Source organism: Salvelinus namaycush, chromosome 5 (genome assembly GCF_016432855.1).
Source record: "Salvelinus namaycush isolate Seneca chromosome 5, SaNama_1.0, whole genome shotgun sequence".
NCBI lineage: Eukaryota > Metazoa > Chordata > Actinopteri > Salmoniformes > Salmonidae > Salvelinus > Salvelinus namaycush.
This window is the reverse complement of record NC_052311.1, coordinates 42,494,944-42,639,122: the sequence shown is the minus strand read 5'-3', so window position 1 is coordinate 42,639,122 and position 144,179 is coordinate 42,494,944. Positions and strand designations below refer to the sequence as shown.

The 144,179-nt window shown below is 44.7% G+C and overlaps 1 protein-coding gene and 1 pseudogene across 2 annotated transcripts; one reads left to right on the top strand and one right to left on the bottom strand.

The window, feature by feature from the left end:
- Positions 1-28,956: 28,956 nt before the first annotated feature.
- LOC120048278 lies at positions 28,957-34,129 on the bottom strand (annotated as a pseudogene).
- LOC120048277 (teashirt homolog 1-like) lies at positions 33,342-68,569 on the top strand. 2 transcript variants are annotated; one of them, XM_038994126.1, is made up of 3 exons: positions 33,342-33,401; positions 35,126-35,698; positions 63,787-68,569. In XM_038994126.1, the coding sequence occupies exons 2-3, from the start codon at positions 35,659-35,661 to the stop codon at positions 67,251-67,253; spliced, it is 3,507 nt and encodes a 1,168-aa protein (XP_038850054.1). In that variant the 5' UTR covers positions 33,342-33,401; positions 35,126-35,658; the 3' UTR covers positions 67,254-68,569. The 2 variants fall into 2 exon arrangements, with proteins under 2 accessions (XP_038850054.1, XP_038850053.1); XM_038994125.1 differs by lacking the exon at positions 33,342-33,401 and adding an exon at positions 34,764-34,968.
- Positions 68,570-144,179: the final 75,610 nt, after the last annotated feature.

The following is a 144,179-nucleotide window of genomic DNA, read 5'->3' as shown; positions in this document are numbered from 1 at the left end:
TTCTGTCAATTTCTTCAGCTACATCACAATGCTCTCCTTTGACTTCACATTTCTAAAGATAATCCACTCCCCCACTGTGGTGTTGCATCAGTCCATTGGTAAATATCAGCCTAGAAACACAATCTGTTCAACCTTCCCCAAATGATGTTACGTGAATACATTTTCAACGATGGCAGTGTCACCTCGCCCTTCGCGGATGCCTAGATAACGGAAGTATGATTGACACAAGGCCATGTGTTAAAAAAATGTGAAGATATGTCAATTGTAAAAGGAACACTTAATCTTATACACAGGCAAAAATAGAAAGAAGAGAAAATGGAGCATGACTCAAATCTGTCGCCGAATACTAACATGTTACATCTGAGCAATACAATAGGGGCCTTATGCAGAAGCCGCCACACACTGGAAACTGATGGAAGGACCCAAATACATTTCAGGTGATGTCACATTCTGGATCGTACTGTAACTGACCTTGCTCCGCTAACATACGGGAATATAAAATAAGTATTGACACAGTTTATACTCCCAATGGTGGATGATGGCAACATGTATGAACCATTGCTTCAACCCTCAGAGACAGAGAGAAGGTCTTGCCTCAGCCGGGCGTGGCTGGCAGCAGAGGCCTCAGGCATCAGTGTGTGTGATTCACATCAGTGCGTGGGCCCAGGAGAGATCCTAGTGGAAAAACAGTGACCTTAGCCTTATGTGGTAGGCAGCTGCTCTGGGGGTCAGGTGTACGGTGTACATTTTAGGACACCCTCAGGGCTGACAATTGACTCAAGAAGGGATGAGGCTTAAAGCTTACGTACATTTTAGTCCTGCATCCTAAAATGTACACCGTACATGTGGAGGGCTCTGACTCCAGGACATAGCAACACTTGCATCAGACCACAAAACCCTGGTCCTCCGCTCTCAGGCCACTATTGAGACCACACCGAGGAGATGAGCTAGGGCCTAGTTAAGTAATACATTCAATTAAGTTATAAATTATGTTCGGCTACACGCTTCTTTCACGTAAACATTTCAATGGTTCTATAAAGAATTGAATTGTCCATGAAAATAATTCTCCACACCGATAGGATTGGTCTGAGCAATGACCTGCACCGAATCACTGATCTACAAATCACCTCGCATCCCTAAACAACTGCTCATCAAAGTGCTGAAGCTTAGGAAATCTGCCAGCGCCATGCTCAGGCCTATCCTTTCCGAACGCGAGGGGAGCCTTCTTTCTCCTTTTTAGAACACAAACAAACTCCTCCAGAACCTGTCAAGTCACCCAGAACAACATCAGCAGAGCGACACTACTTTTAATTGACAATGAAATTATGTACAGAACCATCGAAATGTTTACGTGAAAGAAGCATGCAGCGAATATAATTTATCACTTAATTGAGTTGTGTGTGAATGAAGTGACACAACGTGTCATTGCGGAGTGCAACGGGTAATTACGTGCTACTAAGTTGGATTCTGCCACGGTGAGAGTCTCACAATGCTTATATATGCCAGAGTTGGGCCCCACATATCCAAGCTGTTTTTATTTGTGAGGAACGCACCTGTGCAGAATTTTGGGGTGGTGATGTGATGGATGGCTCACAACGTGTAGCTTACATATGCAACACACAAACGCACGCACGCACACACACACACACACACACACACACACACAAACAAAGACACACACATAGTCAATTAGTGTGCTAAAAGCAACTTGTAATCAAACTGAAAAACATGTCTGTCAGAAATAACTCAATACTGACGAGAAGTATAATCATATTACCTGAGCAATTAGCGTGTTGTTGTGTCTACATCCATGTAATATACCTACCTGTAGGCTCTAGAATGACTTAACAACCATAGTGTACGTCTTGTGTTGGTTGCACTTAGGAGGAATGATATTGCTGGATTGTGAACTACACATTACCGAGGACATTGGGGGTCACACAACGAAGCATCATACATAGGCTACACTGCTAACCCAACCATTTCCTCATATGTTGTGTCCTGACCCTTGACCTTGGTCTAACCTTGTGAAACACAAAAGGGACATCAGAACACAACACACTTTAATTAATTACACTTAAAAAAGTTTTTTACATTTTATTTTTTTTTTTTTTTTAGGGGGAAGATCAGCTTAAATATTGCAGATCGATTGTGGCTTCCATCAATGTAATTGTCTGCATCATTTCCAATCCCACACATATATATATATACAGCTCTGGAAAAAGTTAAGAGACCACTGCAAAATTATCAATTTCTCTGGTTTAAAAAAAAAAAAAAATATTTCACCTTTATTTAACCATGTACAGTGGGGCAAAAAAGTATTTAGTCAGCCACCAATTGTGCAAGTTCTCCCACTTAAAAAGATGAGAGAGGCTTGTAATTTTCATCATAGGTACACTTCAACTATGACAGACAAAATGAGAAAATGATCTGGCTCTCACAGACCTGTAACTTCTTCTTTAAGAAGCTCCTCTGTCCTCCACTCGTTACCTGTATTAATGGCACCTGTTTGAACTTGTTATCAGTATAAAAGACACCTGTCCACAACCTCAAACAGTCACACTCCGAACTCCACTATGGCCAAGACCAAAGAGCTGTCAAAGGACACCAGAAACAAAATTGTAGACCTGCACCAGGCTGGGAAGACTGAATCTGCAATAGGTAAGCAGCTTGGTTTGAAGAAATCATCTGTGGGAGCAATTATTAGGAAATGGAAGACATACAAGACCACTGATAATCTCCCTCGATCTGGGGCTCCACGCAAGATCTCACCCCGTGGGGTCAAAATGATCACAAGAACGGTGAGCAAAAATCCCAGAACCACACGGGGGGACCTAGTGAATGACCTGCAGAGAGCTGGGACCAAAGTAACAAAGCCTACCATCAGTAACACACTACGCCGCCAGGGACTCAAATCCTGCAGTGCCAGACGTGTCCCCCTGCTTAAGCCAGTACATGTCCAGGCCCATCTGAAGTTTGCTAGAGAGCATTTGGATGATCCAGAAGAAGATTGGGAGAATGTCATATGGTCAGATGAAACCAAAATAGAATTTTTTGGTAAAAACTCAACTCGTCGTGTTTGGAGGACAAAGAATGCTGAGTTGCATCCAAAGAACACCATACCTACTGTGAAGCATGGGGGTGGAAACATCATGCTTTGGGGCTGTTTTTCTGCAAAGGGACCAGGACGACTGATCCGTGTAAAGGAAAGAATGAATGGGGCCATGTATCGTGAGATTTTGAGTGAAAACCTCCTTCCATCAGCAAGGGCATTGAAGATGAAACGTGGCTGGGTCTTTCAGCATGACAATGATCCCAAACACACCGCCCGGGCAACGAAGGAGTGGCTTCGTAAGAAGCATTTCAAGGTCCTGGAGTGGCCTAGCCAGTCTCCAGATCTCAACCCCATAGAAAATCTTTGGAGGGAGTTGAAAGTCCGTGTTGCCCAGCAACAGCCCCAAAACATCACTGCTCTAGAGGAGATCTGCATGGAGGAATGGGCCAAAATACCAGCAACAGTGTGTGAAAACCTTGTGAAGACTTACAGAAAACGTTTGACCTCTGTCATTGCCAACAAAGGGTATATAACAAAGTATTGAGATAAACTTTTGTTATTGACCAAATACTTATTTTCCACCATAATTTGCAAATAAATTCATTAAAAATCCTACAATGTGATTTTCTGGATTTTTTTTTCTCGTTTTGTCTGTCATAGTTGAAGTGTACCTATGATGAAAATTACAGGCCTCTCTCATCTTTTTAAGTGGGAGAACTTGCACAATTGGTGGCTGACTAAATACTTTTTTGCCCCACTGTAGGCCAGTTGAGAACAAGTTCTCATTTAAAACTGCGACCTGGCCAAGATAAAGCAAAGCAGTACGACACAAACAACAACACAGAGTTACACATGGGATAAACAAACGTACAGTCAATAACACATTAGAAAAATCTGTATACAGTGTGTGCAAATGAAGCAATGAGGTAAGGCAATAAATAGGCCAATAGTGTTTATACTAATCACATTCCAGAGGTTTTCAATGGGGTTCAGGTCTGGAGATTGGGCTGGTCATGACAGGGTCGCATGAATCAAGCCACGTACAAGGTTGTCCTGGAAGAAAACTTGCTTCCTTCTGCTCTGACAATGTTCCCCAACTCTGAGGATTGTTTTTTCCAGCAGGACAATGCTCCATGCCACACAGCCAGGTCAATCAAGGTGTGGATGGAGGACCACCAGATCAAGACCCTGTCATGGCCAGCCTGAACCCCATTGAAAACCTCTGGAATGTGATCAAGAGGAAGCTTGGTGGTCACAAGCCATAAAACAAAGCCGAGCCGCTTGAATTTTTGCGCCAGGAGTGGCATAAAGTCACCCAACATCAATGTGAAAGACTGGTGGAGAGCATGCCAAGACGCATGAAAGCTGTGGTTGAAAATCAGGGTTATTCCACCAAATATTGATTTCTGAACTCTTCCTAAGTTAAAACATTAGTATTGTGTTGTTGAAAAATGAATATGAACTTATTTTCTATGCATTTTATTCGAGGTCTGACAACACTGCATCTTTTTTGTTATTTTGACCAGTTGTCATTTTCTGCAAATATATGCTCTAAATGACAATGTTTTTATTTGGAATTTGGAAGAAATGTTGTCAGTAGTTCATAGAATAAAACAAACATTTTCATTTTACCCAAACACATACCTACAAATTGTAAAACCAGAGAAACTGATATTTTTGCAGTGGTCTCAATTTTTTCCAGAGCTATATATACTATATACAGTTGAAGTCGGCAGTTTACATACACTTAGGATGGAGTCATTAAAACTTGTTTTTCAACCACTCCACAAATTTCTTGTTAAAAAAACTATAAATTGGCAAGTCGGTTAGAACATCTACTTTGTACATGACTGTCACGTTCTGACCTTAGTTCCTTTTTTATGTCTTTGTGTTCGGGGCCCGCTGCAAGGGTCCCCAGTCCGAGGTCGGCGGCGAGGGTCGCCGCTCCAAAGGCACCACTTAAGCAGGCAGTGGGGTCCACGTCCCGCGTCAGAGCCGCCACCGTGGACAGACGCCCACCCAGACCCTCCCCTATAGGTTCAGGTTTTGCAGCCGGAGTCCGCACCTTTGGGGGAGAGGGGGGGGGGGGGTACTGTCACGTTCTGACCTTAGTTCCTTTTTTATGTCTTTGTGTTAGGTTGGTCAGGGCGTGAGTTGGGGTGGGTAGTCTATGTTCTTTTTTCTATGTTGTTATATTTCTGTGTTTGGCCTGGTATGGTTCTCAATCAGAGGCAGCTGTCGATCGTTGTCTCTGATTGAGAATCATACTTAGGTAGCCTGTTTTCCCCATTTTGGTTGTGGGTGTTTATTTTCTGTGTAGTGTCTGTTCACCTTGCAGAACTGTTTCGTTTTCTCCTCGTTGTTATTTTGTGTAGTGTTCAGTTTTCAATTAAATTATGACGAACACTTACCACGCTGCATTTTGGTCCTCTTCTCCTTCACCAGACGAGAATCGTTACAATGACACAAGTAATTTCTCCAACAATTGTTTACAGACAGATTATTTCACTTATAACTCACTGTATCACAATTCCAGTGGGTCAGAAGTTTACGTACACTACGTTGACTGTGCCTTTAAACAGCTTGGAAAATTCCAGAAAATTATGTCATGGCTTTAGAAGCTTCTGATAGGCTAATTGACATAATTTGAGTCAATTGGAGGTGTACCGGTGGATGTATTTTAAGGCCTACCTTCAAACAGTGCCTCCTTGCTTGACATCATGGGAAAATCTAAAGAAATCAGCCAAGACCTCAGATTTTTTTTTTGTAGATCACAAGTCTGGTTCATCCTTGGGGGGAGCAATTTCCAAACGCCTGAAGGTACCACGTTCATCTGTACAAACAATGGTACGTAAGTATAAACACCATGGGACCACGCAGCCGTCATACTGCTCAGGAAGGAGACACGTTCTGTCTCCTAGCGATGAACGTACTTTAGTGCAAATCAATCCCAGAACAACAGCAAAGGACCTTGTGAAGATGCTGGAGGAAACAGGTACAAAAGTATCTATATCCACAGTAAAACGAGTCCTATATCGACATAACCTGAAAGGCCGCTCAGCAAGGAAGAAGCCACTGCTCCAAAACCGTCATAAAAAAGCCAGACTACAGACTGCACATGGGGACAAAGATCATACTTTTTAGAGAAATGTCCTCTGGTCTGACGAAACAAAAATAGAACTGTTTGGCCATAATGACCGTTGTTATGTTTGAAGGAAAAAGGGGGAGGATTGCAAGCTGAAGAACACCATCCCAACCGTGAAGCACGGGTGTGGCAGCATCATGTTATGGGGGTGCTTTGCTGCAGGAGGGACTGGTGCACTTCACAAAATAGAGGGCATCATGAGGGAGGAAAATTATGTGGATATATTGAAGCAAAATCTCAAGACAAGACAAAATGGCTTAAGGACAACAAAGTCAAGGTATTGGAGTGGCCATCACAAAGCCCTGATCTTAATCCTGTAGAAAATGTGAGGGCAGAACTGAAAAAGCGTGTGCGAGCAAGAAGGCCCACAAACCTGACTCAGTGACACCAGCTCTGTCAGGAGGAATGGGCCAAAATTCAGCTTGTGGAAGGCTACCCGAAACGTTTAACCCAAGTTAAACAATTTAAAGGCAATGCTACCAAATACTAATTGAGTGTATGTAAACTTCTGACCACCTGTTTCAGTCTTCCAGAGATTTGAGAATGGGACAGAGGTTCACCTTCCAGCAGGACAATGACCCTAAGCATACTGCTAAAGCAACACTCGAGTGGATTAAGGGGAAACATTTAAATGTCTTGGAAAGGCCTAGTCAAAGCCCAGACCTCAATCCAATTGAGAATCTGTGGTATGACTTAAATATTGCTGTACAACAGCGGAACCCATCCAACTTGAAGGAGCTGGAGCAGTTTTGCCTTGAAGAATGGGCAAAACTCCCAGTGGCTAGATGTGCCAAGCTTATAGAGACATACCCCAAGGGTTTGCAGCTGTAATTGCTGCCAAAGGTGGCTCTACAAAGTATTGACTTTGTGGGGTGAATAGGTTTTCTGTTTTTTTTGTCTTATGTCTTGTTTGTTTCACAATAAAAAATATTTTGCAGCTTCAAAGTGGTAGGCATGTAAATCAAATGATACAAAATAGAAAAAATGCCAAGGGGGTGAATACTTTCGCAAGCCACTGTACTACAGCAAGGGAAATCACTGCAACACTTAACAAAGAGCTGCAGTTATTTCAGAATCGATGGCAAGGAATAAATTAGTCCTAAATATTTCTATAACTTAAAGCATTTTATTTAGCACAAATCAGTCACTAAACCCTACACCTCAACTAAATATTGTAATAAATAATGTGGAAATTGTGTGGTCAATGGGCATGTAAAATTGACAAAGATCTTTAAAATAGTTAACTGAAAAGAGATGATACATTTTACTAGTCTGAGCATTAAAGTGCTACAATAAAAACACTGAAAAGCATAATTAATATTGCCGTAAAAGGACAATAAAGTAACGTGACGAAGTAAAGACCTTTTTTACACATATTTTTAGTTGACTCTATGATACTACTAAATAAAATCTGAAATGTATTTTATTCAAACAAGTTGTCATTACAAAGAAATGCAACTTTGAATTGAAGAAAGCTTCACAACCACAAAGGAAAGTTATGCCACTTGTTTTAAAGATGGAGGACTAAGCGCAAAAACAACACTGCGACAGTATAGCTACTCTCCATAGACTAATTACTGCACCTCTCTCCCAGGCAGTCTGCGGAACTTGCACCGCTCTCCCTCTCTCTCGTTTAACACTAATCTAAACAGAAAACTGCTTTCTTCTTCAAAACACACATATTTTATTTGAATATCTGCATCTCTGCAGCAGGTGAGAGGAGTAGGCCTGATTAAAGAGGTCACTTGTGGCAATGGAAAGTGCCTGTAGTGGGGTGGCACACCTTTGGGGCCCTCTTTTAAGTGTCCTTAAATAAGATGATAAGGGTGACGGGCGAAAACGAGAGGACTTTGTCTGCTGGTATTAGCGACGTGGCTGTCTGAGTGGTGATATCTTTGAGGAGGGCTAGTGAGGCAGTAATGAGACAGGGTTGCCTTTCTCTAACCATCCTAATTAATCCCACATTTTCAGAGCCGTATAATGACTGCTCACTGACCGACGGGCAATGCTTTTTTGTAGGGATAGAGAGATGTCGAGAGGGGGAGTCTATCTCTATCCCTCCCTCTCTGTCTCTTTCTGTTCCCTCTCTTACTCTATCTTCCCCTCTCTTTTCTACACCCGCCCCTCTCTCTTTCTATCTCTGTACACTCTCTCTTTTGCTCCCTCTCCTCCTCTCCTTTCTTCTCCCGCCCCTCTCTTTTTCTCATTCTCTCTTTCTCTCTCCTCCCTTCTTTCCCTTCCGCCCCTCTCTCCCTCCCTCTCTCTCTGCCCCACCTCGTTCCTCAGTGTAATTTATTACATCTGTATCCAGACTCAACCAAAACCTCCCAGTATGGAACTATCTGTCATCTCTACATTATCAGTTAAAACACACTGCCTCCATATTGTGCTACAAGGGCTCTGGCAAATTACTATTTTTATGGGACATGATAAAAGAAATGCTGCCTTATGTTCAAATATTTTACTGTCTAGATGAGGCGGATTGAGTACATTGCTTGTGCATGTGTGCGTGCGTGTGTGTTTTTACAGATATTCCAAGAAACCTATCAGAATCAAAAACAACAAATCAATCAACATTATCACGTTCTAATTTACGAATGAAATACTGTGTATTTATTCATTTAGTTTGTTTGGCTCTACAGTATCTATGTGTCTCAATGTCACCGGTACATTTGTAATAGTGCCCCGTTCTGAGGCAATGAATGCCGGTTACACAATGATCTGTGAGATGATAAAGAGAGCAAAGTGAAAAGTCACATCCTGTCAACTCTGATGAACATATGGCTGAGATGTGAGGCCTGGAGGGCCTTCAGGGTGACAACCTCCATATACCAGCAACACACTGCACAGCCAGCACACGATGAAAGGACGAAAGACAGAAAGAAAGAAAGAAAGAAAGAAAGAAAGAAGAGCGAAAGATAGAGAAAGAGCAAACACAAAAGGTAAAGGAAAACACAGAGCAGAGGATATAATGGTAAAGTAAGCCAGTGAAGAGTTCTGACTATGAGTGCATTCCAGTGATCTTGTCCCCCTTCTCTATCTCTCTGATTTCCCAGCATGCTCCTCTTTCTTTCTCTCCCCTCAATCCTGTCTGTGTGACAGATACCCCAGCCCCAAAGTGACAGGCCCTCAAATGACTGGCGAGGAAACCAAGCATTAATTAAGTCATTGCCGGACTGTAATTTCCTTGAGAAGTGAAAAAATGCACAAGAAAAGGTTACCGAGACCTTTTCTGTGTCAAAATTACCATTCGTCATGAATATTAATGCATCTAATGAAGACAACCTTTGCTTCATCAAGAATGTTCTGGAGCAGGTGCCATGCTGATAGACTCTCGCAGGCTGTTTTTCTCCTTCAGTCGAGGGAAACTGGCACGCACGTGCATGCACATACACACGGAAGGCGCAAATAAAATTGATTATATTTGACCATGCTATCTGTGCTCAATGAAGGTGCATAAGACAACCGTCGTCAATAGCCACATTTAGGACGGTAATTTAACCCCCAACACCGCCCACCTAAAGAAAAGAAAGGCAGAAATGCAGGCACTGCATTGTGGGTCTTCTACTGGGCCTTCTCTGTCTCCTTTTCCCCACCTCTGCTTTTTAAAGGTAGTCTGGCCCAATCCTGGGCATCTTTACGAAAGCCCTCCTCCCTCCTTCTCTGCCCTCCTCCCTACTCCTCAATGTCTTTCTCTACCCCTGTCACCCACCTCTCATTAATTCAGACCTGTCACGTTGAAACACTCGTACACACACATGGACACACACACACACACCCACACACACACACACTGTCCCTTGTATCTCAGCAGAGGGTGACAGCTCTGTGCTGACTGACAGGCCCTGTGTCTGTGGTACAGGAGAACCTTCACTGCCAACACTTTTGTAAAGTGCCCCTCAACTGTCACTTCCAGAACACACATAGAGAGAGAGAGAGCGAGAGAGTTCATCTATTCACATGTCTGCTGCTCAAATCGTAAATAGCTTTCTCTCACTAATGTCTTCCCTCATCCATTATTGATTTTAATAATGATTGTATTCATGTTTTTTTAAAGCCTTAGTTTGGGTATAGGATTCGTAAGCACTGTCCTACCACCTTACCAGTCCTATTTACAGACCTGGAGTAGTGCCAGTGTGTTGTTAGCACAGGATGGTGGTGTGTTGTACGGTATGCCACTGGCCATTATGACAATATGTGGTTGTCTTGCTTTATCCACTGTAGAGGGAGGCTGACCCTGAGGGGTTCCTCACCAACTGACACCCCTTCAATGAGTGTGACTCTGGCTTGAGTTCAGATCAACTCATCAGTCTGGTTTGGATCACTGAATACAGTAGGTTGTATCACGATATATATTGTGTCCCGATATATCACAGTATAAATATTATATAATGATATATACACGTCTTTGTTTTTTCACAGGCATGTGACACTGCTTCCATTGGCTCCTGCTCCCCTTTCAATAAGATACTCAAAGACTTAAAATACTAAACAAAATGTATACTTGATATTCGTAGTGACACACCTGCATCTCTGGAAGCCGTGTGAAGTCTCAACTTTTGCCAAAGTAAAACGAGATCGGGTTTCTTACCATTGGTTGTCTGGTAGAGTCATCCTGTGTAATCAAGCTCTTACAGTACAGAGCAGTGACAAAGCCAACATCAGTCACCCGACATCAAACTCCGTTTTTATCATTTGACCACAACAGATCACTTGAAAGGAAAATAATTGGCCATTTCCGAAACACAAAAAGAAAGTTTTGCCTTTGTTCCTGGTCTTTTCCCCCCTGAATCTGCATAAGTCGACACCATACATTAGTATGAATAATACATACATATCTCGTACACAGCCACAGGAGGGGGAATTAGACGGCGCTCCATAAATAAGCTTCAAAGCCTTGTTGTATGCTTTTTGTTACACCTCGCGATAAAGGCCCCCTTTTCTTTAATCACAAACTTACCCTCACTGGTAGGCCCTTTGTTGGCGATGGCGGCAGAGCGCGCTGGAACGGCAGGCCGGATAGCGACGTGTGTATAGCGTTTACCTAATTAACACAAGGCGCACACTGGGAGTCAAATGAAAGCCACCGTAGGGGAGTCACAGCTCAGACAAAGAACAAAGCCTGCTTCCCTTCCGACGCCGCGAGGAATCAAAAATATCGTTGTTTTTTTTAAACAAACTAGATAGAACATATAATAAGTTAACAACCACCCGGGCTGACTAGCCCATTGGTTTGGATGGAAACAGCTGGGGTTTATCGGTGGACATGGGATAAAGTGATACTGGTCTCTCTTGGTGGGGGCCCCGTATCTCTCTCTTTCTGTTTCTCCCTGTCCTTCTCTGTCTCTCTATGTCTCTCTGTCTGTTTATCTCTCCCTCTATGTACACTACCAATCAAAAGTTTTAGAACACCTACTCATTTCAGGGTTTTTCTTTATTTTTTACTATTTTCTACATTGTAGAATAATAGTGAAGACATCAAAACTATGAAATAACACATTTGGTATCATGTAGTAATCCAAAAAGATTCTTCAAATAGCCACCCTTTGCCTTGATGACAGCTTTGCACACTCTTGGCATTCTCTCAACTAGCTTCATGAGGTAGTCACCTGGAATGCATTTCAATTAACAGGTGTGCCTTCTTAAAAGTTAATTTGTGGAATTTCTTTCCTCCTTAATGCGCTTGAGCCAATCAGTTGTGTTGTGACAAGGTAGTGGTGGTATACAGAAGATAGCCCTATTTGGTAAGAGACCAAGTCCATATTATGGAAAGAACAGCTCAAATAAGCAAAGAGAAACGACAGTCCATCATTACTTTAGACATGGTCAGTCAATATGTAAAATTTAAAGAACTTTGAACGTTTCTTCAAGTGCAGTCACAAAAACCATCAAGCGCTATGATGAAACTGGCTCTCATGAAGACCGCCAAAGGAATGGAAGACCCAGAGTTACCTCTGCTGCAGAGGATAAGTTCATTAGAGTTACCAGCCTCAGAAAATGCAGCCCAAATAAATTATTCACAGAGTTCAAGTAACAGACAAATCTCAACATCAACTGTTCAGAGGAGACTGTGAATCAGGCCTTCATGGTCGAATTTCTGCAAAGAAACCACTACTAAAGGACACCAATAATAAGAAGAGACTTGCTTGGGCCAAGAAACACGAGCAATGGACATTAGACCGGTGGAAATGTGTCCTTTAGTCTGGAGTCCAAATGGATTATTTTTGGTTCCAACTGCCATGTCTTTGTGAGACGCAGTGTGGGTGAACAAATGATCTCTGCATGCCTATTTCCCACTGTAAAGCATGGAGGAGGAGGTGTTATGGTGTGGGGGTGCTTTGCTGGTGATTTATTTAGAATTGAAGGTACACTTAACCAGCATGGCTACCACAGCATTCTGTAGCGATATGCCATCCCATCTGGTTTGGGCTTAGTGAAACTATAATTTGTTTTTCAGCAGGACAATGACCCAACACACCTCCAGGGTGTGTAAGGACTATTTCACCAAGAAGGAGAGTGATGGAGTGCTGCATCAGATGACCTGGCCTCCACAATACTCCGACCTCAACCAAATTGAGATGGTTTGGAATGTGCTCAGCATATGTGGGAACTCCTTCAAGACTGTTGGAAAAACATTCCAGGTGAAGCTGGTTGAGAGAATGCCAAGAGTGTGCAAAGCTGTCATCAAGGCAAAGGGTGGCTATTTGAAGAATATCAAATATAAAATATTTTTTGATTTGTTTAACACTTTTTGGGTTACTAAATGATTCCATATGTGTTATTTCATAGTTTTGATGTCTTCACTACTTTTCTACAATGTAGAAAATAGTAAAAATAAAGAAGAACCCTTGAATGAGTAGGTGTTCTTAAACGTTTGACCGGTAATGTACCTCACTGTCTCTCTGTCTCTGTGTCTCTATCTCTCTTTTTCTCTGTCTCTCTATATTTCTCTCTCTTCCTTTCTCTCTGTCTCTCTATATTTCTCTCTCTTCCTTTCTCTCTCTCTCGCTCTCTGTTGTTAAGGTGTTAGTCAGCAGATTCACTGTCTTGTGTTAATTGAACACAGAGGACATGTTGTTAAATTAACACAATATTTGAGGCCCACTGTTTGTTGGGTTACTTATCATGGCCCCAGCTGGGAGGGATTTTTCCAATTCCTTATCTAAGACAGAAATTAATAACGGACTTCTTATATCTCCTGTGAATTCCGATATCTCCAAAAAGTTTTGGGAAAATGGGGTCTGGCTGGAATATAATGATTATAATATCAAGTACAATTCTATTCTAAAGCCTTGTTCATATGGTCAGTTTGAAGTGACTCAAATCCAATTTTTTTTTGCATATCCGATTCGAATCTGTTATTTTTCCTGCAGTCTGAACAGCCACAAGGCACATACAATCGGATATTTCAAGCCACATTTAAAGCACGTTTGTCGGTGGATTGAAATCAGATATGCGACTTGTGTCTGAATGGTCAAATCTGGTTTATTTGCCCTCAAGTGATTTTTAGACTATCTTGTTGCTTGCTAGCGACTCTGTTGACAGTTTGACAAGAACACATGGTAGCTAAACTAGCTTGTTAATAGTTTAGAAACAAATTAGTGAATGTGGTAGAAAGCTAAACGGCTACCTAGCTAGCTAGTTGACTGCTGTGGCTAGCCAAAAAGGACTTGTTTTGAAAGTTGGATCATCTTCTCCTTTGAGGCTTTAAAAGTGTTCTTACCCTATGATTTTGAACATTCAAAACGACTGGGAAATGTCCATGGCAGGCATTGTTGTCACCTTAGCTTGCTACATAACTTCTGAGGGACAGTAGGCACTAGCACCACCACCAATCAGCCAACACACACTGCCATTACTATGACAACTAGCGTAGCCATGTCAGCTAATGACTGCTGTCTGAACACATACAAATCCAATTTGGTCAGTCAGTCAGTATTCCAAAACGAATTTGAAAAACATAACTGATTTGAGCATTAAGGGCTGCAGTGTGAACAAGGCTTATGTGTAATGAGCCAAGCCCTGCATAGTGGAGTCAGATGCTTCGTTCCCACTGTGTAGCTCCTAGTTTCTGATTGGATTGTAAACAGAGTCTATTTTAACACACATCAGCAGGTGAACACTTGTAAGGTCTTATTGGTTCCACAGCAAGCAGTGGAGAGACGATGTCAGTGAGGGAGATGAATTACACAAGGTGAGTATTGTATCAGAGGCCAATTACCACCTGAGGAGAGGTGGGCTACTACCAATTTCCACATGCTTAGAATCATCCACACATGAGCTCTGCGGCTTACAGTGCGCGATGATAAGATATGGAACAGTATTGCTACCCAAAAAGATGGAGGCAGTGCATCCGGAAACGCTGTAACAAACTCAATCCATCAACAACAACACAGAGGAAAGAGAGCCCCAGTCCAGTTAGGGGCTAACCCAAAACACAACATACAGCACTCTCAAATATACTAGGATCAGAGATAGAGAGAGAGAGAGGGTTTGGAGGGCAATTCATGTCATGTTGATTTCTCTGAACCAAGAATCCCCTCTGCTACGGCAACTGACCTCCCCTAACTCTGATGATCCCGGTTGCCATGGCGACTAGCAAAACAAGTGTGGCACTCCTGTTTTTTTTCCGTTTTGTTCCGAGGGATAGAAATAACCGTCGCCTTGAGCTCCCACGGAACCGTATTGGCAAGAAATCAATAGACTTTCCCCCACATCGCATCGGTCCAGTAGGCTGTAACATATCAATCCATATGTGCACAAACATTTCAGCGTAATCCCCTTCTCTGTGCTGAGAGAGAGAGAACGGCATATGAAATAAAAGGAGCCCAGTCTTTTTGAACTCCTCTTTTTAAACCAATCTTTGATTTTGATACTTCAAGCTGAACACAGAGTATGTGCCTGCCGTTCTGGAATGGAGTATTAGTGTTCATTTTGTTTAAATTCATTTTCTCATTACTCAGACAAGCCTTTAGCAGTGAGGGGAAGACTGAAGGAACGACGCTCTTGTTCAGCCCAGGGGCCTCCAGAAGCCATAGGGGGTCCCCACTTTGATGGAGGCCTCGGCGTCATTAAAGCAGAGACAAGCAATGGGTCAGAAACAGACCACGCTGCAGACGGCTACACTGCATTCACAGAGAGCTGGATGGATAGACAGACGGACAGGCATACAGAAAGACAGGCATACGGAGAGGCGGATAGACAGATAGACAGAGGGAGGGGGAGGGAGAGAGAGAGGGGGAGAGAGAGAGAGAACCATTTTGTATGCCTTCTCCAATCTCTCATCAAAGACATGCCAAAAAGCCAGGGTTAAAATTAAGAGTAAGAGAGAAACAGACCGAAATATATAGCTTTGGGTTAACAGAAAGCAGAAATTCATTATGTAACCCATTGGAGTTCGCTTCGAAAGTTCACTGTTAATGAAAAAAATGATGTGAGCTAGCGCTTCCTTTATGGGAATAATAAAAATTATACTGATGTACTTAAGATTTTTAATAGAATGACTGTGAACATTTAGGGAGACTGGCATATGTTCATATCAGTGAGAAGAGCAGGCTGTCCAAACAGCTGTGTGAAAAACCACCTCTGATCTAAACTACCTCTGGTCCTCAAAGGTCAAACCATATTTTTATAATAGCAGCCCGATGGCCAACTCTAAATCTGTCCATGAAGAAGGGGGAAGATGAGAGGTAGAGAAGATAACGTTTATTAATACGGTATTACACACTAATATTCACGGGTTGCACCTCCGTCACTCGGCCCGCGTCGTCGCCATTGTTATCAACGTTCCACAGATGCTGCAGCATATTGAAGTCTGACTGATGGTTAAGGCTCAGTCTTTCTGAAGGAAGCTAATGACTGTTTCCTCAACATTACAATAGTGGCCTGGACATACAATAACATCGCTAAAGTAGATTAGTAGGAAACCACTTTGCCATCATTATGATGTCGTCAAGTTACTTTAGAAAGATGGCAATGTTGCCATGAGTTTGTCAGAAATAGCTAGCAATGCTAACGTTACCGAGCTAAAATGTTGGTGATCTCCCCTCAATCTTATCTAGCTAACTAAAGTTATATTGCATCTACAGTCATTCTGGCGACGTCACAAAGATGACAGAAGCTTGTCCTACTCATTATTTGCCTCCTTTTGAAATGTCATCGTGTTGCCAAGCGACAGTAATGCACTTTAGACTAAGTCTTCATCAGCACCTATTGAGACGGCATTGATTAGAATGCTCAGATGGGCAAAATAATATTGTGACGAAACGTGCAACCCATGAATAGGGTAGAATATGTGACTTATATTTCCAAAGGAATTAGGTGCATTTGTGTGTGTGTGTGTGTGTGTGTGTGTGTGTGTGTGTGTGTGTGTAAGACGGTGTGTGTGTATGTGTGTTTAATTGTGCGTGTGTGTGTGTGCGTGCGTGCGTGCATCCTGCATGTGTTTTCTGCATGTGTGTACAGTATGTGTTTGCATGTGTGTTTGAGTATGTGTTTGTGTGCCGCCAAGTGTGTGTGGGCGTGCAGTTATGCGTGTTTGTGTGCGTGTGTGTCCCGAGTGCTCCTGTTGTCAGTAGTGATTTCTGAAGGGTTGTCTGTGTTCCTCGGCCATGATGAGACCGTCTCTCTCTGACATGATCTGTTCTGTTAAGGTCAAGCCCCACAGAATGTCAGAGATGATGACACGCACTCACAGCCTTTATCTAATCCTTCCATTTTCCTTTTTCCTTCTCTGTCTCCCCTCTCTCCCTCCCTCCCCTCAGTCACTCACATAAACCCCATGAACACACACATCCACCCTCCCCAAGTGTCATGGGTCTTGTGTCTGTGTGCCTGTGTATGTCTGTGTGTCTCTATTTCTGTCTTGTCTGTCGCTGTGTGTATAACCTATGTAGGGAATCATCCTCATTCAGGGTACCATTTTGTAAGGAAGTTTCCTATCTGTAAAAAAAAAATTACAAATTAAATGTTTGATGATAATATGGCCTTAAAGAGATAGTTCACAATTTTTTTTAAATTACATATCGTTTTACTTACCCCGTAAGCAGTCTATGGACAAGGTATGACAGCAATCCAAGCATTGGTTAAGTTTCCCTGGCACTTTCCTAGCAGTTTTCAAATGCTAACATTTTAGGATTTATGGCACAAATCACATACAAATCCTGGTTCCGATATTAGCATTTTAAGCACATCATGTTCAAATCATATATATGAATCTTTTGAGCTACACAATCAATTTGAGATACTTTTGGATTATTTGGACATGATGCACGAAGAATGTTAGTATCGGTGCCAGGATTTGGGATTTGTGCCACAATTTTTTATATTTTTTATTTAACATTTATTTAACCAGGTAGGCAAGTTGAGAACAAGTTGTCATTTACAACTGCGACCTGACCAAGATAAAGCAAAGCAGTGCGACAAAAACAACAACACAGAGTTACACATGGGATAAGCAAACGTACAGTCAATAACACAATAGAAAAATCTGTATACATTATGTGCAAATGAATAAATAGGCAATAAACTATGGCAATAAATAGGCCATAGTGGCGAAGTAATTACAATTTAGCAATTAACACTGGAGTGATAGATGTGCAGATGAGGATGTGCAAGTAGAAATACTGGTGTGCAAAAGAGCAGAAAAAGCTGATGCTTAAAGTTAGTGAGGGAGATATATGTCTCCAACTTGATTTTGATTTTTGCAATTCGTTCCAGTCATTGGCAGCAGAGAATTGGAAGGTTCTTTGTAAATGACATTGCTAAAGTCAAGGATTGGTAGGATAGTCAGTTTTCCGAGGGTATGTTTGGCAGCATGAGTGAAGGAGGCTTTGTTGCGGAATAGGAAGCCGATTCTAGATTTAATTTTGGATTGGAGATGCTTAATATGAGTTTGGAAGGAGAGTTTACAGTCTAGCCAGACACCTAGGTATTTATAGTGGTCCACATATTCTAAGTCAGAACCGTTCAGAGTAGTGATGCTAGTTGGGCGGGCAGGTGCGGGCAGCGATCGGTTGAAGAGCATGCATTTCGTTTTACTAGCAATTAAGAGCAGTTGGAGGCCACAGAAGGAGTGTTGTATGGCATTGAAGCACATTTGGAGGTTTGTTAACACAGTGTCCAAAGAAGGGCCAGATGTATACAGAATGGTGTCGTCTGCGTAGAGGTGGATAAAAAAAAATCACCCTCAGCAAGAGCGACATCGTTGATGTATACAGAGAAAAGAGTCGGCCCGAGAATTGAACCCTGTGGCAACCCCATAGAGCCTGCCAGAGGTCCGGACAACAGGGCCTCCGATTTGACACACTGCACTCTATCTGAGAAGTAGTTAGTGAACCAGGCGAGGCAGTCATTTGAGAAACCAAGGCTGTTGAGTCTGCCGATAAGAATACGGTGATTGACAGAGTCGAAAGCCTTGACCAGGTCGATGAAGACGCCTGCACAGTACTGTCTTTTATCGATGGCGGTTATGATATCGTTTAGGACCTTGAGCGTGGCTGTGGTGCACCCATGACCAGCTCGGAAACCGGATTGCGTAGCGGAGAAGGTACGGTGGGATTCGAAATGGTCGGTGATCTGTTTGTTCACTTGGCTTTCGAAAGACTTTAGAAAGGCAGGGCAGGATGGATATACGTAGGTCTGTAACAGTTTGGGTATAGAGTGTCTCCCCATTTGAAGAGGGGGATGACCACGGCCACTTTCCAATCTTTAGGAATCTCAGACGATACGAAAGTGAGGTTGAACAGACTAGTAATAGGGGTTGCAACAATGGCGGCGGATAATTATAGGAACAAAGGGTCCAGATTGTCTAGCCTATCTGATTTGTAGGGATCCAGATTTTTCAGCTCTATCAGAACATCAGCTGTCTGGATTTGGTTGAAGGAGAAGCGGGGGGGGGGGGCTTGGGGCAGTTGCTGCGGGGGTGCAGAGCTGTTGGTCGGGGTTGGTGTAGCCAAGTGGAAAGCATGGCCAGCCATAGAGAAATGCTGGTTGAAATTCTCGATTATCGTGGATTTATCGGTGGTGACAGTGTTTCCTAGCCTCAGTGCAGTGGGCACAAATGCTAAAATGTTAGCATTTGGAAACAGTGCCAAAGCATGGATTACTGTCATACCTTGTCCATAGACTGCTTACAGGTTAAAGAAACCAATGTGTCATTTGGGTAAACTATCCTTTTAAGATAGTGGGAGACACGTTTTGGAGGGAACTACTATAGGTGAAGTCATAGTCAATTTAATTTAGAGAAATTCAGATTCATTGTGATCGCTATCTTTGTAAATTAATTAATGGACAAAGAAGCAGTGTATTTTTGTTTCCTTTTCACCTTTTCACAGACGGTATAGGGGATCTTTGAAAGTGAATGTACTTCTGTTATTTCTAAATGGAATCAAATTTATTCAATTAAGCTGCCATAAGAAATAATGTTATTTACACTTCATGAGATTACCTGGACTTAATTTCCAGTTTTTTTATTTTATAATTGACAAACAGCATGTGCGTTTTTAACTAAGCCTTTTATTATGTGCACAGTTGAACATGTCATCAGCTAATCTTTGAGTTTTTTTCCCTCCTACGCTTCTCTTTTATTCTCACTGTCTCCGTAGTCAAGCCTTATTGAATTAGTACTTCTCTGCAGCTCAAACGACAAACCTTTTCAATCAAGCCTTCTGGATGATGGCGAGGTTTCGTCGACATTTGTTGATATCTTGTCCAACAACATATCCTACACACTTCATGAAAGAAATTCTCTGTTTGGAATATTTTACCTGTTTCTTTTGCTAATAAAGCTAAACGATGCTTGCCTTAAGATGCAAGAAGTCTTCCCTCGTATCTATTCAAGCTGCCATGTTCCTCTCACTTCTGACTTGAGCACAGTTTAGCGGGAAAATAACAAAGAAGATGGAGAGATAGTAAGGAACGGAGGAAAATATAAAGAAGAGCAACACTTGACGGTAACTGGTTGAGATTAGCGCCTTAGGGGTACAGCAGTGGCTGTGATTCGGATACGGCACCCCCAGCTAAACGCTGAAGGCCGCCTTGCCTAGAGGAACCCACGTTCACCCACAGGCAGTCAAAGATTGTTTTCTTTCTTACCAGAGCTTCCCTCCTTCCTCTCTCCCCCTTTCCCTTCCTCTCTCTCCTCCCCACAGACACCTGTCATATCCAATGTCAAAACTCCAGAGAAAGGAAAAGACAACGCAAAGAATAAACAAAGGAAACATGCTTTTTAAGACAGCACCCTGCATACAGATCTGTGATGGATCGGATCTTGTAGAAGGCCTATATTTTATATCATAAGCTCTAACCCAATGCATGCCCAATACAAACACACTGCTCAGGTGCATGTCCCAGCTTTCTCAATGTAGCTTTTATTAATGGGGCTCCGGAGTGGCACAGCGGTCTAAAGCACTGCATCTCAGTGCTAGAGGTGTCACTACAGACCCTGGTTTGATTCCAGGCTGTATCAAAACCGGCCGTGATTGGGAGTCCCATAGGGCGGAACACAATTGGCCCAGTGTCGTCCGGATTAGGGTTTGGCCGGGGTAGGGCGTCATTGTAAATAAGAATTTCTTCTTAAACTGACTTGCCTAGTTAAATAAAGGTAAAAATGGAGACCAATAATGATGGTTTAAAATTATATCACCCTGGATTCTATGCACTTCTTTTCACTTTCTCTCTCTCTTTCTATCTCTCTCCATCCCTCTCTTTCTCTCTCTCTCTCTCTCTCTTTCAGTCTCTTATCTCTTTCTCTATTTCACTCACACTCTTTCTCTCTCTTTCTCTCTCTCTTTCTTTTTCTCTCTCTCTCTCTTGTCAGGCCATCGCTAACTGATACTGCAGTCGTACTTTGTCAGAACAATTGCAGGTACACAAACAAAAGTAATGATTCAAATGTATTCATGATTTTTTAATAGTGAATCTGTTCTCTAGTTGAAGTTGGACCACTGGTTTTGACATGATTGGACGTTTGGACGACCCTTGTGTTAGCCCAGGAGGTGGTGTCGTAGCCAATGGGGGGCAGAGGACAGCACAGAGAGTAATGCCTGTTACATGCCATCAGGTTCAAAATAAACATTTAATCCTTTCCCCCCTTGTTTCACCTGTTATGTTTTTCTCCATTTTAATTCCTTTTATTTGTTTGTTTGTTTGTCGACCTTGCCATGTCAGGTGACCTTCCTGCATCCACAACCGACAAAAAAGAAAACCCTGACATTTCTGTTGGTCCTTGAGAGAAAAAAAAGCAGAACAAATGCCCTCAGATACATTTACTCAGAAATAAGTGTGCCTTGAACGCCCGTGCCTGTCCAGGTCCTCGGCCACCATTGCCAAAGAAGTGTCAGCAGTGTCGTGACAACTTCAGCGACTGCAGTGTGAGATGTGACCCCTGGCCGGAGAGGGGGGGGCTTTGTCCCCCCAACCACCCTGGATTCTGACAGATGTCATATACCTCCTCCGTGGGCGCCTTCTGTTTCCTGCTCACCTTTCTCCATCCTGCAGCGTTAGGTCTCCTGTCGTCGCCGCGTCAAAGCCTCTCCCAGCACGCGCGCGCACGCGCGCACACACACATACACACACGTCCCTGCTCAGGTGCTGCAGACACTTAGAGCTACACAAATTAGGGATGGGATGGAAAAACAATAATGACGAATTCATTTGCCTTGGGTTACAATGACGAGGAAGTCCTTAGGAAAGGGAGGAAAGGCGGGCCTTCGCTGCAGTGCTAGTTCAATTGTTTGCTGTAATAGAGTCCATATTTGTCTCTTTTGTCTCATGCTCTGTGTGAATCTCTCTAGAGGCAAGGCTGGCTCACCATGCTCGCTCAAGTCTGTTACTCAAAATCTCTGTCTAGGAGAGATGATTATGCTCTTATAGTATTTGTTAAAGGATTCCTTTCTGAGGGAGATTGCCTGGTATTTAAGCATACCTCTCGTACTACCAAGTGCTTGTTCTGATATTGCTCAATATCCTTGTATCCTTGACAGTGACGCCACTCCTTGACAGACTTGAAGGACTCCCACAGAAGGAGATTCTGTCGTGTTACATTGTGTTACACTATTGCCTGAGTACGTCAATGGCCTACCACACGAATAACAGACATAACAAACCATAACACCTCATGGAATTAGATCTCCATAAGCATTTTGCCTGGCTGCCCCGTAGGGGATTGTGTATCACTGAACCAAATAGACTCTTGGATGGAATATGTACTCTCAATCTGATCATAGGCGGAGATATCGTTCACTTCTCACTCCAGAACCACACACTTCTGTGAAAACAGAGGGATTCTGTGAGTAATCCATCGATCAAAGTGACGGCATGGTGGAGTGATGGATATTGTAATTTCCGCGTTATATACAGGTGCAGGGTCGATGGATGGATGACGACTAACGGACGAGACTGTTTCCACCGAACAGTAAGCTCACATCTTTGTCCCCAGCTTGGCTCCGGTATGGCGAAGGAGACGAAGAAGACGAGGAGCAAACAAAAAATAAGAACAAGGGTCGATGGATGGATGACGACTAACGGACGAGACTGTTTCCACCGAACAGTAAGCTCACATCTTTGTCCCCAGCTTGGCTCCGGTATGGCGAAGGAGACGAAGAAGACGAGGAGCAAACAAAAAATAAGAACAAGAACAGTAACAAGAAGAAGACAGCTGGTAGCCTATAGAGCGCTTTTTATTGGATGTCGCCGTGCTGTGCATGCTACCTTCTTCAATACCTCATATAAGAAAGTTGAGACAATATGTGAGTCCTGAGGTGATGTAGATGTTGTTAACAACACGATGTCTTCTCTCTTCTGGGACCTACAACAAGTAGTCATTTCTCGACAACCCTCAGCATCCCTGCCTCACCTCATTTTCACACAATCTGTTTGTTTCTCACATTCTGTCATTGCTATCACCTCCATAATTATCCCTTTGTTTTTACTTCACTTCAAACTTCTTTCACCACGATTTACCACAAAACACCATCCACTTCAGGCAACATTTTAGGGCCCAGTTTCCTGGAGCTTGATTAAACAAAAACAATTTAAAACATCCAGATCATAATGACCCCCCCCCCCCCCCCATTGGTTCCTCATTTGTTTTAAAAGGACAGGGAGGCAATATCTGAAGAACTTCTGAGCTAGCGTATGATGCTAGCACCTTTAGCTCCTGCAGTAGCTATCGTGACTGCTTGTCCCGGTTTAAAAAAAATAAAACCTGGTGGTTGTCTGTGCGTTCTTAAATCAACATCTCCCTCCGTCCTCTCACAGTGCCTTCACTCCCCCGACATACTGTAGCTCATGTTAAACGGTTTCACTGTACTAATTGGCTGATGTCAACGCTGACATGATGGTAAACTCACTGAAACAAATGCAAGCTCGCTAAACTGATGAGAGGAGAGAGAAAAAAACTACGAAAAAGAAGAGATGTCAAGAAAAAAAAAGAAGATTTTCTGCTTTGAACGTTCTGCTTTTCTAAATGTAGCTAGCCTACCTGATTCATTGAGTAGGGAGAGACATCATTTCTTCTATATGACTTCATCGTTGATGGAACCAAGAGAAGGGGTTCCATTGCATTTATGATACAGGCAACACAGTACTTATCTTATGCTTCCAGTCCACCTATTCACCATTGACATTGACCATATAGTTATAGTTTTTTCATAACGTCAAACACTTTAGCATAAAACCTCTCTTCCTCTCTGTCCTTCTCACTTCATCTCTCGCTCTCTCGTTCTCCATCCCTCCCTCCCTGTCGGAGCTTGTCCCCCTGGCCATCTGTCATACCATGTTTATGGTCCCTTTTGCTTTTGTGTCCTGATGACCACTGTCACCGGGAGGTTCCCATTACCGATGCGCCCTGATGAACGATGTCGCCCAGATGCCTCGCTGCTGACACCCCAGTGTCCTTGGCTTCAGTGGCGTTTGGCGGGTAAAGAATGGGGACAGGGGGACCTGGTGTTTGAGCTAACTGAGGACCTGTCCGTCATTCATAGGGGTGGGATGGACTGGGTGTTTTCGATCTTTACGTCTGCAGTGGAGAGACACTGACCGATGAAATTGTGACGCTGTCATCCATCCACTGTATGAGTACTTACTGCCCTTGACTTTCACCTGTACGCATGACATCAGACACAGTGATCGTAGGCTAGCCTTTCCGGACGGTACAGGTTGCACTGTGTTGTTACCTGGCTCAGGTTTGCTACTTTGCATATTGCCACCAACATCAGATACATTTGGATATGTTTGTTTTCTCTACTACTCATATCATATGACCAATATGCATTTGACTGGTGTGTGGTATTGAAATGCAATCTGAACAGTACTTAATACATATATAGTACGTTTATAGGCACCTGGATGTTTTTCATTCACATTTGAGATAAAATGGGAGGAATAAAGACATTGATTTGGAACGGGAAATAACATGCGGGAGGAATCAATACATGCATTTATAGTATACCATCACAGGAACATTCGGCCTGTACAAAATGAAACCTCATTTAATCAGTCAGGCCTCCCTTTCCTTTTGGCACCCTCCCCTCCTCTCTCTCGCTCTATTTTTCTCTCGAACTCAGTGAATGTCTTCACTGGGCAGTGGAACTGCTGATGAATTCTTAAGCAGATCACACTGATAATTGTATTTCATGACCGTCAGCTGTGCGAAGGCTGTCCTGGAAGGAGGGTGACTGCCAGCGCACTGGGGATCTATTTGTGTCGTCGCCGTGTCTCCCTGTTACATCCCCCCCACTGTAAAACCCCAATCACCAGGGATGTGCTTACTGTCTTCAGCCTCGAATTACTCAATCAGGAGGACACATTTATTGATGACACCTTTATTACAATTAATCAGGGGAACTTGATTAAGAAAGTTATTCCTCCTCCTTAGTGAGACTTGAGTGGCGCGGCCGCATATTCTAATTTATGCCCTACTGAGTCCTTGTGACCCTGACAGACAGACAGACAGATTGCCAGCAGTACTGACGCATGCACACACACAAACTGCTAGCCTACACTCTTCGAAAACAAGGTGCTATCTAGAACCTAAAAGAATTCTTTGGCTGTCCCAATAGGAGAACCCTTTGAAGAACCCTATTGGGTTCCATGTAAAACCCTTTCCCAGAGGGTTCTTCATGGAACCCAAAAGAGTTCTACCTGGAACCAAAAATGGTTCTCCTATGGGGACAGCCTAGGGAAACCCTTTATTTGTAAAAGTGAACCATAAAAAATTTGAGAAGTACAAAATAATGACATTAGTATGGAAAATGCTCGCAAGAGAAACCTTGAGAAATGTAATAATGTGTCCCTGAACAAAGGGGGGGGGGGGGGGGGGGGGGGTTAAAATTACAAGTAACAGTCAGTATCTGGTGTGGCCACTAGCTGCATTAAGTACTGCAGTACTTAATGTACATCTCCTCCTCATGGACTTCACCAGATTTGCCAGTTCTTGCTGTGAGATGTTACCCCACTCTTCCACCAAGGCACCTGCAAGTTCCCGGACATTTCTGGGGGGAATGGCCCTAGCCCTCACCCTCCGATCCAACAGGTCCCAGACGTGCTCAATGGGATTGAGATCCGGGCTTTTCGCTGGCCATGGCAGAACACTTACATTCCTGTCTTGCAGGAAATCACGCACAGAACGAGCAGTATGGCTGGTGGCATTGTCATGCTGGAGGGTCATGTCAGGATGAGCCTGCAGGAAGGGTACCACATGAGGGAGGAGGATATCTTCCCCGTAACGCACAGTGTTGAGATTGCCTGCAATGACAACAAGCTCAGTACGATGATGCTGTGGCACACTGCCCCAGACCATGACGGACCCTCCTCCTCCAAATCGATCCTGCTCCAGAGTACAAGCCTCAGTGTAACGCTCATTCCTTCGACGATAAACGCAAATCCGACCATCACCCCTGGTGAGACAACCGCGACTCGTCAGTGAAGAGCACTTTTTGCCAGTCCTGTCTGGTCCAGCGACGATGGGTTTGTGCCCATAGGCGACGTGATGTCTGGTGAGGTGAGGATCTGCCTTCCAACAGGCCTACAAGCCCTCAGTCCAGCCTCTCTCAGCCTATTGCGGACAGTCAGCACTGATAGAGGGATTGTGCATTCCTGGTGTAACTCAGGCAGTTGTTGTTGCCATCCTGTACCTGTCCCGCAGGTGTAATGTTCGGATGTACCGATGCTGTGCAGGTGTTGTTACACGTGGTCTGCCACTGCGAGGATGATCAGCTGTCCGTCCTGTCTCCCTGTAGCGCTGTCTTAGGTGTCTCACTGTACGGACATTGCAATTTATTGCCCTGGCCACATCTGCAGTCCTCATGCCTCCTTGCAGCATGCCTAAGACACGTTCACGCAGATGAGGAGGGACCCTGGACATCTTTCTTTTGGTGTTTTTCAGAGTCAGTAGAAAGGCCTCTTTAGTGTCCTAAGTTTTCATAACTGTGACCTTAATTGCCTACCGTCTGTAAGCTGTTAGTGTCTTAACGACCGTTCCACAGGTGCATGTTCATTAATTGTTAACGGTTCATTGAACAAGCATGGGAAACAGTGTTTAAAACCTTTACAATGAAGATCTGTGAAGTTATTTGGATTTTTACGAATTACCTTTGAAAGACAGGGTCCTGAAAAAGGGACGTTTCTTTTTTTGCTGAGTTTATTTCTATGCAATACAACATGAGTAAAAGTAACATATTATTATATATTTTTTTTTTAAATATCGGAAAGTCACCTGTTTTTACCTTAACTTACAGTGTTTGGGTGTGTATCGACTAATTAGTTCAGTTTTTTTTGTAACAGGGGGAGGAGTGATGGTGGTTGAGGGGTCTGAGTGACTCTTAGTAACTGAGAGTGGACCTGAGCCATGACAGAGTCAGTCACTAAGGCACCAGGTTATACCAAACCACACCGTCAGAATGATGTCTATGTTAGGTGTGCCAGTATAGGAACATGGATGGCAGAGCCTAAAGTTACACTGAGGTTGATTGAATATATAGAGTACCCAGCTGATCAAATTGATTTGATGGATTACAACACTGGCATTTCACTAAACTGTTGACAGTATTTTCAATGTATTAATTTAATCAACAATTATATGGTTCAATTGAATTGAAAGCAAAGCTGTAAAAGGTCACAGATCCCATTTTGGTCGTGTATCCGAAATGCACAAAGCACAGACCTCTGGCAAACCAAGTATCACAACTATTCATGACATGCACTTTTGGACATTTATTTTAGATTTGAACTTTTCTCACATAATTGTTGTGGTTGTTTCACGTTTACCATAGTATAATCTTTCCAATCTTACGTTTAGGGTTTAAGGGCTATACGCAGGTTAAAGGTGGATGTAATATACTGCATCTCAAAAAACACAACTATAGTCTAAGCAATAAAAAATAAAAATATTCTCAAACTACGTTGAGAAACACTACACTTTTCCAAAACATGTTTGTCACTCCACCAACATTTGTCATATACCTCAGAAGGTGACTACAACAGGTATGGGTCTATATGATTTGTTAGGAGCCCGCTAACAGCTACAAGCCAATTAAATAAAATGAGTTGTTTTCTCCAGGTTGTCCTGTGCTTTTAATTGGACTGTGAATGCGCACTAATCATGGCTGCTTACAGGTGGGCCCCGGAGGACCAGAGTGAGGCCTCGGTTGGTAATTGAAGACAGATACACATTGACAGTCCGTACCTCTATCCAGAGTGTGCGCGTAATAGTACTCAAGCATGGTAAATTCAAGTGAACATTTGTATCACCTCTCTCACCTTTGTGTGACGAGCGTGTGAGAGCATGCTCTTGCATTAGAATGACGGAGTGAACAATACATTTTATGAGCGGTAAGAGCATCGGCCTTAACAATAGCTTTCAGGCTGCTCACATTCATTCATGCTGCACAGTGGCACTGTTATCAAACACTTACAATGATGGGTGCAGAGACGGATCATTTGATTCATAGATTTAACAAAGAGGACCTTAAAATAAAAATACTAAAGATAGTAAGAACCAATCTACAAAAATACACTGTGTGCATTACACAGACCACTTCTCTCTTGGAACAAATATGGGTGTGTGTATGTGTGTGTGTGTATGTGTGTGAGACACACTGGTGCAGGTTCAAATGGCTTCAGGCTGGTGGGTATGTTTCTGATTTCCTGAGCTGCCTGCCTGGCGAAGGTAGCGGCTTTGCATGCTGGGGTCACACCTGTAACGCATTTCACACTGAGATCTTTTTTGAGTGGCCACCTGGAGGAGGATATTGCATGTTCACAGTGCATGAACACACAGACGTCCCTCCCAGGTGGAGACAGGTGTTTGTTTTTGTGTTCCTAGGCTTGATACATAACGTATTGTCTTAGAGATGTTTTAATGACCTTTTCTCACTTCTTAAAAAAAGGCCACAGAATAACACCCCCACATTAACTTGTAAATAGTTTTAGAATTAATATGGAAAATGTAAGATAAGGCATTTCTCCATGACGACTGTATCTCACCTAGTATCCCATCTACCCTCACCTCTAATATAGGCGACAACATGATATTTAGCTTAAAAGGGTTCGATATTTAAATGAGAAAAAAATGAAATTAGTGAATTGGCTTAAGAGAATCCAAAACATCAAGTGGAACCTTATCCTCACGGTAACAACAAAGAAAGAAAGAAGAAAGAAAAATGTAGGCCTACCTCAGAGGGCATTCCACAATACATTCAATATAAGTGGGTTTCTGCTTGTTGTGGGAAAAACGAATGGTATTTTCAACCCCAAGTTCTGGTTAGCTGGACTAATTTTTTATTATGGGAAGCTTGGGGCATGTGAATGGAAAGACGGATGATATGAACACTGTTTCTGTCAGCCACAAACATGCTATAAAATACCAAGCACACCTGATGCTGCATTCAGTTCTGACAATTTTATACAGATTTTACTAAAACAAAACACAATAAAATGTGATTCTAAAATCAAGAATGTAAGATAAATAATGTAATCTAGATATGAGTGTTAATTACATATGTGTTATTACTCCTCAAAATTAGCCATTTTAAAACGTACTGTACATCTACAAGACATTGAGAAATGTACAATCTTTTCAGTTGATTTAAGATAATTGATTAATTATATGAATGAGTAATCTGTTTATGTATACTGTACGTGTGTGTGTGTGTGTGTGTGTGACTAAACGGGTCAATTGCTCTGGGCATGCTTAGGCCTATATTCCAAAAGTATGACAGAGGTTTAAACTGGTAACACTAAATGTGATCATTATGCAATATTGTCCTCAGCTGTGTAAACAGAGGAACAAGTGCAGCTGATATGCTGGTACATTGTCTGGAGTGCAGTAAGCATGCGTAAGCTGTGGACAGTCAATGCAGCCACAGGTCTAGTTACTGTAAACACAAATGTTAATATGATTACATTTTAGTTTGCTCTAGTCTTGAGCACAGAGCAATTAAACAAGTGAGTGTGTGTGTGTGTGAGATAGCACGAGAATGAGGGAGGCATTTGGTCTAGAGGGGTACAGCATTATTTTCTTGAGATAACCTTTGTTGTTAACAGCAGCAATCTTCACTCTACAAGTATTATCCCCATTTATTGGGACTTTGTATTGAATAAAGTAAAGCTAATCATTAAAACATTAAACGAGGAACTGTCTCTAACAGAACAACATTTTAGTAATATCTACATTTATTCAGGTGAAATAAACTGTTCAAAAATATATTAAATTCAGAGTACTGTAGATTGTCACAGTTCGGGTAATTTGCCTTCAACATATATACTTACATTGTTCATTTCAATGTACATACATATATTAGATGATGTATTTTCATTGTTCCTTTCATTGTACATACATACATTGTACATACATTTGATTCGAGAATTGAGAATTCCAGTGCATTCACATTAAGGCAAATCACAGTTTGCTGTCCAGCGAGGGTGGAGTCACCTCAACCACCACCTTTCCCACGTTGTTCCCAGCATACATGTAGTCCACAGCCCTAAAGACGGACTCCAGTCCCACGAAACGGCCCTCGGGAGCCATGTCGCCACAGTCCACTTCACACACCAGCTTCCCCTTAGCAAACATCTGCATCATGCTTCCCATCGCCTCCTTGTAGTCAGACAAGAAGTGAGGTAGGAAGAACCCCCTCACGCTAGCTGACTTCTTGAGCAGCTTCATGGGCAGAGTCCCTCCTTTAACAGTTGGGACCCCTGATGCCGTTTGGTACCCTGAGATGAATCCGATCACGATCAGCCTACCCTTATTGGCCAGATTGTTGACCGCCATGTCAAAAATTCTGCCACCTATGGACTCGTAGACTACGTCCAGGCCTTGTGGGTACTCTTTGCGCAGCGCGGTGCTCAGGTCCTCGGACGTGTAGTTGATGGGCCTGTCGCAGCCAATGGTCTTTAAGAAGCCAGCTTTCTCGTTGGAGGAGCAGGTGCCCACAACGTGGCAGCCGGCCTGTTTGGCGAACTGCACAGCAAACTGTCCCGTGCCACCGGCAGCGGCCGTCACCAGCACCGTCTCGCCCTTCACCAGGTCGCCAAGCCGCTTCATGGCGATATAGGCCGTGGCACCACTTAACAGCAGGGTGAGGAACTCTGGCTTCACCGCGGGTACGGGTACGGTCTTGATCATGGGTATCACCGTGTACTCCGCAAAGGCCCCATCGGCAAAGTAGGCCACGGTGTCGCCAATGGTGTAGCGGGCGCTGGCACTCAGGCCGGGTCCGACCACCTCGCCAATGCCCTCGAACCCGGCGTCAAACGGTGGCTTCACCGTAGGGTCGTAGCGGCCTGCTGACTAGTTGATGTCCGAGGCATTGATTCCAACAAATCTGCATGGAATGGAACAGAGAAGGAAAAATATACGTGAATGACAGTTCAGAATGAGTAACAATTGTTACATAGCATTAAAATCAATTAACGTCGGTATAGGATACTTTAGTGATGTTCTTCCGTCGGAATTTTGATAATAACATGATAATGTAGTCGGAATTTTGATAATAACATGATAATAGCTCATGTTATAATAACATAAGAGGAGCACTTCGGAATGCCTACAGTCATGTCTGCGAAGGTCAAGATTCCACTTCCATTCTCTAGGAAATATCTGCAACATCCTTCGTGAAGGAAACATTGGTTTGTTTTGGCAATGATTCCATTTTGTCTTGGAAAAAACATCCACCTTACACTGACAGGACGAGGTTGGTATCACAAAACACATTGCATGATGTCATGAGTCATTGTCTTGAGAGACACACAAGAACAAACTGCACTTTTAAATCTTGTATATTTATTTGCCACGACATGAAAAAATACTACTGTTTTCATCTCAGCTGATGACATGGAGAGAGAAAAAAATCATTGTGTGAAAGAAATGTATAAATAAATAATTTTCTATCCTCCAGAAGAATCCTTGTTGCGACTCATCATTGTGCATGTCACATTTGCATTTTTAGCACTTAAATGTAACAGCCCGGTTTAGTTACAAATAAATGTCTCCAATTAAATATAGGAAAACATCTAGGTGTGACTATACATTTACATTTACATTTAAGTCATTTAGCAGACGCTCTTATCCAGAGCGACTTACAAATTGTAAAGTTCATACATATTCATCCTGGTCCCCCCGTGGGGAATGAACCCACAACCCTGGCGTTGCAAGCGCCATGCTCTACCAACTGAGCCACACGGGAGCCACACACTATACTTTCCGAATTGCTTTTGCAGCCCTTCTGAATTATTCCATACCAGTAAAGATTTGAACCTGAATCTCTCATAATGGACCAACAGCACTGAAACACCATGCATTAAAGAAGAGCAAGTTCAAAGGTCAAAACTAAAATGAACTGGGCTGATATTCTTAAAGATGCTTGATTTAAAAATGTGCAACTTTGAATGCACAATAATCTCGGTCACTGAAACATGATAGTAATGCATATCTCAATTTAAACTCAAAACTAGTCTAACAAATTCGGGTTAATAATGCATAAAAGAAGGCTATATGTGCAATTACAGTAGGCTGTTGTGCAACTGTATTCCCACCTCAGAGAATTGAACCAAGCAGGCCTTATACAATACAAGGCCGACATAGGCCTAAATGCGGCATCACAGATATTTCTGCTAATTCCGAGCTCTGCATTGAGACCAGAGAATTGGCCTTTCTGATGTAGTTATTAACAAATAAATAATAAGCCATATCAAGAAATGTGCCTTAATAACTAGGCCCTTTAATTTATTTTTTCAGTTGAAGGTGCTTGAGGCCTAGTTGTTAGCAGCAGGACCACAGCTGATGAATTGCTAAATGTTGTAATTTTCCAGGCCAACTCATATGATGGAGATTCATTACAGACAACAAACAAAGAATTGTTTAAAAAAGTATAAGGGCATAGTCCTACATTAAAATATAGAACAATACGTGATTCCGTACAGTTTCGGGAGGCGGAGAGGGCAAAGTACATAACCTACCTCAGCATCAACAGTTCTTTCCTTTTCCCAAGATGAGAGAGAGGCTATTTCTCCATGGCAAATTGTATTTATAATTCAATGTTCCACATTTTCAAATTATAAATGTCCTACAAGACAATACATTTTTTCTAATTCTCTAAACTACGCATACAAATTTACGCACACAAAACAAACCTATGAAAAAGTTTTAGGCTACATATGACAATTTCTGTAAATGTTAAAAGCTATTTGATCTTTAGATTATGCTACTATGTCCTTGGTCTCAACCATAATGCCTTTATTTCACTGATCAACTACGCTCTAATAGGCTACACCAGCATTTTAATATCTCTTTGACTTCAATTGTAGTAAATAACCGGTTAGATTAAGTAGCCTTCATTCCTCTGTTACAGTAACCTGTTAATGTAATCAACATTTGTAAATATCTTGCTTTGAATCAGATTGAGTCTTACGCATTGGTTTTATGCAGCGGAAAATGATGATCCTGCCGCAGCCCCCAAATGCCATGCAAAGCTGTTTCTCCATCTCCTCATCTATTCGTGCGAGTCTATCCCCCCAATGACTTTCTGTTTGCAGGTTCGTGACGTAAGGAGACAGGACAGAGCGAGATGCCGAGATGGATTGATAGACAAATGTAGGGGCGGAACTTGGAAATATTTCTCACGTATTTTGCTCGCTCCTGAAATGGTCGCAAGTAAGCTACTAATTTCGATGGGGATGGATAAGGCTATTCTAACCGAGGTAAGAGACCCTTTCATAACTTGAAAACAATACCAAATCGTTTATCAAAGATATTGGCTCCAAAATGTGCCAAATATTGGAATAGTCTATCCATAGGGTATAGGCTACGCATCCGCGGAAAATGGGAACCTTCTGTATCCAATTTCTAACCAAAACTTACCGATTTCTGACAAGCAAGTCCCCGTCGCCAGGTGTCGGGACTGGAACAGTTTACAAGGCAACGGCGTCTCTGAAATTCTGGCTAAGCTTCGTTACGACCAGCTTTTTCATGGAGCTCGGTATCGAGGAACCTTTAAAATCCATGAAGTGCGTGGAGTATGACAAATCTATAATGAAGCGGCGCGATACGAAATTAACTCTAGAAAGTGCATCGGTTCCTCTGCACCCCCCGTCGATTACCAAAAACACCCTCTTACCGTTTCTCAATAAGAAAGAGGTGGACATTGCACCAGGGAGGGATTATGTGACAAAGTTCACGGGCACTGGCTGTGCATTGATATCAATATGCTTATCGTTAGCCTATGCTAGGCTTTCTTCACGTAGCAGGGTAGGCCACGCCAATGCAATGATGCATTGCAATTAAAACAATATTACCAGCGCAGTTTTGTCGCATAAGATCGACACGCAATAACGTGCTTTTGGAATGTTTGCTTTGACGATAACTAGGCTATAGCACGGCGCAACCTTGTAGCAGCTGTCACTGTAGCGGCTTGTATTCTTTGGAGTCCCTCCCCTTCCTGGACATGACACACTTCCTAGTAAAGGTGAAACAAATCAATCGCAGTCTCAAACATATCCTCAACGATTGTACACAAAAAGCCAAAGAATTGCCAATACAGCCAGTGCCAACCACAACCATTCAAGGTATTAACAAGCACCGTTAAAAGGCTATTATCTGCTGAATATATTTTCTCCTCAAGCATGCGTAAATTATGGTGCTCTCACATTAGGAAACTTCAGCCCGAATGTTCCAAAAATATGCAAGTCCAAAGCATTTCCATGTCTGGTAAAACAAAGTTGGTGTAAGATTATTTCATATGATGATGATGATTAGCTAATTGTAGTAATATAGCCTAGCCTAGTAACAGTTTTGTAATAATTGACTAATTGCCCTAATAACATTCCGCATGAAGTTTATGGATCAATATTTCAAAGCAACATTTTGATATTAGCCTACTGATGCAAGCATTCCTTTGTCAGTCATTTCAATTTTAATCAGAGGAAAAACAAGACAATTAAGAAGATTGACAGCTGGGTTCGACTGTCAGGGTGACGCTTGTAGCGCGAGGGGAGGAGTAAAAATGAAGCAGGAAAAGCCACTCGATGCGTCTGTCTATCAGTTGAGACTGTCTGAAACGCTTCTCGATTCCCTGCGTTTCATTTTTTTTCCGGAGGAGCTGACGAGACCTCGGTTCACTCCCTGGAGTTTACAGAAGAAAAATTCTCTCCGCGAGGGTGGATGCCTGCACCTTGTTTGTTTCTCTTTAGTCGCAGGCTCCGCACCACATCAACCACCTGCACATTCCTTGATCGGCGGCTGATAATAATTATTTTCACGACTAGAAATGTAAGTAGAATCCCTAACTTACCACCCCGGCTCAAACTAGAGAGGGAAGAAAAGTATCTGCTGACGGCGAGGCTTGATCCGACTAGGTGGCGTGGTGACGGACTGACATTAACCATCTAATGCCTGTCTATTTTCTCTCAATTCTGCTTTGTTTCAGATCTGAGCTTGAAGCGCAGCCTTCCACGGAAATACATTTCAAAGGTGTTCGCTCACACTGGACTTATTTGTTTACCATCAGAGTTTATTTATTTTGGCGTGAAGGCGATACAAAGTAGCCACAACACCGCCATATAGCCCCCCTATGGCAGTAGGGGAGTGACTGAAACTTGGCTTCGATGTCTGCCTCTTTTTCTGACACACAGAGATGAGGAAAGATGATCTTTGATAGACATGTTATGAGCTGGCGAAATTCGTGCATCGTTTTGATATCACAGAAACCCTTTTTTTCGTTTGTCCTTTATCTTCAGTCATTTGTTTCTATTCGTAGGCCTAAAGGACATATTTAGTTACATTGTGGCCGTTTCAGGTTGTCTGGCATAAGCCCACAATTACAAAAGAAACAAACCATTCTAATAGAAAAACTGTTGACAGTTATTTCCGGAAAAAAAAGCTTCGGGATGGTTTTTCACCACTGACAGACTTATTGTTTTGATTCCTGCATGAAAAGTACCGTGGAACGTGACGGTCACTATGCCGAGGAGAAAGCAGCAAGAGCCCAGGCGATCAGCAGGTAAGCACGAGCGCACACATACATTCATTTTCACCGCCTCTTACTAAATGGAGATAAAATGTTGGACTTTTTATTTTTAATTCCCTAAATGTTTTATTTTTCCCTTTTACGTTTCTCCTGTTATGCATATGTAATAGCCTAAAAATAAGTTTTACCTTCAACACGTCATCATTAGTTGACCATTATTATTGTCTATTTTGCCATATGATTTCAGTAAACCACGGTACATTTGTAGTGACACGATAGGCCTAATGTGTTAACTTGCCAGAAAAGTCGACTACTTGGGTAGCTAGATAAACGAAACGTTAGAGATAGAGTTTCTATTGGGGTTCATTGCAGTGTTAAAGAGCGAGTAATAATGAATAATTGACTTCGAAAGAGGGGGAGAAAAAACTGGCCAGAGCCGGTTTTCTTTCTTTTCGGTTTTATTAGAGGATTGCCATCATTGATTTGATGCGTGATTGATCGCCTGTCATGTGGCAGCCTTTGATCTATTCATCCCTGATAAACATCAATACATCTCTCCATGGAGACACGCATGCTCCTTACGGATTTAGCCACTCGAAGGACAACCCCCCTGTTGTCTTAAAAAAAGGGAAGGAAAAAAGTTTTTAAAAGGAGGGAAATCCTTATCTCTTTATTGTTTTCCAGAGAAAATACTAGAGGGAAGAAAGAGAAAGAAAGGAAATGGAAGAGGGATGGGGTGGAAGTGTTTTGAGGATCACAGAAAGGACTAAATCCTAATTAATTAGGGCACCTGAACTAGCCTACCAACAGTAGCCCCCCTGGTCTGGGTTAAAGACACGGAGGTTTACACTTCTTATTGAAATGCATACCCTCCTCTCATCCTACAGAACACTTTACCAACGCAGTCCATGTCTACATCCACAGGACTGTAGTATTTACTATCTAACAATCACTGATAAACCAGATGTGGAAACACAAGGTTGAGGTCTAGTGATTTGGATTTCGACTCTCATCTCTTTTTCAAGCCGCTTTAAACAAATGTAAATGAGTGACAGGGATTTCCACCTCTGTGCTAATGAGGCGCAGCCTTTGAAGTTAGGCACTAACAAGTGGAGTGAACAAAAGACAGTTGTAGAATTTTAAAGAGATTCTGAAATATGAGGTGTAAAGCGGACCGAACAGGAGGGCCGGGCAGCGAAGACTTTGAACTCGGCAGGTTTATCATTTTAAATAGGCGCCAAATGACGGGGAGTCAGTCTGGATTGACTGGGAAGAGTATTCAACTCGTACTCTCCACAGTTCATACGCTTCTGACACACAGTGTTGAATAGCCGTCTTATGCTTTATTCTCACTGTTGAGTAGCATCTGATTCGTCTCTTGTCTTGTATCACATTTTTAAAAAGCTGGGTAGCAGGCTGTAGGATCACATATAGACTGTTCCCAACAGATCAGATCTTACATGAAAACATGCCATCACCTTGACCCCTCAACATGGTCCTATTGATCTGCTTGCCTGTCATTGACCAGCTTATACATGATGGCCTTTAATGGTCAATCACAACTTTGCAGACGGGAGTGTTTCCATTCTGTCATGATCATGAAAATTTGTTGGAAACAACAGCACCCTCCAACACTCCCCTTTAACACAAATACAGACACACGCTCAACTAAAGCACGATGGTCCAGTGTTTCAATGCTAGCTAGTAGCTACTGAACCATGCCTGGTACTCTGTAGCCTCTAAGGAAATAGAGAGGGAGAGTCGAGGTAGTATCGCCATGGTAGTACCATGGTAATAGAGGTTTAGAGAATGAGCACTCGAGCGACCATCGGGAAAAGAGGTTGTTGTGAGTTATATTTTCACTGAGAGGGTTGACGCCGGGTTCAACCAAAACAAATGTGGAACCCCAGAGGTACAGGATTGGACCTTTTAGAGGAGGGCTGAACGGAGCACCACGAGGAGACATGTCTGGACAAATTTTATTTGTATTTATTATTCACTAGTGTTGGGGGGGGGGGGGGGGTAGAATAGAGCGACATTTAATATAGGGCCTTTTACTTTCTGTGTGGGTTTGTTTGTGTGTGTGTGAGAACTTTTAACGGTTATAAATGGGCCCTAGCCATACAAAAGGCCTTTCCCTGATATAGAGTATACGTAGTGTCATGGGAAAACCATAATATCTACTTCTCTTATTTCAGATATCCTGTCATTTAAGGTTAAGATGAGCAACGGTTTATATCCTACAGAGTATTTAAGGCAGTTGGTAAGAGTGTGTGTATGTGTTACTTTATTTCAGGTCTCATTTTGTCCTTGACTATCAGTTTCAGTTGATGGTGATGAGGACAGGAGCGATGTAAAAAAAAAAAAAAAAAAATAGAGAGAGAAGAGTGACATTGTCTTTCATTAAATTGGAGGGTTGTGTGTCTCAGCCAGTCAGAGCTAGTAGTCTGGGGAGAAAAACATCTCTTTCCCAGGGATAGAGGCTTCTTCATTATGAGAGAAAAGGTAAGGTTGCTTCTCTGGGCTTCATTAGAGAAGGCCCCTAATTATCTGTAAACCTGATGGATTTGTGACAGGCCCTAACGATTAATGCTGACAAATTCAGTAAGGTGTCAAGTCCGCAGCTGCCTTGATGTAATCAAGTTGATATTATACAGTCCCCATAGCCCCTAGTGCAGTATCAACTCAATTTGCTGGTGCAGGTGACAAATGGGCGTTGCTACCTGACTAATCATGTCGGAGGACACAATGCCTCTTAATGACCTCCCTAATCCTCTGCCTTTAACGACGTAATAAAGGCCAGACGCACCGAACCAAAATCGGCTGCGTCGTCACATGTAGGCTACACTCCTGCATCAAATGGCGGTGCAATGTTTATGTTTCCCTTTATATATTATAATAACCGTCATACTCCTGTAATTGTCTTTCTTAATATCTCATATGATCGTTACTGTGCGTAAGAAGAAAATGATAGTTTCGAGGGTTTGTAAAAGGTTTATAATGCGGGAAATGTAGCTAAGTATTCCAGAACATGTTTTTGGGGGCCTATTTTTGTACAAAATTTGGTCAGTGTAAAATGAAATGATAATAATACGTTAATATGTTTATGCAACATAATTCTAGTATGCAAAGTATAGCTTTTATTTGCTAGGCGTTTTAATTTGATGGTACATTTTGTAAACGTTTTGAAGCAGCACAGTGAGGGAGACACACACACACACACACACACAACACCTTTTCACGTCTTCATGTCTAAACCACGTATAGCCCTAGTCTTAATGTGTGGAAAATGTATCTCTCCCGCTCTTGTGTTTAGGGGGCATTCTAGAAACCTGGTAAAAAAAATCTCCCAGTATTTTTGGAGTGGGTTAAGAAGCCCAGTGCCCTGGGATTAATGGTTTAGCATGCCCGGGGTAGCTAAGATTACACAACGACCTTTGTGCTCTAACTTGACGATGCTGTTACGTGATATTCTGCCCTCGAAATAATCAGCATGCCGAGATTTATGTGGCCCACTCTTAAATCAACGGCCTGAGGAGGACCGTCTTACACAAGGTGTATTTTTCCATTTTATTTCCCTGTAGTTGTCTGCCAAAAATATATTTTGGGAGTAATCTGAAAATGATATTAATCTGGAAGCCGGAGAACATAAAGATTTTGTTTTTGGAGGTGCATGCAAATGTAGTGGACAATTTAGTCAAGGTCAAGGAAATGTTAAGCGATGACGTTTCACTCGCTTTCTCTGAAGTCGACTGAGACATCAACGTTTGTCGTCGTTAGAATTGTGTGTTTTCGTGTACATCTAACATTTCTAAGGAAATGTGAATATGACATTTGTGAGTGCAAAGATATGCCTCAATGCCTCTTAATAGGAACATGTGTGTGCTGTTGTGTGTGTTTTGGTGGAATAAATGCGGATACCAAGAGTAGTTGTTGTAGCACTCTAGTGTCTCCCTTCTGTTGGGCCCTGCGTTTAGAGTATGTGAGAGGGCAGTACATTGACACTCTGTTTACCATATTAGTAACACAAGGACTCCAAGCTAACTAGGACACACACGCGTCACATACTTATCACTAATGTACAGTGATATACAGTAGGGGGGTTTTCTGTGCTCTGTGTGTGTGTGTGTGTGTAACAGTTCCCTGAGTGTGTGTTTGGCGGTCAGGCTCTCTTCTCTCTGCTTCACTAGAGGTTACTTTAATTGGAGCGCCTGTGTCGTTAGCAGGTGGCATCGATTTCTTTCGTCGATAGCCAGTTTTGCTCTTCTGCCACCCTCTGAAACTAATAGTTAAATTTGCATCTGGGAATTGAGCCAGTCAAAGGTCAAACATGCTCTGCTCTCTTTTTTGAATGCCTTCAGTCGCCCAACCTCTACTGCCATAGCTGGAGTTGTGTGTGTGTGTGTGTGTTTAGTAGTGACAACTATATTTCAGATATAAGGCATATGAGAGTAGTAGACTTTGGGAATATATTTTGTAGGTGTTTTAAGCCGTACAACCATACATATTTTTTTGTATGCTTTCAGTACTGTACGTGTGAAGCTAAGGATACATTTCATATAATGTTTACGCTCATCTTGTCTTTTTCTTTCTCATTCGTTCACTAAGCTGCCCTCAGGGCACGAAGCTACCATCAGAAGAGTGTCGCCCTCTCTGTACTGTAGACACAGACACACACTGTGGCACGGTGGGAGGTCATAATGGGGGTGGCTTAGTATGATGGGAAATCATATCATTAAAGCAGCCAGATGTGCTTTGTTGCTCGGGAGAAAAATGTCTCTCGGAGTGGGGTTGTGGGACAGAAAAGAAAAACAACGTCAAACACAGAGAAGGCAACCCTCTGGGATTGGATTCACTAGTCCAGTCCTCTCTTTGCTTTGTCGCCGTTATTATAGTTTTTACTTTTTTTAATCTTTTTTTTTACATGAAAGTATTTTAGTAATGTTATTTGTATGGCATTTTTAATTGGATTGAGAACAAGAGTAAATGCAGCACAGTAACTGTACTAATAAATATTTAAATGAATTTGTGTTTCTTTTGATGTTAAAGTCACGTTTTGCTTCATATGTTATTCCGTAGATAGTATTTAATGCTGAGTAGGCTTATTGTTTTCCGTAGAGTAGTTACAGCGGGTCTAGGTGGTTTAACAGCAAATTATTGTAAAACTGTTTGCCACTTTATTCGGTTCATCATTTGAGAGAAGTCCAATAACATGAAAATATTTTTTTGAAATCCAAAATGTAGTTAAGTAAAGTATTCTATTTCCAGTGAGTACATTTGTTCTCTTGATCAGTGGTAGTGTTCCTCCTCGAGAGGCTTGGCAGTGCTATGGGAAGTCTGTACCAGTCAAATTGAACATGTTTCTGCCATCAATAAAAGATGAGCAATTACAGAATATTTTGTCTAATAAGTATTTGAATTTCTCGGCGCAGAAAAACATGTAGCTTACCCACTCATTACATCAGTTAGCAGGGGACGAGCAGGGAGAACGAGAGGCAAGTGCTTTGATGCCAACAAACAAACAGACAAACGAGATGGGCCTACCACAGAGGAGCCGATCCCTACCCAGGGACACCCTCGCGCTCATCCTCCTCCTCCCTCTTTCTGTTTCTCTCACGTCCATCTTATATCTCCCCCTATCTTTCTTGCCCCCTCCCTCTTTCTAACATGCATCCCTCACACTCCCTCCTATCTTACTTGCTCAAATCCCGCTCTCTCATTGTGTCTTCTACTCTTTTCCCAACATTGTTAGTCAAAGCTCCCCGTAACCTCTGAATAGGAACGTGTGTGTTTTGATGGAATCAATGCTGATACCAAGGGTAGTCGTCGTAGCACTCTAGTGTCTCCCTTCTGTTGGGCCTTGCATTTAGAGTATGTGAGAGGGCAGTACATTGAGGGAGGTACTCAAACCTCCCTCACCCTTAAGATAGCCTTTTTTTTTTTTACTTAAAAAAATAACTTTTTAAAACAAAGCAGTATGTAGATTGGCTGCGAAACGCAGGGGAGCGAAATAACGAAAGAAAAGCGGGTGAGGAGGAGAGGAAAGAAGGAGAGGGGGTGCTACTAGCTAGGCAGGCAGCAACAGGGCTGGAGGGGGGCAGTTCCACAGGACGGGTATTAAAGCTGACAGAGGAACGGGACGATGGACAAATTCTCCTGCAGCAGCTGTGACTGCCGCCATTATCCTGACAGGTGTCAATTAAGAATTACTGCTGGGTGGAGTGGGCCAGGGCGACCCCTCCTCTCTCGCCCAGCTGTCGGCGTGTGAAAGAAATAACACTTTACCCGTGTCACTTTGGTTAGCCCCCCTAGCAGTAGACCCCCGAAAACAAGGGGCGCCGACGAGCGCGCCAATCGATAAAGTGCTGTATTAGTAATAATTGCACCCTTTGGTCCGTGGAGGGCTGTGGCGCCCGATGGGTGATGTTAGCCAGAGATAAGGACTTCCCATGATCCTCCTCTTCACCAGGCCTCACCGAGGTAGTTGGAGAGGTGTGTGTTGAGGGATGTGTGTCGAGCCGGGTGGCCTCTATCGTGTGTAGAGTACCTGTGGGACCAAAATCAGACTGGCAAACCTTCCCTCTGACAGAGCGACCAAACCTCCTCACCATCTATTTCATTGACCCCCCCCCCCCTCTCCCGCTCTACTCCTCTCTCTATTTCAGGACAGGCTAGTCTCACAGTCGCACACATTGTAAAGTGGCTAGCTCTGTTCAATGAGTGAGAAAATGAACACTTGTCATTGGCAGTCGTGAAGGCTTATTTCCTCCCTAAATGATGCTTTAACTCACATCTAACACACACCCCACTGCTCGTCCCAATCCATTTCACTTTGGTTGGCCCGTGTGTGTATATACATTTAAAAAAAGAAAGTAAAAGAAACAGATTTTCTCCCAACTGTTGGCAGGAGTTTAGAGTGTGAGTGTACAGTAGTTGGATGTTTGAAAGACAGGGAGGGAGGAAGTCATTCTGAGACCCATACTGCTTCCACCTCATCATTACTGAGGGCGTTGCTGGGAGTTGTAGGAAATGATGTCATTGGCATGACTGGTAAAGTGCCCTCTTCACTGACTATGCTCAGCTCTTGTAGTAGGGGTTGCAGAGAAGTGTGTTGTTTGTCATTGGGATAGTTTAGCTGGAGGTGTGTGTGTGTGTGTGTGTGTGTGTGTGTGTGTGTGTGTGTGTGTGCGTGCGCACGTGCGTGTGTGCACGCGTGTGTGTGTGTGTGCGTGCGTGTGTGTGTGAGAGTAGAACATAGACGAAAGTGGGAGTTGAACAGTATGACTGTAGGTGTGTGAATGTCATTTTGTATTGTACCACATCTACTACATTCTGAATGATTGTTTTTCCAACGGAAATATATTTGATCACATCACAGTCTCACACACTTTTGTTGAGAGAGCGAGTATGTATCACATACATATGACATAGTATTATCAAACCAGTTAAACACCTAGTATGGGATATAGAATCTTAATATTCTAAAACCATTTATAAACAGCCTTCATGGACTAGACAATCTGTGACAGAAGAGAAGTAGTCGAAGAGGGCTGAGACAACTCTGGGAATATTCAGTTATGGAGATTTACATGCTCACGTGGGAGTTGTTTCTTTGGAAATTCCTCCCTAGAAATCATTTGCCATAAAAAAATTTACTGGGAAAGAGATGATACTATCAGTGTTATTTTTCCATTCGGTTGTATTTGCATATCTCGTTGTTTTAAATAAGGCTTTCCTCCAAGTGAAATGCTAGCTTTTTATAGCCTCTGTGCTTCACCTTTTCCTACTCAGGCCTTCCCCTTCTCTCTCTCTCTCTCTCTCTCTCTCTCTCTCTCTCTCTCTCTCTCTCTCTCTCTCTCTTTCTGTCTCCTCTCTCCCTCCATTTCTCACACTGGCCCCAGACTGCTCCAAGCTATTATCAAACTTGCGTTTTATTCCATATTCCATCCCCATGCAAATCGGATGTGCTTTCTCTTATCACTTCCCCCCCCCAACGGTTGTGTGTAATCAAAGTAAACGGCAGAGCTAAAGCTAAAGGGAAGCGGCGCTTCGCGCCTAGATGGATGGAGGGATTAAATATTAACCGGATGCGGCTGACTAAAGGCAGTGTTTTACATAGCGGCTCCCGTCGCGGCGGTCCGCCGTGCATTGATCCCCTCGCCCGACGCCTTTTACGCGTTTGGCAGCCGAGTCACATTTTTTTTTTATCATCATCTTTTCCAGCGGCCAGCCTAGGCAGGGGGGTGCGAGGTACAACCCCCTGCTCTTAAAGGGGTTGGTGAGATGGATGATAGCAATTTGAAATGTTGTTTGTGTGTGTGATCATGGAGATTGTTTTATTATTACCACAGTATAACCACTGGGATGATTAATTGAGGCAAACACACAGCGTACGGAGGCTCAGGGAGCAGAGGTACCGGGAACCACAGAAATATAATTACTAGACGGGACGAAGCCCCTCAAACTAAGGCACTTTGACTCAAATCAGTCTATTTCAATCGCTAGGACTTTCAGCAACGCTGGGCCAATTATGTGTATTTAGGGTTCTGTTTAGCCTCCCATGATCAACCATGGAGTCCGACACTGTGGACTGTGTCGTTTCGCGACCTGCCCCTGTACGGTCGCTTATATACGCACTCTGAACTGTGCGACTAGCATACACTGGCCTTTCTGTTTCATTTTTTTCCTCTATTTCCTTTCCCCACCACTTCCTCCTCTGTAATTAAAAGTGAAACCCCCCCCCCCCCCCCCCCCAACAAAAAAAAACGAAACTAAAACAAAATGTTAACAATGCCCTCAGTGTGTCTGTAACCGCAACACACTGGGCGTATGAATGACGTTATGCTAGCTAAAGGCAACAGTGTTTGTAGGGTCGGTCAGTGTTGGTGCCTCGTGGGAAAAACGGCCGATATACGGCGGGTCACACAAGCATGCTATGCTGTTAGCAGGGCTGCTACGGGTGTGTGGGGTCAGTCTCAGAGGCGTGTTGCTCAGGAATTGTGTTTGTGTGTGCTTAGGCATTGTTTGTTTCTCTCTCTCCCTCTGTGTGTGTGTGTGTGTCTTGCTCTCTGTGTGTGTGTGCACGCGCCTGTGTGTGTGTGTGTGTGTGTGTGTGTGTGTGTGTGTGTGTGTGTGTGAAGGCCCTCGGGTATTTATAAATGCAGTGTCGGTCCTGTGGTGGAGCGTTGCAGCCCCCTAGTCACTGAAGGAGGAGGTCAAACATGGCAAGGGGCTCATCACTCAGCCCTAATGATGCCTTGTTTTCCCGCCCCTCTCCCTGCTAGCACCCAGCCAGAGTGCACATCTGACGGGGTCAACCGTGGGTCACGACCCCCAAGGTGGCCGCCCGGGCCCTCTCACTAGACGACTCTTGTTTTTGTTTGCTCTCTCTCTCTCTCTCTCTCTCTCTCTCTCTCTCTCTCTCTCTCTGTCTCTCTCTGTCTGTGTGTGCACTTTAGATAGAGAATATCCCTCCCCCTCAGTCAAAGTAGCTGGTCCCCATAGCAACACATTGTTAACTCGTTTAATGTTGTAGTGGTTCAGTGGACCAATAATGTGTGGAATCCGTGTTGATGAATACCCTGTGTTGGTGCCTGTAATCTGGACCTCTCCTATTCCTCATTCCTGACATTTCTGACAGACACTAACTGATCTCTTATCAGTCACGTCTCACTCTACCTCATCATTCAGGAAGGATGTCGAAGGATCCCTCTGCATTATCTGGCTGTCTTTTTTTTCAGTCAGCCACATGGTTGGATGATATGTACTGAACTACTGATCCTGAATCAGTCAATACTTTACGTTTATTCCCACCCACTTTGTTTTTCTGTACTGGCTTTTGGTCACATGACGATTGCGAGGTGACACTCAAACATTTCCTCTGTCACAGCTGATTCAAACTATGGGGTTTGTTGGCTGTCAAATCTCCTGAGAACTGATCACAGGTCAGCCGATAGAGAAGGAGGTAGGTAGGGAAGGAGGGAGGGAGAGAGAGTTGCCTCACATGCTGCTGTGTGGGCGGCGTACGCAGTTGAAGGGTCAGTGGGGTGCTGTGATAGGCTAATCTCACAGGAAGGGAGGGTCGGCCATGTCTCACAGAGCTCTTAATTGGCAGTGCTCGATTTCTCTACGAAATGTCGTCTCATCCTTTCCCTCCCCCCCAAAATATTTTGGAGTGTGATCGTCAAACAGATACACAGAGCTATTAGTTGTTGCATGCGGTGTATATTCACTCTGTGGGATCGTGTTTATCCCAGCGTTGTCCTTTTCATAGACAGATGCATGACAGATGACCCAGTAGGGAGACAGTCATCCTGAATAACCGGAATGTGCTCAGGCCCCGCTATGTTCAGACTTTGTTTACTTCCTCACCGTCATAAATCTTCGATTCACCTCAGACGCTGCAGTGCCCTTCCTCGAGTTACTAGATTAGTACATCATTATAAGCTGTGTCATTGTGTGAGTGAGAACCAAACCAGGCCCCAACCTAGCTGTCTCTGAGCATGCCTGTGTCAGGGAAAGAGAGAAGGGAGAAGACTAGGGGGGGGAAAGAAAAGGAGGAGGCTAAAGAACCTAAATCCTCATAAAAAAAAGAACATGCACTCGGCCCAGGACAAGAGAGAGGTAGAGAGAGAGGGAGAGAGAGAGAGGAGGGAAAAAAGTTGATTTCCTTTTTCAGCAGAGCCATACATCACAGGGCCTCCCAGCTGCAGTGTCACGGGCTGACAGAATGACATGTGTCATTTATCAAAGGGGCCAGGCCGGGGCCTTGGGAAACGTGCACCACAAAGCCTGAGAGAGTTCATTCCAACGCTCAACCCCCCCACCCCCCTCTACGTCTCCACTCCGCCCCCGCCGTTCTCTCTCTTTCCTCACCCCTTCGCTCTCCTCGCTTCGCCTGGTGCCAAAAAAAAGGCCCTGTAATGTTTTCTGTCTTCCCAACACCAACGCTGCACTACACACACACACACACACACACACACACACACACACACACACACACACACACACACACACACACACACACACACACACACAGGGGCCCTGCCTGTACTCAGCTGTTGTGTGTGTGTGTGTGTGTGTGTGTGTGTGTGTGTGTGTGTGTGTGTGTGTGTGTGTGTGTGTGTGTGTGTGTGTGTGTGTGTGTGTGTGTGTGTGTGTGTCTCACTGTAACTCCTCAGGGGGTTGTTGCTGTTGTTGTTCAAGGTTTAAAGTACTGTTACTAGTGCTAAGCATGGTTTGGCCCTGCCTGCCCCCCTTCCTCCCACACCATTCTTCGCTGTAGTCACTAACACACTAGTAACTACTTATGTTACTTTCGGGTTTTCTGTCTCTTGTTCTGGTCTACAACATCGTCTCCCAGTATCTCGTTTTGGTATGTGTTTGTTTACGTCCGTGTGTGTTTCTATGCGTCCGTGTGTTTACGTCTGTGTGTGTGCTTGCGTGTGTCACTCGTTACCTGCTGTTGCCGGAGTTGTTTGAGTGATTATCTCCTACCCAGGCTGTCATCCCCCAGTGAGGTCCCTGGGGTTAGCAGCACTACCAAACACCCCCTTCTACCCCCACCGGCCACCCCAACAGGGTTAGAACACCATCACCAGGCGCCTCCAGAATCAATAAACACACTCACCTTGGTGTGGCAGGGAAGCAGGGACACGGAGCACCAGACAGGGCTTAGGTGTCTGCTCTCTCTTTCTCTCTCTCTCTCTCCTTCTCTCTCTTTCTCTCGCTCTTTCTCTCTCTCTGTTATTTATGTATATCTCTCTCTCTCTTTGCGTCTGTATCTCTCTCTTTCTCTCTCTCTCCTTCTCTCTCTCCTCTCTTTCTCTCTCTCCTCTCTTTCTCTCTCTCTCTCTCCTCTCTCTCTCTCTCTCTGTTATTTATGTATCTCTCTCGCTTTGCATCTGTATCTCTCTCTCTCTCTCTTTCTTTCTCATTCCCTCTATTGTAGAGACAGATTGGGGTGTGTGGGAGGGCCCCTGTCAAAATGCTGCACTATATCACAGCGCTACTTTGGTTCTCTCTGATGCTTTGTTAGTGCAACTTAAGCTATAGCAGATAGTGTTTACAGTAGGGCTAGTACTGCATCTGGCCTTGTTGAGTCACAACCCTCTCTCGTGAGTGATGCTATAGAAGTGTATGGCGACAGGAAGCATATGCTAGGCCGGTTATGTGACAAACTCTTCGCGTAAACGGACGCAAATGCCTTTAAACCGGCGACTGTTCCTCATCTTCCAAGTTCTCACACTCGTTTGGTGTAATTTTCAGGGCTTTGCCGGTGGCATTGTCTAATCTGTAAAACCCTCCGAAAAGAATCTGAAAGCCCAGTTTATGATTCATTGAAGTGTTTGCTCTCACACCGTGGCAAAGCGTGATAACAACCTCAGTCGCGCACCTTTGCGTAAATGTAACTTGTGTACCTTTTCATTTTTGGGTAAGAAAGGGAAAGCGATTTTGACTGGGGCAGCAGCAGAAGCAGCGGCTGGGTGGTAGGTGCATAGTGTTCTCTGGCGCTGGAAGAGGAAGGAGGAGAACAACTAAAAAGGCTGTGTGGACATCTCCGTTTAATAATTAAGTTCAGACCCAGAGCAGCATTAGGTGGCTAACAGACAGACAGAGAGAAACAATAAAAAGAGGGAGAGAGAGAGAGAGGGGGAGGGAGGCAGCTAGATAGAACAAGGAAGAAATTGGTGGGAGGGGAGAGAAGAAGAGTGAGAGATTCTTTGCTTTTGTCCGTCCGTTAATAGACGTGCTACATCATTAAGGGGGAATATTCACTGTGGTGTGGCTGAGTGACGACCCCTCCGACAGGTCAGAGATAGTTCACTCTTGTGGTGGGGGAGAAAAAAATCGATACAGTTATATATCGGGATATTATTTTTGACAATATATCGTATCGTTTTGACAATATCGCAATATTATTTTTGCACTAGTTGGCTGTACAGTACCTGCACCAAAACACCGTTATTTTTTCCTTCATAGCTTGTTCTCCATCTTTTATTTCCACGACTGCTCAAAACGTTCTCATGGCTCTCTTTTGTACCTCTGCAGCAGACATATGTGAGCAATATGTTTGGAACATCCAATTGCAATATAATCTAATTATCGAATCGCAATACATATAGAATTGTGAGAGTCGCAATACATATCGTATTGGCACCTAAGTGTCGTGATAATATTGCATCGTGAAGTCCCTGGCAATTCCCAATCCTAGTTCACCCCCCCCCCCCCCCCCCCCCAATGCATCTTCAACCCCCCCCCCCCCTCCCTGTGTGTACACTGCACAACCTCTGAGGTAGAAAGGAAGGAGTCAGTGTCTTGTCTTTGGTCTTCCTCATACTGTGGCCATATTGCCATCTAGAATGTTCCTGGCGTGCAACTCAAAGACTGAGAACAAGAGAGGAAAAAAGGAGAGAGAGAGAGAGAGAAGAGAGAAGGACACGGTTTTGACTAAGTGAGCTCTGCGTCTCTGCGGCGTGACTACGTTAACGGCTGCTTTGCTTCTCTCCCCCTCGCTCTCTTTTTTTATTTAGTCTCTCTCTCTTTGTCTCTCTCTCTCTCTCCTGCTCTCTCACTCTCGCCCCGTGTCTCGGCGGTGGCGGCAGGAACAGCCCTTTTCATTTGTCTTCATAAGCCTAATTTATCTTCCCAGCCAGATGTGAGCTGACAGACATCACTCAGTGGCCCGCCTCCACTGGGCCCCGCCGTCCCCCCGCCTTAGTCCCCCGCCAGGAGGTCAGGAAAACAGTCACGTCTTCCCTCGGCTCCCCCTCCCCTCCACTCCCCTGGACCCCCCTCCCCATCAGCATTACAGAAGATGGATGTGTCTTTAAAGCAGAGATTGATTGTGGATATCAGAGTTATGGCGCCATTTATCACGGCCAATATTATTTAGACGAGAGGGATTGAGCGTGGAGGTGTAACTCGGAGCCCTCCTGGGTAGTAAGGGGGGGGGGGGGGGGGGACAATGTGCGAGGAAGTTGAATAGATTAGAGACAAGCACGTGTCTCAGTTGCTCTGCGCCTTGGTGAGCGAGTATGTGTGTGTATGTTCAAGTGTGTTTATGTATGTGTGTTTATGAGGCTGTATTTCAGCCTGTGTGTACTTGCAATGCGTTCGTTTGTGTCCATCTAGCTGTGTGTGTGTGTGTGTGTGTGTGTGTGTGTGTGTGTTTCCGGGCGGTTGTTGTCTCCTCCTTTAGATGTGTCTCCATTGATCCCCGGCGATGTGATCCTCCTTCGGAGTCTTTTCTCATCGGACGTTTGATTTATGGCTTCATTAGGATCCGTGTGCTGTCTCCCCTTTTTTCCCTTTGTCTGTTTCCTCTCTCCCAGGTCACTCCTCTATGGAAGAGCCAAACCAAAAACCACTCTCTGTGGGGGAGACCGAGAGAAAGAGACTCGTCAACTAAATCAAGCACCCTGACTTTTTTTTTTGTTGACGCCGTTAACTTTACTCCACTCCCAAATGTTTTTGGGACGTATTTTCTTGTTATGCGTAGGTTGGTTTTCTCATGCTTTTCTGCCTTGTGCCCTGAAAGTACCTACCCCCGCCAGAGTTGCACCCCGGCATACCCCCCTCTAAGTCCCTCTCGGGTAAAAGCCTTCATTGTGTGTGTGTGTCGTCTTTTATGGTTCTTGTCTTCTCTCTGGATGAAGAGGAGGGATGCACTCCACCCGACATTCAAATGCATGCGGTCATGTGGCCAACAGTGCAGGACAAACGCCACAGGGTATAAACCGTGGCACTGAAAAGGAAGTGTGCGTGTGCAAGTGTGTGTGTTTGTTTGCTCTTGTGCACGTGAGTTTGTGTGTGTTAGTGTATCTGTGTTAACCTCCACTTTTTGTGTACAGAACATTGGAAACACCTGCTCTTTCCATGAAATAGTGAACCCAGGTGAAAGTTATGATTCCTTATTGATGTCACTTGTTACATCCACTTCAATCAGTGTCGATGAAGGCGAGGAGCCAGGCAAAGAAGGATTTTTAAGCCTTGAGACATGGATTGTGTATGTGTGCCATTCGGAGGGTGAATGGGCAAAATAAAAGATTTAAGTGCCTTTGAACGGGGTACGGTAGTAGCCAGGCGCACCGGTTTGAGTGTATCAAGAACTGCAACGCTGCTGGGTTTTTCACGCTCAACAGTTTCCCATGTGTATTTAAATGGTCCACCACCCAAAGGACATCCAGCCAACTTGACACCACTGTGGGAAACATTGGAGTCAACATGGGCCAGCAACCCTGTGGAACGCTTCCGGCACCTTGTAGAGTCCGTGCCCCGATTAACTGAGGCTGTTCTGAGGGCAAAAAGGGGGTGCAACTCAATATTAGGAATGTGTCCCTAATGTTTTATACACTCAGTGTACAGCTCACATTTTCTATTAAACATTCCTTTTTCACTCCTCTCCTATAGCCAGTCCACCTTCTTTCCTTCACTAAGAAGGCAATCTAAGTGTGTTCTTTCTCCTGTTTGAAATCCTCGCCATTATCAGAAGTCAAGTCATGCAGAAATGTAAAAATAGGCAAGGTAATCACACTTTTGTGCGGCTGCTTTTGTCGTCAGCGCGTGATGGAAACGGGTCCAAATATGAGACTAAAAGCTGCCGGTGACTGACGCTGTTAGCCAGATATGCCATAAACTTGACTATCTCCTATTGCGGATTAACTCCAATTATACCGGGAGGGAGAGGCAGCCTTGATTCCTGCCTCGCCTGTTCGTAGATGCGCATTTGAGGCACTCTTAAGTTGACAGTCATCTGTCTCTGCTTAGTTCACGGAGACAGGTCGTGTGACAGCAGATGCCCGGCACACTGCTTGAGAATTGTGCGTGGTGTGTGTGTGTGTATGTGTGAGTGAAAGAGAGAGTTATTAAATGACAGAAAGCATGTGTGTTTCAAAGTGATTGTGTGTGATTGACTGTTTCTAGATAACTGCCAAGGAGTGACCAGTTTGAACCTCTGTATCTTTCTGCTGGTGATATTGTTAACTTGTGTAAATCTTATATGATGGGCAACAAGGAAATAAATACAGACTGTTGTTATCAAGCTTTCCTGTGAGTCAGTTCAGGTGAAGTCAGCGATGGGCTGTGTCCGAAATGGCACCCTATTCCCTATAAAGTAGTGCACTATGTAGGGAATGTTGTGCCATTTGGGACACATACTCGGATAAGGTAGAACAGGAAGAGATAGAGCAGGTGCTGAATTTGCATTAGCAGGGTCCTGTTCATTAGGGCACTCAACAGACATTGTTTTGCAACAGTAAGTGAAAATGAGCCTTTCTTATTGGAAAAGTCAAGGTAGTCCCTCCCTGTTTCAGTCTGTTTGCTTCCAGTTGATGCCTTATGAACAAGACCCAGGTGCTGAATTTTAATATTACAATGCCGTTACAGTGGGATTCAAACGCTAGGATTTCTCTTTTACCTGTATCCTCCCCTTTCTTTAAAAAAAACGAACAACACCACCAAGTTGATCGATTTAAATAGAGGTCCACCATATTTACCTAATGATTATTAATCTCTGCTTTAAAGAGTTTCTCAGGTACTTTTGTATACTTTTTGGCCAGTAGTTCTGAAAGCAGTGCTCACGAGCCGAAAGTGTCCCCCAAAAATGGTCTACTATGTCACATACTGTATGTGCAGATATGTGCGCCACGTCATTGCTCTCTCTCTCTCTCTCTCTCTCACTCTGCTGTGTGTGCATCTTGCTAGCTGTCACTCAAAGGGCGAGGGGCTGAAGCTCATTGGCTGGAACTCAAATTGCTAGGGTGCTGGTCCACGTGGGGGAAAATGTAGGTGAAATCTTGTAGGTACATCTTCCCGTAAACAGTCACTTTCAAACTAGGGATTTCGTGGCTAATTGAGGTAAAACATTAATTCTGCTCATAGATTATTAAGTACTGTATGAACTAGAGGTCGACCGATTATGATTTTTCTACGCCGATACCGATTATTGGAGGACCAAAAAAAGCCGCTACTGATTAATCGGCCGATTTTTTTAAATATTTTTTTTTATATATATATTTGTAATAATGACAATTACAACAATACTGAATTAACACTTTTATTTTAGCTTAATATGATACATAAATAACATCTATTTAGTCTCTCATAAATAATGAAACATGTTCAATTTGGTTTAAATAATGCAAAAACAGTGTTGGAGAAGAAAGTAAAAGTGCAATATGTGCCATGTAAAAAAAGCTAACGTTTAAGTTCCTTGCTCAGAACATGAGAACATATGAAAGCTGGTGGTTCCTTTTAACATGAGTCTTCAATATTCCCAGTTAAAAAGTTTTAAGTTGTAGTTATTATAGGACTATTTCTCTCTATACCATTTGTATTTCATATACCTTTGACTATTGGATGTACTTATAGGCACTATAGTATTGCCAGCCTAATCTCGGGAGTTGATAGGCTTGTAGTCATAAACAGCGCTGTGCTTCAAGCATTGGGAAGAGCTGCTGGCAAACGCAGGAAAGTGCTGTTTGAATGAATGCTTACGAGCCTGCTGCTGCCTACCACCGCTCAGACAGACTGCTCTATCAAATATCAAATCATAGACTGCATTTTAACATAATAATCACACAGAAATACGAGCCTTAGGTAATTAATATGGTCAAATCCGGAATGGTCAAATTTCGAAAACAAAACGTTTATTTTTTCAGTGAAATACAGAACCGTTCTGTATTTTATCGAACGAGTGGCAACCCTAAGTATAAATATTGCTGTTACATTGCACAACCTTCAATGTTATGTCATAATTAGGTAAAATTCTGGCAAATTAATGATGGTCTTTTTTTGGAAGAAATGGTCTTCACACAGATCGCAACGAGCCAGGCGGCCCAAACTGCTGCATATACCCTGACTCCGAATGCGCTTTTGTTAAATCATCACCCGTTTGGCGAAGTAGACTGTGATTCACCGCATTGATTATATGCAACGCAGGACAAGCTAGTTACACTAGTAATATCATCAACCATATGTAGTGCAATGTAATCGGCCATAATCGGCGTCCAAAAATGCCAATTACCGATTTGTTATGAAAACTTGAAATCGGCCCTACTTAAATCGGCCATGCCGATCGGTCAACCTCTAGTATGAACTACACATTGAGAAATCCAGCCCAAAGCAAGAGGTTTAAAAAAGATTTACTACTCGCCAAAGTTCTGGAGCATGTCTTTAAGTGTTTGTACTTTCAAGTTAATACACCCAAGTCCGAGAGGGATTTTCTTATCCAATATCCACTCCTCTGGAATGTTGGAGCTACAACATGCAAATAGAGCCTGTTTTGAACTCACTACTTCCAACGCAGAGCCGGAGTGATTTGCGACGGTGACATGTCCTTTAATGTTATGCAGTAAAAGTTGGAGGGGATTTATCAGCGAGACCCCTGTTTCCCTCGCGCTGAACGCTCTCCTGGGGTCACATGATGGCAGGTAGTTACAGCCTCGCCGCAGTTATTTACCGTCACCACACTTTTGATTTATGGCCTGCACCCCCCCCCCCCTCCTACTCCTCTCTCTCTCTCTCTCTCGCTCTCTCTTTCTCTCCTACTCATCACACTCCTCTTCGTTTTTCTTTCCCTTTTGTCTTCACTCTCTTCTCTCCCCCCCCCCTGTAATAATTGCATTTTGGAACGTACACATGACATTAAATTGTTGGTTCAGTCCAACCCGCAGCGGTGGAGTAGAGGTTAGAGCGGGTTACTCAGTAACAACCTATTTTGCTCACTAGTGCTCAGTGTGACACAGTTACACAGTAGTTTTGTGGCTGGGACTGTGGGCTCTTATTGTGTTACCCCCCCCCCCCCCCCCCTGCACATATGTTTCCCCATGAACGACCGTAGGCCTACATGTCCAACCCTGTCACTATGTTGATGGATTACATCTCTCAAACAGAGACAGAAAGAGAGGGAGGGAGAGAAAAAGAAAGGGAGAGATTGAGCAATGGAGAGAGAGAGAGAGGAAGTAGACGGGTGGTGTAGATGTAGTGAAGGACATGGCAGTTTAACGCCGGCCAAAAAGACTGTGCTGAACACCTGTTCCTGTCTCCATCGCCCTTTCAACTTCCCCATTACCTGTCAATCTATCACACGCAGAACCAGATCAAATATCTGGAACGGGGAGGGGGGGAGAGGAAGGGATGCAGTGGGAGAGAGGGAGGGAGAAGAGTGGAGAGGGAGGAGTGAAGTAGGAGGGAGAGAGAAGGGACAGTTTGTACGACTAGTAAAAAAGGCTGAACCTTTTTAGTGAGTAAACTGTGCTTTGGGTAGTTCTACGTGAAATATTTAGCTTTTTTAAACTTGTTTTGGACTTTTGGTCACCATTTCTCCTCAATCCCGTTGTGTGTTTTTTTTTGTTTTCTCAATGTTCTGGGCTGCTCTGTCTGGCCTTTGATTGGCGCCTCTGTGTATTGAGGTGAATCTCTGACAGACAAGCGCCTCTGCAGGGAGGCGGGGAATGGGGTGTCGGATTACAGCGACAAGGCTGCTGCCTCTGTGTTCCTGCCTGTGCGCGTGTGTGTTCCTGTGTTTTGGTGTGTGTGTTTGAATCAAGGGTGGAGGAGGGGGGGATCTGAGCTCATCAAGGTGCATTAGTGCATGCATGACCAGTTCCACCCCTCCTTTATTATCCTTTCTCTCTCTCTCTCTCTCTCTCTCTCTCTCTCTCTCTCTCTCTCTCTCTCTCTCTCTCTCTCTCTCTCTCTCTCTCTCTCTCTCTCTCTCTCTCTCTCTCCCCACTGCTCAATCTCTCTCTCTCTCTCTCTCTCTCTCTCTCTCTCTCTCTCTCTCTCTCTCTCTCTCTCTCTCTCTCTCTCTCTCTCCCCACTGCTCAATCTCTCTCACCCTCTATTTTCCCCTCTCTCTCTCTCTCTCTCTCTCTCTCTCTCTCTCTCTCTCTCTCTCTCTCTCTCTCTCTCTCTCTCTCTCTCTCTCTCTCTCTCTCTCTCTCTCCCCACTGCTCAATCTCTCTCTCTCTCTCTCTCTCTCTCTCTCTCTCTCTCTCTCTCTCTCTCTCTCTCTCTCTCTCTCTCTCCCCACTGCTCAATCTCTCTCACCCTCTATTTTCCCCTCTCTCTCTCTCTCTCTCTCTCTCTCTCTCTCTCTCTCTCTCTCTCTCTCTCTCTCTCTCTCTCTCTCTCTCCCCACTGCTCTCCCCTTTAGTGTCTGAGCTCTTGTGATTTACGGTAATTATCCATCGTTGGGGTCATCTATCAGGCTCGCCGTTGCTAGGCAATGGAGACAGCTGCGGCTGGCTGGGTCGTTTTCTGGGCCGCACTGTTGTCTTGTCGAGGTGGAGGGGGAGGGGGGGGGCGTGCTCAGGTGAAGTTGGGCTTGCTGGATTGTCGGGCTGGGCCTGACACAGAGATTTAAAGTCACAGGTTCCTTTATAGCGAGAGAGAGAGGAAGGGGTATTGATGTTGAAAGGGGGCAGGTGGAATTCGAGGGAAGTGTTCGAGGGGGGGTGGCAGCTTAAAAAGCACAGGTGACGTGTGTGTGTGTGTGTGTGTGTGTGTGTGTGTGTGGTGGGGTGGGGTGTGTGTGTGTGTGGGGGGGTACGTTTTATAAAAGGGATTTATTTGGGCAGATGGACATTTGGGGCCTTGCGAGAGAGCGGATGTTTTAGGGGCCGTGAAAATTAGGGCGGAGGGAGAGAGAAAGGATTTTATAACTGTCGGCAGGTGCGACTCGGAGCCTTATGGCCGTTCGGGCCTGTGAGTTGTGTTAGCCCTCAACCCCAATGTTATTTCAATGGCACTCACTATGCTAATAGGAAGGTACATAGACTGGGCTAACTGTGGCTGGACCGTTGAACTTTTCACAAAGTGGCAACTACATCATGACAGTGTTGTTGTTAGTTTGACACATAGATGCGGTCCCTTTACCGAAAACAGCACATACATACACACACAACCCTGCCCTTAGTGTTTGTCATCACATTGTGGGGTGGGAGATTAAGAACACCTCTCTGTTCTATTTGTAATCAGTTGTTTGTTAATTAGATAACCTGTTGTAAGTGGCCTTAAGGGCCGCTGTGTAATTAGCTAAGCTGCTGGAAGCGGCGAGTGTGTGTTGACATTGACCTGAAGCGTCCACTCGACCGTCCCAGCCACTGTCATGTCTGTCCCCCTGTCGTCCGTTGTCATGGTCACCCTGGACAAGGAGGCGGCCCCCAATCAATTATTATACCCTCAGCCCATTGTGTTTGTTCAGGGAACACACACACATAATGCACACACTGGCGGGTAATACATATACACACACACACACACACACACACACACACACACACACACACACACACACACACACACACACACACACACACACACACACACACATCAGCCATGTCCGGGCACAGACACACACACACACACACGCACAGACACTAACACGCCACACCTCTGGTACCTGTACCCACTACCTCACCAGCCTACTACTTTCCAAGCATTCCTGGAGAAGTACCAAAAAAAAATACAAAACACACACACACATACCCACACACACACACACACCCATTCTTTTGAACATTACATTTTCATATAAAACAGCATCCCACCTAAATGAACAGCATCTGTGTTGGAGCGGTTTTTAACTCGTCACTTCAAAGGCACTTGTTTACTCTCCTGCCTCCTGACATTGTCTCTGGTAATTAAACGGACGCGTTGAAATTTATGGTTTAATTATACAGGGCTTGTTATGCAAAGGAGACGACGGGGATGAGCTGATATGCCCAATAAAAATAAATACATTCCATATTGTTTTATTGAACCTCTGTGTGTGTGTGTGCATCGCTTTAGTTCAGCTACTCAGGTCAGACTGTGTGTGTGTGTGTGTGTGTTTGAATGTGTGTGTGTGTGTTTGCATGCACGCCTATGCGTGCATTAGCCCACATGTTTTGCCCCTCTCCTAACAAGCTAGTAGCATGCTCAGTGTGTGTGGGTGAGAATGAAAATGTTTTAAAAAAGCGAGATGAATTGCGATCGATCCCTGCTGGTTCTCTCTATTGATCCCGCAGCGCGTTCCAGCCCAGCTGTACTACACCAAGTGCAACGCAGCCTCTCAAAACATCCACTCGTCTTTACACCCCCCCCCCCCCCCCCCCCCTCTTTACAATCAGACAGCAGAACCAACAAACATGTTGCTAAATAAATATCTGGGTGTGTGGGTTAGTGTACAAGAATGCATGGTGCAGAAATGATGTCTGTGTGTGTGTGTGTGTGTGTGTGTGTGTGTCTGTGTGTGGTGCTTCCGTTTTATTTATAGAGCCAGGTCTATTAATATCCGACTCAAAGATAATTTCAGAGAAACAAGCCAAGAGCACGCACGCACACGCACACACAACCTACCTCTTGTATCTACACACACATACCGTACATGTACACCTCACACCTCCCCTTCAATATGTCTAAACCTTCACACAGAACAGTGCTACCAGTCTGCCAGGCTGTAGTTTTCTTCTCCGTGTCCTCTAGATTTGTCATGTACGAGCTGTTACGGCCCAACACGGTTTCCCATCGTACTCTCACATTTTGAATCTGACGAATAATAATTGTGTTTCGTGCTGTAGTGAAGTCACTAAGATGTGGTACTATTGTGTGAACGCGGAAGGGAACAGGGAGAAATCCGGAAGAAATTCCGCTGACATGACTTCATCGCCTCACTCGTCACCCTTGGCTAACACTTAAGCTAACAAAAATATTAAAGGTTACGAGACGACATTACAGTAACTGTAACTATGCCTTGCGAGTTGTGTATAGATCAGCTGTCAACCCCCCCCCCCCCCCCCCCTCCCCCGCCCCGCCAACTTTGTGGACACACACAATTGATACCCATTCAAAATCCTATTTTCATTAACCCCTAACCTTAGCCCTAACCTTAACCTCAAAACCCTAACTCCTAAACCTAACCTTTAATTCTAACCCAACCCTAAATCCCTTACAAATTGCCTTTTTCCTTGTGGGGACTGGCAAAATGTCCCCAGTTGGTTTGTTTACTGTTCTTGTGGGGACTTCTGGTCGCCACAAGTATTGTTAAACATGTCCACGCGCACACACACACACGCTCCGGCTCTGTCTACAGGAATAGTGTGTGTGGCCACCCCTCCGCTCTGCTCCGGTCAGAGGTTTTCTCAAATGAGTGGAGATAAATCGGTACGGTGAGCTGGAATGGCGCAGCAGTTATTTAAGGCTCTGTAGGTGCTTGGGCCATATGTTGTGTTCTTCCACTCGGGAGGGGCTGACGTCGGTGGTTGGACCAGTGTGGAGGACGAGCGAGAGAGAGGGAGAGAAAAGCAGGGGAGGGAGGATAGGGTAGGAAAAGGAAAGGAGGTGGAAAGAGGTGGGGGTGGCAGTGGAGGGGAATTATTTGAGGACCTACATCACTCACATCTCCAGACTAGATATCAGGACTTAGGAAGACGATGCAAGGGAAACAAATCATGTATTACAGAAATGGATAATTGTCCTATATATTTAGATTTCTCTATATCTTACGAATACTTTTTACCTCTTCATTTAGGTCAAATGGTCCGTCCGGTGGTGCTAAACCCCAGACACTTACAGTAGATATCTGTTTTTTTCTTACACATCTATAGTGCATGTAGCCTACTCTATACGGTCCTGTAAACAACCAACTGTATCATGGAGAGTGGGGAGTGCAGGGTGCCAGGCCCAGATTCCGGTCTGCTGTTGTGTACCTCTGTGTCTACAAAAAGGTGCTATCTAGAACCTAAAAATGTTATTCGGCTGTCCCCAAAGGAAAACACTTTGAAGAACCTTTTTGGTCTCAGGAAGAACCCTTTTGATTCCATGTAGAACCCTATTGGGTTTCATATGGAACCTTTTCCCCAGAGGATTCTACATGTTACCCAGAATAGTTCTACCTGGAACCAAAAATAGTTATCCTATGGGGACAGCCGAAGAACCCATTTGGAACCCTTTTTTCTAAGAGTGTACCGTCAGGGGATGGAGGGGAGGGGAGGGCCTCGGTGGGCAGACCGACATGCAGGCAGGCCACTGCTCTCTCACGTTAGCCGCTCCAGAGGAATCCACAACCCAGCATGCTCTCTGTCTGCTCTCCATCTCTCTGACACGGCGGGCCGGCAGCAGACATTACCATAATTGGGTTTTCTACATGACGGGACAGAATAAATAATAATGTCATTTTATTTACAACCCCCCTCCCCTCTTGTCCCGGTCCGAGGAGCTATCACCCCCCACCCTTCCTCATCACCCCCTTCACATACACTCATCCCTCTCTCTCTCTCTGGCTGGCGCGAGTCGTCTCGTCGGGCTGCCACGGCGCGTAGGTCAAGCGATGGCTTTTTGATCAGCTCCTGTCCAAAGCCATCAGGGCTGAGAGGACTGTAATGGAGGAGCGGGGTGACAAACAGAATGTAGGGGAAGGAATAAGACTGCCAGTTTCCCATTAGAGCGTGGGCTAAATGGCCACTGGCCCCCACCTCCCTCCCAGCTCCCCATACCCCCACTAGCCCACTCCAACACCAGCCTAAATCACATGAGTGAAGGGGGCCAGGATTGGACATTAGTGGTGCAAATGACTGCGGTGATTGCACCCCTCTTCCCAAAATCACATCAGATAAATAGAGAGATGTGTGTAAGGAAATAGGAGGGGTGTTGGGGACGGGAAATGTGGTCGGATGCCGGAGTAACCGACTGGTCTCATCCCCCGTTCTCTCTCTCCCTCTCGTTTCATCGCCTTACTGCTTTTCTTATCTGTTTTGTTTGGGTTTGACCACGGCCAAATGGTGAGGCATCGCCAGCCTGACGGAGAGATGAATTCATTTAACAACTAGCAGATTTCGGAAAGACAACAAAAACACAAAATGGAAGGGCCAGACCAAGATGCCAAAGTTTGAGAAGAAATGATATGATGCTGAGCCTACTCTCTGCTAAAGCGCTGATACGCATGTGATTACATTTCATTTGTTATCGTTCCCCAAATCAAATGAAACAGACTAGTGTGTGTGTGTGTGTGTGTGTGTGTGTGTGTGTGTGTGTGTGTGTGTGTGTGTGTGTGTGTGTGTGTGTGTGTGTGTGTGTGTGTGTGTGTGTGTGTGTGTGTGTGTGTGTGTGTGTGTGTGTGTGTGTGTGTGTGTGTGTGTGTGTGTGTTACACCTCCAGCCCTAACATTATGTTGAGACAGTACAGAATGAAAAGGAACACAGTCATCCCAGACCAATTAATCATAACACCGTCTAGACCCCTGTGTCTCTCTCTCTGTCTGTCTGTCTACTCTCCAACAAGACTATACACATCTGAAACCCCCTAACGTGAGACGAAACTAGGGTTTACTTTGTTTGGTAAACAGTTAAAGCTTCCCTGTTACATGTCCACAGACGTGCAGTCGACATGTTACTGATAGTGTCGTTTGTTGCACATAATATAGATGGACTGTCCACTAACCACTTTTTTTTCTCAAAACAATGTAGATCTTCCGTGGTGTTGATAACGTTTAGTGTGTGTGGTGCCCGGAAATGGCGTGGCGTTTAGTGTGTGTGTTGCGGTGACATGGCGTGGCTTGATCCCGGCCGTTTGTGACAGCACAGGACTCGGACACATCCTGGCCTCGCCACCACCTGTCCCTTTGACGGCGAGGCGTCCCGGAGCAGAAGTGACAGGCGCCTTTACGCCCGTGCAGATGGCCCCGCTCACAGCCATCACCCGCTCGGCAAGCTAAACCACCGGGGACACCACGCCAAACCCCTCCCCTCGCTCCCGTCTCCCCTCATATGCGTGTCTAGGTCTAGGACACATTGAGGAGGCGTGATTCGGTCACCAGTCGGATTTTGAGTCGTTGTGTTCGATCGGGTTTCATGAATGGCTGAACGGATAAAGCTGTCCTATTTCTGTTTAGGTGTTTTTGGGGGGGGGGTTGTCATCTGCTTGCGATTTAATCACAGCGTCAAAAGATATAGATTTTATGTTTCGCAATTCTCTACCTAGGCATAATTTTTAGATGAGTTTCATCATAAGATCCCATATTTATGGTTTCTGAAGCCTTCCACTTTTCAACCTGTGATTTTTACAGATGTTTTAAGCCGTTCTTTTGTCTGCAGGCTTTGATTTCCCTCTCTTTGTTGTTTCCATGACAACACGAGGGGATAAGCATTGATTGACAGTTACCGTCAAAGGGTTTCCTTCACGTCCTGTCGTTCACCATTCCCTGCCCCTCCCCTCCCTGCCTCGGCCTGTATTTTGCCATTCACTCACAGATATTTTTCATCCGTTCCATTCCCCCTTTCATTCCGTAGATTTGCGGGGCAGCCAAAATGCCGTTTTTGGCACCGGTGTTGTGGACATAGTTATTCACATGGGTTCACTGGAACTGATCAGAGGCTAGTGACGTCTGAATAGCCATTTTACTGTATGATTTCATAGTCCTCTTTCTTTTCGAGCACAGGTTGGCCGTTGGTGAGGGGAAGGCTGGCATAATAATGGGGAAACGTCTTACAGTTAGAGTTTGTACAGTATATAGCTAATGCTAATCTGCTGTGTTAGGGATTTTCAGAGTTTTAGGAACTGTCTCAGCTTCTGTCTGTCAGTGGGATTGAAACACAGCCAGGTTCTCCTGTGCTGCGCTCGTTTCCCTCCAAATCCTGTCAGGAATCAAGAGAATGAGCAGAATACAGTATGTGGCTCGTTTTGGAGAGAAGGGCATATCAGTCATAGACAGAAAATACATACCTATAGACAACGGTAGAGCCTTTATGTTCGAAAGCTACCGTGTTAAAACGTACATGTATGAGAACATGCGAATGGCACACACCAATGCAGGCACACACACAAACACACACACACACACTTCCGTATGCAGCTGCTCGCCTTTTTTCCCTCCCGTCTCCTCTCAGGCAGCAGTAAATGGTGCCAGTGTACATATATCAGGTATTATGTCCACTTAGATTATGATATGACAGGTTAGCGTGCTGTTTGAAGCTGAGCGCACATCTGTTTCATCAGGAGAGACTGATGCTGGCATCTAGGACACACGTCTCACCATGGAGGAAGGAGATAAAGGGAGAACTGAGGGGGCCGTCTTTCCTGTCTCCACCTCTTTTTACTCTGTCCCCCCCCCACCCACCTCTCCCTGGCTTTATTGCTCAGCAGCTCTCTCCTGCCTCTCCTACGCTCTACTTGCTCACAGACACGCTCACAATATTTCCCATATTCCTTCCCTTGCTCTCTCACTCTCGCTCCCTTGCTCTCTCTCTCTCTCTCTCTCTCTCTCTCTCTCGTACCTGTTACATTATGCTGTCTATCCTGTACGTTCTTTAGTTTCATCCCCTGTGTTTCTGACGATAAGTTGTTTGCACGCTGTGTGTCGTGGAAAATAATACAGAACGCAATGTATAGTATGACTCATTTCCACTTCCGCCTCTCAATAAGCTGTCTAACGTAACAGAGACGGTCAAGGAGTGTCACGCCCCTGTTTGACGTTGTAGAGACGACCTGACAGTACTGTCTGGTATTTCATATCATTTTATTTGTTAACTCCGTGAGAGTGGCCTTTGGCACACGAGTGTGGGTGAAGGAGACGCTGCAACATCCCAGAATGCTTGTTTTGTTTCCCTCCCTCCTGATCGGTTGCGTAAGCTCACCATGTGAATGACTAAATAAAGTGAAGTTCACTGTGTGTGTGTGTGTGTGTGTGTGTGTGTGTGTGTGTGTGTGTGTGTGTGTGTGTGTGTGTGTGTGTGTGTGTGTGTGTGTGTGTGTGTGTGTGTGTGTGTGTGTGTGTGTGTGAATGATTGGGTGTAGAGATAAGACATGGGGGAGAAGGAAAGGAGGAGAGTCAAGCAGTTGGCTAACAAGGCCAAGCAGTTAGCGATATCCTAGGGAGCAGGAGGCATGGGCAATGAAATAGCGAGTTAAGAAAGAAACTGTCAACACTTTGTCTTTTTTTTCTCTATGAAACTAGATTTCTTCCCCACTGACACTCAGACATACACGTGCGCGCACACACACACACAGATATAAGCCGATATTTCCTGCCACAGATTATTCATCGCTATGTTTTGTCAGTGGTCCTGTTAGTGCATTGTAAATCTTTTATTTCACTTTGCTGACCTCCTTTTTCCCTTTTCTCTTTTCGCTCTCTCTTCCAGCGTACTCACCAGAGGACGAGTTTAAGGCAGGAGCAGTCGATGAGGAACACCTGCAGGATGACGGGCTGTCACTGAACGGGGAGGACACTGCGTACCTTTGCAACGAGGAAGAGGATGGAGGCCAGCCGCCCAGCTACCGGGCCTCTCCACTCAGTAACGGCACCAACCCAGACGCCGGCTACGGCTCCCCGCTCAGCGATGCCAGCGACCGTCTCACAGACTTCAAGAGCACCTCCTCCAGGGATGGCCATGAGAAGGAGGAAGCCCCCCTCCCCTCTGGACCGAACAATGGTCTCTCCCTGAGGGACAGCCTGGCTCAGATGAAAGCTGTCTATGCAAACCTGATCTCAGATGCCTCCTGGTCCAGCATTGCCATGGACATCATGAAAGCCACGCCTGCTACTGCTGGCGCCATCCCCACCGCCACCAGCCCCACCACTACCACCACACACAACAACAGCCACAGTGAGAACAGCAATGCTAGCAGCCACCACCACAATGGGAGAAGAAGTACTGCCACCGCCAACCACCAAACAAGCAGTGGCAGTGGCAGCTCTAACGGCACCGCGGCTACCTCCATCAGTAGCAACAGTGGCACCAGCAGTGGCGGTGGTGGTGCTAGTAACGGTGGGGCTGTGGCCTATGACTGGCACCAGGCAGCCTTGGCTAAGACCTTCCAGCATACCCCTTACCAACTGCTGCCTGAGCCGAGCCTGTTCAGCACGGTGCAGCTCTACCGCCAGAACAACAAGCTCTATGGCTCAGTCTTCACCGGCGCCAGCAAGTTCCGCTGCAAAGACTGCAGCGGCGCCTACGACACGCTGGTGGGGCTCACGGTCCACATGAACGAGTCGGGCCACTACCGTGACGACAACAAGGACAAGGAGGAAGAGCGGGGCAAGCGCTGGTCCAAGCCCCGCAAGCGCTCCCTGATGGAGATGGAGGGCAAAGAGGATGCTCAGAAGGTGCTCAAGTGTATGTACTGCGGCCACTCCTTCGAGTCTCTGCAGGACCTGAGTGTCCACATGATCAAGACCAAGCATTACCAGAAAGTGCCCCTCAAAGAACCAGTGCCAGCCCTGGCCACTAAACTGATGTCCTCTGCCAAAAAAAGAGCCCTCCAGGATGCCCTGGTATCCCCATGCTCCCCAGACTCTGTCCATGGTAGCGGTGGCCACATGCACCAAGGGGACGTTGGGAAAGACCCCAAGTCCACAACAAACCCCTATGTCACACCCAACAACCGCTACGGCTATCAGAACGGTGCCAGCTACACTTGGCAGTTTGAGGCTCGCAAGGCCCAGATCCTGAAGTGTATGGAGTGCGGGAGCTCCCACGATACACTGCAGCAGCTGACTGCCCACATGATGGTCACAGGCCACTTCCTCAAGGTCACCAACTCCGCCTCAAAAAAGGGCAAGCAGCTAGTGTTTGACCCAGTGGTGGAGGAGAAGATCCAATCCATCCCTCTGCCACCCACCACCACCAGGCTTCCCGTCGCCAGCGTCAAATCTCAGCCTGTCTCCCCTGCACTCTCCTGCGGCTCTGACGAAAAGAGAGAACCGGAAGACGAGAGGATGGAGGCAAGTGAACCCGGGGAGAAAATGATCAAAGAGGAGAAGGAAGAGCCAGGTGAGAAGACTGAGGTGAACGCTGGGTCGTATAAGTATCTGACAGAGGAGGACCTGGAGGAGGCTCCTAAAGGAGGTTTGGACATCCTCAAGTCCCTGGAGAACACTGTGTCCAGTGCCATCAGCAAGGCCCAGACGGGCACGCCCCAGTGGGGTGGTGGCTACCCCAGCATCCACGCTGCTTACCAGCTCCAGGGCCACATGAAGCATGCAGCACTGCACTCCTCAGTCCAGAGTGTGCAGATCCAGCCGGTGTTCAACAGCGGGCTCCGCGGCCTGGTGACCCAGGACTCAGGCTCAGTGAGCCACTCCCCCAGGAGCCCCGCATCTCCGCCCTCTCTCAGGAGCAATGTTACTGCCATGGAAGAGCTGGTGGAGAAGGTCACAAGGAAAGCTGTTGCTGCTGCTGTGAAGAAAGAGAAAGAGGAGAAGATGGTCAGCTTGGACCGCCACAGGCATCCATCCTCCATCAAGTCGCCGTCTCCTGTACTGAAAGAGCAGAGGGACCACCAATCAGCGCCCAATGACCTCACTGTCGGGAAGCCCCTCGTGAGGAACAGCAGCCCTGGAAATTTAGAGTCGGAGCTGGTCTGCAAAAAGGAGCCCAAAGAGAGCCTGGTAGACAACCACCACAGCCATTCAAAGAATGGCCCAGAGACTCGCCAGTCACCCATCACCAACGGCACCAACAGCTTGGGCATCATCACCGATCACTCACCAGAGAGGCCTTTCATCAACCCCCTCAGCGCACTTCAGTCAATCATGAACAACCACCTGGGCAAGGCCTCAAAGCCCATCAGCCCTGCTGGCGACCCGCTGGCCATGCTCTACAAGATCAGCAACAGCGTGATGGAGAAACCGGCCTTCAACCAGACTCAAGCCAAGCAAGCCGAGCCCATCAACCGCTACTATCAGTACGAGAACAACGACCAGCCTATGGACCTGAGGAAGTCCAAAAACAGCAACAACAGCAACAGCAACAGCAACAGCAGCACTGTCATCAACAGCAACAGCAGCATAAATGGTAACAAACCCATAATGTCAAGCCTGTCTCTGTCTGACATTTCTTCTCCTCTGAGAGAGAATGCTTTGATGGACATCTCAGACATGGTGAAGAACCTTACAGGCAGGCTGACACCCAAGTCCTCCGCCCCGTCATCCATCTCAGAGAAGTCGGACGCAGACGGCAGTGCGTTCGAGGATGCTCTGGAGGACCTCTCCCCGGTCCAGAAGAGGAAAGGGCGGCAGTCCAACTGGAACCCCCAGCACCTCCTCATCCTCCAGGCTCAGTTCTGCTCTAGCCTGCGGGAGACCGCGGAGGGCCGCTACGCCATGACGGACCTCGGCCCCCAAGAGCGGGTTCACATCTGCAAGTTCACAGGCCTCTCCATGACCACCATCTCTCACTGGCTGGCCAACGTCAAGTACCAGCTCCGGCGGACTGGTGGGACCAAGTTCCTGAAGAACATGGACTCCTGCCAGCCTGTGTTCCTCTGCGGTGACTGTGCCTCGCAGTTCAGGACTGCGTCCGCCTACATCGGCCACCTGGAGTCTCACCTGGGCTTCAGCTTGAAGGACCTGTCCAAGCTGTCCAATGAGCACCTACGGGAGCAGCAGGCTGCCTCCAAGGTGATCACAGACAAAATTACTTTTGGCAGCACCCTGGCATCCCTGACCGCACCAGACGACGACACTGGCTCAGTTTACCAGTGCAGGCTTTGCAATCGGACATTCGTCAGCAAGCACGCGGTCAAACTGCACCTCAGCAAGACCCATGGCAAGTCACCAGAAGATCACCTGGTGTTCGTCACTGCTCTTGAGAAACTGGAGAAGTAGTAGAGAGGTCTGGAGCTGAGGGAAGAGACAGATAAACAGACAGAAAGACGGCTGTGTAACTGACCAGAATTTCATTGCACTAAGATAACATTGTTCACCGTTACTGCACTGGGCCGAACTGAGCCGCCAGAAATCAGTCTTATTTTTTGTTGTGATACTGCCTGACTGGACCATGTCTTATTCGATTTTTTTTTTTGCCAAGCTTTTTTTAACACTTATTTTGTAATGTATTTATATGCTATTTGTCTGATCTGTGCATGTATTTTAGTGAACCAAGGTTAAACACAAGTTTTTTTTTTTATCTTTTCATGACAAAAAAAACGACTACTGTTTCAATGGTGAATAAAGTGGTGACCAGAAAATGAATTAGGGGGAAAAGAAAACTGTACAATACTTGATATGAAGAAGGTGAAAATTCATTGTTCACACCAAAAGAATGGAAGAACCCCTTGAAAGACTGAAGTAGCACCTTATAGACGTTTAACATTTTATTTGTAAAGAGAACATGTTTTAAGATATTCTGCATTTGTCAAAATCTGTTTTAATTTGAAAGATAAATTATTTGCAACATCTTTGATAAACTGCAACATCTTTGATAAAGAATGGCCTGCTCAGAAATCTGTCAGTGTATTACAAAAATAAACAGATCATGTAAACATTCAGAGTAATTGAAATGCTGCTTCCGGTTACATATCAATCAGTGAAAATGAATGGCCGTACAGTATGCAAGTTTGCTCAAAACACTTTTTTTTTTAATGTGAAGTATCACTTATAGTAATTTTCCAATTGTATGGTTTGTTACAAGCTCCTTTTTAAAAATGTTGCCGCTTTGAATTCAACCATTAAAAGAACAGTCCTTTACATGTAAATGACTCACAGTGAAATGTCATACTCCATAAGACATATCTTGCCATTTGCAATAGCTCAACATTCTTTGTACTTAAAGGTGTGTGCATTCTTTAACTTTTATATCATCATTTTATATTTAAAATAAAAAATAAAAAAATTAAAATGTGTATATAGATATATACTGTAGATCCACAAAAATGTCATTTTTTAAGAAATAAGAATTTAGCTTCTTTGGCTTGGTTTACAGAAATGATTTTAATTATACTTGCATCCAATTTGATGCATGATATGGTGTGAAAATGAATTAAGCGATGCACAATGACTATACATTTCAATGTTTTATCAATGATATTGTAAAAAAAAAAAATTCTAGCACCGATTAGTTTGTTTCATTTAGTTTATTTCTCAATTGTAAAATAAATCTTAACGCAGTTCTTGTTAACAGTCATGGATTTGTGATTGTGTGTTTGTTTTCGCATGGAAGTACATAGACGCAGTGAAAAGACTGGGGCTAACTTCGATAATTCTCTGTGGTTACTATTTTCCGGTGAAGAAAATAAATAACACACTTATAGGTGCTCAGATGAAATACTGTAACTAAATACTCACCTTGCACAACATTCTGTGTTTACAAGGTTATATAAGGTGCAACATTATATTGTAACATATTACATAAAATGATAGATTACATGTAGGGTACACACAAAATAACATTAGCTTTCCTTCTTCATTGATACACATCAAGATGTAAAAAAAAAAAAAAAAAAAAAAAGTCTATAAAAAAAACTAGTGTCATACTGATGACTGCGAATCATCATATAATGATGATGATGAGGGTGATGATAAGCCGTAAGGGTGTTTATTGTGCTGTGAGCCCCATGCTAGGCTTGTGACTGGCCTTTGGAGTGTCTGCACTGAAAGAATCAGTGTTGTCTTCATGATGGGAATGAATGCGCTTGTGCCTGTCTTCCTGGAAACGAGTCAGAAGGGTGTCTGTTCCATTTGATCCTAACTGCTGACGGTCGACACTGAGCAACTCAATAAATAACACAATTAACATGTCACGCAATGAGTATTTTGGACTGAAACGATACTATTATATGAGTTTCTCTTGATAATGTCATACAGCCAACTTTTACACGAGTTAATACAATAGATCTGGGACAGAAAGATCAATCATAGTATTCACACACTCGTTGAATCAACGTTGTCTCCATGTAATTTCAATGAAACGTGCCCAGTGGGAGGTGACCTTTGTTTGACCTTTGCAGTAGTTTAACAGTCTCCATAAGATACGTTCCTCTAGCAGCTGTAGAGGAATGGCACCATCAACAATTTGATCTCTCATCTCTCCCTCGGGTTTCAGATTTCAGACTGGGTACTAACTAGACTTTGTATCAGCAGAGGAGCACAACAGTGTAATGACTTGCAGTCCTCATTCTCAAAACGTGTTGTATTGGCAGAATGTGCTGTGCCTATCACTGTCACACACACACACACACAAACACATTAGTAAGTAGAGTCTTTGTGAAAATTATACACATTTTTGATCCAGCTGCACCTTAGTATGTGCTACATGGATTCGGTGACAAAGGAAACACAGAGAGTGAAGATTAACCGGAATGAGGATGCACTTTTCCTGGAAGGGGAGTTGGGTTATAAAACAAACAGAGCAGATAAACAAGGAACACTTTGAGGAGATACTGTTCAGTGCACACACGAAATAAAAAAGGGAAAAACCTTGTAGGTTTGTCGGTTTAATACCCTACAGCTAAACCTGTCATTTTGCTCTGCCGTCAGATCGCTGTCTGTTGAGCAGATAGAGGCTCTCTCCCTGCTTTGTTAGAGATCAGCATACTGTTTCCTGTACGTATTCTATGTAAATTACATGCCATAATCGCAGTTCAGGACACAATGCTGGTTCCCGTGGTGCAAACGGAAACCGACGGTAGATAAACACTGTCTGGGCAGATTTGCATAGCTTTTGTGTTTTGGGCCGCGCAGAAACGTGCGCCCTGAGGATTCGTAGGGATTTCCTCGAGGTTTTGTATTAGTAAATGCCGACTTCCTCCCAGGGATCGGACCATTATGTACAGGAGCAGCAGACAGAGGTGGGTGTAGAGGAGGGGCACAGACAGAATAACTAAATATTACCTGGGCTTGTAACAGTATGTGGAGGTGAACATATCAACTTATCTGCCGCTCCTACTGTAACAAAATATGAAAGAACAATCGCTACAAATAATAACCTACTGTAGCCTACAGTATAGGGAAATGTTCCCTAGATGTGAAGGTGTATGTAACATTAGTCACTCCTAAGCTCTATCAGATCTCAATAGTTCAAATGGTTGAGGAAGTGTGTGTGTTGCCATGTTTTCATTTCCTGTATGACTTTGCATCTGATCCCTCACAGGAGCATTAAATCCCCTTCACGGTGTATTATAAAACTAAGCTCTGCCTCTGGGTTTGTACTCTGCACATTGCACACACACACACACACACACACACACACACACACACACACACACACACACACACACACACACACACACACACACACACACACACACACACACACACACACACACACACACCTCTATGCCTAAGTAGGATAAGAAAACAAGTGCCTTTTTGGTCCATGTGTTTATGGACTGTCTTACCTGTGAATATGTTACGGTTACCGGCAGGCAGAAAGATCAGAGTTACTCCCCCTTAAACAAAGACAAGCGGCAGCAGAGGATCCCACCACCGGTCGATTAAAGCCTTGAACTCTGTGTGCTCCAATGTACGATTTAATACCCCCCCAAAAATACCACAAATCCAGCATAACAATGCCTGACAGTATCAACACAACAAAACCAACACAGACAAAATGCAACTTTGTATCACATCTGAAACGAACACGGGACAATCTGTTTGTCTCCTGATATGAGCAGCTATTGTCAACGTTGTATTTGGAAGTTATCCACGTGTGTTTGCGTAATGTGAAAGATGGCTGAACAATGCGGTTTCCTTTTCTCATTCCATTGTCAAATTTTACGTTGATCTGACATTTGCTTCACCTGCTTCAGTTTGAATAGAGCGCACCACAGAAATAGTTTGCTCAAGATTATGATATTAAATCTCACTCTGTAATTTCACTCTCTTAAGTTTCCACGTAGAGCCCGTGTTTTCTGTGCCGCTGATCAGTCTTCTGTATCATTGATTCACCCTGAACAGTCTCCCTGGAGTTTCATGGTGTTGTAACTCAATGGAGTCCGTCATGTTGCAGTCACACTGCTTCCTTCAGCTGGATGTAATTGATATCTGCAGGTTGCCACTGAGGCGCCCTTGTAAAATGCCATATTAGTGTCAGAAACAGTGCAGTTGTTTTAGATGGCCGGCCAGGGGCCTTTTATCAAAGCAAGGTTATGTTGGCGTCGGAGGGAGATGTGACAAAGTTGTCTTTGCGGGATGATGGTGGCTGACAAATGCAGCTATAACGGATGTTGGAGATAATCTTTGTCTGCCATGTCTTTAGTTATGATCTCTTAGCCTGCCTGGATGAGGACGAGGTGTATATCGCCAAGCCCCTTCATCCATCACATGCCCAGACAAAATGCTGAAGATGAAATGTTTCTCCATCTTGGGGATGAGGGATGTGGTTTTATTAAACATCCTCCCCTCTAAAATCTCTCCATACTGCCCGACTGCAGGTTACTTTCTCCTAAGAAGGAGAGTTGTTGTGTTGTTTTTTTCTCAATAACGTACAAGCACATTTTGGATCCATGTTCAAACGCACAGTGCATCTATAGCAGAACACTAAATGATCAACCGCTCAAATACGTTTGATCATTTTCTTGTCTTAGACCACCTTTTTGCAACACTTGAAATACAAAATGTCATCAGCGAGTACAAAATTCACTGTCACGTGTTTGTTTCGCAAAATATTTACACATTGTTTTCATCAGAAGAGAAATGGATGCAATTGTGTTAACTTTTTCTGGCAATCAGTAAATACTAACTGCAGAAAATTCTAAATCGCCCCATCAGTGGTTGGTACCATTTACTAAGATGAGGGAGGGGGATTTTTTTGGAATGAGCATGGCCTTATTCCTAGTACAGCATATTCCATTCACCCAGTTCAATGTAACATCGATAGGTTTAGGCTACTACATGACACTCAAATTTCCACCGTACCCACCATGGGGTTCCTACAACCGAGACTATGAATGAAAGTTTACAAAGTAGATGCAAAGGTCGAGAGAAATTTGAGTAATCAAGGTGACAGACATTGACGTGTTCAGTACCGCCTTGCACACTCTTGCCTGCATCTAGCAAGCTGATCTAGGGTGTAATCATTAGCCCAACTGTTGCAAACGAGAGTTACTATTGGACAAATTCAGGTACACTATAAGGTACCAGTCAAAAGTTTGGACACACCTACTCATTCCAGGGTTTTTCTTTATTTTGACTATTTTCTACATTGTAGAATAATAGTGAAGACATCAAAACTATACAATAACACATATGGAATCAAGTAGTAACCATAAAAGTGTTAAACAAATCAAAATATATTTTTGAATTTAGATTCTTCAAAGTAGCCACCCTTTGCCTAGATGACAGCTTTGCACACTCTTGGCATTCTCTCAACCAGCTTCACCTGGAATGCTTTTCCAAAAGTCTTGAAGGAGTTCCCACATATGGTGAGCACTTGTTGGCTGCTTTTCCTTCACTCTGCGGTCCAACTCATCCCAAACCATCTCAATTGGGTTGAGGTTGGGTGATTGTGGAGGCCAGGTCATTTGATGCAGCATTCCATCACTCTTCTTCTTGGTCAAATTACACAGCCTGGAGGTGTGTTGGGTCATTGTCCTGCTGAAAAACAAATGATAGTCCCACTAAGCGCAAACCAGACGGGATAGCATATCGCTGCAGAATGCTGTGGTAGCCATGCTGGTTAAGTGTGCCTTGGATTCTAAATAAATCACAGTGTCACCAACAAAGCACCCCCACTCCATCACGCCTCCTCCTCCATGCTTCATGGTGAGAACCACAAATGCAGAGATCATCCGTTCATCTACTCTGCGTCTCACAAAGACAGGGCGGAACCAAAAATCTCAAATTTGGACTCATCAGACCAAAGGACTGATTTCCACTGGTCTAATGTCCATTGCTTGTGTATCTTGGCCCAAGCAAGTCTCTTCTTCTTATTGGTGTCATTTAGTAGTGGTTTCTTTGCAGCAATTCGACCATGAATGCCTGATTCATGCTGTCTCCTCTGAACGTTTGATGTTGAGATGTGTCTGTTACTTGAACTCTGTGAAGCATTTATTTGGGCTGTAATTTCTGGTAAATCTGATGAACTTAATATCCTCTGCAGCAGAGGTAACGCTGGGTCTTCCTTTTCTGTGGTGGTCCTCATGAGAGCCAGTTTCATCATTGTGCTTGATGGTTTTTGCGACTGCACTTGAAGAAACTTTCAAAGTTATTGAAATTTTCCGAATTGACTGACCTTCATGTCATAAAGTAATGATGGACTGTCATTTCTCTTTGCTTATTTTAGCTGTTTTTGCCATAATATGGACTTGGTCTTTTACCAAATAGGGCTATCTTCTGTATACCATCCCTACCTTGTTCACAACAAAACTGATTGGCTCAAATGCATTAAGAAAGAAAGAAATTACACAAATTAACTTTTAACATGGCACACCTGTTAATTGAAATGCATTCCAGGTGACTACCTCATGAAGCTAGTTGAGAGAATGCCAAGAGTGTGCAAAATTGTCATCAAGACAAAGGGCGGATAAACATTTTTTTTTGTATTTTCACCCCTTTTTATCTCCCCAATTTCATGGTATCCAATTGATAGTAGTTACAGCCTTGTCTCATCGCTGCAACTCCCTACGGACTTGGGAGAGGCGAAGGTCGAGAGCCATGTGTCCTCCGAAACACAACCCAACCAAGCCGCACTGCTTCTTGACACAATGCCCATCCAACCCGGAAGCCAGCCGCACCAATGTGTCGGAGGAAACACCGTACACCTGGCGCCGCCCCATGGGCCTCCCGGTTGCGGCCGGCTACGACAGAGCCTGGACTCGAACCCAGAATCTCTAGTGGCACAGCTAGCACTGTGATGCAGTGCCTTAGACCACTCCGTAAAGGGTGGCTACTTTGAAGAATCTCAAATCTAAAATATATTTTGATTTGGTTTCTACAGGATTCCATATGTGTTATTTCATAGTTTTGATGTTTTCACTATTATTCTACAATGTAGAAAATAGTAAAAATAATGGAAAACCCTTGAATGAGTAGCTGTGTCCAAACTTTTGACTGCTACTGTATATACAAATGTATGTGGGCACCCCTTCAAATTAATGGATTCAGCTATTTCAGCCACACCCGTTGCTGACAGGTGTTTAAAATTGAGCACACAGCCATGCAATCTCCATAGACAAACATTGGCAGTAGAATAGCCTTACTGAAGAGATCAGTGACTTTCAACATGGCACTGTCATAGGATGCCACTCTTCCAGCAAGTCAGTTGGTTAAATTTCTGCCCTGCTGGAGCTGCCCCGGTCAACTGTAAATGCTGTTGTGAAGTAGAAAGTCTAGGAGCAACAATGGCTCAGCTGCGAAGTGGTAGGCCACACAAGTTAACAGAATGGTGAAGAGCGTAGCACGTAAAAATCGTCTGTCCTCGGTTGCAACACTCACTACCGAGTTCCAAACTGTCTCTGGAAGCAATGTCAGCACAAGAACTGTTCGTCGGGAGCTTCATGAAATGTGTTTCCATGGCCGAGCAGCCGTACACAAGCCTAAGGTCACCATGCGCAATGCCAAGTGTCGGCTGGAGTGGTGTAAGGCTCGCTGCCATTGGACTCTGGAGTAGTGGAAACGCGTTCTCTGGAGTGATGAATCATGCTTCACCATCTGGAAGTCCGACAGACAAATCTGGGTTTGGCGGATGCCAGGAGAATTCTACCTTTCCCAATGCATAGTGCCAACTGTAAAGTTTGGTGAATGAGGAATAATGGTCTGGGGGTGTTTTTCATGGTTTGGGCTAGGCCCCTTAGTTCCAGTGAATGGAAATATTAATGCTACAGCATGCAATAACATTCTAGACAATTCTGTGCATCCAGCTTTGTTGCAACACTTTGGGGAAGGCCCATTCCTGTTTCAGTATGACAATGCCCCTGTGCACAAAGCGAAGTTCATACAGAAATGGTTTGTCGAGATCGGTGTGGAATAACTTGACTGGCCGGCACAGAGACCTGACCTCCACCCCATCGAACTCCTAATCGCCCAACATCAGTGCCCGACCTCACTAATGCTTTTGTGGCTGAATGGAAACAAGTCCCCGCAGCAATGTTCCAACATCTAGTGAAAAGCCTTCCCCGAAGAGTGGAGGCTGTTGTAGCAGCAAACGGGAGACCAACTCCATATTGATGTCCACAATTTTGGAATGAGATGTTTGACAAGCAGATGTCCACATACTTTTGGTCGTGTATTGTATGTTTATCCCCGTTTCGTTCCGTTTCCTTCCATTTTAAGAAATATTTTTCAACAGTATCGGCGGAAGGAATACTCTCCTGATCACACGCAAACACAGTTCCCTTTCATAGCAACCACATACAAACAGCATGATCCTTTTGGCCATTATATAATTCATTGTCGCATCTACGCGGTCTCCATCTCTCACCTTTTCCATTCACTTGTGGACTTCCGTGCACAGTGCATCAGCATTCTGTGACCAGGCAAAAAAAAAACGTTCCATGCCAAACCTTCATATCATAACCGCTAACCGCTACACACAGCCTACATCGTTGTCACCATATTAGCTAACGTCTTAGTCAACATAGCTACTAGAACCAATCATGCACCACAGTCAATAAGCAATTTAGCAGTTATACTGGCGTGCCTCGGTGGCAATAAATTAATAAAACCAAAAGCTTACCTTGACTTTGAAGTGTTGGATAGCCATAGCCAGCTATATAACATAGCATCCCTTTCTGTTTTACCCAGGTGTTTGAGTAGGCTAAACTAGCTAGCTGCATTCGCTAGCTAAGTATGTGAAAGTGAAAGTGGAAATAAAAATACAATGAAATATATCTCTCTCTTTCTCTCTCTCTCCCACTTCTCCTTCCTTTTTAAATAAATATTTTTTTTCAAAACTTTCTCTTTGAGTCAACTACTCACCACATGTTATGCACTGCTAGATAGCCGTAGCTCATGCTTTCAGTACTAGATTAATTCTCTAATCCTTTGATTGGGTGGACAATATGTCAGTTCATGCTGCAAGAGCTCTGGTAGGTTGGAGGACGTCCTCTGGAAGTTATCATAATTACTGTGGAAGTTTGTGGAAGGTGGAGAGAACCACGAGCCTTCTAGGTTTTGTATTGAAGTCAATGTACCCAGAGGAGGACGGAAAGTAGCTGTTCTCAGGCTATACCATGGTGCTACCCTACAGAGAGCTGTTGAGGCTACTGTAGACCTTTGCAAAACTGTGTGTTTTAATCAATTATTTGATGACGTGAATACATTTAGAATAGTTTTATCTAAAAATGATAACTTTTCTAATGTTTAACTATTTTTATTTTTCGGAAATTCACTGAGGATGGTCCTCCTCTGAGCATCCTCCACTAGTGTCATACTATGTACAATATATGGAACGATCTAGGCAATAGGGACTGTCTAATTGTTATGCTTTTTCACAATTTTGTAGAAATGCAGAGATGCAGTGTTAATTTCATCAACAAAAATAGTGACTCAAATATTCGTCAAACACCTATTTTTCAGTGGCAACTGAGGAGACTATAACTGACTAAATAATAGACCCAGAAAAAACTATAACTAAACGAAAATGATTATTAATTTTAGTTGACTAAAACGAGAAGAGACAAAATGATCTCACTAACCACGTTTCCATCCACACGTTTTATGAGTAAAGTCATACCCTATATATATATATATATATATATATAAATCATGACAGCTGTGATAGAAACAGGTAGTTTCGGTACAATTGTATAAATGCCGACAGATACTGTAATTTGTTCCTTCAACATGGTGGGATATTTTTCGGTGGGTAAAATGAATTGGTATGATATGGTGTGTGGACTCGAAAACCATGCAGTTTATTAGGCTATCGATGTTTTAACTTCACAGGGAGGTTTAAGTGCATGGTGATATTGATACTCCATTCCAATAAATATCGAGGTTCTTATTCTGGTGACATGATGATCGATGCCTGACTGCCGTTTGACAAATACACATTTTCTCAATACTTATCCATAATTATCTCATCGTGTAGACTAGCCTACCAGCACAGCCTACCCGTACTGTATCTGCCAGCTATTGGCTAGAGCGCACGTGCCAAGATCAATACATTAAAAAAAAATACATTTTGTGTGCACTATGTTATCACACAGTTTTTTTTTAATCAGCAACAAGTCCGTTGGGTGGGAAAACACCACTGGTTGGAAAATGTGCATATTTTCTGTATTCGGATTGTAGAATATTCGCATGGAACTCTGTTGCCAATTGGATGGAAACCTAGCTTGTGACTAAAATCTGACTAGTAAATGGACTGGACAAGAGTTTTTGGAGAGTGGAGAGATTGAGAGCTTTTCAGTGATAAGCACAATTAATATGAGCAGTACAAATGCACAGCGCAGTTGTATTCAGCAGTGGGAAGGACTCGCCACACCCGTCACACACAGCCTGCATTAGCTGGTGAGCTGCGGGGAGGAAGGCTCCGCTCCAACTCCGATTATACACATTGCACAGGGGACTCTCTTTCTTCCCTGTAGCTAACCAGTCACCACCAGCCTTCTACAGTAGTGAACTACCCATTGCCTGGATAAGAAACAACAGCTGCTTGACGAAATAAAAACAACACCAGCATTGAGTGTAATAGTAAAACAACAGTCTAGCTCTGTTTCTCTCTCTCTTGAGTATGTATATAAGGTAGGCTGTCTTTGAATGTGTTGTCTCCCTCCCACTTTTCCCAATGCATTTCATAGCCAGATTGTAGCCAACGTAGTCAAGTCTCTCTCCTTTTTTTCAGAAAAAAATGGCTTGATTCTAACCCTTAGTTCAAATGTGACCCATAACACCAGCGCTACATTTCTTTCTTTCTATGGCTAACAACCTGGGATGCATTCAGCAGGATGCAACGTTTTGGAATGTTCAGATAAAAATATGCTAGGTAGAACCAACATGCCTCTCTGACATGTTGAATAAGGAATAACGTTGGATCTATTCATTGGAATTTCTATCAGCAACGTTTGAGAACGTTTTGCAATTGAATGTGGCCTTTGTAACATTACCAGTAGCCTACATGCAAACATTTGGTGGCACAGAAAAAATGGAAAAGGGATAGCAAACAATGTATTGATTAAATTCCTCTTGCAACTACACTATATCTGACTAAGTGAAGAACTTTATTTTGAGTTAATGTGGACCCATTGACTCAGACTTGGGCACTTGGACCAGGACTTGAGCACTGGGACTTGGACTTCAGCCATAGGGACTCGTGACTTGACTCGGACTTGAGCCAGGGGACTTGGGACTCGATTCGGACTGGAGGTTTAGTGACTCGACTACATCACTGGGCGAAACAGTCATTAGCTACCGCTCAAAGTCACTAGCCCCTGTTCTGCAGCATCTCTGGAACTGATAACAATGGCAATGACACGACCGAGTGACGGAGGTGGAACCTCTACTACTTTTCCAACACTTTGTAGAGAATAGGGTATTATGCAGAAAAATGTGTTGGTAGGACAAAGCTATGTAAGTCAGTGATTTATGTTTACTATTGGTTAATGAGGCAATACAAATGTGATGTGACTAAAATGTGACTAAAATGAAAGGGCATTTAGTTTACTAAAATCATTATTCAAAAATCATTATTCAAATGACAAAAATGTGATTAAGAGCTAATTATATTTGAGTCAAAATGTCACGTTCGTCGTAACGAGGACACCAAGGCGCAGCGTGATTTGAATACATTCTTCTTTATTTAACGAAGAACACGAAGAACACTAAACAAACTAACAAACTAACAAAACGAACGTGAAGCTAATACAATGAGTGCTGACATGCAACTACCATAGACAACACAAAACACGCATACCCACCCTCGTCACACCCTGACCAAAATAATACAGAAAACATATATAACTAAGGTCAGGGCGTGACAGTACCCCCCCCCCCCCCCCCAAAGGCGCGGACTCCCGACCGTAAACCTGAACTTATAGGGGAGGGTCCGGGTGGGCATCTACCCTCGGTGGCGGCTCTGGTTCTGGACGCCGCCCCCATCTTTACCTTGGTCCCTCCGCCTTTGTTGAGCTGAACCGTGGATCATCGCCGGAGACCCCGGGCTGGGGACTGTCCCCGGAGACCCCGTGCTGTGGACCGTCGCTGGAGACCCCAGGCTGGGGACCGTCGCTGGAGACCCCGGGCTGGGGACCTTCGCTAGAGGCTCTGGACTGGAGATTGTCGCTGGAGGCTCCAGACTGGAGATCGTCTCTGGAGGCTCCGGACTGGAGATTGTCGCTGGAGGCTCCGGACTGTGGCCCGCCGTTGGAGGTTCCGGACTGTGGCCCGTCGTTGGAGGTTCCGGACTGTGGCCCGTCGTTGGAGGTTCCGGACTGTGGCCCGTCGTTGGAGGTTCCGGACTGTGGCCCATCATTGGAGGTTCCGGACTGTGGCCCGTCGTTGGAGGTTCCGGACTGTGGCCCGTCGTTGGAGGTTCCGGACTGTGGCCCGTCGTTGGAGGTTCCGGTCTGTGAACTGTCGCCGGATGCTCTGGACTGGGTACTGTCGCTGGACGCTCTGGACTGGGTACTGTTGCCGGACGCTCTGTACTACCGAGGCGCACTGTAGGCCTGGTGCGTGGTGCCGGAACTGGTGGTACCGGGCTGGGGACATGCACCTCAGGGCGAGTGCGAGGAGCAGGAACAGGGCGTACTGGACCCTGGAGGCGCACTGGAGGCCTGGTGTGTGGTGCCGGAACTGGTGGTACCGGGCTGGGGACACGCACCTCAGGGCGAGTGCGGGGAGGAGGATCAGAACGTACTGGACTCTGGAGGCGCACTAGAGGCCTGGTGCGTGGTGCCGGAACTGGTGGTACCGGGCTGAGGACACGCACCTCAGGGCGAGTGCGGGGAGGAGGAACGGGACGTACTGGACTCTGGAGGCGCACTGGAGGCCTGGTGCATGGTGCCGGAACTGGTGGTACCGGGCTGAGGACACGCACCTCAGGGCGAGTGCGGGGAGGAGGAACAGGACGTACTGGACTCTGGAGGCGCACTGGAGATCCAGAACATAGAGCTGGCTCAATATGTCCTGGCTGGATGCCCATTCTAGCCCGGCAAATGCGAGGAGCTGGAATAGAGCGCACCGGGCTAAGAATGCGAACTGGAGACACCGTGCGCATCTCTGCATAACGCGGTGTCTGACCAGTTACACGCTCCCCATGGTAAGCATGAGGAGTTGGCTCAGGTCTCCTACCTGACTCAGCCAATCTCCTCGTGTGCCCCCCCCAAAAAATATTATTGGGGCTGCCTCTCGGGCTTCCGTGCTAGCCGTGTACCCTCATATCGTCGCCGTTCCTCTATTCTCCGGTATTCCTCCTCGTAGTATCGCCGTTCCTCCTGCGCTGCTTCCATGGCAAGGTCTTGTCCCCTGCCATTACCTCCTCCCAGGTTCAGGATGTCCTCCACTCATTTTTCTCCCGGGTCCATGATGTCTACTCCTCTTTATCACGCAGCTTGGTCCTTCTATGGTGGGTTATTCTGTCACGTTCGTCGTAACGAGGAGACCAAGGCGCAGCGTGATTTGAATACATTCTTCTTTATTTAACGAAGAACACGAAGAACACTAAACAAACTAACAAACTAACAAAACGAACGTGAAGCTAATACAACGAGTGCTGACATGCAACTACCATAGACAATACAAAACACGCATACCCACCCTCGTCACACCCTGACCAAAATAATACAGAAAACATACACTGCTCAAAAAAATAAAGGGAACACTAAAATAACACATCCTAAATCTGAATGAATGAAATATTCTTGTTAAATACTTTTTTCTTTACATAGTTGAATGTGCTGACAACAAAATCACACAAAAATTATCAATGGAAATCAAATTTATCAACCCATGGAGGTCTGGATTTGGAGTCACACTCAAAATTAAAGTGGAAAATCACACTACAGGCTGATCCAACTTTGATGTAATGTCCTTAAAACAAGTCAAAATGAGGCTCAGTAGTGTGTGCGGCCTCCACGTGCCTGTATGACCTCCCTACAATGCCTGGGCATGCTCCTGATGAGGTGGCGGATGGTCTCCTGAGGGATCTCCTCCCAGACCTGGACTAAAGCATCCGCCAACTCCTGGACAGTCTGTGGTGCAACGTGGCGTTGGTGGATGGAGCGAGACATGATGTCCCAGATGTGCTCAATTGGATTCAGGTCTGGGGAACGGGCGGGCCAGTCCATAGCATCAATGCCTTCCTCTTGCAGGAACTGCTGACACACTCCAGCCAGATGAGGTCTAGCATTGTCTTGCATTAGGAGGAACCCAGGGCCAACCGCACCAGCATATGGTCTCACAAGGGGTCTGAGGATCTCATCTCGGTACCTAATGGCAGTCAGGCTACCTCTGGCGAGCACATGGAGGGCTGTGCGGCCCCCCAAAGAAATGCCACCCCACACCATGACTGACCCACCGCCAAACCGGTCATGCTGGAGGATGTTGCAGGCAGCAGAACGTTCTCCACGGCGTCTCCAGACTCTGTCACGTCTGTCACATGTGCTCAGTGTGAACCTGCTTTCATTTGTGAAGAGCACAGGGTGCCAGTGGCGAATTTGCCAATCTTGGTGTTCTCTGGCAAATGCCAAACGTCCTGCACGGTGTTGGGCTGTAAGCACAACCCCCACCTGTGGACGTCGGGCCGGTTTGCCACCCTCATGGAGTCTGTTTCTGACCGTTTGAGCAGACACATGCACATTTGTGGCCTGCTGGAGTTAATTTTGCAGGGCTCTGGCAGTGCTCCTCCTTGCACAAAGGCGGAGGTAGCGGTCCTGCTGCTGGGTTGTTGCCCTCCTACGGCCTCCTCCACGTCTCCTGATGTACTGGCCTGTCTCCTGGTAGCGCCTCCATGCTCTGGACACTACGCTGACAGACACAGCAAACCTTCTTGCCACAGCTCGCATTGATGTGCCATCCTGGATGAGCTGCACTACCTGAGCCACTTGTGTGGGTTGTAGACTCCGTCTCATGCTACCATTAGAGTGAAAGCACCGCTAGCATTCAAAAGTGACCAAAACATCAGCCAGGAAGCATAGGAACTGAGAAGTGGTCTGTGGTCACCACCTGCAGAACCACTCCTTTATTGGGGGTGTCTTGCTAATTGCCTATAATTTCCACCTGTTGTCTATTCCATTTGCACAACAGCATGTGAAATTTATTGTCAATCAGTGTTGCTTCCTAAGTGGACAGTTTGATTTCACAGAAGTGTGATTGACTTGGAGTTACATTGTGTTGTTTAAGTGTTCCCTTTATTTTTTTGAGCAGTGTATATAACTAAGGTCAGGGCATGACACAAAATCACTAGACTAAATCTAAAAAGAGATGCAGCGAATAATGTTAGGTTACTTCTAAGTAGGTTACTGGTTACTCCAAAACAGTAAATTGGTTTTTGGTTACTCCAAACAGTAAATTATCTCAAACATAGTGACCTTTCATTATAGAGCCATGATCTACTGGGACTACCTTTCTGTTTTTTTATTTTTTTATTTCACCTTTATTTAACCAGGTAGGCCAGTTGAGAACAAGTTGTCATTTACAACTGCGACCTGGCCAAGATAAAGCAAAGCAGTGCAACAAAAACAACAACACAGAGTTACACATGGGATAAACAAACGTACAGTCAATAACACAAAAGAAAAATCTGTATACAGTGTGTGCAAATGAAGTAAGGAGGTAAGGCAATAAATAGGTCAATAGTGACGAAGTAATTACAATTTAGCAATTTACACTGGAGTGATAGATTTGCAGAAGATGAATGTGCAAGTAGAAAAACTGGTGTGCAAAAGAGCAGAATAACAAAAACAAATATGGGGATGGGGAAGGTAGTTGGTTGGATGGGCTATTTACAGATGGGCTGTGTACAGCTGCAGCAGCGGTAAGCTGCTCTGACAGCTGACGCTTAAAGTTAGTGAGTGAGACATAAGTCTCCAACTTCAGTGATTTTTGCAATTCATTCTCGTCATTGGCAGGAGAGAACTGGAAGGAAAGGCGGCCAAATAAGTGTTGGCTTTGGGGATGACCAGTAAAATATACCTGCTGGAGCGCGTGCTACAGGTGGGTGTTGCTATGGTGACCAGTGAGCTGAGATAAGGCGGAGCTTTACCTAGCAAAGACTTATAGATGACCTGGAGCCAGTGAGTTTGGCGACAAATATGTAGCGAGGACCAGCCAACGAAAGCATACAGGTCGCAGTGGTGGGTAGTATATGGGGCTTTGGTGACAAAACGGATGGCACTGTGATAGACTGCATCCAATTTGCTGAGTAGAGTGTTGGAGGCTATTTTGTAAATGACATTGCCGAAGTCAAGGATCAGTAGGATAGTCTGTTTTACGAGGGTATGTTTGGCAGCATGAGTGAAGGAGGCTTTGTTGCGAAATAGGAAGCCGATTCTAGATTTAACTTTGGATTGGAGATGCTTAATGTGAGTCTGGAAGGAGAGTGTACAGTCTAGCCAGACACCTAGGTATTTATAGTTGTCCACGTATTCTAAGTCAGAACCGTCCAGAGTAATGATGCTAGTCGGGCGGGTGGGTGTGGGCAGCGGTCGGTTGAAGAGCATGCATTTAGTTTTACTAGCATTTAAGAGCAGTTGGAGGCCATGGAAGGAGTGTTGTTTGCTTAGACTCAAGAGATAAGTATGGTGGCATTAATATTTCTGCAGGCAGTCGTGTTCTTTTGATGACTGTATTTGCAATTTTGACGGTATAACATAGTTTTTATTCATTAATTTATGTTTTGAGATGCATTTAAAATGCATTTACTGTTTTGCAAAAGGCCACAGAGTTTTGTATCTTGTGGACTCTGAAAATCAAATCAAATCTTATTTGTCACATGCGCCGAATACAACAGATGTAGACCTTACAGTGAAATGCCTACTTAGAAGCCCTTAACCAACAATGCAGTTTTAACTTCTTATGGCTGGGGGCAGTATTGAGTAGCTTGGATGAATAAGGTGCCCAGAGGTGCCCAGAATAAACGGCCTCCTACTCAGTCCCAGTTGCCAATATATGCATATTATTAGTATATTTGGAGAGAAAACACTCTGAGTTTCTAAAACTGTTTGAATGATGTCTGTTAGTATAACAGAACTCATATGGCAGGCAAAAACCTGAGAAAAACCAGGAAGTGGGAAATCTGATGTTGGTCGTTTTTCAACTCATTCCCTATTGAAGATACAGTGGGATATGGGTCATGTTGCACTTCCTAATGCTTCCACTAGATGTCAACAGTCTATAGAACCTTGTTTGATGCTTCTACTGTGAAGTGGGGCCAAATGAGAGGGGAATGAGTCAGAGGTCCGGCAGAATGCTTTGAACTCGTGACGCTCGTTCACGTGAGAGCGAGCTCTGTTGCATTTGCTTTTCTGAAGACAAAGGAACATTATTGAAGATTTATGTTAAAAACATCCTAAAGATTGATTCTATACATCGTTTGACATGTTTCTACGGACTGTAATGGAACTTTTTGACATTTCGTCTGCTCCTAGTGAACGCACTTCGTGACTTTGGATTTGTTTACAAAACGCGCTAACAAAAGTAGCTATTTGTAAATGATGGACATTATCGAACAAAACAAACATTTATTGTGGAACTGGGATTCCTGGGAGTGCATTCTGGTGAAGATCATTAAAGGTAAGTGAATATTTATCATGTTATTTCTGACTTCTGTTGACTGCACAACATGGCGGATATCTTTTTGGCTGGTTTGGGCTCTGAGCGCCGTACTCAGATTATTGCATGGTTATGCTTTTTCCGTAAAGCTTTTTTGAAATCTGACACAGCGGTTGCATTAAGGAGAAGTGGATCTAAAATTCCATGTATAACACTTGTATCTTTGATCAACGTTTATTATGAGAATTTCTGTAAATTGATGTGGCTCTCTGCAAAATCACCGGATGTTTTTGGAACTACTGAACATAACGCGCCAATGTATACTGAGGAGTTTTTGATATAAATATGAACTTTACCGAACAAAACATACATTTATTGTGTAACATGAAGTCCTATGAGTGTCATCTGATGAAGATCATCAAAGGTTAGTGATTCATTTTATCTCTATTTCTGCTTTTTGTGACTCCTGTCTTTGGCTGGGAAAATGGCTGTGTTTTTCTGTGACTTGGCGGTGACCTAACATAATCGTTTGTGGTGCTTTCGCTGTAAAGCCTTTTTGAAATTGGACACTGTGGTGGGATTAACAACAAGATTACCTTTAAAATGGTATAAGATACTTGTATGTTTGAGGAATTTTAATTATGAGATTTCTGTTGTTTGAATTTGGCACCCTGCATTTTCACTGGCTGTTGTCATATCGATCCCGTTAACGGGATCTCAGCCATAAGAAGTTTAAGAAAATACCTAAAAAAGTAAGAAATAAAAGTAACAAATAATTAAAGAGCAGCAGTAAAATAACAATAGCGAGGCTATAAACAGGGGGTACCGGTACAGAGTCAATGTACGGGGGCACGGGTTAGTCGAGGTAATTGAGGTAATATGTTCATGTAGGTAGAGTTATTAAAGTGACTATGCAGAGATAATAACAGAGAGTAGCAGCAGCGTGGGGGGGGGGGGGGGGGGGGGGCAATGCAAATAGTCTGGGTAGCCATTTGATGAGATGTTCAGGAGTCTTATGGCTTGGGGGTAGAAGCTGTTTAGAAGCCTCTTGGACCTAGACTTGGCGCTCCGGTACTGCTTGCCGTGCGGTAGCAGAGAGAATAGTCTATGACTCGGGTGGATGGAGTCTTGGACAATTTTTTGTGCTTTCCTCTGACACCGCCTGGTATAGAGGTCCTGGATGGCAGGAAGCTTAGCCTCGGTGATGTACTGGGCCGTACGCACTACACTCTGTAGTGCCTTGCGGTCGGAAGCCGAGCAGTTGTCATACAAGGCAGTGATGCAACCCATAAGGATGCTCTCGATGGTGCAGCTGTAGAACCTTTTGAGGATCTGAGGACCCATGCCAAATCTTTTCAGTCTCCTGAGGGGGAATAGGTTTTGTCGTGCCCTCTTCATGACTGTCTTGGTGTGCTTGGACCATGCTAGTTTGTTGGTGATGTGGATGCCAAGGAACTTGAAGCTCTCAACTTGCTCCACTACAGCCCCGTCGATGAGAATGGGGGCGTGCTCGGTCCTCCTTTTCCTGTAGTTCACAATCATATCCTTTGTCTTGATCACGTTGAGGGAGAGGTTGTTGTCCTTGCACCACATTGTCAGGTCTCTGACCTCCTCCTTATAGGCTGTCTCGTCATTGTCGGTGATCAGGCCTACCACTGTTGTGTCATCGGCAAACTTAATGATGGTGTTAGAGTTGTGCCTGGCCATGCAGTCATGAGTGAACAGGGAGTACGGGAGGGGACTGAGCACGCACCCCTGAGGGGCCCTCGTGTTGAGGATCAGCGTGGCGGATGTGTTGTTACCTACCCTTACCACCTGGGGGTTGGCCTGTCTGGAAGTCCAGGATCCAGTTGCAGAGGGAGGTGTTTAGTCCCGGGGTCCTTAGCTTAGTGATGAGCTTTGAGTGCACTATGATGTTGAACGCTGAGCTGTAGTCAATTAATAGCATTCTCACATAGGTGTTCCTTTTGTCCTGGTTTGAAAGGGCAGTGTGAAGTGCAATAGAGATTGCATCGTCTGGGGATCTGTTGGGGCGGTATGCAAATTGGAGTGGGTCTAGGGTTTCTGGGATAATGGTGTTGATGTGAGCCATGACCAGCCTTTCAAAGCACTTGATGGCTACAGAGGTGAGTGCTACGGGTCAGTAGGCATTTAGGCAGGTTGTCACGTTCCTGACCTGTTTCTGTTGTTTGGTATGTGTTTATTGGTCAGGGCGTGAGTTTTGGGTGGGCAGTCTATGTTTTCTGTTTCTATGTTGGTTTTGGGTTGCCTGGTATGGCTCTCAATTAGAGGCAGGTGTTTGACGTTTCCTCTGATTGAGAGTCATATTAAGGTAGGTTGTTCTCACTGTTTGTTTGTGGGTGATTGTCGTCCGTGTCTGTGTCTGCGCACCACACGGGACTGTAGCGGTTGTTCGTTCGTTTGTAATAGTCTGTACCTGTTCCTACGTGCTTCGTGTTGTATGTAAGTTGTCATGGTTTAGGTCAGTCTACATTCGTTTTTGTTATTTTGTATTTCTAAGTGTTATTTCGTGTTTCGTCGTTTTTGTTTAATAAATCATTATGTATTCACAACCCGCTGCATTTTGGTCCTCCGATCCTTCTCTCCTCTCCTCGTCTGAGGAGGAGGAAGATCTAGACACCCGTTACAGAATCACCCACCAAACCCGGATCAAGCAGCGGGTTAACGGACAGCGCACAAAGCAGGATTTCTGGTCTTGGGAGGAGATCATAGAAGGAAAAGGACCATGGGCTAAAGTTGAAGTGAATCGCCGCCCATGGGAACAGCTGGAGGCAGCTCGGAGAGCGGAGGAAACCGGAGAGAGGAACCGGCGTTATGAGGGGACGCGTCTAGCACGGAAGCCCGAAAAGCCCGCAAGTACAACCCAAAAATTTCTTGGGGGGGGGGGCTAAGAGGTAGTGGGTCTAGGGCAGGTAGGAGACCTGCGCCCACTTCCCAGGCTAACCGTGGAGAGCGGGAGTACGGGCAGACACCGTGTTACGCAGTAGAGCGCACGGTGTCTCCTGTACGTGTGCATAGCCCGGTGCGGGTTATTCCACCTCCCCGCACTGGTAGGGCTAGATTGAGCATTGAGCCAAGTGCCATGAAGCCGGCTCTACATATCTGGCCACCAGTACGTCTCCTTGGGCCGGCTTACATGGCACCAGCCTTACGCATGGTGTCCCCGGTTCGCCTACATAGCCCGGTGCGGGTTATTCCACCTCCCCGCACTGGTCAGGCGACGGGGAGCATACAACCAGGTAAGGTTGGGCAGGTTCAGTGCTCAAGGGAGCCAGTACGCCTACACGGTCCGGTATATCCGGCGCCACCTTCCCGCCCCAGCTCAGTACCACCAGTGCCTGCACCACGCACCAAGCCTCATGTGCGTCCTCAGAGCCCTGTACGCACTGTTCCTCCTCCACGCACTCTCCCTGTGGTGCGTGTCTCAAGCTCAGTGCCTCCAGTTTCGGCACCACGCATCAAGCCTCCTGTGCGTCTCCAGAGCCCTGTACGCACTGTTCCTTCTCCCCGCACTCGCCCTGAGGTGCGTGCCCTCAGCCCGGTACCTCCAGTTCCGGTACCACGCACCAGTCCTATAGTGCGCTTCGAGAGTCCAGTGTGCCCTGTTCCTGCTCCCCGCACTAGCCTTGAGGTGCGTGTCTCCAGTCCGGTACCACCAGTTCCGGCACCACGCACCAGGCCTACTGTGCGCCTCAGCAGGTCAGAGTCGGCTGTCTGCCCAACGCCGCCTGCACTGCTCGTCTGCCCAGCACCATCTGAGCCATCTGTCTGCCCAGCACCGTCTGAGCCATCTGTCTGCCCAGCACCGTCTGAGCCATCTGTCTGCCCAGCACCGTCTGAGCCATCTGTCTGCCCAGCACCGTCTGAGCCATCTGTCTGCCCAGCGCCGTCTGAGCCATCTGTCTGCCCAGCGCCGTCTGAGCCATCTGTCTGCCCAGCGCCGTCTGAGCCATCCGTCTGTCCAGCGCCGTCTGAGCCATCCGTCTGCCCAGCGCCTTCTGAGCCATCCGTCTGCCCAGCGCCTTCTGAGCCATCCGTCTGCCCAGCGCCTTCTGAGCCATCCGTCTGCCACGAGCCATTAGAGCCGCCCGTCTGTCCCGAGCCATTAGAGCCGTCCGTCAGTCAGGAGCTGCTAGAGCCGTCCATCAGTCAGGAGCTGCCAGAGCCGCCAGCCAGTCAGGAGCTGCCAGAGCCGCCAGCCAGTCAGGAGCTGCCAGAGCCGCCAGCCAGTCAGGAGCTGCCAGAGCCGCCAGCCAGTCAGGAGCTGCCAGAGCCGCCAGCCAGTCAGGAGCTGCCAGAGCTGCCCTACAGTCATGAGCTGCCCTACAGTCATGAGCTTCCCTACAGTCATGAGCTGCCCTTCAGTCATGAGCTGCCCTTCAGTCATGAGCTGCCCTACAGTCATGAGCTGCCCTCCAGTCATGAGCTGCCCTCCAGTCATGAGCTGCCCTCCAGTCATGAGCTGCCCTCCAGTCATGAGCTGCCCTACAGTCATGAGCTGCCACTCAGTCCGGAGCTGCCACTCAGTCCGGAGCTGCCACTCAGTCCGGAGCTGCCACCCAGTCCGGAGCTGCCACCCAGTCCGGAGCTGCCACTCAGTCCGGAGCTGCCATTAGTACAGAGTTGTCCCTCTGTCCTAAGCTACCTCTCTGTCCGGAGCTACCTCTCTGTCCTGAGCTACCTCTCTGTCCTGAGCTACCTCTCTGTCCTGAGCTACCTCTCTGTCCTGAGCTACCTCTCTGTCCTGAGCTACCTCTCTGTCCGGAGCTGTCTCCTCTATGTAGGAGGGGCCTTAGTGAAGGTTCCTGGACCATGGTCGGGGGCGAGGGTCGCCACTCAAAGGACGCTAAGGAGGGGGACAAAGACAGTGGTGGAGTGGTGTCCTCGTCCACCGCCGGAGCCGCCACCGCGGACAGATGCCCACCCAGACCCTCCCCTTGAGTTGTAGGGGTGCGCCCGGAGTTCGCACCTTGAGGGGGGGGTTCTGTCACGTTCCTGACCTGTTTCTGTTGTTTGGTATGTGTTTATTGGTCAGGGCGTGAGTTTTGGGTGGGCAGTCTATGTTTTCTGTTTCTATGTTGGTTTTGGGTTGCCTGGTATGGCTCTCAATTAGAGGCAGGTGTTTGACGTTTCCTCTGATTGAGAGTCATATTAAGGTAGGTTGTTCTCACTGTTTGTTTGTGGGTGATTGTCGTCCGTGTCTGTGTCTGCGCACCACACGGGACTGTAGCGGTTGTTCGTTCGTTTGTAATAGTATGTACCTGTTCCTACGTGCTTCGTGTTGTATGTAAGTTGTCATGGTTTAGGTCAGTCTACATTCGTTTTTGTTATTTTGTATTTCTAAGTGTTATTTCGTGTTTCGTCGTTTTTGTTTAATAAATCATTATGTATTCACAACCCGCTGCATTTTGGTCCTCCGATCCTTCTCTCCTCTCCTCGTCTGAGGAGGAGGAAGATCTAGACACCCGTTACACAGGTTCCTTAGTGTTCTTGGGCACAGGACTATGGTGGTCTGCTTGAAACATGTTGGTATAACAGACTCAGACAGGGAGAGGTTGAAAATGTCAGTGAAGACACTTGCCAGTTGGTCAGCGCATGATCCGAGTACACGTCCTGCTAATCCATCTGGACTGTTTAAAGGTCTTACTCACGTCGGCTGCGGAGAGCTTGATCACACAGTCGTCCGGAACAGCTGATGCTCTCATGCATGTTTCAGTGTCACTTGCCTCGAAGCGAGCATAGAAGTTATTTAGCTCGTCTGGTAGGCTCGTGTCACTGGTCAGCTCTCAGCTGTGCTTCCCTTTGTAGTCTGTAATAGTTTGCAAGCCCTGCCACATCCAATGAGCGTCGGAGCCGTTGTAGTCATGTATTGACGCTTTGCCTGTTTGATGGTTCGTCGGAGGGCATAGCGGGATTTCTTATAAGCTTCCGGGTTAGAGTCCTGCACCTTGAAAGCGGCAGCTCTACCCTTTAGCTCAGTGCAGATGTTGCCTGTAATCCATGGCTTCTGGTTGGGGTACGTACGTACAGTCACTGTGGGGACGACGTCATCGATGCACTAATTCTTGAAGCCAGTGACTGATGTGATGTACTCCTCAATGCCATTGGAAGAATCCCGGAACATATTCCAGTCTGTGCTAGCAAAACAGTCTTGTAGTTTAGCACCTGCTTCATCTGACCACTTTTTTATTGACCGAGTCACTGGTGCTTCTTGCTTTAGTTTTTGCTTGTAAACAGGAATCAGGAGGATAGAATTATGGTCAGATTTGCCAAATGGAGGGTGAGGAAGAGTTTTTTAAGCATCTCTGTGTGTGGAGTAAAGGTGGTCCCGAGTTTTTTTTACATCTGGTTGCACATTTAACATGCTGATAGAAATGAGGTAAAACTGATTTAAGTTTCCCTGCATTAAAGTCCCCGGTGAGCGTTTGGATGAGCGTTTTCCTGTTTGCTTTAGGTGGTATACAGCTCATTGAGTGCGGTCTTAGTGCCAACTTCGGTTTGTGGTGGTATGTAGACAGCTAAGAAAAATACAGATGAAAACTCTGTAGTGTGGTCTACAGCTTATCATGATATACTCTACCTCAGGCGAGCAAAACCTTGAGACTTCCTTAGATATCCTGCACCAACTGTTGTTTTCTAATATACATAGACCGCCACCCTTTGTCTTACCAGAGGCTGCTGTTCTATCCTGCCGATAGAGTGTTTAACCCGCCAGCTGTATGTTGTTAATGTCATCATTCAGCCATGACTCGGTGAAACATAAGATACTACAGTTTTTAATGTCCCGTTGTTTGGGTGCTTTTAGTTCGTCCCATTTATTTTCCAGCGATTGTACGTTGGCTAACAGTAGGGATGGCAAAGGCAGATTAGCCACTCATCGCCTGATTCTCACAAGGCTCCCCAATCTCCTTCCGCAAAATCTCTGTCTCTTTCTCCTCTCTCCAAACAATGCGACAAACAAACAAAATAGCACGGTTGGTTAAGAGCCAATAAAACAGCAGCCATCCCCTCTGGCGCAATCATACACAAATCAACAACATTGTTCCAAAAACTGCATGTACACGATTGACAAAAACTGTAATAGGTATTTCTTTCTTTCTTTAAATATAATTGTAATACAAGACGAAGATGTGTTTTCTTTTTCTTTTCAAATAATTTTCACCGTTTGATTTAGTTAAATGTGACCGACCGCCTCAATTCGGATTTATGTAGCAACATTTGAAATAGTTTTTTACATTGGATAAAAGTAGAGGCTCAGAGCTACAAAATGGTATATCATACACTGCAGTTGATGAACAATGGGAAAGTAATTCTGCTTTGGAAGTTGATAAACGTGTAACCCCACTTTTGAGGAAATGGCCCTTGAATGTTTTGGTACACCTACTGGATAGCTCTTCTTTGTTTACCCATATTCTGCATTGTTCACACCCTCTTAAGCCTTAGCCCCACCCATCTATTTAAGGATTCACATGTGAGGCCATGTGTTGAACACAGTAAGTAAGGTAGTGTAGTAAACAACCAAAGATTTCAAGACTAAAAGTGGTAAAAGTAGTAGCCTCCAGATAAAAAATAAACTTCATCTAGTCTTGGCCTATATCTTAATCTGACTTTGAAAGTGTCTAGATACAAATGTTGTATAAATATGTTATATTTATTAGATGATGCTTACCCAGACAATACTATAACCACCCCCAGCCAAATCTAGCTAAGTGGAGGGGTCACTGTTGTCTAGACATGTACACATGTTCATGAAGTACAATAGATGGCCGTAATCACCCCCAGACACACCTAGCTAACTTGATGGGTCATGTAATCATTCTCTTACAAGTGGAGTCTTTTGTTTAGACATGCAGCTAGCTAGCAATGAACCATAATCCCAACCCATAGCTACAGTACAAACAGATTGTCATAGCTAGTCACCATGCAGGAAATGCTGGAGTATGAATCTGCAGGTAGCTAATGCTAACCAACTAGGTTCAATGTTAGATAGCTAGCTAACATTAGGCTATAACTAGCAATGCAAATGGATTTCTGAGATACGAATAATGTTGCTACACAGATCATACACGTAATGTTAGCTAGCAAGTCAGCAACATTAGCTAGCGAGCCAGCAAGCTAACGTTTGCTAGCTAGCGAACAGTATGCTTTAACTTGCAATGAAAATGACTTTCTGACAAAATTAGAAACATATGATATCTGAAAATGTTGCCAGACTCTTACCCATATACATGGATGAACGCTTCATGGCAGCTTGTCTTTTTCGTTTGGTTTGTAGCTAATTACAGCTTGTTTGGCTCGTTGTTGTGTCAAGTCACTCCGGTTTACACTGCCGTGTGCAGAAAGTAGTCCATCACAACTTTTTCCCACTGCTAAATTCTGGGCAGCAATGTTGTTGAGAGCAGTAGCAGCACTTTTGCATATCTCCATGGCTAATGGTACATCTTTAAAAAAAGCTGCGGTAGCAAGGATTATTTACTCATACTGAGCAGCTCATGTTATAGACAGAAGTGCGCTACATGGCAGACCAATCCAAACTGATCTTTCAGCATTTCCAGCCCAGCCATTGTCTCAGCCAATTAAGCTTGTTTTTATTCGTATTTACAGATGGCATATCATTTTTCTATTAGGTCACATTAAAGTTCACATGTTCCAGAAGGCTTTTCTGCCTCAAATAATACAAATGTTGATTTAAAAAAAGTAGTGTTAAGTAGTGACATGGGGCACACACCTAGCTTCTTGAAACGGGTCACAAATATAGAATAAATAACCAAATATAATTTCAGTGATCTTTTTATGGTAATAAATAGTGGTGCTGGGGGACACATTGTCAAAACCCAAACCAAATGTATAAAACATATACAGTAAATCTTTAATGATGTATTTCCCATTATCTGTTGTGGGTGTATGATTTAGTCATTGACCTCTTGAGAGGTCTCTGAATATGAGATACACCATGTCCCTGTCGCTTCCTATTTTATATCAAAGAGGTCAATGTAAAAAATGACTCGGAACCAATTTGTGTTACCAAAAATACCATTGAGAAAACATTACGCTTGCTGTTGTGTTTGATATGCACAGAGACACTTATCCATCCGTTCACTCCGCCACCCCGCGAATAGAGAAGTGCTCCAGGAATCACCGCTGCTGCCGCTGCATCAGTGAGATATGATGCTGGTTAATTTTGATCATTGACATTTCCTTTTTCATGCATTCCCGAAAACAACGGCCTCCCTTCCATTAAGGAATTATTCAAATGACCTTCAACAATGCATGTTTTCCTACAGTTTGTTTTGGGAATATGAGAACGCATACTGACATCTCAATTACTTATGCAAGGCTCAGACTAGGCCCAGTGGAGGCAATCACCATGTGTACAGTCCTCAGTCACTCCGAATCAAAGAGGAGCCCGGACGGACACACATAATTCAGACAAGTCAGACAGGATTTGCATACAAAGACAAAAAGCAAAAAATGAGAGACAGCATAAAAAAAAATGCAGCCATCTTGAGTGGGAAGTCAAGGTAGAGTGTGTGTGTGTGTGTGTGTGCGCGCGCGCGCGCGCGTCTGTGTGTGAGAGAGAAGGTTTGAATTGTTCAAAAAAAGGGGATAATGTGCCATGTTGTATATGTGGAGTTCCTCAGCCATCACTAGCCCCTAGCTCGCAGTGGACCAGACAGTCATTGTCCGTCTTTATCCTCCAACACAGAGGGTCCTTCCCACCTGGAAGTGACACATTGTCTAACGTGTGCTGATGGGGGTGGAGGGATCGGGTGGGGTGTGGAGGGAGGCTACCCGGAGTCACGTCATTAGCGCGTTCGGAGGAAGACGCAGGGCCTCCCTGACACATGTCACGGACAGCAAGCCCAAGCCCACGTATGAACCTGACACACTGCACATCATTTATCCTGACTCGATCTGCATGCCGAGTTGTTGGTCTGTTGTGTTTGGTTTGGACATGGGCGCTGGCAGGGAAGACAGAGGGGGTTATTATGCAGGTGGCGGTGGGGGGAGTGGGGGTGAGGTCGGTGGTGGAGGTTAGAGGGGGGTGAGGTGGAGGAGGCGGCAGGAGGGCATCTCCGTACTGTAGCTACACCACACTGAAGGGGTGACACATTTGTCATGTCCAGTGAAAAGCGACATACACAAACAAGCACAGCCACATATAATACACACACACACACACAAACACACAAACACACACACATGTACAGACACACACACATGGGAATATACAGTCACCTTCAAAATTATTGGCACCCATGATAAAGATTAGCAAAAAACACTGGATAAAATAAATAATACAAATGAGAAAATTATAGTGTTGTATACTAATACAACAATATACTCAGATATAGAGCTCTTGTTTAACGAGTAAAACAAAATTCTGAAAAAGATAGGTATCAAAATTATTGGCACCCTAAATATTCTTATAAATATATCAAACAAAATAAAATCTGCATTAACATTCAACTTTTTAAAGTTATTCTCAGTTTAAGAAAATGTATTGTGGCCTTCCCAGGCTTCCTGTTAGTAATGCGCATATAAATTCATTTTGTCATCAATCACCATGGGGAAAGGCAAAGAACTCACAAATGAAAGAAACAAATGGTTGTTGACCTACATATATCAGGCAAAGGGTACAAATAAATTGGTTACTGTATATATATATGTATATATATATATACTACATGACCAAAAGTATGTGGACACGTGCTCTTTGAACATCTCATTCCAAAATCATTGGCATTAAAACGAAGTTGGTCCTTCCTTTGCTGCTATAACAGCCTCCACACTTCTGGGAAGACTTTCCACTAGATGTTGGAACATTGCTGCGGGGACTTGATTCCATTCAGCCCTGATGTTGGGCGATTAGGCTTGGCTCACAGTCGGCGTTCCAATTCATCCCAAAGGTGTTCGATGAGGTTGAGGGCAGGGCTCTGTGCAGGCCAGTCAAGTTTTTCCACACAGATCTTGACAAACCATTTCTGAATGGACATCGCTTTGTGCACGGGGTCATTGTCATGCTGAAACAGGAAAGGGACTTCCCCAAACTGTTGCCACAAAGTTGGAAGCACAGAATCATCTAGAATGTCATTGCATGCTGTAGCGTTAAGATCTCCCTTCACTGGAACTAAGGGGCCTAGCCGAACCATGAAAAACAGCCCAGACCATTATTACTCCTCCACCAAACTTTACAGTTGGCACAATGCATTGGGGCAGGTAGCATCCACCAAATCCAGATTTATCTGTCAGACTGCCAAATGGTGAAGTGTGATTCATCACTCCAGAGAACGCGTTAAAGAAAGGCAAACGGAATGGAATGGAATGATGCAAAATGTAGGCTACAAAATGAAGGAAACTTACATTAAATTATAAACTGGATGGTTCAAGTCCTGAATGCTGATTGGCTGACAGCCGTGGTATAACAGACCGTATACCACAGGTACGACAAAACATGCATTTGTACTGCTCTAATTACCTTGGTAACCAGTTGACAATAGCAATAAGGCACCTCTGGGATTTGTGGTATATGAATAATATACCACGGCTAAGGGCTGTATCCAGGCACTCTGCATTGCGTTGTGCATAAGAACAGCCCTGAGCCGTGGTATATTGGCCTTATACCACACCCCCCCCGGGCCTTATTGCTTAAGTGATAGTTACAGTATACATATATGTGTGTATTACTGATGGTGGCTCCTGATAGTGGCTAATATTTAACATAATACAACATTTAAAATATAACTGAGAAAAGCCTGGGCCTCAAAATTTCATCCCTGCAAATTATGAGGGCCTACGATTAAAATTATAGCCTTCTACAGTACATGTCATGTTTATGTGACTGCAGGTTCATTCAACCGTATTCATGGTTTCATCGCGTGTAAAGGTGATGGAATTGTGAACGGAATTAAGTCAAGAATAGGTCACACCTTCTTAAATCTCCACCCCAAACAAATAGTGGGTGAATAACATGCTATTCTCATGCCTAAATGTAAGGTTCGAATACTTGTAGAGAGAAAAGTGCATCAAAATGGAAGTTACGCACGCTTAACTCGGGTCAGAATTCCCCCACAGAGCACTGCATTTCAATGGTCATCATCTGCTTTGAGCACCTTCTGAGTGTCTTGATATAAAATGAATACACCCCTTGCTGTAATAACACCTCAGACTATTCCATTCCATTCCCCTCCAAATCTATTTCACTCTATTTCATCTCTGCTCCAGTGACTGAGTGAAGTGTTTATTCAGACATCACTGTGTGTTTGTACGCATTTTTCCATTATGGCTGTACTCAACAACCACCCCCTCCCACCACACCCCCCCAAATCCCCCCTCCCGCACCATCATGTTTACATGAATTATGCATATGAGCAGTCTCATTAGAGAAACCCCTCCCATGTCACACGGCTAATCCTTGTCGTTGCCCCAGTAACCAGATTAGAGGGAGTGGGGAGGGGAGGTTGGGTTAGATAGGGACCCCGGGGCCGGTTTGGTCAGACCCAGGCCCTGGATGTATAGAGATGTGGGGATGTGGGGGCCTCGAGGCCTAGAATAGAAGGCCACAGTCCTAGCACCTGTCCACTTCTGTTAGCATGTTAGCATAGATCGTAGCAGCTAATAGGAAATGTGACCCTCCATTTGCTTGTCTGCCTAACAGTATGGAGTGTATTTTGTAAACCTTAACACTTCGGTCTGTTTTAAGGCTTAACTATAATTTGCGGTCAATTTCAATGATAATAAGGACATTGTTTGGAATTGGACATGTCATTCAGTTTACTTCCTGAATTGACTGAATTGAAATGGGATTGAGCCCAACCCTGGTAGCTACAGACTTCACATAAAGAAATAACTCACGTTACCAAGATGTTTTTACAAACATAACTTTGGACAGTATTTTTTGGAACAGAAAGTACATTAAAACAGTGGCCACAGGTGGGGAGACGACGTCACATTGGGAAAGTGGAGACGGTGACAGAAATGGGCAGTTTCGTGAGTGCACCGTGGTTGTTTAGAGTCTATCAATTTTACAGCGCCATTTGGGATTGTCCATCTGTTTAAAGGTTAACTGCCTTCTCACTTGTGAAACGCGCTTTTTTAACACAGCGGCACTGTTCCATGACAAGCCGTCTTGTCTCTGACGCGTCGATAAAGTTTGTATTTGTCTGAACAAAGAAGGAAGAGAGTTTAAACTGCATCTGAGCAAATTAGGCGATTCTGACGATTCCTATAAGGCTATCACTCTCTTCAGAGTCATGTTGATATCCTACTCCTCACGGCGACATTATAAATAAATATGCCTGGTAACAGATCTGCTGCCTGTCTGTGCATGGCCAGACAATCCACTTAATGGCCACATTGATGGGGGCCTCATCACCAGAGTGATGGAAGGAGGGGAGCTGCTAGTGTCTGGGGTTTGATTTAATGGACTGCTTGTCACGTCCCTGTCACTTTTACTGGATAATTCTACTTCACCCTGTCAGGTGAATGTGTATGTGTGTGTGTGTGTGTGTGTGTGTGAGAGGGTGGGGGGGGATAGCTAGCAATGATGAAAGTAACCCTACCTACCTTTACTGGAATGGCAGAATCTTGTAATACACTGTAATTAATTGAACAGACACATTTTTACCAGTATTATCACCTGACAATTCCCAGAGAGGCAGAGACAATGGTTCCCATGGTGAGTAAGCCTGACCACAAAACTCACCTTTGGCCCAGTAAGTCTGAGGGAACTCAGAGAAGCGCACTATTTAAGGAATACTGTGGCAATTCGGACGCTGCCGAAGTGACTGCTCCAACATGGTACTTTTTTCTCCTCCCTCCCTATGTACAGCCAGCCACAGAGTGCCACAGAGTGTCACAGAGTGTCACAGAGTGCCACAGACACCGATGAAGGTGTGGAGAAACACATGCCAAAAAGGCCCTTCTGCCACCCTCACTCTCACATCGCGACAATGATAGGCTGTCATCACACAGCGATCAGCAATGTCACCCACAACATGAGCACACACACACGCACACACACACACGCACACACACTCACACACACACACACACACACATGTACACACATCCACACACACGCACGCACGCACAGACACGCACACACGCACGCACGCACACACACACACACACACCAACGGCCCACGGCTGTGAAAATCCGCACCAGCCTGACAACAGTGACAACCAAGACAACCCTGTCACTTCAGTTATTTTTACACCAGGCCTGACAACACATCAAAAATCCCTCTCGTAAGGGAAACAATATGAGACCACTGCATCAAGCATCAGGCCCATTAAACGCTATGTACGTGTCACACAGAATATCTTATTATGCATTATTTGACATACCCAATTACACTAAGTTAGGTGTGTGGTCTTACTAATGTCACTATGTAATGGTACTGGTAGAGTACTGAGTGTGGGAATATGGAGATAATACTCTGGTCCAGCTGGAAACAACAACATCACTACACCCTGGAAGCGATCCATGTAAGGATGATCAGTTTGCATGGTTTGGGATGGACTACAGATTCATATCTGCTCAGACTGTGTGTCTGTCTCTCTGTCTGTCTGTCTGTGTGTGTGTGCATGCGTGTGTGTGTGTGTGTGTGTGTGTGACTGCGTGCCCTGTGTGTTTGTGTGTGTGTGGTGTGGTCTCAGGCTGGCAGGCGAGGGGTTAAGTCTCTGGCCCTGGCCGCTGTCAGAGCTTTGTGATGTGCTTGATTGGCGGCCTCCGGCGCTGAGATCAGTGACCGTGTGCCGTGTGATGTGTGCCGTCTCGGCCAGCATGTGATGTGCAGTGCTGTTTGTCCTTGGCGTCACACTAGGAAGCCTTGGAAATACTGTTGGCTGTCACTCAAAGGGGACGTGGCAGCTCAAACATCGACACCTGGGTTTTTCTCTTCATAGATCTCCCATCTTCTTCATTTGATGCTGTCTTCCTCTTCAGAAAAATAAGATATTAAAATGCGACATTAACATACAAAGCCTGAAAACATCTACAGTGCTTTCAGAAAGTATTCACACCCTTTGACTTTTTCCACATTTTGTTACGTTACAGCCTGAATTTAAATTGGATTAAATGTTTTTTTTATTTTTATCACTGGCTCACAAAATACCCCATAATGTCAAAGTGGATTTCTTATTTTTTTTTATTTTTTTATTTTTTATTTTTTACAAATGTATTAAAAATTAAAAGCTGAAGTGTCTTGAGTCAATAAATATTCAACCCCTTTGTTATGGCAAGCCTAAATAAGTTCAGGAGTAAAAATGATAAGTTGCATGGATTCACCGTGAAATAATAGTGTTTAACATGATTTTCTAATGACTACCTCATCTCTGTACCCCACACATACAATTATCTGTACGGCCCTCCAGTTGAGCAGTGAATTTCAAACGCAGATTCTGTCACACCCTGATCTGGTTCACCTGTCCTTGTGATTGTCTCCACCCCCTCCAGGTGTCGCTTATTATCCCTGGTGTATATATCCCTGTGTTTCCTGTCTCTCTGTGCCAGTTTGTCTTGTTTGCCAAGTCAACCAGTGGTTTTCCTTGCTCCTATTTTTCCCCAGTCTCTGTTTGTTTCTAGTCCTCCTGGTTTCGACCCTTGCCTGTCCTGACTCCGAACCCGCCTGTCTGATCACTGACTACCAGCCTGCCTATCCCCTTGTATGTTTTGGACTTGGATCTGGTTTCTGACCCCTGCCTGGCCTGACCTCGAGACTGCCTATCATCTGGTACTGTTTGGACTCTAACCTGGTTTATGAACTCTTGCCTGGCCCAGACCTGCCTTTGCCTACTCCCTTTGTTATAATAAATATCGGAGCTCTACCATCTGCCTCCTGTGTCTGCCTTTGGGTCTTGCCTTGTGCCCTTATAGATTCAACTACAAAGACCAGGGAGGTTTTCCAATGCCTTGCAAGAAAAGGGCACCTATTAGTAGATGGATAAAAATAATTTAAAAAAGACATTGAATAACCCTTTGAGCATGTTGAAGTTATTAATTACACTTCGGATGGTGTATCAATACACCCAGTCACTACAAAGATACAGGCGTCCTTCCTAACTCAGTTACCTGAGAGGAAGAAAACCACTCTGGGATTTCACCATGAGGCCAATGGTGACTTTAAAACAGTTACAGAGTTTAATGGCTGTGATAGGAGAAAACTGAGGATGGATAAACAACATTGTAGTTACTCCACAATACTAACCTAAATGACAGAGTTAAAATAAGGAATCCTGTACAGAATAAAACTATTCCAAAACATGCATTCTCTTTGCAACAAGGCACTAAAGTAATGCTGCAAAAAATGTGGCTAAGCAATTCAGTTTTTGTCCTGAATACAAAGTGTTATGTTTGGGGCAAATCCAATACAACACATTACTGATTACCACTCTCCATATTTTTAATCATAGTGGTGGCTGCATCATGTTATAGGTATGCTTGTAATCATTAAGGACTGGGGAGTTTTTCAGGATACAAAAGGAATGGAACTAAGCACAGGCAAATTTGTAGAGGAATACCTGGTTCAGTCTGCTTTCCTGTGTACACTGGGAGATTAATTTACCTTTCAGCAGGACAATAACCTAAAACACAAGGCCAAATCTACACTGGAGTTGCTTACCAAGAAGACAGTGAATGTTTCTGAGTGGCGTAGTTACAGTTTTGACTTAAATCTGCTTGAAAATCCATGGCAAGACTTTAAAATAGTGGTCTAGCAATAATCAACAACACATTTGACAGAGCTTGAAGAATTCTGAAAATAATATTGGGCAAATGTTGTACAATCCAGGGGTTCAAAGCTCCTAGAGACTTACCCAGAAAGACTCACAGCTCTATTTGCAGCCAACGGTTATTCTAACATGTATTGACTCAGTGGTGTGAATACTTACACTATGTACATGACATATTTCTGTGTTCATTCTCAATACATCTGCAAACATTTACTAAAAACATGTTTTTACTTTGTCATTATGGAGTGTCGTGTGTAGGATGGATGAGAAAAAAAAGAATTCAGTCTATTTTGAATTCAGGCTGTAACACAACAAAATGTGGAATAAGTCAAGGGGTGTGAATACTTTGTGAAGGCTCTGTGTGTCTGTTTAACTCAACGGTTCACGTAATATGTTTTCAACGCCAGGTCCAATTTTGTGAGAAGGAAGTCAGTGCTCAGTCAGTCTAATGGCTAAAACAAAGAGAGCGTAACATTGGCAATAAACATGTTGACAATAAACATATTCTTGTCAATAAACCTATTGATTCATCACACATAAAGAAGAGTGTAGGCCATGTGCAAGGTGAGAAAACAGAAATGCTAATCGCTAACTACTGGGCCAAACTCCAGGGTAAACAATGCCCTTGCTGTTAGCCTCCTGTTAGCCACGACAGAATGGGATTAAACACAGTGTGTAAAATGTTACAGTTCAGAACAGCCCTTTGTACATTTTGTGACAAAATAGTCAACTTAAGTCTTTGCCTCATGCAACTCTCCCTCTTCCTCCCTCTTCCCTCTTTGTTTTTAGCCTGGAGCTAGTTAGCGGGGAGAGGCGTCACAGGCAGCCAGCGGAGGTCAGCTATGCCTGCAGGCATGACGGCCTTCACATCTGCGACCTCTCATCTGGCCATTTAACACAACATAGAGGGACTGGATGGATACAGCGACAAGGAAGTAACACTACAACAACACACTAAACCACAATTAGGAGAACAAAATCTCACCCGAATAATGGCATTGTTTAGGATTAAGCTATTGACCCCTACATGGTTGAATGCCTGTTTGGGAGAAATGTAAATTGAAGTGATGTATGTACAAATGATAGGAATAGACATATATTATTATTTGTATGGTCATAGCTCTTTAAGCAACTGCTCAATACAGTATCCAATCTATGTGGCTTGCTTCTATAACTGAAAACAAAGGAAGAGCCAAATCAACATAATTTTTTTCTTGGAGATTGTCACCATTGTCATCTTTAAATAAATATGTTTCAACGGAGGATATTTCCATGTCATCATGGTGGCATCTATTCTCTGTCTAACTGTCTCTAGAGGTTCTTGAAGTGTTTATCCAGCAGAACTGACAGAGAGAAGGCTTTAATTAGCAAGCCTACTCTTTGTATTGCATAACATACTGTACTGTCTGTCTGAACGCTAGTTAGTTTTATTCATTCCCTGATGTTTTTGAAGGACCAGTTCGAGAGAGCGCAGCTCCTCATTTACGCCACATAAATAAAAAAGCAAATGACAATTCTACTTGCCAATTTAATTAACCACTTTAGATAAAGCAAACACACACACACACACACACACACACACACACACACACACACACACACACACACACACACACACACACACACACACACACACACACACACACACACACACACACACACACACACACACACACACACACACACACACACACATGCAATAGGACACATATAAGTGTCTACCTAATTGTTATTATTATTATTATTATGAACACACACACACACACACACACACACACACACACACACACACACACACACACACACACACACACACACACACACACACACACACACACACAAATAGATCAACCACGAGGGTCATTTAACCACGTAATATTTCAACTTGTATCTTAATGACTTTGATATTATTCAAAGGGTAAACCGGCCTCGTCTCGCTACCATTTTGACGTCAGTCAACTTGACATCATGTAAATAGTCTTTCAAGCTCGGATTTCAATATGTTTTCCCCTCCAATAATTTGCGAGTCCTCCTCAGTGTTAACGATGAAGGGTTTAATTCATCATAACAGTATTCGCACAACCTCTAATTAGCGCCAACACTCGTACAACAATGGCGCTGTTATCTCAACATGCAAATGAGCTCTCAGTCTGTTGCGTGTGCTAATTTTATGAAACGGGCGATAACTAACGGCTGCGTTAATCTCCTCTGCATTTAACCCCGGTTTACTTTTTAATCCGCCGTCCATAACAAACAAACAACAACCAATAATCCTATTACCGGCTTGATGATTCTCTTTTTATTTTTTTTTGTATTTTTGTGTCTTTTTCATTGAATTTAATCTCAATTAGAGGCAGAGAAACCTAGACAGACCGACTGCACTTGACAGGGAGTACTTTTCCCTCTTTCTTGCTCAGTTAGATGGATAAGCCGTGGATAAGTCTCAGTCTCTTTTCTCTCCTCTGAGTGGGTACACATGGCTGTTCCTGTTGAGATTCAGTGTGAGCGAAAGCAGCAACACATGTACATACACATACAAGGACACACATGCACATGCACACACACGCACACACACAGACATGGCTGCATGCTCGCACGCACGCACGCACGCACGCACGCACACAAACACATACACTCCCTCCCTGTGCTGAGGGAGTCTGACACTCTGGCTTAGGTTCACTGACCTTGTCTGTATTGACAGCTCCTGCTATTAAGGGTCAAGGCGGTTAGGGGTCCCTGTGGTTAAATTACTGAGAGATGAATGCTGCATGCTTCACTGTGTGTCACTCTCTGTCTCTCTCTGTGCGCATCTCTCCGGAACACTCTACACTACCTATTTATGGGCTTGTGCGTGTGACTGAGTAAATGTGTTAGGGTTTATTACAGTGTAATTTGACTGAATGTGGCTGTGGCAATTTTTCTTCCTGTTTGACATAATAACCCGTTACAGTAGATGAGAGTTAGTGTTGATGTTTGACTGTTTTTACTGTTTGTCTAAGAGACTATATTTTATATTAGTGAATGTTTACAACAGATTCAAGTGAGAAAAACAGACAACGACAAAGCATCTTCAACACAATTTAGATTGACTGCTTAGTGTGTGGTCATGTGTGTTCCCTTACACAAAAAATCTCATTTTCACATCTGAAATCGATATTTTTTTTCTCACATGTTGAGTTTAAAATTCACATGTGAAACCAGATTTTCACATGATTTCAATTTTGAGTTCACATGTTAACACCACCTTTTCACATGGTAGTGGAATAACATGTTTTGACCTCACATGTGAATTGCAGGTTTCACATATTAAAAACTTTCACATGTGAAACTGCATACAGTATCTAATTTTCACATGTGAACGTTTTTAACATGTGAAACCACGTATTTCACATGTGAAACGGCAATTCACATCAGGTGAAAACATTCACGTGAAAATCTCATGTTCTATTCTCTATAGAAAGATGGTGTTAACATTTTGCACTAACAATGTTTCCACCGGTGGAATTAGGGTGACCACATCTAAAAAGCCCAAATGCAGGACAAGGGAACGAATTTGCGGGACATTCGCGTAAGAGTGGGTAGAAAACGTTTTTGCGGGGCAAGTTTATTGAATCATGTTAAAATGGCAGCATAGTTCTGCTGTAGGAAGGTCACTGCCTGTTAACTTCTTGACGCACGGATCCCTTTAGCGGGATCATTTTCATAAACAACCGCTGAATTGCAGAGCGCCAAATTCAAAAGAAATACTAAAAATATTTATAATCATGAAATCACAAGTGAAATATACCAAAACACAGCTTAGCTTGTTGTTAATCCACCTATCATGTCAGATTTTGAAAATATGCTTTACAGCGAAAGCAATCCAAGCGTTTGTGAGTTTATCAATCACTAGACAAAATAGTAAGAACAGCTAGCTTAAATTAGCTTGGTCACGAAAGTCAGAAAAGCAATAAAATGAATCGCTTACCTTTGATGATCTTCGGATGTTTGCATTCACGAGACTCCCAGTTACACAATAAATGTTATTTTTGTTCGATAAAGATTAGTTTTATAACCAAAAACCGCCATTTGGTTTGCACATTATGTTCAGAAAACCACAGGCTCGTTCCAGTCCTGAAGGGCAGACAAAAATTCCAAAAAGTATCCGTAATGTTCGTAGAAACATGTCAAACGTTTTTTATATTCAATCCTCAGGTTGTTTTTAACATACATAATCGATAATATTTCAACCGGACGGTAAACTATTCAATACTACAGAGAAAGAAAATGTCGAGCTACAACTCTCGGGCGCATAAACTAATCAAAGGACACCTGACGCGTTTTTATAAGTCTCGCTCATTTTTGAAAATAAAAGCCATTGGAAGCCATTGGAAAAGGAATCTGGTTGATGCCCCTTTAAATGGAGGAGGGGCAGGCAATGGAACAGGGATTTTTCCAAATAAAAGGCACTTCCGAGTTGGATTTCCTCAGGTTTTCGCCTGCAAAATCAGTTATGCTATACTCACAGACAATATTTTGACAGTTTTGGAAACTTTAGAGTGTTTTCTATCCTAATCTGTCAATTATATGCATATTCTAGCATCTGGGCATGAGAAATAGTCCGTTTACCTTGGGAACGTTATTTTTCCAAACATAAAAATAGTGCCCCCTAGCTGAAAGAGGTTAAAGGGGCAATCCTTAGTTGCTACATCCATTTTTGGACTTATCAATTAATGATATGTACCCATTGATTCTTGAAGAATATAACGTATAAATGTCTCATGATTTATACCCAAAATATAAGCTCGTTTTACTCCACTGTTTGTAAACAAATGAAATGTAAACAACCACTGCATAGCCTAAAAACATGGTTAAAACCATCATTTTAATATCATGGATGGTCAGTCCTTGCATCCACAGCGTTTCACTTGAGAGTGGTTGCATGTCTCCTGCCCCATCCCTCAGCTTTTTACTGAAACTGTGGCAGGGAGAACACTTTGTTAATAATTCAATGAAGGTCTGCCGCTTTAAGCACCTTAAAGAGAGTAATAGTGTTATTATATGACGCAATCCTCTAGTGAGTGAGTTACTTTTGTGCCATTAATATCAACCAAAACTTTTGAAGTCAAGAACAACATTCTAAGTATTGCAAACAAATATAATGACACTGAAAGCAAAACATAAACCCAAAAGTATTGATAGCAAAACAAAGTATTGCAAGGAAATCATTTTGAAATGCAAGAAGAAATGAATTGTAAATGGATGCAAAAAAATCGTTTTCATTTTTTATGCAATTTTCCCTATCTTTGGTTATGTTACCCTGGCCTTTGCTGCCTCATTTCATGTTGCAAGTTGTGGCACATTCATTCCAGCAAAATAGCACCCTGCATCCCACTGCTGGTTTGCTTCTGAAGCTAAGCAGGGTCTGTCCTGGTTGGTCCCTGGATGGAAGACCAGGATGTAGCTAGAAGTGGTGAAAAATAAGCATGTGAAACAAGTGTCTGAAAGCCCATGTGATTTCTTTGTAAGGGTGGGGTTGTCTCAGAGTATCTGTGAGTGTGTGTTGTGACAGGTCATTTTCATTGACCTCATCCGAGAGTACACCAGCCCTCTTTTACGTACACACACCCCGCCCCACACACCAGATCTGCCACCACAATTAAGGTCTGAATTAGCGTCACTGAGCATCATTACCTGTTGAGATGATATGACATGCTGCTAGTCTGTCTGGCTAACTAGGTCAGACTGCACAATTACCAGGCTTTTGGAGGGCTCGGGGGCTTTGGGGGGGGGCTTTTTCAGGGAATGGTGGTGTGAGTGGAGGGCTTATAGGGGGGATATGGTGGATTTAGGGTGTGTGATATGGCTTTAGACACATCTCCTATCAAGCCCAGGAGCCATTCTCTTAAAGATGTAATGACGTCTCACAATTAGCATAATGTCCCAACTTGTCTGCTGCTTTTAGCTGTCACACTGTATTTGTGGTGAGGCTGGCCAATTACAGAAGAGACGGGGAAGGGGCTTTACAATGAAATGAATAGACACTCATGTGATCTGTCACATCCCACCGGTTATTACTTAGTGTCTGGAGGAATGTAGCTAACAAACTGTTGATGACATGGCACTAAAAGTCATCTGGAAGAACCACAGGAGACAATTTCAGATATAGGTAATATCAGTTGTTGGTTAAATTAATTCTACATATTGTTTATATGTCACTTTAGGTATATGTAAACCTGCCTTTTTATTTTATTTAACTAAGCAAGTCAGAACAAATTCTTATTTACAATGACGGCCTACCCCGGCCAAACCCTAACCCGGATGACGCTGGGCCAATTGTGCGCCGCCCTATGGGACTCCCGATCACGGGTGGTTGTGATACAGCCTTGAATTGAACCAGGGTCTGTGGCGACGCCTCTAGCACTGAGATGCAGTGCCTTAGACCGCTGCGTCACTCGTGAGCCCCCCAAATCTCTTCGTTTGTTTTTGAATTCTCGATCCCAACACAATATGATGATACATTATGTCAAAGATGAGCCACGTCAACAGTTTTATTTTTGTTACACTTCAAAATATAACCTGAAAACGAATTTGTTGTCATACAATTTCACAATTGTACACATTTCTCTGCCTTTGTCATTCAACATTCAACATTTCAAATAGTTGTAATTCAACATTTCAGATAGCTTCCACCTATGCCTGTACCTACACTTCTCCTACTCGTGTTATCCTTATTTGTGTGTCAAACCATCTCTCCCTCTCCATCACTTTCCTGTCCCATATTGAAGTAAGCAATCTGCATGTCAAAGCACCAAATAAACCCCAAATGCAGGTCTTTGGGTTGGAGGTCTATCTATCTATCCAACATGGCTTTTAATCCATCTCTATATGATTCCTCTGCTCTCTATCATAAATCTCTTGCTGTCCTGCCTTATATATAATGTATTTGCAAAGAGAAGAAATAGAGGTGACAGAGTCAGTAGTTACTATGATCAAACATAGTACCTGGAGGCTAACTGGGAATCAGGGCCCCACTGACAGGGCCTACAGGGAACGAGTGCATGAGAGGGAGGGACAGAGGGCGGGAGGGAGGTATGGAGCGGGGAGGGAAAGGGGGATGGATAGAGGGAGAGAGGGGGGAGAAAGGGGAGAGAGGGAAAAAGAGAGAGAGGGGGGGTGGATAGAGAAGGAGAGACAGAGGGAGATAGAGGGTGGCTATACGTACTGTAAGGGGTAATGGATTGCTGGGTGTGTGTATAAATCACTATTGTACAGGCTAATCTCTCTCACTCACTGGCAGGGTAAATACTTTGCTTATAGATCCAACACGCCTCACTCTCTGCAGCTTGTTGGGCACGCTCAGTAGGCACAAGGCCTCTCCGAGACACTACACCTGCTCCTTTAAATCATCCCTCATTCATTCTCTCATTTTTCTTCACTCCATCCTTTCCACAGAGAGGTGGATGAGGCTCTTGGTAACGGATAGGGCTGAGACAGACGGTGTACTCACCCTCCCTCCCTCCCTCCCTCCCTCCCTCCCTCCCTCCCTCCCTCCCTCCCTCCCTCCCTCCCTCCCTCCCTTCCTCTATCACTGTATATTGATGGATACCCTGTCCATAACTAAATATTTTTTATCAGTCATTGTGCATATTGATATAGAGAGGTCCCTGGCAGTATATTTCAAATACCTGCTTTTCCTGTAGCTTGGCTCCAGCTTGGCTGCATTTGGATGTCCCTCTCCCCACCCCATCATTGTAACTGCAGGGTAAAGACATCCCTCTCCTCTTTTCTCCCTCCCTCCCTCCCTCCCTCCCTCCCTCCCTCCCTCCCTCCCTCCCTCCCTCCCTCGGTAATCTGGCCCTGTCTCTAGATGTGGAGGTGCTGCTGCTCGGGCTTGATTGAAACAAACGGCTGCTGATTGCTGATCAGCCAGCTGTAAAGCCTGGCAAGGATATGAGCTAATGAAAAAAATGGACCTGATTTGAGAGGCACAGAGCGTCGCTCACCCCTGCTCGCCCCTGTCCCCCTGCTGTTCCCTTCCCTCCCCCCCACTGCCCATCATTGTCAGCCTGCCTTCCCCAAGAGCGAAGGGAAGGTAGGCAGTGTGACTGTGTCGCTAGTGCTGGCTAGACTCGACACATGGAGACAGAGCGAGGGAAGCTACCACTGTCTAGCTGGTTGTAATGGCAGTGTCTGTGTAAGGGCTGACTGGGGACATGGCATGGAGGAATGAGTGAGCCCATGAGGACATTATAAGGTCAATCATTGTGGCTGTGAGGCCTTTCTATCCTGCCTGTAGAACTCTGGGTTAAAGAGGCCCTCTGAATAAACTGTCAATGCGTTATTCACTTAGCTTAGCTGTAGTGGTTTATCAAACAACTATTTGGCAGAGATGACATTATACGTTGCTTTTATTAATTGGTTGGTGTCAGACCTACTGTGTTGTATATTATCCTTGTTACAGCTCATTGCTGGCATTACCATATTGCAATTGTCGCTCTATTGCTAATTAAATGTTTAGCAAGATATTTAACCAAAATGGGAGTCCTCGTAACGTCTTCACATGTTGTAGAGGCTTTGCTAGTCTTGCCGATGCTCCCTTTCAGTTCCACTACACATACACACAGATGCCCACTGGCCCCTCATCGAGCAGGGTCAGCGCTAAAGTGAGCATAGGCAGCAAATCATAATCCAATGACCCTGTGTGCACACAATTAGTTATGAGATAGCCACGCGGGTAACATGGCTGCATTAGGCTAGTGCATAATAATACAAAAACAGCCTCATTATTAGAGCAGAGAGAGGAGCGGGAAGAAGCCGATGATTCTCCTTTTACCTCCCCTGTTCTCTCTTTTAATTTGACAGCCGCAGTAAATGAAGAAAGTGGTGATATTTAATACCTTAATACCTTTCTGATCATTTATGAGAGCCCGGCTGTAATTGTTAGCCTGGTTAATGAGTCTACAAGTGAGAGTGGTGCGCCAGCCAGCCCCTAAGATGAAGGCCTGAGTGCAATTACCTTAAACCCCTCAAGTGTACTGGTGTCTGGAGAGGACATTACATATATATATATATATATATATATATATATATATATATATATATATATATATATATATATATATATATAAATATATATATATATATATATATATATATATAGAGAGAGAGAGAGAGAGAGAGAGAGAGAGAGAGAGAGAGAGAGAGAGAGAGAGAGAGAGAGAGAGAGAGGATACTAAATAATTCTGAATGTGTTCATACATTTATGTGCTAATGCTGTATGTACACTTTGCATCTTTACCAAATGTCTCTGTGTGTGTATATATGTCTGTGTGAACAATATGTGTGCGTGTGTGCATGTGTGCACGTCCGTGTGTTAAACAGGGTAATAGTGGAATGACACCTCTTCCGTTCCTTTATTGAACAGCTCATGTGGGTGTCCCTCCATGCCTGCCTCGTGTGTATATCTAAGCCAGGCAATTTAAGAACACATTAGACTTTGTGAAACCGCGGGCCGGGGCCTGACAGCCCTCCAAACACTAAATAAATCACCTTTTTATTGTGTAGGAAGCTGGGTAGCTCTGCTGCACATGAGAGCTCTCACATTTTTAAAGAGAACACATTTCAACACCCGCTTTCACTGTCGGCCCCCTCGTATGTGGCTGGAGAAAACATGTTTCCAGACACATTTGGAATCTTAAACGGACATTTTAACACCGAACCCCTCAGACTGTGGTCTCCACAGGGTCAGAGGCATATCTGTGTGAGGGTTTGGCATTCTTTCTGTAGATTGTGAAACCATTGATAATATGGATGACTACTATACCGCCTTGCCTTTTGAGAGAGATTTGAGTGTGGTATAAGATGTGTTAGAATATAAAAGAAAATGGTTGTTTTTTATTTTGCCTTATAACAGTAAGAGTAACAGTTGGTGGTGTTGAATGGCTGTAGGAGCTGCCGCCCACCACCGACACAGAGGAGTGTGACACAGCCTGACCTCCTGTCTGCATGTCTGTCCGTGTGGAGGCTGGCTGAAGGCAGAGGAGGAGACAAGGAGGCAAAGACCAAGCGTTGTTTATAATACACCAAGACCCATCTGCTTTGGCCAGTGAACCACGCAAATGTAAAGCACAAGGCATCGAACTAGTTTCTGCTGATATGGGAATCAAACCCAAATACACTGAGTGTACAAAACCACTTCCATGACATAGACCGACCAGGTGAATCCAAGGTGAACGCTATGATCTCTTAATGATTTAATTTGTCCAATCCACTTCAATCAGTGTAGATGAAGGGGAGGAGACGGGTTAAAGAAGGATTTTTAAGCCTTGAGACAATTGAGACGTGTATGTGTGCCATTCAGAGGGTGAATGTACAAGACAAAAGGGAAGTGCCTACGAACAGGGTATGGTAGTAGCCAGGCGCACCGGTTTGAGTGTGTCAAGAACTGCAACGCTGCTGTGTTTTTCACACTCAACAGTTTCCTTTGTGTATCAAGAATGGTCCACCTACCATTCTGAGTGCAAAAGGGGATGCAACTCAATATTATGAAGGTGTTCCTAATGTTTTGTACAACTCAGTGTATATTTGTTCTGGTTAATTTACTACGACATAATTGGAATCGAGGCATAGAGAGTATAAAATCAAATAAAAATGAAGCAGATGTAACATGAAATTCAACATTTAAAATAAATGGAATGATGAAACTATTATAAATGTGTTCATGTATGCACTTGACCAAGGATACGTTAACACACTTTATTGTGAGACGATAATTACCCATTAAACAGCAGGCCTTTAAGGCTGCAGGTATGGTGGTTGGAGGCGTGTCCAACCCACAGGTGCCATCTTGAATTAGGCCCATTGTTGGAGGAGAACCTAGCATCGTTTGCTCCTTTTCCCCCTCCATATACCAAACTGCTTTAGTGGAAAATAGCCGATGAATAGTTTAGAGCCATCTGTTGGATTATCGACTGTATACCTGGGATTTCATTGGGATTACCTTTTTGTGTTTTTTTACGCTAGTTTTTTTCCCTTCAGATTATAGAGCCATATTTTGTTAACAAGCAAACGGCACGTTCGAGTGATGCGAGCGCATCCCGGTACCAACAGGCTCTGTAGCAGGATAGCTAACGCTAAAGTCGGGACCTTGACAACTCCACAGTTGTGTGAGTGAGTGATGACCGTGAAAACACACAAGACTGATGGCTATAGCTATGTTCAACAAGTTGACTATTCTTCTGTCTTTATCTAGCTCCATTTGTGATATTTTATATTCACCTCACTGGCTTGCTAGCTAACCAATCATCTGATCTGCAATGTTGTAGACACTAACCATCTGATAGCGTGTTTGTTAAAACCTGTTGAGGATAGAGGGCGCTATTTACACTTTGGGGGGAAATCGTGCCCAATTTAAACGGCCTCGTACTCTATTCTTGCTCGTACAATATGCATATTATTATTACTATTGGATAGAAAACACTCTCAAGTTTCTAAAACCGTTTGAATTATATCTGTGAGTAAAACAGAACTCATTTTGCAGCAAACTTCCTGTCAGAAAGTGAAAAATCTCAAATCGAGGCTCTGTTCCAGGGCCTGCCTATCATTTTGCTTGAGATTTATGACTATACATGCACTTCATACGCCTTCCACTAGATGTCAATAGGCTGTGAGAGGTGAAATCGGGTCTCAATCTCTTTCTATGGTCAAAAGAGACAGCTTGGAATGACATGACCCCAGAATTCGTTTGTTCAGGAAGCGCATAAAGGTCACCAGTATTGGCTTCTGAAAAGCAATCGTTATAGACGTCTTATATCTCCGGCTTTGATTTTATTTGATAAATGTGAAGATATCATCGTAAAGTATGTTTTTTCAATATAGTTTTATTAGATTATTGAAATTTTTTCGGGAGTTTAGACGTGTTGCGTTCTTTGCGTTTGGTGATGAAGGAGAGCTTAGCGCCACTTGGCTAGTTTTGCTTGCTCATTCGAGAGGGAAAAATGCCATTCTAAAACCAAACAACGATTGTTCCCGACAAAGGACCCCTTGTACAACATTCTGATGGAAGATCATCAAAAGTAGGACCCATTTTATGATGCTATTTCATATATCTGTCGAACATGTGTACTATTAGTTAGCGCCCAGTTAGCGCCCAACACGGCGATTGCATTAAGAACTAGTGTATCTATCATTTCCTATACAACATGTATTTTTTAGTCATGTTTATGAATAGTTATTTGGTCAGAATAGGTGAGTTTTAGAAAAATACCCGCACATTCTGGGAAAAAGATGCTACATGTTTACAATGTATAACCACGGAATTCAGCTCTAAATATGCACATTTTCGAACAAACCATATATGTATTGTGTAATATGATGTTATAGGACTGTCATCTGATGGAGTTTGAGAAGGTTAGTGAAAAAATTAATATCTTTTGCTGGTTTATTCGCTATGCTTTTTTGTGCATGCTACCTGTGCTGTGAAAAATGTCTGTGCTTTTTTGTATTTGGTGGTGAGCTAACATAAATATACGTGGTGTTTTCGCTGTAAAACATTTTAAAAATCGGACATGTTGGCTGGATTCACAAGATGTTCATCTTTCATTAGCTGTATTGGACTTGTTAATGTGTGAAAGTTAAATATTTAAAAAAAATATTTTTTGAATTTCGCACTCTGCCTTTTCAGTGGAATGTGGGAGGAGTGGCGCTAGAGGAACCCCTGTCCTAGACAGGTTAACTTGCATGAGCAGCATTGAAAGTTGCATGTGATCACATCCACTGCTATGTAAACAAAGGCTTACTGGTCTTAAACGTTTCATGACGTGGCTGGGGAAACGGGTCTATACTTCCTTGGATTTGAACATGGACTTCCTTTCAAAGACTGAACCAGAGGTTCTGGTAGGACTAAGGTATTCATTTTACATGTTGGATTTGCTCTTTGGATTTGACATGTTGAATCATTCTTTTGTTGCTTATGTTGAACCCCTTTTCTTTTATTCCAGGTAAGGTTGTGGGTTCTGCAAGCTTGTCACAAAGAGGAACAGTAGAGTGAAAAGAGAGAAAAGGCAGCACAGATGAGGATGAGAGGAGGAAGACACAACTTGACTTTGTCTGCTGCCTGGCCTCATGATGGTCCGACTGATGGTCCTCCACTATTCTCCCTCTCATCCCTCTGTCATTGTGGAAAAGCCCAAACTAGACGAGCCATGATTTACCATCTGAGGGAGGAGGTGATCTGCACGGCCGATGTTTTCGACGTTCTGACCATTTTTTTTTCTTGAGCTGGGAGGGCAGAAAGGGGGTCTAATTAGAATTCATGGAGTGAATCTGCGGAGTTGTGTATAAGAAACCGTTGATCCTTCCTGAGGCCTGTGTTGGTCTGGAAGGTGAGCGATAGCAGTTAGGAATGTGTTGGCAAGGACAAGAAAATATATGTAACCTAACTCATTTACTACACACTGAGACACGGACGTGCACGCACGCACGCACGCACGCACGCACGCACGCACGCACGCACGCACGCACACACACACACACACACACACACACACACACACACACACACACACACACACACACACACACACACACACACACACAGAAGAATGCCTTCCTCTTCCTCTGAGCAGGACAGTTTCTACTTCCTGTTTACTAATAGCAAATTAGCCACATTAATTTCCCTCTTTCCCTTCCACAGGCTCTGGCCTTCAAAGCAAGCCTGTTTATCATTAACTTGGTCATTTAAAAATATTTCTACCCGAACAACAACCTTTCCCTCACCCTTAAACACCAATTCGTACAGCATACAGCTTAACAGAGCAAGTGGTCAATTGGTCTTCTACTTTGTGCACAGTCCTTTTCGATGGCTGTGGAGTGGGGCTTTTGTTTGTCGAAATGTGAGCAGCGAGCACTTTGGAGCGGCTCCACGGACGGTTGTAGCTAGCTGGGTCACAACAGAGGTTTTAGAGGAGGCACTGCTCACACACACACACACACACACACACACACACACACACACACACACACACACACACACACACACACACACACACACACACACACACACACACACACACACACACACACACACACACACACACACACACACACAGACAGACAGCCCTGACAGACAGCCCTGACAGACAGACAGACAGACAGACAGACAGACAGACAGACAGACAGACAGACAGACAGACAGACAGACAGACAGACAGACAGACAGACAGACAGACAGACAGACAGACAGACAGACAGACAGACAGACATGTTGAGCTGGCAGCTCTACAACACAAAGCATTTATCTGTCAGTGGTCAAGCCTGACTGAACCCCCTCTACATTAGAGTCACACACACAAACACATGCGCAAGTGAACACGCACGCACGCACAAAGCACACACACACTGAAAAATAGCAAAAATCAGCTTTTTTCCAGAAATTAGCCATCTGTGCTACCCATGAGTGACAATGTTCATATTCCAGGAGATGATGAGCATCCCATCTGCACGCACGCACACACACACACACACACACACACACACACACACACACACACACACACACACACACACACACACACACACACACACACACACACACGTGTTCGCACACAAGAATGTGCACGAAGGAATGCAGGCAAGCACACAAACACACTTAAACACACATCAACACAACTGAGATCTGGCTATTGGTAGGTAGGGTAATGGTGTTAAGTGAACCACAAGCAGATTCATTTTGTACTGACTATGATAGCCACACACGAACACACACACACACACTTGCAGAAGTACACACACATTTATACTCACCACAAATACACAAACACACATACGCAACATTCCTTTAGGACAAAGATGGCTGGTGGTTAATGAATCCTTTTTTTTAACCACCATTAGATTGAGAAATGAGCTGTGTTAGACCGTGCATGCCCCCGCCCCCTCCTTTATTTTTAAGCTTGAATTTCGATGAATGACTTTCATCAACAAACTGCATCTCATTAGGAGTGATGATGTGCCGTATGTTCATCATCATCTGTGAGTGGACTGATGAGCGATGACTGTCATCCCTAATGGAGCCGCGACATCCCCCTTGTCCTCAACCAGCTAGCGCTACGCTAACGCTAATTACACAATATGCAGCAGCTAGCCAGCCACCCGCCCCCCCAACATGCGGACCGCATCCACCGAGTCAACGGCAGAGCCCAGACAGCCAATGAATATTCACCACTCGCTCTCAGATCACGCCGCCACTCAGCGCACGGCGTCGCAGGTGCCCCTTTTTCACAGGTGACAGAAGGACGCCGAGGTGGCGTTTTTTTTTTTTTTTCTCTGCGAGATCGCACCTCATGCTAACTCGCAAATTATGTTGAGGCGGGGTAACAACAGTAAACGACTCCTTTGTCCTCGCACCGCGTTGGCTGGGGCTGCTGATGCTGTGCTTTGCCTGGAGTTCTCTTGGCAAGTACACAAAAAAGGGAACACTCTAAGGAAAATGCCCATTACTTCAAAAACATGCTCCAGAATTCAGGGTCACTTGCCATTACTTTTGGTTAAGTAAAACAGGTGTATGGTGTCCATTTTAGGACATCATTCATATGTGTTTTTTTTATTTTTTAAATGTGCAGTTAACCATTCTCATGTTCATGAGCAATTAATGGCGTGTTTTTCCGGAGTATTCTGTAAAATATATCATACTGTAACATCTCCAATGTTATGTGAAATCTTGTGAAATCTTAGCCGGTCCCTGTCTCGGTCTTCTCTGATGTGAGGCAGCTGGCTACTCTAGTGGTGTTTTCCCCCTCTGAAGACGCCAACTCTGGAGAGTGTAAAGAGTCTGTGTACTTCGCTCTGAGTTTTTCAGAGATTTATGAGTAGGTCAAACCAAAGAGAGTAAGAGAGTATACTCGGGGAGAGTTTGGGCTGAGATTTTACAATGTGCTGGTTGGGTCATAATTCAAAGTCCATGCTCACATATATCACATTTGGAATTACATAGATTATGAGAGAGAACAGATTTATCATATACAGGTAGAATATGTGCAGGCAGACACACGCACGCACGCATGCACACACACACACACACACACACACACACACACACACACACACACACACACACACACACACACACACACACACACACACACACACACACACACACACACACACACACACACACACACACACAGGAGCACACACATAGGAGCACACACGCAAACACAACACATACACACACTGCATACCATATGGTTTTTCAGATAGAGGTAGCCTTTTCACCCATTTTGTTACACACACTGTACTACATTATATACTGTGTGTTCGTGGTTTACTTTACGACAACCTATTCCTCCATTTTATAGGAGAGTGCGATGAGGAGGATGATGATGATGTACATCATGTCAGCATAACAGGGAACGAGATTGACATCTTCCATCGGCAAAATAACACATCAATCATCTCTTGTATTCTGTTTATTGGGATAATTCAGCATTTGTTGACAAAAAAACATTTGGACAAATCATGAATTACTATTAGTTCCAAATAAGTTGGTGTAGAGGGTGATGCAGAATTGAACGAGACATACAGTGCGTTCAGATGTGACCCAGTCCACTGCCATCCCTTTTATGAGTCAATCTTGGTTTCAACTTTACTTTTCTATTTTCTATGATTTACTGTTTGGAGTGTGTTGAATGTTTCATGGGCCACGGTGGAGGCCACTCTCCTGCACCTTATTCAGCTCTGAACACACAAACACATCTATTTCTGTTCCTGTTTGTTAAATATTAATCACACATTCCCACTGTCTCATCCACTGTGTGTGTGTGTGTGTGTGTGTGTGTGTGTGTGTGTGTGTGTGTGTGTGTGTGAGAGAGAGAGTATACTGTACATGTACTTTTCATAGTGTGTGCACGTGTAAGTAAGTGTGTGTGTGTGTGTTCCTTGGGTGTATTGGTAAGGGTAATGGTGTGGAACTCCCCACTAAGACCCCACTCATCCTTGGACATTTTTCCGACCTTAGGTCCCTCTTATGGTGGTGACCACATTTAAAATTGCATGCAGTCTTCACCAAGCTACTCAACTCACACACGCACACACACATCGGTCAAATAGATTCATCCACCCGCGTGGATAAAACCTTTTACCAAATTCCGCCCGCAAGAAAAGTGCTTGAGTAGGTGCCCTTTCCGTTGAAACTTCTCCCACACAAAAGACACGAGAGTGGGAGCGAAATAATCCAAAGGAGAGAAGGGAACCTTTGGGTGATTTGTCGTGCTGTTTTGTGTCTGAATTCTTAAACAACACACACGACAGTTACTGAGAGCATGTGTTCTAAGGCAACGGCAGTCTTGTATTTAATCTTGACCCTGTTGGATCACTCTACCACCCTTCAAGATGAATATTCAAAGCCTTTAATTCAAAGCCCCCCCCCCCCGTCCTTTCTAGAAGAGGGATAAACAAATCTAGCTTGTGTTTGTTCCCTCCTGGCCTATCGTATACCATTTTTTTTAATGATTTCACTTAAACTTAGAAAAGTGCAAGATGGCAAGACGACGCAGCGGAACATGACATAAAAAGAACACAAGTCCTAGCTGAAGGGTTGTGAGGGGTCTGCCCTGTATCTCTGAGTCGCAGTTAATTACAAAAAGCATGAATGTTTCATTAACCCCTTATCAGTAATTAATCACGCGCTTTGATGTAAAGTTCAGCTTACAAAAGCACAGAGGGAAAATTCTCTTGCAGTTATTAGCCGCCAACGCGTACAGACCTTCCTCACTGTTGTTAGTACACGGGACAGCCCCTTCAGGCACTAAACATTTGTTATGACAGCACTCTTTGCGTTCTACTCCCAAATGCCACTGTACTGCACCTTCCAAGTCCCACAAGAGTCTCTTTGCCACGAGGTGGTTTGCATTTCAAACATGAGAGCTATAGCGTATTGTGCACAAGTGTCCTTTGCCATTTCATTCTGACAATTCACTGGGAAGGGTCACGTTGGTTGAGCCTGTGATTTTATGTATGTTTTAACATTGCTGTTAACCTTCTAGCCCAGGTCGCAGGTGCTTTACATTCTAAGGTCTTGCTCCAGCACTGTGTCTATTGCCAGTTTTGTGTACAGTTTCCCGAGCTGAGATGTGATTATGGGTAAAATAAGCCCCTAGCCACCAGTTTGACCAACCGCTCTGTCCTCTCTCTGTCTGTCGGGGGTGAGTTAGGTGTCGGGGGTGAGGGAGAGGTCAGGGAGAGGGTGTTGTGGGCAGGGTTTGAGGGTGACTGTTAGGTCAGTATACTCTGTAGACTGTAGAGTGTGTTCTGTAGGGGGTTGGGGGGTGAGAGGCAGGTCAGGTTGGCTGTGTACACTGTGGAGGGTGTGGGGATGGGGTCATTACATGGATGAGGTCATTACATTCTGACTCAGGACCACCTCCATTGGACAGCCTTATAGTCTACTCTTTGAATATGACAACAGAGTGGCATTGTTAGCATATGGGCATTTCCATGTAAAAGGATCCATGAGCGCCAACATGTGAAGTTCATAGGAGCATATCAAATTGGATGTAAAACATTTTTTTTTTTTTATATCAAATTGGATGTCAAATGAAGGCTAAGAGTCTACATTGTTGGGAAATGAAAGCATAGATACATTTTCCAACCATTTTCCATCTTAAAAATTAGGTCAAAGTAAAGGTTTTTATTTCTGAATGAACAGATTTCATATCTGACACACCATTCTTTCTGCAGACATCTGTAGATCTTAATTCGGAGTCGATATTTAACAACATTTTTGGAAAATGTGGTCGCATGAAAACCTGAGGGAGGTTTTACCGTAATTCTGTCACCAAAGTTTGCATCTGCACAGTTCTTCCACGAAATGAGTTTTTGTAAGTCCTTGTGCATAAAGTTGTATGGATGGTTAAAATTTGAAATCAATGGTTTTTGTTTGGCATACATTTTAAAGGGGAAAATATGAGTCAAAGTGTAATTCTGTTATCGTGGAATTGCCCTTATGTAATGCTAACTACCTTACTTAACCAACCAACCGACCAACCGACCGACCGACCAACCAACCAACCAACCAACCAACCAACCAACCAACCAACCAACCAACCAACCAACCAACCAACCAACCAACCAACCAACCAACCAACCAACCAACCAACCAACCAACCAACCAACCAACCAACCAACCAACCAACCAACCAACCAACCAACCAACCAACCAACCAACCAACCAACCAACCCAACCAACCAACCAACCAACCAACCAACCAACCAACCAACCAACCAACCAACCAACCAACCAACCAACCAACCAACCAACCAACCAACCAACCAACCAACCAACCAACCAACCAACCAACCAACCAACCAACCAACCAACCAACCAACCAACCAACCAACCAACCAACCACACACACACACACACACACACACACACACACACACACACACACACACACACACACACACACACACACACACACACACACACACACACACACACACACACACACACAACATGTCCCTTGTTAATCAGTAAGCGCTTGATGGATTGACATACATAATTAGCACAGAGGGACACTGAACCCTCAGTCAACCTCCCCTCTTCTCCTCTCCTCCCTTCTTCCTCAATTCCTCCCACCTCTCCCACCCAACCAACCCTGTCCTCCATTCCTCAGAACATTCCGACTGGAGGCCATGATACCGTTGTTGATGTTTTTGTTGTCATTGTTCCTGCCTCTGTTGATTTAAATTAGGAAATCCTTTAACTCGGCAGAAAAAAACACTGTGCATGTTGTTTTATTATTAAAGAAGTAGAAGAGACACCCCAGCAATCTTGTGCTAGTTAATGAGAAGTAGAGTATAGTGCTTCAGGGATTTCAATAACACGGCACACAGAACCCCCCCCCCATGTGGAACACAATACATTAGCGCTCTCCATTCTAATCGGAGGACATTTTATATTTCCCTTTTCCTGTTGTCACCATAGGAGCCTTTTCTGAGAAGTTACTGTATATTTATATGGTGTGAAGGGTTTTAGGTTAAAGAGAGTCAAGGGGTGTGTGTGTGTGTGTGTGTGTGTGTGTGTGTCAGAATATGATCTACAGTGCCGTCAGAACGTATTCTTATCCCTCCTTCCACATGTTGTTGTTACAGCCTGAAAACACTACATCTTGATTGGAGTGCACCTGTGGCAAATTCAAATGTTTGGACATGATTAATAAAGAAACAGACCTGTCTATATAAGGTACAACAGTTGGCAGTGCATGTCAGAGCAGAAACTAGTCCACGGAACTGTCCGTAGATCTCAGAGAGAATTGTGATGAGGCATATGTGGAAGGGTATAAAACCATTTCTGGAGTGTTGAAAGTGTTCAAAGTTGAAAGTTTCCAAGAGCACAGTGGTCTCCATCATTGGGAAATTGAACAAATATGAAACTACCTTGACTCTGCCTAGAGCTGCCCGTCTGACTAAACTAAGCAACCTGGCAAGAAGGACATTGGTCAAGGAGGTGACCAAGAACCCAATGACCACTCTGACAGAGCTACAAAGTTCTTTGGCTGAGATGGGAGAACCTGTCAGAAGGACAACAGTCTCTACAGCACTTCACCAATCGGGGCTTTATGGGAGAGCGGCCAGACGGAAGCCACTCTTGAGAAAAAGGCACATGACAGCACGCCTGGAGTTTGAAAAAGGCACGTGTAAGACTCTGAGATCATAACATGTTCTGTGGTCTGATGGCCTGAATGCAAATCACTATGTCTGGAGAAAACCAGGCACATCTCATCACCTGTTTAATACCATCCTTACCATGAAGCATGGTGGTGGAGGCATCATGCTATGGGGATGTTTTCTTCTGGGAGACTGGTAAGAATAGAAGAAACAATGAATGGAGCAAAATCCTTGATGAGAACCTGCTTCAGAGTGCAAACAACCTTAGACTGGGGCAAAGATTTACATTTCAACAGGGCAAGGATCCCAAGCATGCAGCCAAAAACAATGCTGGAATGGCTTCAGAACAAAAATGTGAAAGTCCTTCAGTGGCCCAGCCAATGCCCAGACTTGAATCACATTGAAAATCTGTGGAAAGACTCCCGAGTGGCGCAGCGGTCTAAGGCGCTGCATCTCAGTGCAAGAGGTGTCACTACAGTCCCTGGTTTGTATCCAGGCTGTATCACATCCGGCAGTGATTGTGAGTCCCATAGGGCGGCGCACAGTTGGCCCAGCGTCATCTGGGTTTGGCCGGGGAAGGCCGTCAGTGTAAATAAAAATTTGTTCTTAACTGACTTGCCTAGTTAAATGAAGGTTAAAAAAAGAAACAAAAAAGATTGCTGTTCATCCTCGCTGCCCATCTAACTTAACAGCACTTGAGAAAATCCCCATATCCAGATGTAAAAAGCTGATACAGACATACCCAAGATGACTCAAAGCCGATACAGACATACCCAAGACGACTCAAAGCCGATACAGACATACCCAAGACGACTCAAAGCCGATACAGACATACCCAAGACGACTCAAAGCCCATACAGACATACCCAAGACGACTCAAAGCCCATACAGACATACCCAAGACGACTCAAAGCCAATACAGACATACCCAAGACGATTCAAAGCCGATACAGACATACCCAAGACGACTCAAAGCCGATACAGACATACCCAAGACGACTCAAAGCCGATACAGACATACCCAAGACGACTCAAAGCCGATACAGACATACCCAAGACGAGTCAAAGCCGATACAGACATACCCAAGACGACTCAAAGCCGATACAGATATACCCAAGACGACTCAAAGCCGATACAGACATACCCAAGACGACTCAAAGCCGATACAGACATACCCAAGACGACTCAAAGCCGATACAGACATACCCAAGACGACTCAAAGCCGATACAGACATACCCAAGACGACTCAAAGCCGATACAGACATACCCAAGACGAGTCAAAGCCGATACAGACATACCCAAGACGACTCAAAGCCGATACAGACATACCCAAGATGACTCAAAGCCCATACAGACATACCCAAGACGACTCAAAGCCCATACAGACATACCCAAGACGACTCAAAGCCCATACAGACATACCCAAGACGACTCAAAGCCCATACAGACATACCCAAGACGACTCAAAGCCGATACAGACATACCCAAGACGACTCAAAGCCCATACAGACATACCCAAGACGAGTCAAAGCCGATACAGACATACCCAAGACGACTCAAAGCCCATACAGACATACCCAAGACGACTCAAAGCCCATACAGACATACCCAAGACGACTCAAAGCCCATACAGACATACCCAAGACGACTCAAAGCCCATACAGACATACCCAAGACGACTCAAAGCCCATACAGACATACCCAAGACGACTCAAAGCCGATACAGACATACCCAAGACGAGTCAAAGCCGATACAGACATACCCAAGACGAGTCAAAGCCGATACAGACATACCCAAGACGAGTCAAAGCCGATACAGACATACCCAAGACGACTCAAAGCCGATACAGACATACCCAAGACGACTCAAAGCCGATACAGACATACCCAAGATGACTCAAAGCCGATACAGACATACCCAAGACGACTCAAAGCCGATACAGACATACCCAAGACGACTCAAAGCCGATACAGACATACCCAAGACGACTCAAAGCCGATACAGACATACCCAAGACGACTCAAAGCCGATACAGACATACCCAAGACGACTCAAAGCCGATACAGACATACCCAAGACGACTCAAAGCCGATACAGACATACCCAAGACGACTCAAAGCCGATACAGACATACCCAATACGACTCAAAGCCGATACAGACATACCCAAGACGACTCAAAGCCGATACAGACACACCCAAGACGACTCAAAGCCGATACAGACACACCCAAGACGACTCAAAGCCGATACAGACATACCCAAGACGACTCAAAGCCCATACAGACATACCCAAGACGACTCAAAGCCCATACAGACATACCCAAGACGACTCAAAGCCGATACAGACATACCCAATACGACTCAAAGCCGATACAGACATACCCAAGACGACTCAAAGCCGATACAGACATACCCAAGACGACTCAAAGCCGATACAGACATACACAAGACGACTCAAAGCCGATACAGACATACCCAAGACGACTCAAAGCCCATACAGACATACCCAAGACGACTCAAAGCCCATACAGACATACCCAAGACGACTCAAAGCCGATACAGACATACCCAAGACGACTCAAAGCCGATACAGACATACCCAAGACGAGTCAAAGCCGATACAGACATACCCAAGACGACTCAAAGCCGATACAGACATACCCAAGATGACTCAAAGCCCATACAGACATACCCAAGACGACTCAAAGCCCATACAGACATACCCAAGACGACTCAAAGCCCATACAGACATACCCAAGACGACTCAAAGCCCATACAGACATACCCAAGACGACTCAAAGCCCATACAGACATACCCAAGACGACTCAAAGCCGATACAGACATACCCAAGACGACTCAAAGCCGATACAGACATACCCAAGACGAGTCAAAGCCCATACAGACATACCCAAGACGACTCAAAGCCCATACAGACATACCCAAGACGACTCAAAGCCCATACAGACATACCCAAGACGACTCAAAGCCCATACAGACATACCCAAGACGACTCAAAGCCGATACAGACATACCCAAGACGAGTCAAAGCCGATACAGACATACCCAAGACGAGTCAAAGCCGATACAGACATACCCAAGACGAGTCAAAGCCGATACAGACATACCCAAGACGACTCAAAGCCGATACAGACATACCCAAGACGACTCAAAGCCGATACAGACATACCCAAGATGACTCAAAGCCGATACAGACATACCCAAGACGACTCAAAGCCGATACAGACATACCCAAGACGACTCAAAGCCGATACAGACATACCCAAGACGACTCAAAGCCCATACAGACATACCCAAGACGACTCAAAGCCGATAAAGACATACCCAAGACGACTCAAAGCCGATACAGACATACAAAGTATTGACTCAGGGGTGTGAATACTTATGTCAATTAGATATTTCTGTATTTCATTATCAATATTATTATTATGATTATTATTATTTGACCATGCTGGTCATTTATGAGCATTTGAACATCTTGGCCATGTTGTTATAATCTCCACCCGGCACAGCCAGAAGAGCACTGGCCACCCCTCTCTAGGTTTCTTCCTAGGTTTTGGCCTTTCTAGGGAGTTTTTCCTAGCCACCGTGCTTCTACACCTGCATTGCTTGCTGTTTGGGGTTTTAGGCTGGGTTTCTGTACAGCACTTTAAGATATCAGCTGAGGGCTATATAAATACATTTGATTTGATTTGGTTTGAATACATTTGCAGAAATGTCTAAAAACAAGTTTTCACTTTGTCATTATAAGGTATTGTGTGTAGATGGGTGAGATTTAAAAGAAATGTAATCCATTTTGAATTCAGGCTGTAACACAACAAAATGTGGAACAAGTTAAGAGGTGTGAATACTTTCTGAAGGTACTGCATCACTCTACATGTACCAAAGTAGGTTTGGATGTCTACAACTATTAATTTAATGCAACTGTATACAAGTATATTACTACTGTATGATTGTCATCATTTCCCATTATTGAAAGAGGCCCATACATCTCAAACAGATTTTACCATTTGAGCTTTATATCCATGGTGTGCAAGATGTTTTTGTAGGCATATAGCCAAGTGGTAGGCAAGTGTAGGCATATAGCCAAGTGTACCTCCTCCTACACTCATACGGTTTCCCTATATAGACACATGCCATATGGAAAATCACATATTATGCATGAGTACACAGCAGAATTAGGCCTATTAGCTATCAATGGGCAAATGAACAGACAACAACAAGCATGGTGTATTTGTTTCTGTTGATATGCTGTAGTTAACCAGACACAACACAGTATCGGAATCTATTGTAAGGTAGATCCAACTTGTGGATAATGGATCAAGGACGAATGTCAGCTTCTCTCTCTGTGTCTCTTTCCTCCTTTGTGAACACACACACACGCGCACGCGCACGCGCACACGCACGCACGCACGCACGCACGCACGCACGCACGCACGCACGCACGCACGCACACACACACACACACACACACACACACACACACACACAAACTTTCTCTCGCACCAAGCACCATTCTCATTCCACTGGAACGTTATCAGTGGTTCACAGAGCCAAGGGTCAGACACAAGACCTCTCTCTCACCCCTGACCCTGCCATGACCTCCTGACCTCAGATTCATCAAGGCTGTGCTGCTGTTGGGTTCATGGGGTCAGCCGCTGTTCAAAGTCACACAGAAGCACTGGGAATGCACCCTCTGTACTAAACCCTTCTTTCCCTGCCTAGATAGTGTGTTTTAGCCTACATCTAATAAGGACTGCATTTTTAAAAACCTTTTACAGGTCACCTGATCACATGATCTCTGTACTGGAGTATTTAAAGAGGTACCAGGGAATCTGAGAGTAGCTGTCGTTTATTTATGAACTGTATGGTGAACAGTAATGATGAACAGTTGTTTTGCCCTGCTGCTCTCTTGTTTGGAGGGATTTCTGTTGTTTTGGAGGATCATCTCTCCATCTCTTTATCATTCATTACACACACACTCAAACACACTCACACACATTTGGTATTTCCCCCGTGTTTCAGGGTGACAAATCAACTGATATCCCCCCTCGACCCTTTGACCGCTCAGACCTTCTGGGTAATGATGATAATGATGGCCTGAGAGCCATGTCGCCCAGCAGCCATCTGGACTTCCTGTCATAGCGCTGTGATTGAGAAGGAGACCGACCACCGGCCATGCATTGATTCCCACAACAAGTCTCCCCTACAGGGCTCCATCTAGTATGGCCATTCAGCATTGTGCACAGTGACCTCTGAACTCTCTCGGGGAGGCTTCGGGAGATCACTGGGTTCACTGTCATCGTTCCCCCTCTCTCCCTTGGCCTAACCCTTAAGTTCCCCATCACCTTCAGAGCTGATACTGTCTGGGATGTGATGAATCCACTATAGCCATCTGATAGTCAGAGCGTTGGCGTTACGTAAGGAGAATGATGTAGATCTGCGTCCATGTTGCTTAATACATAGAGTTGTGTCCTCTGTTCTTCTGTGACACTCCGGACCACCCAGTCACACCAGCACAGTTATGGCCATACGGTGATCCATATCATCCGGTGGGCTCCCCGTGTGATTGATAGCTATTGTAGAGTTAAATACCTGCTGTCACCTGCCAGAGAGCAGTGGCTTTGAGCCTCATCCCATCAGGTCCTCATTATCCTCGGGGACACAGAGGGCTCCCAAAAACACGCCATCATGACGAATGAAAGCTCAGGGGCGGGAGGGGTGGAGAGTGAGAGTAGAGTCAGTCACTCCAGACTGAAAACATATTTAGGGCCCCACATTGGGCCTAAAACAGTGTCAGACGTACAGTAGCAGTGGAGGGGGTGGGGTGGGGGGTGTAGCAGAAAATCTGTACTGTCATATGGATGAGTTGAAAGAAAGTCATCACATTTCCATTGAGAATTCCAGCCAGCTGTCTTGATTAACACGTTCAGCACTGAACCAACTCCATGGAGAGGGAGAGGCACATCCAGCCACAGGCACATTTCTGCAGGTTTGACACTTTTTCAAATCTTTGCTAATTTCACTTGTTTAATGTCATGGTAATGAAGTCGCAGTGTCGGTGTCATCTGGAGCGATCGGGATTTCTTTGGCCTGGATCCATCACAAATGTATGTAAGAGCTACTACTCATCCCCCCCCCCCCCCCCCCCCCCCATCACTGTCAGTGATCATGACACCCCAAATGTTTGTTATATTTTTATTGAGCAATTATTGTGCATTGCTCGAATTCGTGACGGAGAAGGAAACGTGTTACATTTTCATCAACTTCCCTTCAGACATGTAGTCCTGTGATCAATAAATCCATAAAGATGATCTAAGGATTTTGCCTGTTCTAAGTGAAGTGATTTCAACGCTGCGCGCGGGAGTCAGTCTGCACCAGAGACGAGCTTAAATCATCAGCGTGTTGAGGGAAAAAACGAAGTAACAAAGTAAATACCAAATCGCTTGTTAGAGGAATTTTTTCCCCTGTTCTTTTCTGTTCTTTTCTCTTGTTCACTTGCGTTTGAGCCAATCCACCACAGAACACCTATCTCCATGGGCGTCTAAGGGCTCTGTGGGAATAGCAGGAGTGCTCCTACCATGTGTGAGACAGAGGTCTGTTTCGACACAATCAATCCCACACAACACCGATATGAGGGAGATGCACCATCTGTGGATGTGTTGCTCTTCACATTGCCTAAAAGTTAAAATGTACCCAACAAGCAAACAGACTGAAGTGTGAATGCTGAAGTGGCACCTAAGTATGGACTGTGTCTGTCTGTTCTTCTTCATCTCAATCTCTCTCTCTCTCTCTCTCTCTCTCTCTCTCTCTCTCTCTCTCTCTCTCTCTCTCTCTCTCTCTCTCTCTCTTTCTCCATCCCTCTTTCCGTATCCCTCCCTCTCTCATCGTCTCTCTCTTTCTCCATCCCTCTCTCCATATCCCTCTCTCTCTCTCTCTCTCTCTCTCTCTCTCTCTCTCTCTCTCTCTCTCCATATCCACATCCCCCACAATCTCTCTCTCTGGATCTGGCTGTAGCTAAGCAGCCATTAGCGTTACAAATCCAGCCTTTGATCTGTATTTGGGTTGGTGCCTGTGGGGGGGGGGGGGGGGGGCTTCAGGGTGGTGTGAAGATGGTAAAGAGGTGTGTATGTGGCGTGCGGGCGTGAGTGAGTGCACATGGGTGTAGACGCGTGTGTCTGTGGAGTAGCAGGGTGTGCTGCAGGGCGTTGGGAGCCACTGCAGCAGATGAGAGAGGTGAGCGCGTCCGTCCACTCTCACCGCCGGTATAAAGAGGGAGTCAGTCAGTTTTCAGGGAGAAGCCGGGATGATTATGTCAGTTCATTTGCATTTGTACTGAGTGAATAAGCTGCCTAATGGTTTAAATGTAACTCACTTACTTCTCACTCAAAACTCCCATCTCTGCCCTGTCCGTCGCCCGCCCACCAACCCCCATCCACTTATCTCACCCTCCACAGCCTCTCTCTCTCCTCCACTCGCTCTTCCTCGCTCCATAATATCACCCAATACTTCCCCTCTTCCCTGTCCCAGCAAGCGCTGAGATTATTACATCATTGAATGAATCACTTTCACTTCTCACTTAGCCCTTGTTTGATTCCAAATAGCTGCTTGCGATGACTGTTGTCGTACGAGTTCAGATTGTACAAAGCTCATTATTAGATGGCAGGGTGACTAAGGATGAGTCTCCAGACTAAAACAGACTGGTGGCAGTCTCCCCCCCCCCCCCCCCCCCCCAGACCGCCCAGCCTGTCTCTTCTCCTGAGTCTCTCCTTTTCCTCCTCCCAGTTTTATCCATTTTACCTCTCTTCTATTCTTCAATCCTCCCCCTACATCTTTCCTCTCCTTTCCCCCCTTCTCTATCTCCCTCTTCTCTCCCTTTTCTGTCCTTCTCCCTGTTTTCTCCTGAGGGATAATGAAAGGTTTTCCTTTTCCCCCGTGGAGCTGCTGGGAGAATTCACCTGTTTCTGCTTCAGCCTTCCTCCACTGCATTGCGTGGGGATTTATGGAGCCGGCTTCCCATTGAACCAAACCATTTTTCTTCCAGTTTAGTTTACCAGCATTCTTTTCCCCCGCAGATTTCAGGAAACTGGGGAAAAAAGGCAACATATTAAGGGCTACGGCCTCCTAATTTCTCTTACAGTGGAAGCCAAACAGCCTAAAGCGGTCCCGTTCTACAAAAGGCTGCTGGTGTGTAGATGGATAGACGTGATGGAAATGCAGGATAATTGGAGTACAGTGAGGTTGTCTTGTTTCCGGGTCTTTAACATGAGTATATTTGGATTTCAAATGGGTCTCTACGTCAAATCTGGAAATAAATGAATGTCTAAATGTAGAATCATAGAAATGTAATTGTATCGGAGATACAACATAATAAGCGTTCTTAGTTAATTCTGTGGATCTACTAGACATGGGATACTGCAGATCAAGCAGGGCACAGATATATGTAGACAGTTGTCCATTACATAGGGCGGTACATGGAGATTGAAATCTAGATTGAAAGGGAGAGCACCATTTCCCCCCTCTCTTCCCTTCCTTAAGATTCCTTTAGAGACTCCCTGATCATACAACTCCAGTATCAGCAAGTGTGTTCAAGCTGTACTGGTACTCATTGACGAGAATCACGCAGTGGGGGAACTGTGATTTGTCTCAAGACGAGTACATCTCATTGAAAGTTATTATGAATGTCAACGGACGGGTTTGTGCGTGTTTTAATGTCTCGTTTTATAAGTACAACTGAAAAGACGACGTGATGCATCATGTGATGCGACTGCACCGTTTGTTGCAAGTCAACATGATCATTTGTGTTTCTCATGGATCTGTCATTCTTTTGACATTTTAGCTGACGCTCTTATCCAGAGCGACTAAGTGTATACGTTTTCATTCACACTAGACCCACTCTAATTCCCATACCGCCCCAACAGATCCACAGACGACGCAATCGCAATCACACTGCACACTGCCCTAACCCATCTGGACAAGAGGAATACCTATGTAAGAATGCTGTTCATCGACTACAGCTCAGCATTTAACCCCATAGTACCCTCCAAACTCGTCATTAAGCTTGAGACCCTGGGTCTCGACCCCGCCCTGTGCAACTGGGTCCTGGACTTTCTGACGGGCCGCCCCCAGGTGGTGAGGGTAGGAAACAACATCTCCACCCCGCTGATCCTCAACACTGATCCTCAACATCTCCACCCCGCTGATCCTCAGCACCCACAAGGGTGCGTTCTCAGCCCTCTCCTGTCCTCCCTGTTCACCCATGACTGCGTGGCCATGCACGCCTCCAACTCAATCATCAAGTTTGCAGACGACACTACAGCTTGATTAGCAACAATGACGAGACGGCCTACAGGGAGGAGGTGAGGGCCCTCGGAGTGTGATGTCAGAAAAATAACCTCACACTCAACGTCAACAAAACAAAGGAGATGATCGTGGACTTCAGGAAACAGCAGATGAGGCACCCCCCTATCCACATCGACGGGACAGTAGTGGAGAAAGTGGAAAGTTTTAAGTTCCTCGGCGTACACATCACGGACAAACTGAAATGGTCCACCCACACAGACAGCGTGGTGAAGAAGGCGCAATAGCCAAAAACACTCATAAACTTTTACAGATGCACAATCGAGAGCATCTAGTCAGGCTGTCTCACAGCCTGGTACGGCAACTGCTCCACCCACAACCGCAAGGCTCTCCAGAGGGTAGTGAGGTCTGTACAACGCATCACCGGGGGCAAACTACCTGCCCTCCAGGACACCTACATCACCCGATGTCACAGGAAGGCCAAAAAGATCATCAAGGACAACAACCACCCGAGCCACTGCCTGTTCACCCCGCTATCATCCAGAAGGCGAGGTCAGTACAGGTGCATCAAAGCTGGGACCGAGAGACTGAAAAACAGCTTCTATCTCAAGGCCATCAGACTGTTAAACAGCCATCACTAACATTGAGTGGCTGCTGCCAACATACCGACTCAAATCTCTAGCCACTTTAATAATAGGATGTAATAAATGTATCACTTGTCACTTTAAACAATGCCACTTTATATAATGTTTACATACCCTACATTACTCATCTCATATGTATATACTGTACTCTATACCATCTACTGCATCTTGCCTATGCTGTTCGGCCATCGCTCATCCATATATTTATATGTACATATTCTTATTCATTCCTTTACACTTGTGTGTATAAGGTAGTTGTTGTGAAATTGTTAGATTACTTGTTAGATATTACTGCATGATTGGAACTAGAAGCACAAGCATTTCGCTACACTTGCATTAACATCTGTATGTGACCAATAACATTTGATTTGATTTGAACTCTTTTCAGTTCCATGCAGAACACTCTGGGGAAATGGTTCTCCATGGAACCCAATAGGATTCTACCTGGAGCCAAAAGGGTTCTACCGGGAATCAGAAATGGTTCTTCAAAGGGTTCTCCTCTGGAGACAGCCGAAGAATCCTTTTCGGTTCTAGGTAGCAACTTTTTTTTCTAAGAGTGTAGAACCTAGTGGATGCCAAGTAGTTATGACCAAACTGATGCTCAGAGGTAGAACATGCATTAAAGTGAAAAAGCTTTCACTTTCCCCCCTCTCTGACTGCATGTGTGTATTTAGTATTTCCATACTCAGAAACATTCCCTAAAGGCTGTCATTGTAGAGTCTACATCCCGCCTCCCTTGCCGCGCGACCTAACAAGGATCCACATCTGCATGTAGGGGGCGGCAGTTGTGGAGAGGAGAGGGGTTCTTGTTGGTTTTGTTTTTTGAAAATCTTTTGAAATTTTCCACGGTGGGGTGAGATATGAAAGGCTGGCGAGAGGTTTTCCTGTGTAGCCGCTAGCATCTCACCACCTCTCTCGGCTCCGACTGTGACCCCAGCCCCGGGTGTGTGTGTTTTGATTCCCTTTGTACACGCTCTCACTTCTCTTCTCTCCTTCTTCTCTGAAGTGAACGAAAGCAGCCCCAGAAATATATCGCCCCTGGTTTGTTGTTGCCCATCGACGTCTTTATTCATTCTCTTTTTTTGCCGCCTCTTCTCTTTTCATTTCTTCCTTTATTTAATTTTTTTCCAAGTCTCCCTTTACGATCAATATCGGTTTGGTGTGTTTTGAAGCCTCGCGGGCCAATGAAAACTGAGCTACTGGATTTTGAAGTTGGAATTCTGAAGTTGTTTAGCAGTGAAGATAATGGTCGAAAATAGGATCATTTGGGAAATGTTACGTAAAAGTCTTAACATGTTTCCCCAATTTCAGTTAAATATGAAATAAAACAGCACAGGTTCATTTGAAGTAACTTAGATTTTTGTTGGGTCTGTCTGGTTGTGGGAGTCTGTTCGTTTTCATACATATTCAATGTCTGACGTGACAATCACAGAGAATCTATTTTGATCATCCTAAATGTCTTTCAAGGGAATCATGGAGAATCATAAAGAAATCGAAATTGAAATTAGCCTCTTTTAAGCTCCACGTTGCCCTCTTCCACCACTCCCCCCAAAAACTAAGATGTCCTCCACTAAGTGTAGGTCTGTTCAGAGCATGAAGGCAGTACTACTGTCCAGTTCTACTGGCGACCTATGACCTACATGTCTGGCTAAGACCGCTGGCTTCTGCACCCTCACGCCTGGATGTCAATCACACCGTCAGCTGTTGTTGAAACAGCGTGACTCCTGGCTGGAGTGGGTTGATAAAAAGAACAGTGAGCCTCACTCCACCTCTATTCTCCCCTCCCTCCCTCCCTACCTCCCTCTCTTTCTCCCTCCATCCCTCCATCCTCTCCTCCCAATTACCTGCACCTGCTCCGCTGCTTTTACTATCAGCCGGTCGGGTCCTGCCACGCCTGACGAGCGCCATCATCGTCCGTCTGTCTGTCTGTCTGTCTGTCTGTCTGTCTGTCTGTCTGTCTGTCTGTCTGTCTGTCTGTCTGTCTGTCTGTCTGTCTGTCTGTCTGTCTGTCTGTCTGTCTGTCTGTCTGTCTGTCAGGGCTGTGTGAACAAGGGGATGTAAAGAGCAGAGCAGAGCGAACTGAGCTGACTGTCTTATCTTTTATCCCCTCCGTCCTCCGTCCGACTGGTCATAAAGAAGCAAACAGGCCGCATCAGAGAGGGCACATATAAGCGTGTGTGTGTGTGTGTGTGTGTGTGTGTGCGTGTGTGTCCGTGTGTGACAATGCTTTACGCCCCTCTTTCTGTTCATTACAATGCTGTTTACAGCCCTTTGACAAACTGCTATAGTACACCAGTGGGGAAATGGAAAATGAAGTTTACGTACAAGATCGTTACAGTGTAATACAGCAGTAATACAAGTAATAGATTATCAATTTTGTCTGTTGGCTTCATTATCTTGTTATCATACAGTAGATACCTGTAATTATATAATCAATTGATTTTAGAGGAGTCTAAAAATGACATTTTAGAGTGTGTGACGTTTTGCTAAGACGTGACTGATGAGGGGTAATGCGAGAATGAGAGAGGGAGGGGGAAGAGAGAGAGAGGGAAAATAGGGAGCGAGAGATATTTAGGCATCATTGCTTTCCCTCCAGGTGTCTTTGGCCTGCATGATTTCATCTGCGGGCCATAATAAACTTCCTTAATGAAATAAGTAATTAACATATTATAATTGTGCTGTGGATGATTTTGACAGAGATCATTTTCCATATCTAATGCTATGCTAATTTAATCTGTTCCCCTCCTCTGCCCGACACGACCCTTCTGTGATTAAGTTTCATGGCATCTCACTTTCTGTTTCCTCACCTCTCCATAGCTTTCGCCTCTCAGTCTCACCCCCACTTCTCTCTTTCTCTCCCACTCTCGCTCTCTCTCCCTCCCTCCAACCCTCCTCCCTCCCTCTGGTTGTGATGGATTGACTCTTCCTCTGTAGTTCAGGGCCTTGTTGTCGTCGTTTTGCGAGGAGGAGAGACGTGCACAGATGGCAAGGGACTGGAGGCCAGGGTGGAGGCTCTCCTCTGTCTGTATGTGTGGTCTGTGCTCGTCTGCATGGGAAATTAGTACAAAGAGGAAAAGCAAGGAGGGAGGGAGGGAGGGGGAGGATTCACGGCACTGATTGAAATATAGCTGTGTTGGGCCCGGTCATCATGAAGAAATAGAAGAGCCCCCACTTCTGCCCCAGAGTCTCAGCACAGCAACTATCCCTCAGTGGATTGGGCAGAGGAAAGGGAGAGGGAGGGGGTCGAATGATATCATTCAGCTGTGGCTTGATCGCTCCGATGTGGGACCAGCCCTATCTCTCTCCCTCTTACCCACCCTGCCCCTCTCACAGTGGAGGGAGACAAACACAGGGGTCTCTCTTTCTCCCTCTCCCTCATCCATCTCTCTCCCCCTTCTGCCTCTCATTTTCTCTCTCTCCCGTACCCCCGTTCCTTCTTTCCCTCTTCCCTATCCCCCACCCCCTTCTCTCTCTCTCTCTCTCTCTCTCTCTCTCTCTCTCTCTCTCTCTCTCTCTCTCTCTCTCTCTCTCTCTCTCTCTCTCTCTCTCTCTCTCTCTCTCTGTCACCCATGAAACGATTCACACAGTGTTCCCGTCATAACCTGCTGCTCCAGCCCCAGCGTTCCTCCCTCCTGGGAATACCGCCAGGGGAATATCCCACCCCACACCCCCTGTGCATCGACCGCGCACCAGGCTGAGACTGGGAGACGGGACGGAAGGCAATGCAAATAGACAGGGCTTCTCCCAGATACTAACACTACTAAAGTACCTCCCTGTTGTTCACAGACAGACAGAGACAGTGTGGGAACAGTCTAGTCTGTCTACTGTTCTTCCTGTGGGTTTCTCTAGATTACTGTAAAAAACAAGCTAGCTTTGCACCGTCACTTCCAAAGAAAATATTAGCACTCTGGTGAAACCACTATGCTTTGTACAGCAAAGTTAACTACAGGATATATTGAGCATGTATTCCAATTACTAAGATTTGAATAAACGAATGCACTTTTCTGTGAATTACATTCTTCAACACATGTTGACTGAAGACTTATTTTGATACTACTGTTCAGGCGCGTGTGAGAAAAATGCATGATGCAAAAGTATTTTAGGTGTTGGGTGTTTGAATACATGGAACTACGTAGGAAAGAGAAACACAAAACAGAGCGAAGGAGCGGGTGAATAATAGATAACCAGCATTTTGTAAAACAATTCCCACTATTTTAAGTAGAGCACACAGAACAACTGAGCTGTATAAATATTGTAGGATGGAGAGGCTTCATCATCCCTGGCAGGTGTGTGCGTGTGTGTGTGTGTGTGTGTGTGTGTGTGTGTGTGTGTGTGTGTGTGTGTGTGTGTGTGTGTGTGTGTGTGTGTGTGTGTGTGTGTGTGTGTGTGTGTGTGTGTGTGTGTGTGTGTGTGTGTGTGTGTGTGTGTGTGTGTGTGCGAGCGTGAGCGTGCATTTGGATAATTGAATTAAAGACTTTGTGTCCATTTCACCTTAGATAAAAGCCAATGTATCCCCCTTTAACTGTGCTTAGAAATCAATGTCTCTTGACTTCACCGTGTTTAAAAGGGCATTGTTTATTCAGTAGTAAAATACCCGTTCACTTATGCAGTCATAATTGATAACGAAAGAATAATTTCTACTCTAAATGGAGCGTGAAAATATAGATTTTTTTTGATAATATCGACCGTATGTATCTGTTTCATCTAAATTGTGCTTGTATTTATCTTTCAGAATCACACGACAGGTGAGATGAAATGATGCGCTCCTCTGTGTGTAGGAGAGAAAGGTCAGAGTGAGTCAAACAAGAGGATGGGTTATAGGAAACAGCTGAGATGTTGAACGTACAGGACGTCTAGTAACGTACGGTGGAGTGGCAGGACACACGCCACTACATAATGAGATGTCACCCCTCCAAGTCTCTCTGCTCTGGAGTTCAGTGGATGCTAAAGGGTATAGCTACAGTACACACACACACAATCTAGTGACACACTCCCATTACAACTACAGCCAATAGATGCATGTGGAGGCCAGAGAGTCACTGTATGATAGGTACAGTCGTGTTATGCTTCACGTGTCTCTGATTCCAGGTCAAGCAGATGATTGGATACACTGTCATAGGCAACCGTTCGAAACATGGAAGTTGTGTGACGTGTCCGTTGCCCATATTAAGACACACGCGTGTCCTTCAGCAGTTGACCCTTACCTCATTACGAATGTCTTGAATTATTCTCGGTGGGATGTTTCAAGAACGTAGACTATACGTGTTGTGAGCGTAGAAATAGCCTGTCTAGTCGAAGGACCATTTTGTTTTTCTATGTATGGTTCACGTGGAGCACATATTATCCCCCTTTTGAAATATCTGTCTGACCCATGGATGACCTTTTGCGAATAGCAAAGTGCACGAATAAAAACAGTTGCGGCGAGGCTGGATCGCTCGGGCCCTCTCTACAGCTCTCTCTCCCCTGTTCTCAGACAGACACGGGAGTCATTGGGAGCAGACGGTAATCGAAGGCTGTCACCGCAGTGTCTAGCAGGAGAAGATTATCCAGCATGTCCTAATGCTACTGCTTTCTTTCCCTTTTTTTCCCTCCTATTCTCCATTCCTTTTTCCTTTTTCTCTATGGCAGTCGCTCTCTCGCTCCCCTCTTCCCCTTCTCTCTCTCTCTTTGATTCTCTTTTTCTCTCTGGCAGTCTCTCTCTTTCTTTCTCTCTCTTTTTCTTTCTCTTCCTCTCTTTCTTTTTCTCTTCCTCTCTATCTCTTTCTTTTTCTCTTCCTCTCTTTATCTCTTTCTTTTTCTCTTTTTCTCTTCCTCTCTTTATCTCTTTCTTTTTCTCTTCCTCTCTTTATCTCTTTCTTTTTCTCTTCCTCTCTTTATCTCTTTCTTTTTCTCTTCCTCTCTTTATCTCTTTCTTTTTCTCTTCCTCTCTTTATCTCTTTCTTTTTCTCTTCCTCTCTTTATCTCTTTCTTTTTCTCTTCCTCTCTTTATCTCTTTCTTTTTCTCTTCCTCTTTATCTCTTTCTTTTTCTCTTCCTCTCTTTATCTCTTTCTTTTTCTCTTCCTCTCTTTATCTCTTTCTTTTTCTCTTCCTCTCTTTATCTCTTTCTTTTTCTCTTCCTCTTTTATATCTCTCTCTCTCTCTCTCTCTCTTTCACCAGGTTGTAAAGATAGGAGAAATCTCAAGGCCCAATCAGCAGAATAAGACAGAGTCCCAAGGCTAATGGAATGCATGCAGATATGTTGTCTTTGTGTCTGAATGTATGAGCAAAGGAAATTAATGTGAGGCTCACCCAGTCAGATTTAATTTCTTGCCCTGGCTTTTGCCCTGCAGAAAAACTAAAACTGACTGCTGCAGACTCAGCTGGCTGAATGGCTGACACACAAATACATGAATGCACACACACACACACACACACACACACACACACACACACACACACACACACACACACACACACACACACACACACACACACACACACACACACACACACACACACACACACACACACACACAGTACCGGTCAAACGTTTGTGAACACCTGCTCATTCAAGGGTTTTTCTTTATTTTGACTATTTTCTACATTGTAAAATAATAGTGAAGACATCAAAAATATGAAATAACACATATGGAATCATGTAGTAACCAAAAAAGTGTTAAACAAATCAAAATATATTTTAGATTTGAAATTCTTTAAAGTAGCACCCTTTGCCTTGATGACAGCTTTGCACACTCTTGGCATTCTCTCAACCAGATTCATGAGGTAGTCACCTGGAATGCATTCAAATTAACAGGTGTGCCATGTTAAAAGTTCATTTGTGGAATTTCTTTCCTTCTTAATGCGTTTGAGCCAATCAGTTGTGTTGTGACAAAGTAGGGTTGATATACAGAAGATAGCCCTATTTGGTAAAAGACCAAGTCCATCTTATGGCAAGAACAGCTCAAATAAGCAAAGAGAAATGACAGTCCATCATTACTTTAGACATGAAGGTCAGTCGCAAAAACCATCAAGCGCTATGATGAAACTGCTCTCATGAGGACCGCCACAGGAAAGGAAGACCCAGAGTTACCTCTGCTGCAGAGGATAAGTTCATTAGAGTTACCAGCCTCAGAAATTGCATCCCAAATAAATGCTTCACAGAGTTCAAGTAACAGTCACATCTCAACATCAACTGTTCGGAGGAGACTGTGTGAATCAGGCCTTCATGGTCGAATTGGTGCAAAGAAGCCACTACTTAAGGACACCAATAATAAGAAGAGACTTGCTTGGGCCATGGAAGTTAGTCCGGTGTGTGTGGTCTAATTTTAGATTTTTGGTTCCAACCGCCATGTCTTTGTTAGACCCAGAGTAGGTGAACGGATGATTTCCGCATGTGTGGTTCCCACTATGAAGCATGGAGGAGGAGGTGTGATGGTGTGGGGGTGCTTTGCTGGTGATACTCTCAGTTATATATTTAGAATTCAAGGCACACTTAACCAGCATGGCTACCTGTAACGGTCGTCTGTTGAAGAAGGTGTGGACCAAAGCGCAGCGTGGTAATTGTTCATGCTTTTTATTGAAACTGAACACTAAGAACAAAATAACAAAGAGAATAACCGAAACAGTCCAGACAGGTGCAAAACACTAAACAGAAAATAACTACCCACAAAAACCATGAGGGAAAAAGCTACCTAAATATGGTTCTCAATCAGAGACAACGATAGACAGCTGCCTCTGATTGAGAACCACACCCGGCCAAACACAAAGAAATACAAAACATAGAAAATGAACATAGAATGCCTACCTAAATCACACCCTGACCAAACCAAAATAGAGACATAAAAAGCTCTCTACGGTCAGGGCGTGACACTACCACAGCATTCTGCAGCGATATGCCATGCCATCTGGTTTGCGCTTAGTGGGACTATCATTTGTTTTTCAACAGGACAATGACCCAAAACACACCTCCAGGCTGTGTAAGGGCTATTTGACCAATAATGAAAGTGAGTGCTTCATCAGATGACCTGGCCTCCACAATCACTCGACCTCAACCCAATTGAGATGGTTTGGGATGAGTTGGACTGCAGAGTGAAGGAAAAGCAGCCAACAAGTGCTCAGCATATGTGGGAACTCCTTCAAGACATTTGGAAAAGCATTCCAGGGGAAGCTGGTTGAGAGAATGCCAAGAGTGTGCAAAGCTGTCATCAGGGAAAAAGGTGGCTACTTTGAAGAATCTAAAATCTAAAATAAGTTATTCTATATGTTATTCTACAATGTAGAAAATAGTAAAAATAAAGAAGAACCCTTGAATGAGTAGTGGTGTCCAAACCTTTGACTGGTACTGTACATATGAATACACACACACACACACACACACACACACACACACACACACACACACACACACACACACACACACACACACACACACACACTCACACACACACACACACACACACACACGAACACGAACACACACACGAACACGCACACACACGTATGAACCCAGGCACACACACGCGCAAGCACTCACAAACACATCCGCGAGCACCAAACACACACACACACGCTTCGAGTGGCCTCTCTCGCTGAGTGACAGGTGTACATGGACGGTACAATGGCTGCCAATATGACTAGAGACCATGGTAACAATGGCTCGTCTCCGGGGAAACGCTTAGCCTTGCACGCGTCCGTCAGACATGAAAGAGACAATTTCAGGTGGTAGAAAATGGAACTGGGATAAAAAGGAAACATTTGGGGTTCTGTGGCACTCAACATCGCCGGCGGCAACGGCTTTGATGGGAAAATGGATTCTGATCCTTGATTATACACACCACAATCTGAAACAGCCAGAACATGGAAGGGACTCGAATTAAATGGTGAACAGTGAAGATACACTCACCAGGACCATTAAGGCTGCCATTTTCATCTCTCCTCTCAGCACGAGACCAATTTGTCCTATTTGGTGACAACAACTTCTCCCAAAACCAGGCAATGTAGAATATATCTAAAACAATTCCGTGATCAAGGTCTTTCACAGTAAGCAGGTGCTAGGATCAGATTCTTTATGGTACAGCCCAGTACTGACTCTGTAACAGCAGACATACCCTGCCAATATAACTGCAGTGTTTTGTTGTTGGTGTATTTTCACCATCCAGTCTCCATTGTTTGTGAGTGTGTGTGTGTACAGCGCTCCATTGTGAGCGCGTGTCCGCATGTGCGTATGTGTGTGTTATCCTTGGGCCCTGGCCATGTCAATCAGCCCCCTGCAGAGCAACTGCCCTTCACACTTCTGTTTATCTACTGCTGCTGAGGACTGGGACACCAGATAAGAGTACATCACACAGACACAGACACAGACACAGACACAGACACAGACACAGACACAGACACAGACACAGACACAGACACAGACACGCACACGCACACGCACACGCACACGCACACGCACACGCACACGCACACACACACACACACACACACACACACACAAAACAGAGCTGTAATGCCATTTTATCCTGCAGTTTAATTGACATGCATGTCTCATCTCTCTAAGAGGTCTGATCCTCTCCCCTCTCATGTTCTGATGGAACTCTGCCATCATTTAAGCTTGTGAATGCAGTGATTGTACTGTACCTGTTTCACGTCAATTAGTCACCCATTTGAATTCAAATGTCACATCCGAACACCAACTGAATAGCTCTGCCACAACCTGCGAACTAATCGAGGAAGAGAATGAGGAAGTGAAAGAGGGGAGCAGCGGTGTACCTGTGAACTGCACATGTCCAGGAGGGTCTTGGGGACAATTGAAACGGCTGAATGAAACGTCGTGATAAGTCTTCATGGACAGCAAGCTAGTCCACCTCGCCTGTGTGTGTGTCCTGTATGATGGGAGTATATTCAGCAGCCTTGCCCCCTGGCACCACACGGCGCTCAGCACAAACACCAATACCTCGCTACTGACAAAGCCATGGACTCACAGATATGCATGCATTATCACACACACGTTTCGGAGTGTGTGTGTGTGTGTGTGTGTGTGTGTGTGCATGTGTGTGTTTGTGCGCAAAGGCGTGTGTGGTGTTGCAGTATACTACAAAGATGCCAATCTCTTTTGCTTGTCTTTTCCCCTAAGTCCCAATTTCTCAACTGCCTGCAGTCAGAGATGGAGAGGTGGAGGGAGAGAGGTAGAGGGAGAGAGGTAGAGGGAGAGAGGTAGAGGGAGAGAGGTAGAGAGAGGAAAATGTTGACGCTATCAGCGTTATAAGGGCCACCAGGTCATTGTCACGTGTCACTCAGAGTAACACTACCTCTGATAAACCCATGTAATCCCCCCCGTCACCACGGCGATAGGTGTGTGGGCCCTGGATGCCAGCATCCTGACGAGGCACGAAATGAAACCCCCTGCACTAGCCCCGATAAACATCTAAAACGGTTTCTGGTCCCCGGGGGCTAATGGAGAGACTGGGAGCTATCAAAATATCAAATGCGCGTGACAGCTTACAAGGACCCAGGTCTGTCAAACACTCGCCTTCAGAGTGTGATTTAACTTCCCGCGCCCAGCCCGCCCTGGCGGCTGAGAAATTGATGTTTTGGGTTCCCCCCCGTCTTTTGCACGGAAGTAATACTTTAATGGACATATTTATTTAGACAAACAGAGACACCGGGTACAGGTTTTAATTAGGTAAACAGCTCGTTGGGTGGAATTGATGGCGATCCACTAATGAAGGTCGTCGCAGGCTAATAGCTCTGCTTCCCTATGTCTTATGGAGCTGAAATCTCATGAAATAGAGTGAATTCAGCCATCTTTCCTCTCCCCCTTCTGTCATTTGTTTTTCTTTATCACTGTTTTCTCTCTCTCTCTCTCTCTCTCTCTCTCTCTCTCTCTCTCTCTCTCTCTCTCTCTCTCTCTCTCTCTCTCTCTCTCTCTCTCTCTCTCTCTCACTCCCTCTCTCTCTAACAGATGACTCTATCCTGGGCCGGGCCTGTCGACGTCTCAGTTGCTCTCTCTCTCTCTCTCTCTCTCTCTCTGTCATGGACGGTGTGTGTTGGGAGTCCTTGCCGGTGCGTCTGAAGGACAGAGGAGCGGTCGTGGCACCGTGTCAGGTGTCTTCTCCGGGAGACACGTGGAAGGGGACGTTTGTAACTAGCTGCCCGTCTGTCGTCTAAGGGGGCCATGTCTTCTGGCTGCTGTCAGTGGCACAGGCCTGAGTTATGATTATGATTTATCACTATGATTTATGATACCTACTGCTGTTGTGTTCCTCTCAGACTGAGTGCAGTATAGGGAAGGTATGTATGTGTGTGTGTGTGTGTGTATGTGTGTGTGTGTATGAGGATACAGGAGTGCTTCAATGTCCATCCAGAAACACTATGAGTCATGGCATAAAGCACACAACAGATGCACAAGATAACGTGTCTGGTTAGACTTACTGTAGCCTAGTACCCAAAGTATTGTACAGTCTTAATGCCAAACAGAGGGACATAGGGGATATTTTGTAAATATCCTCAAATCCTGCGCCAGCCCCTGTCACTGTATGTTGGGATGCAGTGAAACAGGCTGTCTGGAGGCCCATGGGGAGAGGGGATGTGGGGGAGGGAACTGGTACACATCCACATATTAACCCTCACTCAGGAGACAGAAAATAGAGCGGAACTGAATGTGTGTGTGTTTGTGTGCATGTGTGTGAACGTCCGTTGTGTGTCGGCGGGCAACCGCAGGATGCGTGTGACGCATCTGGTGCGGTAGTGCCTAGATAGAGGTAAGTTGCATGCCCACTTACCACGTGCATGCATATTCTCGCTTACAGCTCGCTGC

Excerpts from the sequence above, each read along its gene's own strand:
- LOC120048277 (XM_038994126.1), top strand. The coding sequence starts at position 35,659 with ATGCCGAGGAGAAAGCAGCAAGAGCCCAGGCGATCAGCAG. Across the intron at positions 35,699-63,786 it reads AGAGCCCAGGCGATCAGCAG|CGTACTCACCAGAGGACGAG; the intron begins GTAAGCACGAGC and ends TCTCTCTTCCAG.